This window comes from Myotis yumanensis, unplaced genomic scaffold (genome assembly GCF_028538775.1).
Source record: "Myotis yumanensis isolate MYYU_CA2020_CCGP unplaced genomic scaffold, mMyoYum1.0.hap1 SCAF_10, whole genome shotgun sequence".
Taxonomy (NCBI): domain Eukaryota; kingdom Metazoa; phylum Chordata; class Mammalia; order Chiroptera; family Vespertilionidae; genus Myotis; species Myotis yumanensis.
In genome coordinates this window covers 43149411-43260816 of record NW_027223761.1, presented here as the reverse complement: position 1 = coordinate 43260816, position 111406 = coordinate 43149411, and the positions used below count along the sequence as shown (strand labels likewise).

Genomic DNA, 111406 nt, shown 5'->3' with positions numbered 1-111406 from the left:
TCCTGGCTGGGCTGGGCCTTTATTTCTCTGTCTGTACAGTGAGGGGCTGGGGCCAAATGATAGTAGTCTAAGGTATTAGTTCAACCCAGTGGGGGAGATGAAGGAAATGTTAGGGACCAGGTCTTGGGTGACTCCAGGCAAGGGCCCTGCCCCTGCTCCACTGCCTTTCAGGGACCAGTAAGCAAAGTCTGATGTGAATTTCTCCAAATGACCCCCGCGCCCCATTCACAGGCCTGAGGTCCCCATATGGGCTCTGACTTGCTGTCTGATTTTGGAACGTCCCTGTGCCTCTAGGGGCCTCAGTTTCTTTCTGTGCGAGGGGCACATGTAAGACCCAGATTCCTCACTGCCGGACTGTGGGAAGCAGGGGTGGCTGAGTCCTAGGACTTCTTTTCAGACTCCTCCCCCCCCACCCCCGCCCCCTCCCAACCTTTCTGGGTTCACTCCTCTGCCCTCGAGCAGACAGGACCCTTTTCTCTGCTGCTTGGGGGTGCTTGAGACAGCATATGAATATCCTCAGGTGAGGATTAAATAATAATAATAATACATATTTTTAAAATCTCAAAGTCCTAAGCATGTCAGGACTATATTTGTGAACCCACAGAGACAATTCCTCATCTTTCTCTAGTGACTTTAGGAGAAGCTGTTCCATCCCAGAGCTCTAGGATGCTGAGGCTAGGAGGTTATGTATTCTGATTCCCTCGTTTTACAGATAGGAAACTGAGGCCCAGAGAGGATAGGAAGCCAGCAGAGAAAGGAGGTTGAGACCTGGGCTGTGGACAGGATGCCCATGTACTCACTGTGTGACACTGGGCAAGTAGTGGGCACTTGTGGAGCCTGTTAGCTGCCCACCCAGGGGAGCCCACCACGGGCCCTCCCTCCTACTCTGTGGTCAAGGGCCAGTCCCTGGGGGTCAGTGAATGTTCAGCCTTGGGCCCTCTGCCACATATACTGGCCTGGCCTCAGGGGAGTTGAACTATTGGCCTCAGTGCACACAGAGCAACTGGAGGCAGAGCTGGCACCAGGACCCACAGGGAAGGTGGCAGCCTCTGGGGCTGGAAGGGGTGGTTGGGGTGCTGGTGGACATATCTCCCCCCGGGCCATGGAGCATGGCCAGCTCTGCTTAGGACGGGACAGAGAGCCCCAGTGCTCTGGAGCCAGATGCTTTGGAGAGCCACGTCTAGTCCATGGGAGATGTGTGGACACACACATGGGTGCTCAGAGTGGGTGGTGATGGACCAGAGCCAGAGTCTGGGGCTGGGGGGCGGGGGGGGGGGGGGGGGGGGCGGGGGGGGGGCGGGAGGGAGCATTGTTACAGCGCCCAGCTGGGAGTGGAGATTTTGCCCAAATCTGGCCAGCCTGTGAACCCTGCGGCTAGTGGTTGGTCAGGGATGCCAGCTGCGGGCAACTCTGAGTTGCCCTTGATTGTGGTGGGGTGTGTGTGCCCATCTTCGGGTCTCCGGGGTGTCGTTTGTGCGTAAGTAGGTGGTTGCAGAGGTGCGTACCTGTGAGTGTGGGAGCGGGCGGAGAGAAGGGGTTCAGTTAACTTCCAGAATGACTGTTCTAGCAGCCCCTCGCCCCTCCTATCAGAGCCCAGTCTATCTCGGCCTCTCCCCGCCGGGTCCGAGCGCTGCCTGGAGACTGGTCCCTCCCGGGCCAGGTCCCTTCCCGGCGGGCGGGGCGGGCGCTAGGACCCTGCGGGCGGGGGCGGGGCGGGGCTGGGAGCCGGTCCGCGGTCCCTCCGCAGCCTGGAAAATACCGAGCCCGGGCGAGCGGTGCCCCCCGCGCCCCCAGCCTGGCCCGGAGGGAGGGAGACAGGGCGCGCGGGGCGGGGGCACGGGGCGGCCCGGCCGCGGGACCCACTGTCCTTCCCCTCGGAGCCCCCGCGCGGCCCGGTAGCCGGGGCAGCGGCGGCGGCGGCGGCGGCGGCGGCGCTCTCACCCCGGCCCGGCGGCCCCGGCGGAGCAGTGGGCACAGGTGAGCGGCGGCCCGGCGGCGTCAGCCCCGCGCCCCGCGCTCTTCCCGCGCCGGCGCCGCCGCCCGAGTGAGTTGAGCGGGTCCGGCCAGCTCTGCGCGGACACCGCCCGACTCTCCGCACTTCGGGTCCCGGCCTCCCCGGGACCCCCCGGGCTCGCGCGCGCCCCCCCACCCCCGGCGCGCAGCCCGCACCCCCGCCCCCGGGAGGTCCGGGGCGTCCCTGGGGGATGCCCTGGGACCGCCCCAGGCCGGTGAACCTCACCGGGGGCCAGCCCCCGCCTCTCTCGAACTCTGCACCCGCCCAGGACCCCGGACAGCCCCACCCGCGCCCCCAGCGCACTGACTCCGGTCCCCAAACCGGTCTTGCAGGTCCCGGGAAGGTGGCGTCAGCATCTGCAGCCGCGTCGACGTTGTCGGAGCCTCCGCGGAGGACCCAGGAGATCCAGACGAGGACCAGGGCCCCGGGCCTCTCCATGGAGAAGTCTGCGGCCTCCACAGAGCCCCAGGGGCCTCGGCCCGTCCTGGGCCGCGACAGCGTCCAGGTGCCCGACGACCAGGACTTCCGCAGCTTCCGGTCAGAGTGTGAGGCCGAGACGGGCTGGAACCTGACCTACAGCAAGGCCGGCGTGTCTGTGTGGGTGCAGGCTGTGGAGATGGATCGGACCCTGCACAAGATCAAGGTAGGGCTGGGCACCGCACATGCAGCCTCGCCGCCTCGGACAGGGGTCTCCTGGTGCTCCCACAGAGCCACTGCCACCTGGCTGTGCATTTCAGTCTCTTGCCAGGAACTAGGGAGAGGCACAGTTTGTCCTGCAAGCCCCATTACACAGATGGGCCAACTGAGGCCTGGAGAAGGTGTGTGACTCTGGCTCACTCTTCTGCATGCCCCTGCCTGCTCCAGGCAGGTGGTCTCCCTCAGGGACCCTTCTGCCCCCACAAGCCTTCCCCTCCTAACTGATTTGAGTCACTCAAGGTGGGAGACTGAGCCCTTCTCTTCCTAACTCCTGGTTCTCTCAGCCTGAGCTGGGTCTCTTTCCCACTCTCTGCACACTTGGGTGGCAGGGACCTGATCCCTTCCTGCCTGGTGCCCTGCTCTCCCCCCTTCTGTTCCTGGCTGCTCCGAGTCTGCTGCAGGGACTTTGGATTGTGGCTGGCAGATCTCAAAGGCAGGGCATGGATGTCCCTGCCTTACGCAGGGCCAGGCTGGTGGTGGGTTGGGAGAGGAGGAGGCCAAGGGAAGCACATCAACCCCTTGACAACCCTCAACTCCATTCATTATAGCCCCATGATTTTTCTTTCTCTGCCTTGTCAGGGCAGGCTAAGGGTGTGAGACCCCATGAGCTCATCTCCGTTGGGGGCCTAGGTGGAGCAGAGGCTGGTGAAGACTCTGGTCTAGAGGCATCAGTAGCTACCCCTAGCACCTCTGGCATTGTGTGAGTGCCACATTTCCAGGGGGATAGGGCTCCCTTCAGTGGGCTCCTGGCAGTAGGCTGTGCCCTTTCCCCTCCTTTCCCTTTCTCTTGCCTTCTCCTTCTGCTGTCCTTCTGGAACTGTGAAGATGTGGATTCCTGTTGCAAGGGTTGGTGGATCAGGGCACTGGACTCAGAAGGCCTCCAGCGCCCGCCCCCAACACCCCCGCCCCTTGCCTAGGCCCTGCTCTCAGACTTAGCTCAGGCACCTTGGCCTCACACCAGACAGAGCCAGAGATGTCTGACGTTCCGTCTCTGGCCCTGTACCTTTCTGCTTCCCTTTGTCTTAGTCATGTACAGCTTTGTCCATCTGTTCCCATGTGGCCTTCTGGCTCACCCTTTCTGCCCTCTATCACTCTCTGCATCCTGCCTATCTGACTTTCGTTTTCTCTCGGAGTTTCCATGTGTCTCCCCCTCTGGGACTCTGCCCAGACCTGAGGACGGTGGGCTAGGGGACTTCCGTGGGGGCCTGACCTGTGTCTATCCTGAGGTGCAGGGAAGGGGAGGGCAGCTGGTATGTCCAAGCTTGGTGTTCCCCTGCACCCAGCATAGACAGAGCAGGGATGTTAGTTGAATGAAGGTTGTGAGAACAAGTTTGTTTTCCTGACTGTGACCTAGGAAAGGCTTAAGGATGGCTGCACAGTGGGGTGGGGAAGTGTAGTTTCCCCACTGAGCTGGCCCTCCAGAAGGAAGGGAGAGAAAGATCTGAACGGAGGCTAGTACGCCCATCCTCTGTCAACAAACAGGGTGGAGCTGCCTCCTCCATCTGGCTTGGTTAATGGATAAACTAGCCCCTTCCAGGACTGGGGTTGGTGGGTCTGGGGGCCAGACGGCCACAACAGACCTCTTGTGGCCACAGCAGACTTATCTTGTCTGATAGTCTTCCTTGGGAGTGGAAGGGACTTGGAAAAAATGGGCTTGTGGGCTATGGTTAGGGCATACACTCTCCCTGGCAGCCAGGACCCTGCCCCTTCTTCCCTCTCAGACTGAGCTGATACTGGAAGTGCCAAAGGGCTCCTGGCAATTCTCCCCTTACCCCCTCACTGAGGTGCTAATGAGGACACTGAGGCCCAGAGAGGGATAGGGGCCAGCCCAGGGTCACCCAGCCAAGTGCCAACAGAGTAGAGCTTGGAACCTAGATTTCTAGCCTCCCAGCCTCGCCCTCTCTGTCTTATGTTTCTCCCTATTGCTGCCCTCTGGGTCTGCTCCCTCCAGTGGAGTGAAGGTTGGGGATAGTAGGTGAGCAGAGCTGGGGCCCAGGGAGGAGTCTGGGGCCTTGATTATAGGCATCCTGTACCCCACTCTGGTCCCCTCAGCACGAGCTCTGGGAGATGGCGAGCTGCCCACCCCCCAAATTTCAGGAATACCATTTCTAAGAGCCCCTGCTTTGAACCAAGCATTTTTCCTCCATCATCTAATTTACCCTCAGGCTAGTCTTGGGCAGTAGTGGGCTTGTCTCCATGCTACACACAAAGACACTGAGGCTGAGAGCAGTGATATTACTCGCCTAAGGTCACAGGGCAGCTGAGTGGAACCCAGGCCAGCCTGGCTCCAGAGTCTCTCCACTTGGGCTCACATTTTGGTCAATGTTATGGCTTGGACCCCATCAATAACGCTTTGATGCCTTGGTGGTTCAGTTGGGGTGGTTCATTGTTCTGTACACCAAAAGGTTGTGGGTTCGATTCCTGGTCAGGATACATACCTAGGTTTCGGGTTCAGTCCCCGAATGGGAGGCAACCAAGGATGTTTCTCTTTCACATCGATGTTTCTCTCTCTCTGTAAAAATCAATAAAAACATATCCTCAGGTAAAGATAAAAAAAAACCCAAAAAACTCTTTGAAGGACACGGTGTTCTCATCATCCCATTCTCCTTTGATGCATGAGAAAGCTGAGGCCAGAAAGGGGCGTGGCTTATTAAGGTTGCACAGCAGGTCTGAAGCCGGAGTCCCAGAGATGATTGGATCACTCCTGGAGGCTGGAACTCAATCACAGGTGTTTGTTGAACTTCCCCCTCCCCCACTCCTGCCCCAGCCTTCTGAGCCTGCCCCCTGAGGAAAGGCCAGCTGCCCCCTGGACATGCCCTGTGCTTGTGATCACAGGGTGGGGGTGTGGATCCGGATCCGCCTATCTGTCTACCTGATTGATTTTCTCCGCCTCATCTCCCTTCCCCCTGACTTATCTTCTCCCGCCTCTGTGTCCAGAGGTCCCTGATAGCCACTGTGGCACTGGGCCCAGCATTTGGTGCCAGGACAAAGGGAAGGGGCTGCTGGAGGCCACCTTCCCCCCTTTCCCTCCCTCCTGGCCTCCAGCCCAGGCTGGCCCCAGGCCTGCATTATGCTCTGGGTACTGGAGAGGAGGCAGACACCGCCTCCTGAGAGGATAAGTCCTGTCCCAGAGGCAGATGCTGAACATGCATCCTGGTCCAAGGCAGAGGGCAGCTTGGAACCGGAACCCAGGCCTCTCAGTGTCCAGGCCAGGCGTTCCTGTGACTCCTATGTGATGTGAGGAATGGGAACCCAGAAGGTCTGTCAGTCGTTCAAGCAGTGCCAGCTGGGCAAGAGGCTGAGGTGTCCCTGGCTATGGTGCCCTCTTCTATGTGTGTGATCGTGGGCACCGTCCTGCCCCTCTCGGAGCTGTGTCTCTATCTGTGTCATGGAGCTCTCTTGGCTCCAAGAGCCTCTGAACTCAGTGCTTGTGCGGGGGCCCATGGGAACAGAATAAGGATCGGGGGACAGAAAGCAGATGACATGGCCTGCGCAGCCCTGCCCTGGGTGCTCATGTGCTTAGGTTCTCCAGTGCTGCTGTGTGCCTAGCCTGGTGCTTGGCTAGCCATGTGAGAGGCAGAGGAAGAGACCTGGCCCGTGTCCGCAGAGGCTTCCAGACCCAGGTGGAGAGAGGATTGACAATTCCAGGTGGCCCCTGTCTACTCATGGGACAGATGTTCACAGGCAGACCACTGTGAAGGGAACTTGAGGGGCTTGGAGGCTGGAGTAAGGTAGGGAGATCTCTTGGGGGAGTGTCTCTGAGAACCTGAGGTTTCTGTTGCCACAGGAAGCTGGGGGTGGCAGTGGGGACCTGTTTTCTCTGACTTCCTGCCCTATGGCTCCTCCCCTTTCCCTTTGGGGAAAGCTCCAGTGGCCCCCGACTGCCCTATCTCACTGTCCACCTGCTTCCACACCGCAGCCCTCCACCTCCCCTCCGTGGGTTCCAAGCTCTCAAGCCAGTGCTCAGGCCTGTCCCCTCTTAGCACCTCATTCTCTTCCCCTTTGAAAAGAGGGATCAGGGGATCATCTCAGGGATTTCCAAGGGCCCTTTTCACTCTTAACAGTCTGAGGGACTCAGAAGGTCATGGGGAAGGTGGGGCAGGGCAGGGTGTTTTGCCTTCCCACTGTGTCTTCACAGCTGTCCTGTGGCATGAGTCTTACTAAGCCCATCCGAACAGATGTAGAAACTGAGGCTCAGAGCAGGAACTTACTTGTGTAAGACCAAACAGGAAGTGGTAGAAGCAGGATTAGAACACAGGTCCTTGGGTTCAAGGCTGAGACCTCTAAGGGCTGAGATCTCTCTCTGCCCCCTTGGGCCCGTCTGTCTTCAGGACCCCATGGCTACTCATAACTTACCTCTCTCTGCTGACTTGGGTCTCGCTGTGCTGTTTCATTGTGGGGAGGGCACCCTGGAGGGGGTCCAGCTGGGCAAGAGGCCAGTCCTTGCTATGTGACCTTGGGGGTCATTTCACCTTTTAGAGTCTGTTTTCTTATCTGTGGTGGCAGGGGTGGAAGTTAATTGGTTTTAGGGCTTTGGATTGGGTGAGTTCAGGTGCAGGGTGGGCCTTTGTCCCCTCTGGGGCTCCATTTCCCCATTTCTACAGGAAGTTGCTGGGAAGGTGGTATGTAGAGGCTGTGCTGGTCTGACTTAGGCCATGGTGGTAGGGGATCTGGACACAGAGTAAGGGCAGATAACTAAGGCCTTGCTAACCTTCAGGTGGGGTTGCTCAGAGAAGGAAATGGTCAGAAGTGGCTGGAGGCTTTAGGGAAGGCTTCCTGGAGGCAGTGCCTGGGTTGGCCTGAGGCTGTAGGTGAGAGAGTATAGGGTCCAGAGTGGCCATAGGTAGGTTGCTGTCCCTGCCTGGACTTTAGCTTCCTCATCTGTCAAATGTGGATGGTAGTGCTGCCCTGCCTGTCTCAGGCACTTGATTCATTCACTCACACATGTAGTGGTCGTTCACTGATAGCCTCTCTGCCTGGCCCTGTGCTGGAGGTTGGGGACAGAGAGGGGAATTAGACTTGAGCCCTGCACTCAAGGAGCTCCCAGTTGGGTGCTGAGACAGACACTTGTTACAGGAGCTGTGGAGAACCGGAGGGAGACTCTGAACCAGCTGTGGAGGCCAGGGAAGGCTTCACAGAGGAGGAATGCTTAGGTGATGCCTTTTGAACTGGTTAGAGAATGAGGCATACAAGTTTGATAGTGTTGGGAGCTGTCCTTGCAGAGGAACAGCTGTGCAAAGGCCCTGGGGCAGGAAACAGGGCAGTGCATTAGGAGAACTGTAGGTGTTCAGTGTGGGGCTTGGAGCTCAGGGGGCTGGAGGTGTTTAGGGAGCTCGACTAAAAGCCTTAGGACTTGGGTGCTGGAGGTCTGGAGGTGCCAGGGGAGGGTTTTAGATAATGCGGATGGCAGGAGGAGGCTTTTGCCATATTGTCTGGACTGAAGGACTGAGGCCCGCAGTAAAGGAGGGACCGTGAGGAATGGAGCAAGGAGTTATATGGATAATGACTGGGACATGGTGATTACAGAATAACCCTTTGCAATGTGCAAATTGTGGCGTGTTATTCCGGTTGGGGTGTGGATGTGCAGCCCCCTTGGTGCCTGCCCTGAGGATAAGGAACCTTGTGAGTGGGAGTGGGGTGGGGTAGGGCGGGGTGGGTGCCTCCAGTTAGTGTGTCCCTGTGGTTAAAAGAGCCCCCAGCTCCCAAGCTGGCTCTGTGCCCTCCACGCCCAGCTCCCCAGGCTCTGGCTTTTAAACTTTAACGAGTCCGAGCCCCAGCTCAGTTTCCAGTCGAGAGTCTTTAAAGTTTCAGGAGATGAGAGAAAGGAGGGAGTCCTGGAGACAGATGGGTTTTATTTCTTCCCCTGCGTCCCCACGCCTGGCTAGGCCACCTGGAGCCAGGCCCCAGGCACCATGACCCCACACACCTGGCACTCTTCAGGGATCTGAGACCTCCCTGGGTCGCACTAGCCAGTTCCTGAGGGACCAGTGGCCACAGGCCTGTGCGCCAGCTGCCACGGAGATAGACAGGGATAGAAACCCTGTTGAGCCATGACCCCTGACCTGGGCAGATGAGCATGCTCCAGCAACAGGTGGGAGGGAAAATGCTCAGACCAGGGGTCAGGCTTGAGATGCCTCCCCTTACCTCCTCTGGCGTGCTTGGGCTGGCCCCTGGAGCTTCAGAAACACAGGCAGTGGAAGAATGTAGTAGGCCCAGAATTTAGGGTGGGTCCCACGCCAAATGCAGGCTCCTCTTACTTGTCATTAAAGAGAGCCTGGGGCAGGTGGCACAGGGCAGCTGGAGCAGTTCTCTGTGGCTATAGCCTGTTGCCTCCTTGCCTCTCAGCCTGGGCTCCCTGGAGGCAGGTACTTGCTACCTCTGATGTCTCCAGAATCCTTATGTCCTGGGGCAGGTGAACAATGCCTGCACAGGTGCACCCCCAGCCCTGCCCCCATACCAGGGAAGTAGGGGGAGTGAGTACCCATGCAGTGTCCAGGCCATTTAATCTCATCCTGCCTCTTTCCCTGGTTCCCCGAGGTTCCCGTCTACCATCTCCCGGAGTCCCCACTCTGTCTTTGGACCCTTTCAGATTGCCTGGTTCCTGGTACTAGACCAGGGAGGTGATGACTCTTAAGGCACAGGCAGAGGGGATGGTGTTCCCTTGTGTGTCTCCAATATTCATATTTATTAAGCACATCCTATATGCCAAGGTTTGTGTTATATCCAGGAATTTAGTGGTAAAACAGATTAGGCCCTGCTGTCATAGGTTTATATCTTGAGGGGGAGATAAGCAAAATAGAAGCAAGCAAATAAGTAAATAAGGTACCGGATGGTGGTTGTGTGTTATGAGGACAGGGTAATATGTTGGGGTTGTCTGGCCTTCTCTGTGCGGGCCTTCTGCATGGAGCTGGATTGTGGGTGAATGCATGTGGATGCGCCTTTAAGGTTGTGTGTGTGCCTCTGAGTGTGAAACTGTATGCATGTTTCTGTGTCTGGTGTTACTCTGTGTGTGTGAGTCACTCCCCCTCACTGCAGCAGAGTTGTCGCTGATCCAATTATGTCTCCTCAGCTGTCTCCTGGCGCCTCCTGCCCCCTGCTCAGCTCCGACTCTGCCATGGTTTTCCCCCTCTGCCTCCATCCAGCCTCCTGGCCTGGCCTCTGGGCCTATCTCCAGGTCTCCGAGTCTCCCCTTAGGGTGTGTTTCCTATTCCTGTCTCAGATGGTTACTGAGCCTGCCTTAATGTTGCTACTTGTCTCTTTTCCTCAATTTTTTTTTCCTGTCCCAATTATTTATTCATTCAACAAACTTCTCATGCCTCCCACTTACTCTGTCAACCACTGTGCTGCTGCTGGGGACCAGAGATGGATCAGACCCAGGTCCTGCTCTCAAGTCCTAGGGGGAGACTGATGGAGACATTGATAGCCCTCTGAGAACCCAGGCTGAGGGAGGCCAGGGCTGGCAGCATGGGGGGGTGGGGGGTGGCAGTGTCTGGGGGGCCAGCAGGAGCCAGGCACCAAACTGAGAAGGTCTTGGCGAGTCCCTCAGGGAAGCCAAGCCTCCCTGAGTGAGGAGGACGTTGGAGTTAGGATTTGCTGAAGGCAGAGAGAGAGGCAGCAGAGTCTCTCAAGCTGGTCAGGGCTGTCATTAGCTCTGGGTTTCTGAAAGCTCCCTGGCTCAGGGGACAGCTTGTCCTGGGAGCCATGAGCTGAAGATGTGGCTGCAGTACTCGAAGCAAAGATGGTGAGGCCTGCCTGGGATTGGTGAAGAGGAGCTGTTGGGAAGGTCTTGACTGAGCGGAGTCCCAGGGATGACAGTGAGGGATGAGTCCAGACCTTGCCTGGTTCTAGGCACAGGAGCGGAGCAGAGGGGAGTGGGCATTGAGGTAGACAATGCAACAGTGGTGGACATGGTGCATATGAAGGTGTGTGGGCTGTCCAAGGGTGATGCCCAAGAGGCTGTTGAAGATGCAGCGTGGAGTTTATCGGAGGCCGCTGTGGTCCCTGAAGCCCAGGGGGGCGTTTATCCAATTTGCCTTTGTCTTGATGTCTGTGTGCCAGGCCTGGCCCTGTTTGGTCTCACTGGTCCCCCGTCACCCCCTCCCTTTTCCCAGGCCCACCCACACTCTGCTTCTCCTTCTCAGTTCCCCCTCCTCTGTCTGGCTCCTGCATCTCCCCCAGGGCTGGAACAGAGTGGCGGGAGCCCCAGACCAGGAGGTCAGCTTCTGAGATGTCAGCAGGATGTTCCTGCGGCTGCAGAGCTGGGGCCTGCTGCTCATGAGCCTGGGGGTGGGGGTCCAGAGAGGCTGCTGGAGACTGGGGGGAAGGAGGAGGGAGGAGGCGAGCAGCCATGAGTCATTTAGCCCTGGATGGAGAGCAGCAGAGGGCCCAGCGTGGTCTGCCTGAGCAGACTCGGAGCTCTGTCTAGGGGAGGCGTCGTAGCACCTCCACTCTCCACCACACTCTTAGGGGGCCCCTCTTTTGGGGAGAAGATGGGTTGGGTGTATCTGGTTTTAGATCCCCTTCTCTTCAGAAGAGAGAGCACAGGACTCGTCTGTTATTTTGCAGGTGGGAATACTGAGCCCGAAGGTGGGGGAAGGAGACCCTGTGTTGGGTGCACCACCCCCACGTGTTCTCTGTGTCCCTCCAGCTCCCCTTGCTGCAGGCAGAGCCAACAGCCACAGCTCCTAGTGTGGAGGCCCAGGGACGGTCCTCCCCTGGCCAGGTGCTGGCCCACCTGGCAGCCCTTGGGTCCTCCACAGAGCAGAGCCAGGTTCTTGGGGAACAGCCTTGGGGGTGGACTTTGGGTCACAGTGGGTTCCAGGTTAGTTCCTCCACTTCACCTTTCTGAGTCACCATTTACAAATGGACATAATCTTCCCTGCTAGATAACTGAGAGGATAGGACTAGGCCAGGGGTGGGCAAACTTTTTGACTCGAGGGCCACAATGGGTTCTTAAACTGGACCGGAGGGCCGGAACAAAAGCATGGATGGAGTGTTTGTGTGAACTAATATAAATTCAAAGTAAACATCATTACATAAAAGGGTACGGCCTTTTTTTTTTTTAGTTTTATTCATTTCAAATGGGCCGGATCCGGCCCGCGGGCCGTAGTTTGCCCATGGCTGGATTAGACGAATTTGCTAAATCCCTAGCACAGAGCGTGGCACAGAGCTGGCCTGCCATTCACATTTGTTGAATGGATGAATGAACGAACAGGCTGAGGTACCCAAGGGACAGCTCCATTTCCTCCGCCTCCATCCTGCTCACTCAGGTTACCTCCTGGAATTGCACGAGCCCTCTCCTTCCTTCAGCCCTTCCAGGCCGTTTCCAGTCCCCAGGCTCATATCAGCACCTCTGCCAGGAGCCTCTTCCCCATCCTTACATCGGGGTGCCATCTACTTTATGTTCATCCATTAGGACTCCACTTAGGTGCCCTTCCCTGTACCTTTGTCCCCAGCTTCCCTCTGTCCCTGCCTTGACTGCCCAGGGTTGTCATGCCTATGCCGCAGCCCGAGGCAAGGGTGGAAGGGCCCTGAGTGCCCTCTGGCTCCACTCCCAGCACGGCCACACGACTGGAGCATTTCCAAGGTAACTCAGCACCAGCATGGGCAACCTCAGACCCCATCTCAGCTGAGTCCCGGCTTCCATGTCCAGGGAACAAGAACCTTGGGATTCTGGACAACACTCTTAACTTAAAAAAAAAATAGATATAGTTTCTATATCTTATAGAAACTGTATTATATCAACAGTCACAAGAACCCAACATGAAAAATCTATCACCCAGAGCCTCAATTCCTGAGTAAAACTTTTTTTTGGTTCCTCCCAGCTCTCATTCACAGGTATAGATAATTTATATTACATTTACACCTGCAATTTTCAACCGGAGTGCCACAGGAATTCTTTAAACATGCAGTACATGACTGTTTAGTCAGGGGCACTGACCTCTTTTCCCTTAGATTGTCAAATAAAAAATATGACAACAGCCAATACAACAATAGCCCTCTGGTGTGAATGACTAAAAATTATACTTTTTTTTTGTCAGATAAGCAAAAAAATACACCTTTGTTGCAGAATTTTAGTAATTAGTTATGTGTGCCATGAGATGAAAAAGGTTGAAAATCGCTGGTTTAGACTATGGCACTGGTAGAAGTTAATATCCTCCTTTGTTCATTTAACATTGCATCCGTGGAAGTATCTCATATTGCTACAGGATTATTAATTCACAAACATTTCCGGCAGCTGCTCCCTGCCAGGCCTGTTCTGGGTTTTGAGGCCTGTTCTGGGTTTTGAGGGTTCAGAGCCAGCTCAGCCCCTGCCCCTGGCCCGGGGGAACCCACAGTCCTCCGTAACTGGCAGTCATTATCAAGGTGAGATGTCATTCTTAACCCAACCCGGTCCTGCTGTTGGTGGTGGTCCAGGTTGTTCTCCAATATATTTTGCTAATTACAAATGCAATAATATAGTCATGAATATTGTAACAGGACTTTTTTCTTTGTATTTTTTTCCTGAGTATAAATTTCTGGTCCTGAGTAACAGGAACTAAGTTGAAAGATGCATTTTTATGATTTTGAAAATATTTGCCAGCCAGGAGGAGCTCCCACAGCCCCTTTGTTGGCTCACCTGTCCATCCTGCTGTTCCAGCAACAGGCCTTTACTAAGCTGTGCCAGGCCCAGGGGATGCCAAGGTGAACGAGGGGCCACAGCATTGCAGACAAATCGATGCACTGCAGTGCGTGCTGATGGAGGGAGGCACTGGGGGCTGAAGGGTAGGCCCCAGCCCAACCTGAAGAATTTAGGGACAGGGGTCAGCCAGGCTGAAGTTTGAAGACAAAATAGAAAAGGAGCCGGCCAAGGGAGGTCCTGGGAGGACCAATCAGATCTCTTTCCTGGACCCCTGTGTCAGAACGTCCTGACACTTGTGCTGCTGTTGGGATTTTGGGGAACATGGAGGAAGGTCTGAGGGGGTCTCCCTTCTGGGGGCCCTGGAAACCCAGAGGCAAGGGCAGAGGGGCTCTACCAGCTTGTCTCAACACTGGCCCTGTGGGCTTTGGGAGGGGCAGAGGGGAGGGCCCTGAAGCCAGCAAGCTGGGGCGTGAGCAGGCCCTGGGAGGAGGGCCTGGTCTGATAGGGCAGCATCTGGCTGTGGTTTGAGGGTGGTGTGTGTGTCTGGGGGCATTCGTGTAGGGTCCTGGTGTAAGAGGGCCACCTGCCCCTCCCGTCCATCTACCCTGTGGAGAGACAGAAGGCATTTTTGTTGTTCTAAATGTTGTTCCTTGTCCCTGTATATCTTGCTTGACCTTTGGGGACTAGCAGGAAGGTGCTCCCCTTGGCTGGGCCTGAGAAGTCAGGGAAAGCTGCTGGGCTTTATGTACGAGTCTCATATAATCCTCACATTTCCACTCTGAGGGGAGGATTACCCTGTTTGACAGATGAAGATACTGGGACTCAGAGCTGACGTCCTTTGCCCAAGCCAAGGCCATACCGGTCGGATGTGGCCAGGGCAGAGGCCTGTCTGACCCAGACAGCCCCTGGAACTGCTGAGTCAGCTGTCAGCCTGTGGGGCCTGGCTGGGTCTGGTAGGGCAATGCAGGACCGAAAGGTTCTCCCAAGGGGCTTCTAGGCGCAGAGCCCCAGTGCCGGGTTTTGGGCAAGTGTGACCCTGCCTTTGAGTCCAGTGAGATCTGAGGATGGAGTCAGTGACCTCATTCAGAGGAAGAACCTCTGAGCTTTGCCTCTCTGGTCAGCGAGCCCTCTGAATCCATTGAAGGCTGCATACTAACCATCAATTAACTAAGACAGTCTCCAGCATGTTTGTTTTAGCTGGGCCAGTCTGCTTCCTTGATGAAAGTAGCAGAATGTCCTGACACTTTGGGGTCAGGCACACCCAGGCTCTGTTCCTCTGCTTCACCACTGTTTAGCCATGTGGCCTGGGTCAATCATTGTAACTCTCTAGGCCTCACTTTCTGCATCTATAAGTGGGGATGATGATACCAATCGGGTTGTTGGTAAGGTAAGAGTCCATTTCTGCACAGGATGCAGTTTGGTGTCCTTGACTATTGGCAGAGTCGGTTTGACCTAAATTTTAGCCCAGGGGGTCCATGGTCTGGGTGCTACTATCTCCTTCATGGGATAATAAATTAGTGATTTGAGCACATGATAATGGTTATTGAGGTGGTGGCTACTGTTTGGGGCTATGACTGATTTGATACCTAGTGCCTAGGAGTAATTCCTCTGATTTGAATGTGGTTCTGTTGAGAAAGGGCCATTTGTTTAACAGTTATTCCTTTTATGCAACTACTAGAATGCAACATGGTGAGAAGGCGGCACGGCCTGAGGGATTGAACCCAAGTGGGCCTCAGTTTCCCCAGAGGTAACCTGAAGAGTAGTGGTGAAAGAGATCATCTCTTGGGCCCCACAAATCCTGTGGGCAAGGATATTGGAGGCCTGCTGTGTGAGGTCTTGGGGTGAGGGACAAACTTGGGTTCTCCTGTCTGTATCTCAGTTTGCTTGTTACTGCCCTGGCCTTTGCCATCAAGGCCATACCACAGCTCTGTGCAGGAGACCTGACTTCTTTTCCCTTGTCTCAGGGAAAAGGGTCCTGGGAGATACTGCTACTCTCTCCCCTGCCGGCCCTCCCACCCCACCCCCCAACACTTCCCTCCTTCCATGGAGATTCCTCCTCTAATTGCTAAGCAATGGGAAGGACTGAGAAGCACAGGCAAGGGGTAGGAGAGAGGAGAAGGGGAGAGCGAGACACAGTCTGGACCCTGGGCCTTGCTCTGTGCATATTTAGTTAAGCCTCCAGGCCTTTGAACCCACCGGTCTGGCTGCCTGAAATGCCCGATCTCCCCTGGTGGCAGTTGAGCTTCCTCTCCTTTTGGGCTCCGTCACCCTCTGCTCCCACAGTTCCTTTACCTTCACTCCCCATGCCCCCACACTGCTCATTCTCTGCTGGGATTCTGTGTTCCTGTCTTTCTGACCACCCACTTGATGGGGCTCTTTTGGGGGCAGGGCCCAGGTCTGATTCGCCCCTGGGTCCCTGCTGCCCAGTTGCAGGCCTGGAACACAGCAGACTCCAGAAAGTGGCGAATGGATGGGCAAAAGGGCAGGGCCAGGGTGAGGTAAGAGAGGTGCCTAGGGCACAAAATCTAAGAAAGCACTTGCAAATGGACCTAGTCCTGGCCTGTGGAAGGGTGAATGGCAGCTGGAGGAAGCCTGCGGGAGTAACAACAGCTACTGTTTTTTGAGTATATGCTATGTGCCAGGCATATTATATACATTACCTCATTGAATGTAATCACAGCATCTCCATTCCATAGGTACTATTAGTATCCACATTTTTCTTTTTAAAATTTATTGATTTGAGAGAGAGAGAAAAAAAACATTGATTTGTTGTTCCAGTTATTTATGCATTCATCGGTTGATTCTTGTATGTGCCCTGACCAGGGATCAAACCCACAACCTTAGCATATCAGGATGATGCTCTAACCAACGAGCTACCTGGACAGGGCAGTATCTCCGTTTTTCATATGAGGAAACAGACTCAGGAGAGTTAAATCTTGTGCCCAAGGAGAGGATTGGAATCTGGGATTGCCAGATCCAAAGACTGCAGGAGTCTTTCCTGATGGCTTTCCTTAATTGTCCAGTCCTTTCTGACCATGGCTCTGTGGAACTCAGGGTGTTGGGGGTGGTGTTGGACCCAGGAGTTTTGGGCAATCCCAGTTCTCCCTGTCATGGGGTCTGGAGGGGTCATAGTCTGTATTTACCCTGGGCCTCAGTTTTCTCAGCTGTGAAATGGCTGCATGTCAGGCTCCCTGTTGTAACCAGCATTTAAGGGCATTGTAGCCCAGTTTAGCTCCTTCCCTTCAGTTCTGGGAGCTCCCAGATATTCACTGAAGTGACTGACTTGCCCAGGGCCCAATGAATATGGGTTCCAGTCACAGACCCGCCCACTAGGTATTCTCCAATGACACACCCCTACCCCACTCGTGCCTCCCAAAGCCTCTTAGTATTACACCTTGCTGATGTGGCCCCTGGCCCTGCAGGCAAGAACATTGCTAGATGTAATTTACCGGTCTTGGCGAAGCCATACTGCCTCCTGGGGGCGGTGGAAAGAGCTGGGCTGGGAGCCAGGCCAGTTGCTGTGGGCGCTATGGGCCATGAGGCCCATGGATGCTCTCTGTTCTCCAGATCACCACCCAGACCTCAGTTTTCTCACCTGGAGGGTCACCACAGCCAGGGTTCTTACCTTCCCAGTGCCCTCCTCCCAACCAGGCCCTGCTGATGGCCTTCTTCCCTAAGAGTCTGCCACGAGCTGGGAAGCCTTTGAAGTTTCCAGCTGTATCTTGAAGATAAAATGGTATGCAGAGTTTGCACTGTGTTGGGGCTCTGTGTGCTCCGCCCACTGTCTGCTGTCTCGAGGGAGGCCTTTGGTTCTGAAGCCACAACAGTCCTGATCCAAAAGGCTGAGGGAGAATGGGCAAGGTCTGGGCAATGTGAGCCCCTTCCAGTGTGTACCCAGCAGTGGGTGCAGCCAGGCCCTGGGGCACTGAGGCTGGCCCGAGGGAAGAGGCATTCCCAGGTTGGACTCTAACCTACAGAGCATCATCCCGTTATCACGGCCCCTCCATACACTCACTGTCTATACACACATTGGAGGACTTACAAAGCCAAGCCAGCTTCCACACGTGGATTTAGAGAAGTTCTAGTTTCTTCAGAAGCCACACTTCAGTGCTCCTTGATGGTTAGGACTACAGCAAGACCTGGTTTTGTTTTGAATCCCTGCCAGGCTGCTTCCTGGCTGCCTGATTTGGGCAGGTTGCTTACTCTGCTGAGACTCAGTTTTCTATTTTGCAGCGCAGGCATGACACCAGCTCTAAATCTGGGTTGAAGAGTGAGTGTGTGTTGAACGTCTGGTGCAGCACCTGGATCTCCTATGGCTGCTGAATAGAAGGTTGTTTGGATGTTCCTGGTGATGGCAGGTCTCGTGCCTGCCATCTCCTCCCACCCCTTCTCACCATCACACCCTCCCATCATGTTGTTTGTTCACTCATTCATTCACTCATGTTTCATTAGTCTCCTTCAGTCTGATATAGTTCTTGAGTCTTTTCTTGACTTTCATGACCCTGACACTTACAGGCTAGTTATTTTGTGAAAGTTCCTCATTTTGGGTTTGTCTGATTTTCCTAATGATTAGATGTAGGTTATACATCTTTGGCAGAAATACCACATAAGTGGTGCCTGTATTCTTTTGTGTTTTTTTTAAAATATGTTTTTATTGATTTTAGAAAGAAGGGGGGAGGGAGAGGGATAGACAGATAGAAACATCGATTGGCTGCCTCTTGCTCTCCTCCCTCCTGGGGATCAAGTCCACAACCCAGGCATGTATCCCTACCAGCAATTGAACCAGCAACCTTTTGGTGCAAGGAAGACGTCCAACCAACTGAGCAACACCAGCCAGGGCATGCCTGTATTTTTTAAATTTTGTCCTATCAGGCAGCACCCAGTTGTAACTTGTTCCATTACTAATGATGTTCACTTTAATTGCTTGATTAAAGTGGGACCTGCCAGGTTTCTCTATTATGGAGTTTCTCATTTTCCCTTTGTAATAAGTATTTGATGGGAAGGTACTTTGAAACTATGCAAATACCCTTATTAAAATTAAATTTATTTATTCATACCTGTATATACCTATTTTACTCAGTGGAATAGAACTTGTTACCTTATTATTTATGTTAATCACAGGTTGTCCCAGCTTTAGCCCATGGCAGGTGGCCAGCTGTCCTAGTTTGCCCAGGTCAGAGGGGTTTTCTGGGATGTGGATTTCAGTGCTAAAACTGGGGAACGCTTCAGATAAACACTGATGAGTTGGTCAACCAAAGCAAACCAGTGGAAGCTCATGGTGCTGGCTCCTGTGTTCTCTGGGCAAGTTCCCTAGCATTCTGTGGTAGGTCCTTTTTTTTTGCACAATAAGATGTTCCAGGCTCACCTATACTTACTCTGACCTAGTCCCAGAATTACATATTTCTCCAGGGAGATCTGGAACCAGGACCTTTTAAGTATTAGGCTGTACCACACCCTGGGAACTAGAGCAAATGAAACTCATTCAGCTTCCTACAGGCCACACTCTCATCTCCTCGGTGCCTGTTCCCTGGCTGTTCTTTCTCCCAAGGCCACTTGGCAGACACCTACCTTCCAGACTGAGCTTCTCCATGGAGCCTGACTCCTCACCCATATCACAGAGCTGACTCCTCTGTGGCCCCACTGGGCAGTTTAGGGCACCTTCTCATTTTCAAGTAGGTCTCCTCTCTCAACTGGAAGAAGCCTTTCAAGGACAGGCCCCAGGTTCATCTCTGACTCTTTTGAGCTCCACACGGGGCTGGAACTGGAGGTTGGTAAATGATTGAATCTAGTCATATCCCCGCCTGAAGCAGGAAAGCAAACAGAGGGAGAGTGACATGTTCGGGGTCACGTGAGTCTGCAGGCTGGAGTCTGTCCTTGAACTTCGGTTTTCCTAATTCTAAAATGGGGCTAATACCTCAGACTGTGGCTGTGGGAATAAAATACTGTAATATGTATAAAGCACTTAGGCTAGTACCTGGCATGTGGTAAGTGCACCTCTCAATATCTCTGGGGGAACTTTAAAATATATAATATATATAACTGATTCCACAGAGAGGAAGGGAGAGAGAGAGAGAGAGAAAAAAAAACACAAAACATCAATGATGGGGATCGGCAGGTGACTGGGGCATGTGACCTGACCAGGAATTGGATCCTGACTTCCTGGTGCATGGATCAACCCTCAACCACTGAGCCACACTGGCCGGGCATGTGGGGGAACTTTTTATTTAATTTTTTTCATTATTATAGAAGCAGTACTATACATTTTAGAAAATTAGAAATACAAACAGCAAAAAAAAACCCCACCCAACAACAACCAAAGCCCACCATAGTCTCATCACTCAGAGCTCACCACTGCTGACTCCTTAGTGACCGTGCTTCCTGAGCGTTTTCTGTGCACATATTCCCCCCACCCAAAGGAGAGTACACCATGCATTCTGTTTTGTAATCTGCTTTTTTGTTTTCAGACAGCAATCTTCATTGTGATTCAGCAAATTTTTGGCACATCTAACACTCAGATCATATTCATATTTCTCCCGTTGTCCCAAATGTCCTTTATAGCTGTTGTGTCCAAACCCGTGTGCAATCCAGGAACACACTTTCCATCTGGTTGTTGTGTTCTGTAAGTCTCTCAGTCTAGCCTAGTTCCTTATGACATTAGTCTGTAGAAGAGACTGACCAGTAACTCTGCAGAATCTCTCACCCTCTGGCTTTGTCTGGTTGTATTCTCGTGGTAACACTTAGCTTCTCATGGTAATACTTAGCTTGTTCCTCTGTCCTCTTTATTTTCTGCAAAGTGAAGTATTTCTAGGGCTTGATGACTTCACTGGTTCCTAAAATACCCAATAGGTAGTGATGTGTCCTTCCTGTGGCCTCTCATATGGTTAGGAGCCCCAGAGCCTAACCCAAGGTTAGGGGGAAGGCAATGTGACGCCGCCCTCATATGGTTGCATGTGTCCCCTTTTTAGTAGAAAGCAATGTGTGTGCTTCCCTTGGCACCGTCTGAACACCAGTTCTGGGAGACCTTTTTAAACGATGCAAGAAAATGTGTTCACTTGCTGAGAGGAACTTGATCCTGGGGTTTGGGCTCTTGGGTGAAAAAAAGTCACAGAACAAGGCTATGGACTAAGTTTCATCTTGCTGAGTGCAAATCTGGCGAAACCTCATTCTGTTTTTACTGGCTTTCCAGACATGTGATCTGGGTTAAATCCCATATCTCTGCTACTTTCCAGTTGGGTGAACTTGGGCAAGTTACTTTACTTAATCTTTCTGAACCTTGATTTTCTCCTTGGATTTCTTGTGTGGCAGAGTTATTGTAAGGGTTAAATTTTTACAAAGGTATCTTTGGCAGCTCTTGTCTCTGCTGGACAGAAAGCTCTTTGAAGACAAGGCTAATAAATAATAAGAGATCCAAAGATGCTTGTTGGATTAAAAAAAAAAAAAAAAAAAGAAGGACAAGTGGTATGGCCAGGTGATAAGGTACCATGGAGGAAAGAAATCATCCACTTAGGCATTTGTTCGTTCATGCTTTCGTGTCAACATGTAACCATACCAGGTTCTGTGTTGAATCAGTTGTGAGCCTGCGGCCATGAAGTTCAAGGGTCTGAGAGGGCACAGATCTAGAGACTCAATGTATGGCTGGATAATTCAGGAAGGCCTCCTTGAGAAGGAAACAGGGTCAAATGGGGAGGTTTGTTGGGAGCTACGGTGGGGGGATAGTCTTTGGATATAGGGGCTGCTGTCTCCTGGCACAGGTGGTTTCTGGGAGGGCTGGACAGGACTCGTGGCAAGTGGCGAGTCCATGTTGGCTTTAGAGGTCGCTGTTCCTTTCTGACCTCCTCCTTCTCCTCCCCCCTTTGCCTGTTTGCCCTCCGGACCCCTGGTACCAAGGCTTTGAACCCTGTGTGACCCTGACAACCCATGTGTCTATCTGCAGTGCCGGATGGAGTGCCGCGATGTGCCAGCCGAGACACTCTACGATGTCCTACATGACATTGAATACCGAAAGAAGTGGGACAGCAACGTCATTGAGACTTTCGACATCGCTCGCTTGACAGTCAATGCTGACGTGGGCTATTATTCTTGTGAGCAAGCCCAAGCACACTCCCCTAGCCTCCTGCAGGCCTCTACCAGGCTTCCAGCTGAGGCGGCTCCTCCCGTCTTCCCTCCCTGTGGTCACTCCCACGGCCAACGTGCTCAGAGACCTGAGTGCTGAGCTGTTGGGCTGCCCTTCCTGACATCCCTGTCCACTCCCAGACAGTTGTGAACACACACACACGTACACTAAAACACATTATGCACTCCCGTGTTCATGTATGCACATTCCACACAAACACGTGTACACATGTATACAACCCACAGCCATATGCCACGTATTCACAGTCACATGTTTTCATGTACCTACATCAAATAATACCGTTATTTTCCCATACACTCACATATACAAACAAGCCAGGCCAGCAAGGTAAGGGCTGTGTGAGGTTGTGAGGAGCAGGGGTGACTGGAGACAGGAGGGGAGAGGGTTGTGCTCTGTCTCTTTCCTAGTTCCAGTTCTGGGACTGTGGTGTTGGGGGTACCTGTTTGGTTCAGGGGGAGCTGGCAGTTAACTAGGCATCCCTGTGTCACTAGCCTCTGCCATGCCCTCCCTTGCAGTCAGTCAGGCAGGCCAGTGGCCTGGCTGAACTGTCCCTTGCCCTCCACAGGGAGGTGTCCAAAGCCCCTGAAGAACCGTGATGTCATCACCCTTCGCTCCTGGCTCCCCATGGGCACTGATTACATCATTATGAACTACTCAGTCAAACATCCCGTGAGTTGACCTGCCTTCCCTGCTGGGTGGGCAGGGAAGGTGCCAGGTAGGGCTGGGCTGGCAGGCCTAGCCTAGGGAGAGGACCCTGGTTGCTACCATGACTTCCCTGTGAATTCAAGCCAGACATGAAATCTCTTGGCCCTCAGATGGGCTGAATTCCACTGGTTGGGCTCTGCATGGTCTGACTAGGAAAGCGGGGAGTGAGGTCAGGGTTCCCTGGCCTTCCTTGAGGCTGGGCCACTTTGATCTCCATGACAGGTAGGACAAACAGGTACAGCTGGCCTGGGCAAGGACAAGCGCGTGCGCACGCGTGTGTGTAGGTATGTGTGTGCTTGCCTGTGTGTGCTCATGAACCCGGACCCTAAAAAGGGTAAGGATAGCCTAGTCTGACTCTTCCTTTTCTCCTTACCCCAGCAGCAGGCCTTGCCTGGAGTGGACACCAGGAGATATGAGCTAACTAACTCTGTGTGTGTGTGTGTGTGTGTGTGTGTGTGTGTGTGTGTGTGTGTACTCACAGAGACACCTCCTTTGCTCCTATCCTGAGTCTTACCTCCCTGTGCCTTCTGTCCCCAGAAATACCCGCCTCGGAAAGACTTGGTCCGAGCTGTGTCCATCCAGACGGGCTACCTCATCCAGAGCACAGGGCCCAAGAGCTGCGTCATCACCTACCTGGCCCAGGTGGACCCCAAAGGTGAGGGCTTGGCCCTGGAGCCTACCATGGGATCCTCTCCTATTTCCCAGGGGATGGGACTTGATTTACTCAGAATCCAGAAGGGTTTTTGTTAGGAGTTGTTTTGTATTTTGGGGCATATTCATCCATATTAACCATTTGACCCATGGTTTGAGACATCACAGTGGTTTGAAAAGCCAGGGCCAAGGTGGTAGCCAGTGTCCCATGATGAAGCTTAGAGCTCCCTTCCTAGTGCTCACACTCCTATACTCTGACTTGCTCCCTGTTCACCGGCCGCTCTTACACATTCCCACCTCCCTGTCTAGGCATCCTAGAAACACCTCTTCTCCCTTACTCGTCTCTCCAGATGTCACCTCCTCTATCCCTAATACCCAGAGGAGTCGCTGGCTCCCTGCTCTGTGGGCCCATTCCCCTCTAGCAGAGCACTTGGTACACTGTTGGGCCCCCCAGACAGTGAGTTCCTCTCTGTGTCCCCAGGGCTGGCCCAGGGTGGGTATCACTGAGCGAATGTGGAGTGTGTGAATGAATGGATGGATGACTCAAGGATGGGTAAGCCCCAAGCACCTTTACCTGGGAATGCCCTGAACCCCACTGAGGGCCCAGTGGCCAAGGCTCTGGGCTCCCCAGCATCTCATTGAGTGAGTGTGTTGAGTGTCAAAGGCAGAGCAGACACTTGGGAATGAGACAGGGGGGAGAGCTAGGCTGTGGATTCCAAGTCAGGCCAGGCTGGGGTGCCCAGCCAAGAGGCCTGTGCAGCAGCTAGGCTTTCTGGGGTGGGAGGCTTTCTAGGGTACAGGCAGTGTAGGGGCTAAGCATCAGGACTATTCCCCATAGAGGAACTGGGTATGAGAAGGGATGTTAGTGTGAGTGGAGGGCAGGCAGCAGGCAGGAGCTTGCTGGGTCAGCAATTCAGTCCATCTGTAGCCTGTAGTCACCTAGGACCCTGCAGTTTTCTTCCCTGCAGCCAGCCCTCTGGGGCTCAGCAGGAGGGGGCAGGGAAACAGAGGTAAGCCTAATGAATAGACACTAAGGGAATGGAATATACCCATAAATGGAGAAAAAGCTAACATTCCCTCTAGCAGAGCACCTTGGTCTGAGATGGAAAGAGAGGGTAAGAATATTAAAGTCCTATGGGACTTATCTCACCCCCCGCCCCCACTCCCATGGAGAAGAGGGTGGCCTCTCTGGAAACCTCAGGCTGGAGGCAGGGGACTGGGGTGCCTGAGGCTGCTGCTTCCCATCTCTCCTCACTCCCCTTCCCTGCTCTCATAGGCTCCTTACCCAAGTGGGTGGTGAATAAATCTTCTCAGTTCCTGGCTCCCAAGGTGAGTGGCCTTGGGACTTTGGGGGTATGGAGGTTGGTGGAGAGGGTTCTAGGCTGAACGGGTGGAGTGGGGATAGAGACGTGGAGTCAGGGCTGAGGGGCAGAGTTATGAACTCGGGGCAAGAACTCAGGATGCTGGGAGTGGGGGGGCTGAGTGGCTGGAGAGCATGAGAGGGGATGTGGTAAGAAACTAGTCCTGTGCCTGTTCACTCCTGACTCTGGTGCTGCGGGTCCACAGGCCATGAAGAAGATGTACAAGGCGTGTGTCAAGTACCCTGAGTGGAAGCAGAAGCATCAGCCCCACTTTAAACCGTGGCTACACCCAGAGCAGAGCCTGTTGCCAAGCCTGGCGCTGTCGGAGCTGTCTGTGCAGCATGCGGACTCGCTGGAGAACATCGATGAGAGCGCGGTGGCAGAGAGTCGGGAGGAGCGTATGGGTGGTGCTGGCGGCGAGGGAAGTGACGATGATACCTCGCTCACTTGAGCGTGGAACCATAACAGGGACTGAGACAAGACAGGGCAGAGCCTGGGGGTGGCTTTCTCCCCTCCCACACCCCCTGTGCCTCCTGAGGACGTTGGGCTCAGACCCAGGTTGGCACTGTGGCCTTGCTGGATATAGCCCTAATAAACCATCCCACAGCCTCAGCCGGCTCATCGACTCCTCGCTGTACCTGCTTCCCACCTGTCTGGGGCACAACTGCCACTCTTGGTCCCCTTGCTCTACAGTTTATTTTGTTAATTTTATCGTCGATTGCCTGACCTTTATTTCGTTAGGCATCCTTTTTCCTCCCCATGGGTAGCTGGGGGATTGGGTGGTTAGCTTTTTCTCCGTTTCTGGGTATGTTCCATTCCCTTTTTGTGTCTATTCATTAGTTCACTCTTCATCCACCCACCTGTCCTTGTTGGTGGTCATTCTGCCATTCTCTCCAGCTATTTGACTACCTTTCACTTCTCTAAGAGAAGGAGTAGCTCTGGCTAGAGGCCCTGGGTCAGGGGTCAGAGGGTGGGGTTCTTTTGTGTGACCTTCAGCTCCATGGGGAAGTGGGTTTCTATTTTGTGACCTTCGGCCTCATAGCGTCCAATCTATGGATTGGGGGATTGATACTCTCTAGTCATCAGGGAAGGGAGGTGGAGAGGTCCCTGGGTGTCAGGCCACAGGGCTGTGGGCCTCTGAACTGAGGTTGGGGCATCATGTTCTGGAGGAGGGAGGTTGGGAATGAGGTGAGGGCCATCAGACTCCAGGGCATCGGAGGGAATAGGCCCTGTGATTTGAGCCCTCCCTAGGTCATTTTGAAGACTCCCAGTGAGGTGTCCGGCACTGGGCCTCGCATGTAGTAGGTGCGCAAATGAATAACTCCCCATCTCAGAGTAAACCCCCATGCCCCACCCTGGTGAGAGCTGTTTTTTCAAATGACTCCACGGGGTATTTGGAGAAATGGAAGCATAAAAAAGCTAAGGTTTCTGTTTGGCTGGCCCCAAAGGTGCCCTGGACACAGGAACCAGGAATGCCTGCCAGACTCTGGGCCTTCATCCATGTGTGCTTGCAGGATGGTAGAGAATCTCTCGTTCGTTAGGCCACCAGAGGTGCCCAGGTGCCGGAACCTTAGGCTGCAGCCTTCAGCCGAGGGATCTTTAAGGGCTCTAACTGGGCAGGACTCCTCCCACCACCCCGCCTCTGGGGGAGGTGGCCCTGGGGGAGAAGTGGGATAAACGCAGAGAATGGGGTGGGGAAGGACTTCCTGGAAGAGGAGGTCAGAGACCTTGGTCATCCTGGTTTTTACACCCTCTTAATGGCCCTGGGCGGTCTGGGCTCCTGGGGTGTGTGGCCCATCCCTCTGGGCACAGTCACCAGAAGAAGACTAGCAAGAGGCAGGGGGACTCAGCGGATGGGGGTGGTAGGCTCAGGAGACAGAAACGGACCTTCCAGCAGGCAGAGGAGCGGGAGACAAACCGGAGGCACACAGACCCACTGTGCAAGGAGAACTCAAAAGACTCTGACTGGGCGGGGTCACCGAGGGGGCGTGGCCTCGCCCCGCCCTCGGGCGTGGTCACGCGCAGACCCCGCCCTCCCCTCCCAGGGCGTCACGTGGGCGGGCGGAAGCGCCCGGCGGGGTGGGCGCGCCCGGCCGGAGGCCGCGAGTTCGCTGCTGCGGCGGGAGCGTGGCGGTGCCGGTGCCGGTGCCGGAACCGGGTCTCCTCGCGGTCTTGGCTCAGAGCAGGTCAGTGAGGCTGCCGGGGCATCCCCGTTCCCGCTCCTTCCCCAGGTGTGGCCCGGAGTTTTCCCATTCCGCAGAAGGGAACGCCGAGGCCCCGCGGCGATGCTGTGCCTGACGCCTACTTCCGCGGGTGTTTCTGCAGGTTGTGTGGTCTTTTCTCCGGTTTCGCGGTGGGGGTGGCGGTGGCTTCCCGACGGTGCGCCGTCGGGCCAGAGACTGTAGAGAGAAGGGCGAACCGGCGGGACGGGGGGCTTCCAGCCCTCAGCCCTCTGGCAGGAAGGCTCCCGGGACCGGAGCTAGCCCTGGTCGGACGCCTTGCTTTTCTCATCTGTGAAATGAAGGCTCGCACCTCGTTGACCGCGGAGACCCCCCCAGCTCTGCACATTGCTACGACCCTATGCCCAGGACCTGGGCAGTGACCTTGGGAAGACTACTTCCGGTCTCTGCCCCAATTCCCCACCAGTAAATGGTGGCATGGCCTCCCAAGAGCCCCTACCTGGCTCAATTGTTGGGAAAAGAAAGGAGGTTTGTGTTTACATTGAATGGGGTCACGCCTGGAGTGGGTAATTGGGCCTGGAGAGAGCAGACTTGGGAGTGCAGCTTGGGGGGCATGGGGTGGGTGTTTGGTTTCAGATCTCCAGGGGTGTTTTTGTTGCTGGGGAACTTAGGTCAAAAGCCATTACAACATGACTTCTGGCATATGCACCCCCCCCCCCCCCCCCCCAACTCCTGTCCTGGAATCCTTCCCTGATCCCCAGGCTTGGGGGGTGGGGAGGGCTACAGGGTCCGATGTGTAGAGGTACTCGGGGAAGGATTTGACTGAGCACCCAGGACGCCTGTCACAGAGAGCAGAGTGCCGGGCTAGGGGAGACTCCCAGTAAGCTCATTACAGGGTAGAAGGATACCAGCAGAGTCACAAAGACAGGTCTAGACAGGCACTGAGATGGAATGAGGGACTGGAACTCTTGGGGGAGATGACTGGAATGGGCCTCAGCAGTTAAGTGTCAATTCATAAGGACAAGGACCCTCCAGAGGAGGGCATAGCTTGTGCAAGGGCAGGAACTTACATGGCATATTTGAGGAATGGTGAGGAGGTGGGTATGGCACAAAGGGGTAGCAAGGGCAGGGCGTAGAGAGAACTCATCCCCCTGTCCCATGGGTTTGGGATTGTCCAGACTCTGGCCTGGGAACTCTGCCTCCCCATTTGCCGTTTGCTCACAGGAGTAGGGCAAGAGGGGCCTGATCCAGGCAGAGTCCTGACAACTAGGGAGGTGGAAATTGGCAGAGGCCACCAGGAGCCCAGATTGTACCCAAGCTTCATTGGGGCATTCCCCACTTGACCCCAGCCTCACCTCCACCACCTGTCGGGTTCCCGTCATGCTTTTCCATACATCAAGCCTCAGCCCTTTGTTCAGGTTGTTTGTCTCCCCCCCATCCTCCGTCCCCTAAGTTTTCGCCCCTCCAAATCTCCTAGATCCTTTGGGACTTCAAAGGTGGGCTGCTTATTGCTGCCCAGCCTTTTAGGCCTGTGTAGTGGCTCAGCTTAGCAAGGGCCTCCTTGGAGCTCTGTGGGGAAGGGGTTTGCAGAGGTATGGGAATGTCAGGGATGTGGGGCAGTCCCTGTGCTGCCACCAAACCCTATGTTAATAAAGTAACAAATCCCCAGACTTCTCAGTTCCTGGCTCAGTTCTTCAGAGCCTTCTTTTCCCCATCTGTAGGATGGGGTGATAGCCCTGGTCCCATGATCCAAAAAGAGCCTGGTCGTGGGCAAGAGCTGGGCCTGAGTCTAAATCCTGCCCCCAGCAGTGAGTGTTTGAATGAAGAAACGGCAGAACCTGGGGGAAGGGGTCAGTTTATAGGGGTAAGGGACCTCTGAGAGTCCTAGGGGCTAGTGATGGACTTGCCCATTGGCTGGAAGAAGGGAGGGAGTCCCCTCTGCTCTCCAGGGCCCTCTCCCCTCCCCACCCCATTCTCCCTTTGGCCAAGCTCAAAGCCAGCCGGCTGATGCCCAAACAAGTAGCTTCTGTTCCCAGGGTAGGGGGAGGGGAGGCAGGCCCTGGGCTCCAGGCCTCTCCCTGCCTCTTCCCCACACCCCGCTTCACTCTGGATCTTAACCCTTGGAGGCCTCGAATGGGCCCTGGGCTACTTGAGGGCTGGTATCCCTTGCCCACCAGCAGTCTCTTTAGGGTTCCAAGGGTTCTCTTTGCAGTAGTGGGGGATGTAGTGGACGTGAGCTAGAAATGGAGAGGGAAGGAGAGAATGGAGGGGAGAAGGAGGCTGGAGCACATATGGCCATGGATAGTCAGAGACCACTTGGCCCAGAAGCTTTTTTCACAGATGGGGAGACTGAGGCCAAGGGCCAGAGGTTGGACACAGAGAGCGCTGGTGGCGGTCAGTCTTGACTCGGATTCATAGTCTGGCTCCTCTCTGGGAAAGGAGAGAGAAAGGAAGGGTGCCCTCCTTGATTTAAGTACTACAGTGTGCCTGACACTACGCATTTGTTACTTTACTAACTTTACATCATTCCATGAGACAGGCTCACTCTCCAGTAAAAGGGGAAGAAACTCAGAGACAGCTGAGTAATGACATCAGCGAGGATGACAACGTCAGCAAACATGCACACAGCACCGTTGCAGGCAATTTTATGTATGTTAGCCAGCCAACCAACCTTAGGAGTTAGGTTCCAGTCTACAGATGAGGCCCAGAGAGGCAAAGTCACTTGCTCAAGGTTACAGCCAATCAGTGGTAGAAGCAGGATCAGGATCCAGGATCCCCCACTTCCAGCCCCCGCCCCCGCCTTCAGCCTGATTTCCCTTCCCATAGCCTGACCTCACCCCTTGAGCTCAGTCCAGGGTCCCAGTCAGGAAGGGGCTTTCCCCTGGTTGGTGTCCAAGGCAGCAGGGTATGACCTCAGCCAAGCAGACCTGGTCACTCTCCCTCAGGAGCAGAGTCCAGTCCCTTGGGTGGCCACTTTCACCCCCTCCTCTGGTCTCGGGCAGGCTGGACTCGTCCCTTCCACAGCCCTGCACAGAGGAGTGTTTGATGTTTCAGGAAGGGGTTCTGCACTAAGGGTGGCTCCAAGGGTCTGAATAGGAGGATATGGGGGCCCTCAGAGATCCCCTATAAATGCACTCCCCATAAAACACAGGGCTTGCTGCTAACTCCTGAGTGCCCCCAGCCCTGATCAGAGAGGACACTTGTCCACTTAGCCCCCTGTTGGATCCCCAGACCTGTACATTCCAACCAAGGCTCTGGGGAGGACAGTCCTAACCCAGGGAGACAGATGACCCCAGGTGTCAGGGATGGCCTGGGGGTGGGGGGCAGTACATGGTTGGTCTTCTGCATGACCTTTCTGTGGAATTTCTCTCTGGCTCATCCTTTGGAATATGATTCAGAAGGGGGAAGTGTATTCTATAATCAGGACATCTGTTCTAAACCATTGGGACAATCAGAGTAGCTGGGAGGGGATGTGGAGTTAAGTGACCAATTTAATAACCAAATTATTATTATTATTACTATTATTATTATTTTAATCTTTATTGTTCAGATTATTACATTGGTTCCTCTTTTTTCCCACCATAACTCCCCTCCACCCAGTTCCCACCCCACCCTCCGCCCTCACTCCCCACCCACTGTCCTCATCCATAGGTGCACATTATTGTCCAATCTCTTCTCGCATCCCCCACACCCCTTTCCCCCCCAAGAATAGTCAGACCATTCCCTTTCTATGTCCCTGATTCTATTATAATCACCAGTTCATACTGTTCATCAGATTATTTATTCACTTGATTTTTAGATTCACTTGTTGGTAGATGTGTATTTGTTGTTCATAATTTGTATCTTTACCTTTTTCTCCTTCTTCCTCTTCTTAAAGGATATCTTTCAGCATTTCATATAATACTGGTTTGGTGGTGATGAACTCCTTTAGCTTTTCCTTATCTGTGAAGCTCTTTATTTGACCTTCACTTCTGAATGATAGCTTTGCTGGATAAAGTAATCTTGGTTGTAGGTTCTTGGTATTCATCACTTTGAATATTTCTTGCCACTCCCTTCTGGCCTGCAAAGTTTCTGTTGAGAAATCAGCTGACAGTCGTATGGGTATTCCCTTGTAGGTAACTGAGTTTCTTTCTCTTGCTGCTTTTAAGATTCTCTCTTTGTCTTTTGCTCTTGGCATTTTAATTATGATGTGTCTTGGTGTGGTCCTCTTTGGATTCCTTTTGTTTGGGGTTCTCTGCGCTTCCTGGACCTGTAAGTCTATTTCTTTCACCAGGTAGGGGAAGTTTTCTGTCATTATTTCTTCAAATAGGTTTTCAATATCTTGCTCTCTCTCATCTTCTGGTACCCCTATAATTCGGATGTTGGTACGTTTGAAGCTGTCCCAGAGGCTCCTTACACTATCTTCGTATTTTTGGATTCTTTTTTCATTTTGCTTTTCCAGTTGGGTGTATTTTGCTTCTTCGTATTTCAAATCTTTGACTTGATTCTTGCGCTCCTCTGGTCTGCTGTTGGCAGTCTGTATAATAGTCTTTATTTCAGTCAGTGTATGCTTACTTTCTAGATGGTCCTTTATCACACCATCGAGGGTCTCATTAGATTTCCTGTACATCTCATCAAGTTTATCGACAGACTCTAGAAGCCTCTTGAGAGACCTCAAAAGTGTGGTTCTGAACTCAATATCCTCCCTTGATAGTTTTGTCCTGTTTCTTTGTCTCCGCATTTTTTACGCTTTCTTGGTACACCCCCTAGTGGTCTTTGTGCGCAGTCTTGTTGTAGTTAAGCCTTGATTGTTATAGTTAATACTAGAGGGATTTGACCTCCAGGCCGACTGGCTGTGATAATCAGGTGTGTCTGCAGTGGAAGAACTTGTGTCCTCTAGGGAGGTGCTAATCTAGCCTTTGCCTGAGGCTATCCGGCAAATGCCTCGGAGCAGGGCTTGGGCGGGGCTGGTCCCACGGGATCAACAGGGCGGAGGAGGAAGCAGTTATGGCTGCTCTCAGTCCGTCCCCAGGGGCTCTGCCTCTCTGTCCCAGCAACAGCTGCAAACCTCGGAGGGACCGTAGCCAGACAGTCCTGCTTCTCCCGTTTGAGTCTGGGTCCCTAAAGACTTGCCTGGATCTGGAGCTCAGAGTCTGAGGCTCCCTCCGGATTGAAACAGACAACCACGCCCTCAGCCACCAGCCCGCGCCTCGCGCACTCCGCACCTTAGTATTTTACTTCAGCACTGCGCCTCCTCTGAGTCTTGGTATGCTATTCTCTTTCCTCCTAGTTGTAGAACTTCCACTCAGCCAGCCTTCCTGTGGTTCTGGATGATGTCCGTTCTGTCTTTTAGTTGTATTTTTGAAGTGGTTGTTCGAGGCAGCAAACTCCGGCGTTAACCTATGCCGCCATCTTGGTTCTCCCAAATTATTATTTAATAGCAGTAATGATAGTAGTGGTAGCTACTGTTTCTAAGAAGCTTTGTGATGACCCACGTCCCACGTGGTTCAGATTTGGGCTCTGGAAAAGGGCCACGTGCAAATGACAGAGACGAGACAAGAAATAATAATTTGGAAATTGGGGGGCCAGGCGGGAGCCCAACGCAAGAGGAAGGACTCCACTTGTGCTCAGGTCTTGCCATCCTTTTATTGAGTTTGGGATACACCTATACCCCTTAAGCAGGCAGTTCTAGTAACAGGCAGACTGTCTTATCAGTAAGGATTTACATGACTATCTGGTCAGGAAATTGCTTCAGCTACCATTGGCTTGACTTTGCCAGGGCTCAAGGTTCACCAGCATTCCGGGCTCCTGGTCCACACCTCTCTGCTAGTGAAGACAATGGGCAGCTTTCAACATCTCCCCCTTTTCTTTTCCTTAATAAATCTTAAAAAGTGAATGCCGCCTAAAGGGTTCGAGTCCTTTTAAGACTCTTCATTCTGCATCTGCAGGCTAGAAATAAACATATGAGAACAAAAATGAGACAACAGTGGTTATGCTGAGAGGCTAATGCAAGGATATCCAGTGGAAGGGGTTAAATTCTTTCATGTCCTTTTTAAATTACTTCCAGGCATCGAAGGAATTAGTTTGTAAGTTTGCCTGGGATAATTGTACAATATGCTGTTGTAATTCTAAAATATCAAGGGTTGTGTTACCTTTACCCCAAGCACCAAGAAGGTGATTTTTTATTGATTCCCAAGGGTGCAAGGTATTATTATAGGGAATGGGGGTAACACAAATCTGGGAAAAATTATAATGACACTGCAAGGATATTCCTTGCTCTAAGCTATGGATTTTATCACCCATCCACAAGACTGTAGACTTTAGTGCCGACAATTCAATCTCAAACTGGCTGTTAATTCTTTTTTGCATAGACAAGGTCTTAGTTACATTTTCCTTAACATGTCGTACAAACTGAGAAGGTTGAACAGTTTGTACCATGGATGAAGCAGGGGCAAAGATTCCTGCAGTTAACATTCCAAGAAATCTTTTTTGTCTTTTTAATATTTTTACCAGATCATGTATCAGTTGGTAGGTTTGATGAGATTCCCAAGGCTCGGTTAGGTTAGTAGGGACCCAAGCGAAAGCTGGTTGTTTTAAAATCATGAGAGAATACAATGGGATAGTATACAGCCTGTGCAGGACACCTCGTACAGATGGCTTGTAGCATTAAGGCACATCTGGATGGGGCCTGAGAGGAGTACAAATGGATCAAACACACAGGCGGTGGCAAATACTCTCTTATTGGGAGTTCCCCATAAGGTACGAATGGAATTATCTGAGCTATAATTAAAACTATACCATTTAAAAGGTGCAGGTGCAGCAGCTAATTTCCATTGCGTTATTTTGTAGGGGCCAGTTGTCATGTTGTAATTGGGATCCAACAAGTCCTCCTCCATGCCATGAGATGGAGTGATTTGCATCAACATATAGATAGGATGCGTTCCCCTTCCACTTTAGGGTGCAATTTTTACTATACGCAGACCCATAGGGGCTCTAATCCACAAAGGAAAAACTGTTATTAAGTTTGCTGGTGGTAGGGTAATCACTGTAACAGTCTTGCCAATTAATTTCTTCCTCGGTGGGTGCCATTCACAAGACTTTTTACATAATGGCTTAGTTGGGGGTGGGGGGTGTCTTAGTACAGTTACATTTTCTGCACCTCTCCCTGGAGCAAGTAGTGATAGTAGACGTATTTGGGCGTTAGCCTCCCCATCCTTTGGTGTCCATGCAAGCCAGAAGCCTCTCTTTAATTTTACACACAAAGGAGCAGTGGTTTGATTCTGTGTCATACAAAAGGGAAGCACCCATGTAATTATACTTTGCCCATATACTTTCTTGCCCCACCCATGGTCCTCCTGGATGACCAAGGTGTTTGGTATTATTGGTGACTACATTAGGCAAGGGGATCAGCCCACGTAAGGGGTCTTACCCATGGAGGGTCAGGTACATAAGTTCAAAATACTTCCCCATTTGCCCCTGGTGAAATTACCGCACAGCTGATTACTGCCAGCATGGCAAGAAAGACTTTCTCAGGTGTTCTTGGGTTTTGGTCTCCTCACAAATTCGCTCAGCTTTCTGGACCGTTGTCTTCAACATGCCCCAGGTGACCTCTGGACTGTTTGCCGTCCGCCTCGTCCTCCTCCCACTCCTTATCTTCAGAGGGTTGCCTGGGGTTGCTGTTATCTGTGGCTGAGATTGTCCAGAGCTACAAGGTGTGGCTCCAGGTGCTGGATCCTCATTAACCTGGCTAGTTCCTCCCTCGGATCCATGTTGAAGTTTAATATTTCTTGCGGGAATCCACACGGGCTTGGAGAAGTTTTCTGAAATATACAAGCATATTCTCAACCAAAGGTTAATAAAGGAATCTTTTCTATAAACTAGACTTGGGATCCTTTCCTTTCATTGTTCCCAAACCATTTTCCTTTGGCTTATTTTGACACCATGTGTGTTTTCATGGGTGTCTTGTCTTCAGCATTACAAGTGAAAAATAATTTTCAAAGTAAAAAATTTTCTTGATGTAATTTACTCACAGGGGATTATTCTACTATCCCCCTTCTTCTTTTTTATTTATTTTATTTAAATAACTAGAGGTCCGGTGCACAAAAATTTGTGCACTCGGGGGGCAGGGGTAGGGGGGTCCCCCAGCCCGGCCTGTGCCCCCTCGAAGTCTGGGACCCCCCGGGAAATAACGACCTGCTGGCTTAGGCCTGCTCCCGGGTGGCAGAGGGCACGCCCAATCCCTAAGTGCAGCCCCTGGTCATGCACAGAGCAGGGCGGATCGGGAGGTTGCGATGCCACCCTCACTCACGCTCAGGGTAGGGCCGATTGGGGGGTTGGGGCGCTGCCCCCGTCACTCACAGAGCAGGGCCAATCAGGGGATTGGGGCGCTGCCCCCTGTCACTCATAGAGCGAGGCCCATCAGGGGGGTTGGGGCTCCATACCCTGTCACACACAGAGCAGGGTCAATCAGGGGGTTGGGGAGCTCCCCCCTGTCATGCACAGAGCAGGGCCGATCAGGGGGTTGAGGAGCTCCCCCCTGTCACTCACAGAGTAGGGCCGATTGGGGTGTTGGGGCGCTGCCCCCGTCACTCACAGAGCAGGGCCAATCAGGGGGTTGGGGAGCTCCCCCCTGTCATGCACAGAGCAGGGCTGATCAGGGGGTTGAGGAGCTCCCCCCGTCACAGAGTAGGGCCGATAGGGGAGTTGGGGCACCGCCCCCTGTCACACACAGAGCAGGGCCGATCAGGGGGTTGGGGCGCCACCACTGTCACACTCGGAGCAGGGCCGATGGAGAGGTTATGGCTCTACCCTGTCACACACAGAGCAGGGCCCATGGGGGGTGGGGGGGTTGGGGTGCCGCACCCTGTCACACAGAGCAGGGCCAATCAGGGGGTTTGTGTGCTGCACCCTGTCAAACACAGAGCCGCAGGGCAATCAGGGGATTGGGGAGCTCCCCCCTATCAGGCACAGAGCAGGGCTGATCAGGGGGTTGGGGTGCCTTCCCCTGTCACGAACAGAGCAGGCGGATAGGGAGGTTGTGGCCCCGCCCCCTTTCACACACAGAGCCGCAGGACGATCAGGGGGTTTGGGCGCTGCCCCCGTCACGCTGATCCCGGTGCCGGGAGGCATATTACCCTTTTACTATATAGAATAGAGGCCTGGTGCATGGGTAGGGGCTGGCTGGTTTGCCCTGAAGGGTGTCCTGGATCAGGGTGCCTGGCCAGTCTGGGTGAGGGGCTGAGGGCTGTTTTCCGGCTGGCGAGTGACTAAAGCTTCCAACCGCTCCTTGTTTTCTTTTTTTTTTTTTTATTCTGGGCCAGCTTTAGCTCTGAGGCCTCGCTGCTGAAAACATGGATACAATGTTTCGGTCCGCCTGGCTTTCAGTCCGGCTTATTTCTGGGGTTTTGTTTAGCTTCTTATTTGCTACATAGTACATAGTTGCTTAGACTTGCAGCTGAGAGGCCGGCAAGTGAGGCGGGGAACGTTTGAGTCCGCAGCAAGCAAGCCTCATGCTCACTTCAGTGCCTGACTGCCGGCTGCCATCTTGGCTGACAGTTAATTTGCATATACTCACTGATTAGCCAATGAAAAGGGTAGCGGTCGTACGCTAATTACCATGTTTCTCTTTTATTAGTGTAGAAGATATTAAAAGGCTTTTGGAAATCCTGCAATGCATTCTTGATAGCTTTTAATTGTATGCACAGAAATATGACTGGTTTGGATTCATTGCATGTTAAGCAAGTTTACTATGAGATGAACCATCAATAAAAACCTAGTTAATGCTTAAGAATAGTTTCCTGCCCAGTACAATTAATTTTGTGAATATTTATTTATTTAAATTTGCCAATTTAAATTAGTCTGAAATAAGGCTTATTTTTAAATTTTACTTGTCCTTGGCTGTGGACACTAAATGACACTAACTAAATTTCTGCTATTAGTCTTTGAGTAATTTTACATAAACTTTGTTTAGGGAGGCAAAAATACAAATTATTTACTTTTCTTTTTGAGGCCCAATATATTGACTTTTAATTACAGTTCTTCAGATGTTTGAAGAGGACCTATCTTTACTTCCTTCCAGAGTAATTTTTAGGCCACACTTAGAGAGTTTCTTTTAAAAATCTTTATCTTTCTTTTTTACATCAAACAACAAGTATAACAAACATGGTTGCTTCTTGATGCTTACTAATACTGCCAGGCCATGTAGTCACATTAAACGACTTCCCTTATAATCATGGTGACTACTAGTAATGATCAGATTTAGTGCTTGAATAACAATTTTCAGTTAACTCTGTAAATATTAGTGGAAGAGATTTCAAAATTTTAAAATTTCTCCTTTTTATTAAGCTTAGAATTTTTGGCTTATTTGCATATACAGGGATTATGGGAGGTCTCAGTAACTTTCTTAGAAGACTTCACTAGGATCCAATTGCTTATAAAAATATTGGCTTCTCATTTAGCTGAAATTATATGAAACCTTGGTTATAATTTAAAAGCTAATTTGTAAAGTAATTAAAGTAGGTATCTTTATTAAAAAGGCAAAGCAAGTAAATTTATATGTTTGATCCATGAGGCACATATGCCACCCCACCCCCAACCTATTTAAAATGGAGGCTGCTAGGGGCTTTTTGTCATAAAATTCTGCTGTTGAATTCTTTGGCTTTTACTTAAGAATAAATTTTGTTTTGCCCTTCCTCAGAGGCCAAAACCTTCATAACCTATAAAATATAGGTATATAAGTAAAATATATTTATTAATTTTTATTTGATAAAGCTTTCCACGTAATTTCAAGTCTACTAAATTGGCTTAATTTAAAAATATTTCTTTTAAGAGAGAACAAACCTTTGAAAACATTTCAGGGCCCATGAAATGTCCAAAAGTTATTCTTGGTTAAAGTCTTGAAATTTAACTTGGAAAGATCATCAAATATATATCTATCTCTATATATCTCTCTCTATATATATCTATATCTATATATATATATATGTGTGTAATTTAAAGATTATATATTTTTATAATTATCTTAAAAGATATCAATTATATTTAAGCTGGTTTTTGTATTAAAAATTTGGTTCAGATCACAGAATTAATCCTCTTTTTTTTAACTAGATTAGGTTGAAATTTTACCACAACTATGATTTCTCCCAATTTAAGTTGAATTTTAAATTTTTAGAAGTCTTAAATTTTATGGTGGCAAGTTAAATATTCAGATAAATAATAACTTCATATATTTTTTAAAAATACAAGACATATTTAATTAACAAAATCAATTCTATCCTCTACATTTTTCATGAGTTAAATTTAGATGAACATTTTAGTATTTTGTCATTTGAAAATACCTAGATATTTAAAATTTTTATTATTTAATTAATTTAGTAAACTCCCAACGTTTTTTTTTTTTAATTAAATCTTTATTGTTCATATGATTACAGTTGTTCCTCACTTTTCCCCCCATAGCTCCCCTCCACTCGGTTCCCACCCCACCCTCCGCCCTCACCCCCCTCCCCCGTCCTCATCCATAGGTGCACGATTTTTGTCCAGTCTCTTCCCGCATCCCCCACACCCCTCTCCCCTCCAAGAATAGTCAGTCCACTCCCTTTCTATGCCCCTGATTCTATTATATTCACCAGTTTATCCTGTTCATCAGATTATTTATTCACTTGATTTTTAGATTCACTTGTTGATAGATGTGTATTTGTTGTTCATAATTTGTATCTTTACCTTTTTCTTCTTCTTCTTAAAGGATACCTTTCAGCATTTCATATAATACTGGTTTGTGATGATGAACTCCTTTAGCTTTTTCTTATCTGTGAAGCTCTTTATCTGACCTTCAATTCTGAATGAGAGCTTTGCTGGATAAAGTAATCTTGGTTGTAGGTTCTTGCTGTTCATCACTTTGAATATTTCTTGCCACTCCCTTCTGGCCTGCAAAGTTTCTGTTGAGAAATCAGCTGACAGTCGTATGGGTACTCCCTTGTAGGTAATTGACTGTCTTTCCCTTGCTCCTTTTAGGATTCTCTCTTTGTCTTTTGCTCTTGGCATTTTAATTATGATGTGTCTTGGTGTGGTCCTCTTTGGATTCCTTTTGTTTGGGGTTCTCTGTGCTTCCTGGACTTGTAAGTCTATTTCTTACAGGTAGGGGAAGTTTTCTGTCATTATTTCTTCAAATAGGTTTTCAATATCTTGCTCTCTCTCTTCTTCTGGCACCCCTATAATTCGGATGTTGGTACGCTTGAAACTATCCCAGAGGCTCCTTACACTATCTTCGTATTTTTGGATTCTTTTTTCATTTTGCTTTTCCGGTTGGGTGTTTTTTGCTTCTTCGTATTTCAAATCTTTGACTTGATTCTTGTGATCCTCTTGTCTGCTGTTGGAACTCTGCATAATATCCTTTATTTCAGTCAGCGTATGCTTAATTTCTAGTTGGTCCTTTTTCATAACCTCGAGGGTCTCACTAGATTTCTTGAGGGTCTCACTACATTTATCGGCGGTCTCACCAGACTTTTTGAGGGTCTTACTAAATTTATTGGCGGTTTCTAGAAAGTTCTTGAAAAACCTTAAAAGTGTGGTTTTGAACTCTATATCCAGTTGTTTGCTTTCCTCCATTTCTGTCATTTGTGACCTGTTTCTTTGTCTCCACATTTTTTATGCTTCCCTGTGTTGGTAGAGTGGCTTTGTGTGCTAGGTGTCCTATAGGGCCCAGTGGCTCAGCCTCCCCAATTACCTGAGGTGGACACTCTTGGTGCACCCCTTTGTGGGCTTTGTGCACAGTCTTGTTGTAGTTAAGCCTTGATTGTTGTAGGTATCACTGGGGGGAATTGACCTCCAGGCCAATTGGCTGTGAGAATCAGCTGTGTCTACAGTGGGAGAACTTCTGTGCTGAAGACACCCTTCTGGGGCAAGACTTGCTTTAGTGGAGCTTTGGTGCTCACTGAGTCTGCCCCCTGAGTGTGTCCCTTATGGATCTGAGGAGTTGTAATTGGATGGTCCCATTCTGACCACTGGGTACACTGGCTCTTGGATATAAGGAGGTGCTAATTTAGCCTCTGCCTGAGGCTACCCAGCAGGAGCTAGGAGGAGATCTGCAGATTCCCCTTCCTTGTTTTGGGTTTGGAGGTGCCCAAATGAGGCCCAGCTGTGAAGCAATGCAAGCTGCTGTGGGGCCTTGGGCCTTCTCTTGGAAGTTCTGGGTCTGTCTGGCCCAGCTGTAGTTGTTAGGTAATTTTCAGATTGCAAAGGGCCAGGGCATTCATATGCAAAAGCCTCTGCTGCAGCCTGGGTGGGGCAGGGTCTCAGGGAATCAACAGGGCGGAGCAAGCAGCTATGGCTGATCCTCAGCCCTGCCCTAAGGGGCCCCGAGTCTCAGTGTCCCGTTAATTGCTGCCAGCACCTCTGAGGGAAAGCCGCCCTCAAGTTCCGAGTTCTGCCCGCTGCCAGACAGTCCAGTTTCTCCCCGTATGAGTCTAGGTCCCCAGAGACTCACCCGGAACTGGAGTTCAGAGCAGTCGGGGGCTTGTGACTCCCTCCCTAGTCAAAAAAGACAGCCGCGTCCTCAGTTGCCAGTCGTTGCCGTGTGTGCCTCCGTACCTCTGCACTTCCGCACCTCCTCTGAGTCTCAGTGTGCTTTTCTCTTTCCTTCTAGTTGTAGAATTTCCACTCAGCCAGCCTTCCTGTGGTTCTGGATGATGTCCGTTTTGTCTTTTAGTTGTATTTTTGAATTTGTTGTGGGAGGCAGCAATTTCCGGTGTTTACCTATGCTGCCATCTTGGTTCTCCCAAATCCCAAAGTTTTAAGCTGCCAAACAAATTTGGAGTAAGTCTGTAGTCATTCAAATGCAAATTAGCTATATTCTTTCTGCTGGTTACTGCTGTGGGGAAACTAGCGCAATTTAAAAGGACCACATTTTTTCTTTAAGAGGTCTGGGGGGGCGGGGCAGGGGTTGGGGGAATGGGGGATAGGGGGGGTAGTGGGGGGGAAGCTTTGTCCTTGGCTGGAGAAACAGGTTTGACCTAGCCTGGTCTATTTAAATGTCAAAGAGCGAAGCTAGTTTCCCCCTGGGCTATTGGACCTTCATATTTATCTATGTTTTAACAATTTTGAGATCTAGAGCCAATTATAATTATTTAAGGCATTTTCTTTAGCAAATTTTATAACAGATGATTTATTGACTTTTAGTTTTAATGTTAACTTTTGAATGCGGTCCATTATTATTTAAATAAACTACTTTTTATTATGGAAATACCAATCTTGTTGCTAGAACCAGTTGGTATCTTTCTTTTGTGTCCTTTCCGCCATCTTTCTCTTGAGAAAAAACATTTTGGGTTTGATTCTGTACTATTGCAAAGAGAGTTAAGTTTAGCTCAAAAATCTATCTAATATCCGAAATTGGATGGTTGCGCGCATTTGTTTTTAAGCTAGCCTCTCTCCTTACGAGCACAGAAATCCCAGACGCATTTCTAAATTTTGTAAAACTTTTCATGGTGAGAAGGAGACTTTTCCTAGCACACTCAGGAGTTTATGTTACAGGATCACCACGTGTCTCCCTTTCCCCACCTCCTGCTTGCTTTGGGGGAAAATTCAGTAAGTGGTTCTGCCATGTTTCTCTTTCCAGTTAAACTAAAGGCATGTTTAATCAATAAGCACATTAAAACAAATAAAATGACAGACTCTGAAATTTTTTTCTATTTTGCTTTCCAAAGTAATGACTAGCTCTTAGAATTATTAGAATTATTTTTGCCAACATCTGCTTATCCCAACGCGTTCTTCGGTAATTTTTAAACAAAGCATTAGAGAATTTTTTTGCGGGAGAGCTGATAGCTCTGCCCTCTCCAGCCGCCTTTTAAATCAGAAGTGGAGGATCCAGCGGCTTTTTAGAAATTATAGATTTTCGATCCTCAAAACAAATTAGGTATTTTGTGATTTGAACAAGAAACCACATTTTAAAATATGATAATGGTACTTTTTTCTGAGCCTGATTTTGCACATCAATATACTGTCCCAGTCCTGCCAGCATTTCATAAGTTACTTGAGCATTCAGCCTGCAGTTTGCATGGGCTTGCTCCTGACATTTCTCCAAAAATTCTCCCTTCCATAGCAAATAATCTCCTCCATCCAGAGTATCACGAGCCAGAGAATACCAATCATAAGGAGCTAATAATGCGTCAGAAATGTTATTCATAATTTCTCCTGTAAAAGGAGCTGTCGGACTGTTCTGAAATATGCTTTCCCGTAAGGCCTTTATCATTTTAAAGTCAAATTTTTCATGGTGTTTTATTATCTGATTCGGGAGCTGTGGGTCAACTACCTGTATAATAGGAAAAGCAAGTCTTTCTTCCACCGACATGTCCTTCAATCCTTCTCTGATGGCTCTTTGCATAGGTGATTCTATTAACGGCGAATTAAATGTTTCAGGATTAGGACAATGGAGGTGGAGGGGGCCATGAAGTCCATTCCTCCAATTTTTCTTTTTGCTCTTCTTTAGGAGCAGAGGGTACAAGGGGAGGAGGTTTATCCTCCTTAGCCTCTTTAAAAGGCTCTAGCAAATGCAATACCATGTTTCACAAGGAGAAACAGTTTAGAGGCAAGTTTTTCCCCTGCTGCTGGGCTTTTTTGAAATTTTGACCCAGTCTTTGCCAACATTCAAGATCTAATATACCTTCTTCAGGAAACCAAGGGTTATGTTCTATAACTTCAAGCAAAAACTGTAAGAGAATAACTTTTGAAACTTTAATTCCTTAAGCATGCAACCAAAGGTCTACAATAAAGTTTCTTACTTTTTAACCAAATTCTGCCCCATTAACCTGGCTCAAAAAAAGACGTTCCCACCCTACTTACAGATCACGACTTCTGCAGCTGACTGTGGGCTTTACATGTGGCAAATTTCCCCACCTATATGGTGAACTCTTCCCCACCTATCTGGTGAAATCTCCCCCACCTTGCCGGTGAAACTTCATTCTTTGTGCGCAGTCTTGTTGTAGTTAAGCCTTGATTGTTGTCAGCAATACTGGGGGTGAATTGACCTCCAGGCTAACTGGCTATGAAAGTCAGCTGTGTCTGCAGTGGGAGAGCTTCTGTGCTGGATTTCTAGGGCGGTGCTAATCTAGCGTTTGCCTAAGGCTATCCGGCAAATGCCTCTGTGCAGGGCTTGGGCGTGGCGGATCCCCGGGGATCTACAGGGCGGACGGGCAGAGCGAGCAGTTATGGCTGCTCTCAGTTCCGTCCCCAGGGGCTCTGCCTCTCAGAGTCCCAGCAACCGACCGCTGCAAACCTCGGAGAGAAAGCTGCCTTCGAGTTCCGACCGAAGCCAGACAGTCCCGATTCTCCCGTTTGAGTCTGGGTCCCTAGAGACTCGCCCGGATCTGGAGCTCAGAGTCTGAAACTCCCTCCCGATTGAAGACAACAACCGCGCCCTCCGCTGCCAGCCTGCTCCACATGCACTCCGCACCTTAGTATTTCACTTCAGCACTGCGCCTCCTCTGAGTCTTGGTATGCTATTCTCTTTCCTCCTAGTTGTAGAACTTCCACTCAGCCAGCCTTTCTGTGGTTCTGGATGATGTCCGTTCCGTCTTTTAGTTGTATTTTTGAAGTGGTTGTTCGAGGCAGCAAACTCCAGCGTTAACCTATGCCGCCATCTTGGTTTTCGAAACTTCATTCTTTGCTCTAGGCAAAAATCTTCTTCTCCAGAGGCCCCATGTTTGGTGCCAGATGTGATGACCATGTCCCGAATGGTTCAGGGTTTTGGCTCTGGAGAAGGGCTGCATGCAAATGACAGAGACGAGACAAGAAATAATAATTTGGAAATTGGGGGGCCAGGCAGGAGCCCAGTGTAAGAAGAAGGACTCCACTTGTGCTCAGGTCTTGCCATCCTTTTATTCAGTTTGGGATACATGTATAGCCCTTAGGCAGGCAATTCCAGTAAGGATTCACATGACTATCTGGTCGGGAAATTGCTTCAGCTACCATTGTCTCAATTAAACAGTTGGTGCATAGCTCTGACCTTTGCCAGGGCTCAAGGTTCACCAGCATTCTGGGCTCCTTGTCCACACGTCTCTGCTAGTGAAGACAATGGGCAGCTTCCAACAAAGCTTACTATGTGCCTAAATGTTTAGGCACTGTGCTAAACATTTTATATAATTATTTCATTTAATCCTCAACAATAGTCTTATGGGGTAGACTATTTTACAGATGAAGAAGTTGAGGCCCAGAGAGGTTAACTGATTTGCCCAAGATTATCCATTCTGTAGTAGAGCTACGGTCTGAATTTCTATTGGTTCACAGTAAGAACCCTGAACACCCTCCGCCAGAGGAGATCCAAACCCTGTCCTACCTCGGGAACTCCCAGTCAGGTGACAGGCAGGGACTGGAGGGCCACCTGGTCAGGTGTCATTGCTGGGGCCAACTGTGGGGATGGGATGCCTGCAAGGGCATCCTGCTTGCAGACTGGACTGGTTGCTGTCAAGAAATGAATTTGCAAGGGCTCAGCTCTGGGATGAGCACCTCCTGAGGTCTACTCCCTGTTCTCATCCTGTCTGCTCGGCTTTGCTGAATACAGTAGTTCTCCCAGACCCCCTTTTGCTGATGAGGAAACTATCGTTAGTAGAAGTGACTTGCCTATAGTCTTTTAGCCAAGGAAAGGGAGAGCTGGGGCTGCACCCAGTCAGGGCTTCTGAGGTCTGCATTCCACCTCCCTGCCTGAGGTCTGGTCAGGGCCTCCTGGGACTTTGATACCCTAAGGTTCCTTCACACACTGCCCACCTGCCTTGTCATAGGTCCCAAGTCTTTCTCCCGGATTCCTGGCAAGGTGACTGAGATCAGGTATAGTTGGGTGTCAGTGACTAATTGAACAAACCTGGAAACAATGGTTCCAGAGCTAAGAGGGCAAGAAGCATAGACCAGCTGTGATCAAGAGTGTGGTGCTCAAGGTGAGAGGGATCCAGGGGAGGATTCAGGGTCAGAGAGCCCACCCCAGGCGGGAGGGATGTGGCCAAATCTTCCACCTTCTCATTATCTTCACTGTTGTGAGGGTAAAGACTGTGAGCCAAAGGTGGGGAGGGAGAGGAGGATTGGGACCCCTCAGCCACTTCTTGTTTCCATTCTCAGGGGCAGGGAGCCGGAGGACACCTGGAATCTCACCTGCCCAAGCCCCTGGGGGAGCCTGACCTACCCACTTCTGGCCATGCAGTGCTGGGGTGAATCAGTCCCCAGGACAGGGAGCTATAGCATATTTTCCGCACAGGTGCCGGGGTCTCCTCTGGCACCTTCCCTACCTCTCCAGAGGACATTGCCCTGCGCCTGGGTGTGCCCCCCTCCCCCTTCCTTCCTACCATAATTTGGAACCAGGGCTCAGTCAGGCCTGGAGTCAGGAGCGCCTGGTATGTCAGTGAGAGGCCTTGGGCTGTCACTTACTTTCAATGGACTCAGCTTCCCCAGAGCTTCAGGGAGGGAGCAGGAAGCAGCAGCTCCTGGAACCTCCCAGGTTTGGGTTTACCAGCCCTAGGTGTGAACAGCAACCAACCAACAGGGCAGGTGAGAGGTGAGGCAAGTTGAGGTGGGGGGCTTCCCCTCCCTCTCCACTTCTGCCCTCCCTCTCCCCACATTGAGCAGCTGCAATTTTAGGATTCTGAATCTGAGGTCCTAGGCATTAAGGATTCAAGCAATTCCCAGCTTCCAAATTTCCAAAAGTGGATCCTGAGTTTAGAGAAACAGAGACTCTGGGCCACACCTCGGCTGCTGGTGCCAGACGGATGACTGGAGAGTTCCTCAGGGCTGCTTGGGGGTGAGTGGCCCAGGTGGCTCAGGCTCCGTGTGCTCTCTGCACCCACCACCCCAGCATACACACCCAACTCCCCTTTTCAAGAAGTCTGAGAACCAGGCCCTGCAACGGACTAGGAAGTAGCAGAAGAGACAGCCCTCTTGGTGGGGAGTGGGGAGAGGACAGACAGGGGCCAGGCCTCCTTTTCATTTGATGGTGGCGGGGCTGCCCTGGTTCCCAGGACAGGATTGATGGGAGGCCCCAGGAGGGCTGGTGGTTGGCTGGGTCACAGAGCAAGGTCTGGGCCACACTGCTGGGCAAAACAGGTACTCCTGGGACAGGATGTGGTTCAGCAGGCCCAGGGCCAGCCTTGGAGGGTTAGTGTAGCTAACAGACCTGAGCCCGGGAGCCTGAAGGGGAGACATTGCCCCTCCTCGAGGGGCAGGGAAGCTGGGCCTTGGCTGGAGCCTTGGAATGTTTCACGATGCCTCCCCCACCTCCTTCTGGTACCCACCTGGTCCTGTGGGCTCAACAGCTGCCCTGAAAGAGCCCTGGGCATAGAGCAGGACCTGCCCCATGGGAATTTCCTTCCCATGAAGGAATCTGCCCCTTCCTGGAAGACTTCCTGGCTGGGTGAGCCCCTTCCAGCTCCGCATTCCTCTGGGGGCGCTATGAGTGTGCTTGCGTGTGTGCCTGTGTGCACTTGGACCCAGATGCATCCTTGAAGGTCCTGTGCTTTTGCCTGTGTGTGGTGTGATCAGCATTCCATGTCTCACTGAGTTGGGGTAGGAGGTGCTTGGCTCTGCACCCCTTGATATGTAAGCTGGGTGAGGCTTTCCCCCACTTGAGTGGGGTCCTTCTTCCAGATAGGCCGCTTTGTGGGTCTGCAGCTAAAATTTGACAATTTGTTCCCAAAAGCTTCCCTAGCCTGGTGGGGAAAAAGGAGCCTCTGTGAGGGCAAGGTTGGGGACTGAGCTTTACCAGATGACAACAGAACAGCTCTGGAATAGGGTCTCTTGCTTGGTGAAGGGGTGCCAGAGCCCCAGCTAAAGGCCTGCCTCTCCCCTCAAATAGGCCTGTTCCTGCTCCTTCTGTCTTCTTAGAAGGTAGACCTGCTAAGCCTAGGGAAGCTGAACATCCAGGGAGTGTCTAGTGCAGCCGTGGGCAAACTGCGGCCCGCGGGCCGTTTGAAATGAATAAAACTAAAAAAAAAAAGACCGTACCCTTTTATGTAATGATGTTTACTTTGAATTTATATTAGTTCACACAAACACTCCATCCATGCTTTTGTTCCGGCCCTCCGGTCCAGTTTAAGAACCCATTGTGGCCCTCGAGTCAAAAAGTTTGCCCACCCCTGGTCTAGTGGTTCTGTTCCAGGACATGAACTAGGACACTCATTCTGCCTCTACTGCTTGTGGCCTGAAAACCCACATTTCTCAGTGCAGGGCTGCCCTAGCCAGCTCACCTGGAGGAGGGGGGTTGCTTCAGCATCTCTGAGGTCACCTGAGAGGAACTCCTCCTCCCAGGGGTGGGGGCTCAGGCTGAGGGTTCCTGGGCCCTGGTCTTGACTTGTTGTGTGACCCTGCTTAGGTTCTTAAATCTCTCTGGGGCTCACTTTCCCCTTCTGGAAGTAGGAATGGTTTGTTGAGGTGATTCCTATATGCCTAAGGAGCAAGAGGTTGGGGGGTTCCAGGCAGAGGGCACAGAATAATAAGTGAAGTCCTGGAGGTAAAGTGTCAGACAGTGGGGCTGGGGGGAATGAGACTGGAGAGGAGGAGTAAGCTTCAGAAACTAGAGGGTGGAGGCCTTTGAACCCCATTGGATAATGGGGAGCCATGGAACGGGGCAGACAAGCAGGGGAGAGGCACCTGCCTCGAATCAGGGTGGGGGTGTTGGTCTCAGAGACTCCTGAAAGTCTGGGTGGTTCTGAACTCTGGGGAACAGTTGAGGGGTGGGCAGCTCGAGGGGGCCTGAGAATCAGCACTTTCCTGTGTGGGTGAGCCCCCCCCCCCCGCCCCCGGCGGTGTTTATCGGCCAGCACAGCAGGAAGTGGCTGGGGCGGCCACAGAGGTGGAAAGAACTGTCAGGCCCAGCCATGGAGGGTGCCAAGGAGTCTCCGAGTTGAATCTTTGAGTCCTGTTGCCTCAGCCAACCATTTCTCTCCCTACCCATGTCACAGGCCCCTGTCCCAAGCTCCTGACCCGGGTGAGCCAGGCCTTTGTAGATGTCCATCCATCCATTTCACCAGTGGCCGGACATGTCTAGTCACTGGGGATAGAGCTGTGAATGAGACAATATCCTGGTCCTCCAGTTGAGACTGACAGTGAACAGTGTTCAGTAGTGATACAGGGGATGCTGGAAAATGATACAGGGTCAGGAGACTGATGGGGGTACTTTTTAGGTAGAATGGTCATGGAAGGAAGGCCTTGTATTTGAGCAGGTGCTGGGAGAGTATGGCAGTGAGTCGTGTAGAAGTCTGGAAGAGCTTCCAGGCAGAGGGAGCTCCAGCGCGCAGCCCTGAGGTGGAGCACAAGGAGAGGGTGGAGGAACAGCAGGGAGGTGGGAGGTGGCAGGGAGAGAGCTAGTGGGCCATGCAGCACTGTCTTTGGCTTTCTGTCTGAGGGAGGTGGGAAGTCACCGGGGAGTGAGAACTGGTCAGACTTGGAATCTGTGTTGAAGGCATACATTTATTCCTCCCAAGCTTGCAAGGTGGAGCTGTTGTAACACCCATTGTACAGATGATGAAACTGAGACTCAGAAAAGTTATATGAATTTCCAATCTCACAGCAGTAGGAACCCCTGCCTGCCTACCTGTCTGCCTGTCTGCCTGTTTGCTGCCCTATACTTGGTCCCCAGAGGACCCTGCTGCCCTTCATGGCTTCCTGTTGTCTGAACAGTAAGGGCGAGTGTCTTAGCATGGCCTTCAAGGCCCTTCTCAGCCTGCACTCATCCTCCCTCTCTTGCTCCCTGCCTGTTTCTACACTGTCCTCTCTCTGAGGACATAGAGTGGAAGGAGGGGCCCAGGTAGCTCTTGGTTTAGATTCTGGTTCCTGTGTCATTTTGGGCAAATTACTTCACCTCTCTGAGGCTCTGTTTCTTCCTCAACTGTAAAGTGGGCTAAAGCTATCCACTTTCTAGATTGTCTAGAGAATTATATGAAATAGTCCATGTAACATGTTTAGCACAGTGGCTGGTAAGCCCTCCATATTCATGACCTTTAAGCAGGGATGGCTGGATCCGATAAGTGGGTTAGAATGTTCCCTGTGAGCTGGAGAGGAGAGGCCTAGGAAGGAACCTCTCCTGTCTGTCATCTGATAATATAGTGGAGGACGCAGAGGTCACACAACAATTGCAGGCCTGAGCCTGTGGGGCTGGTCCCTCATCTCCTTCTCCCTTCTGGCCCCTGCCCCGCCCATCTGGTCACCTTCACCCCAGCAACAAAGGCAGCTTCCCCTTTCAGATGCCAGCAGCATTGGGCCGCTTATCTTCTGGTTTCTCCATTTCAGGGGACACTAGTGAGGGGGCAGGTTTGGGTCCCTGTTCTCTTAGGATGCTAGTTCTGGGGTGCAGAGGAACCCTCCAAATCTCTCCTCCTGGGTGAGCACATGTCAGGTTCCTAGTTAACTCAGAAAGGATGGAGTCCAGCAGCCTTCTCTTCCCCTCCTCTGTCAGAGCTCAGGGCCAGGAGTGGCCCTCACTCCTCTGGTGTGTGGTGAGGTTCCCAGCATGTGACTGGTTCTGTCCACTCCTGCTGCCTGGGAGTCTGTTGTCAGCCCTGTGTACTCCCACCCCCCTTGTGGTTAGCCTGTTTCTTCCTGTTTTTGCCTCATTTACAGTGTTAAGAGCCCCCCACCCATCTTCCCAAGGCGGTCAGTGGTCACAGAAGCTCTTCCTGCAGTTACCTCTAGCATCTCAGGTCCCCCCTTGGCCAACACCTTACAATATTTTATTTTATTTTATTTTATTTTATTTTATTTTATTTTATTGATTTTTAGAGAGAGAGGAAGGGAGGGGGTCAGAGAGACAGAAACACTGATGAGAGAGAAACATCATCGATTGGCTGCTTCCTGCATGCCCCCTACTGGGGATCGAGCCCGAAACCTGGGCATGTGCCCTGACCAGGCATCAAACTGTGACCTCCTGGTTCCTGGGTCGATGTTCAACCACTGAGCCGCGCCAGCTGGGCTTGGCCAGCACTTTTGATGGAGGAGACACTTGCTGCTCTGCCTGGGAAGTCCCCAGCCCAGTAGGATGTGTCTGACTGACGGGCAGGGGACCAGTCCAGAGACCCAGTGGGAATGCCCCCGGTCTCCACAGATGCTGTGGGGCTGGTGGGGTCCACATTAAAATTGGAGGGCCTGCATGAGGCCTGAAGAGTGGATGTGGGTCAGGGCTGTGGGTTTCGGGTTCCGGTTAGGACCTCTGCCTTGTGGCAGGTTAGAGGTATACGCAAGAGGGTGCCCTGGCCACAGGTGAGGGAGGAGCAGGAGGCAGGGAGGAAAGCCCAGGGGTTCAGGCAGGCTGGGGAGGCCTGGTGTGGATGGGGGTAATGAGGTTGGAGAGGAGGTTGATGTGTCTAAAACATGATAATGAGGAGGCAGTTCGGGGGTGGGGGGGGGAAGGGGAGGGAGTGGTCCAGTGTGATCCATTTGGAGGTGGGAATGCATAATAGAGCCGAGGGGGGTTCTTATGTCATGTTTGCTAATGGATCTCAGTCTATTTCCCATTTGAAAGCCCATGGGCTGCTCTCTGCTGCTCCCTCTGGGTCCCTGGTGAGGAGACCTCATTTGATAAGCTGTGTCTTAGATCTGTGGGAGGATAAGCCAGTGGGGGAGGGGGCGAGCTTTGGGTCTCAGTTTCTCATTCTCTAGTCCAGATGGCCCAGGAAACGAGCAGTTTTGTACAGTAGTTCTCTTAGTAGTCTATCCGTGTTATATTTAAAATCATAAAGCTACTTTATAATTGACAGTTTGAGGAACAAGCTGGAACAAACTCAATTCTAATAGACTTAAATACTTTTATATATTTTTTTCCCTTCTAATTATACAAGTGATACACAACTGTAAAAACTTTAAAAAGTATAGACATGAAGGTTGTAGAAAGTGATAGTCTTTCAAGATTGGGGTGGGAGTTAAGGCTAGGCCTGAAATTGAGGTCAGGGAGGTCCAGGGCCACTTAGTCTTTAATGTCCCTTGGTCGTTAATAAAACAGGATTTACTGCTCCAAGGAGGTTGTTAAAATATTCTGCCTGTCACCAGGTCCGCTGTGTGGGTGTGCACATTGCATACTGCCTAAGGGCCCCTGGTAGGTGGGGACAAGTGGAGAGCTGGGAGAGGACTGAAACCCAGCTGTCCTCTTTGCTTAGCTACAAGCCCTGATGTGGGGCTCCTGAGGGAAGAGGCATTTAAGTGTCATTTAAATTAGCCAGGGTGGGAAGAGGCATTTTTTATTTGCTCAAAGTCCCCGTGTAAGTTGGAGGCAGCCTTACTTTATCCAAGAGAGGAGCTGGTGGATTCATTGTGGGATGGGGAATGTGTGGTGCCCAGGGCCACCCCAAAGAAGTCCAGGAGCTAGTGGGGTGTCTAGTCTAGAGCCCTACAGAGGGACATGGCTGGAGGCTGGGGGTGGTAGTCATTGGTATCAGAACTCCAAGGTGCAGGTTAGAGCCTGGCTACAAGACCATCACCAAGGGCCCCTTTTATCAGGAGCAGCAAGGCCTTGGTGCTAAGGACTGGAAGTGTCTCTCTTCATAGCCCAGGAGTGAGCAGATGACCCATGTGGCTTCTAGTATGCACGTGGTGACGTGTCACAGTCATCTGGATGACAGCCATGCTTTGTGGAGGGAGAAACTGTGGCTCAGAATGTGGCATGACTTGTCCAGGGCTTTAGGCAAGAAGTGGTGGAGCCAGGAACCTGGACTTGCCTTGTGTCCTGTAGGGAGGGGCCCTGGCCTGTGGCCCCAGCTCCCCACCAGGTGGCTGAAGTGGCTCTTTAGGCACCTAGGCCCTGGACACCTGCCCCCCCCCCCCCCCCCCCCCCAGTCCTCACTGGCCTGAGGGCTGCTCCTTGGTAGCCCCCACCACTCCTGGGACACCAGAGCACAGACCACACCGCAGATGGGATGGGGCAGAAAATTGATGGTAGGGTGAGTGACAGGGCAGAGATTCAGGGCTGGAGACTCCAGGGTGCCTCCTTGGTACCAGTATGCAGTGGCCGCCAGTCCCTGAGAGACAGAAAATAGGCCCCTGGGCCCAGGGCGAGTGAGCTGTGCACCTGCTGCCTTGTCTGAGCTGGAGGGAGCTGGCTTCTGCAGGGGGGCGGGGGCCACTTCTGCACCCTCTGAGCTGGGAACCCAACCACCGCCCAGTTCCTCATATCTAAGGGAAGTGTCTCCAAGGCCTCTTGCCTCCATTAGTGGAGTCCTGAGAAGGCCCTGCAGACCGAGGGTGGCCCTGCCCATAGGTATCCCCTGGTGACTGGGCTGGGGGGTGGGGGTGGGCTTAGAGGGTGAGGGGTATTGGGCACTGGGGGGCTCTGAGGCACTTGTACATAGCCAAGTTATTGGTGGGGAGTGTGGAGACTGAAGGCTGTGTGTATGGTGGGGCAGATCTGTGTGTGGCTGCTAGGTCCGGTGGGAGGTATGTGTGAGGTGGTGTGAGGTGGTGTGAGGTGTGCCTTTGTGGTATGGGTGGGGTGGTTTGTAGACCGGGCCTGTCCAAAGCTGGATGGGTGGGGTTCTTGGTTCCTGTGTCGGGAGCTCTGAGGAGTTTCCCGGGGTCTGGACACGGGCGTCCCTGCCCAACCTGCCTTGTGTGGGGGGCTGTGCAGGGGAGGAGGAGGTCGGGGGGGGTAAGCTCAGGCCTGAGGTCTGGACACTGGGGTCCCTGCCCAACCTGCCTGGTGTGTGTGTGTGTGAGGGGGAGGGCTGTGCAGGAAGGGGGGAGGGGGAGGTAAGCTCAGGCCTCGAGTCTGGACCCCTGGGTCTGCCTTTTCCCTCTTCTGCTCTCCCACACCGTTGGGCCTCCCTCTACAGCTCTGTGTAGAGGGGGATCTGAAGATGCAATCGAGGAAGGGTCTTGGCTGAGGGGTAGGACCTTCAAGGCTGCCCTGCCCTAGGCCTAACTCATGCAAATCAGAGTGCAGTGGATGCTGACATCCTCATGGTCAGCAGGCTCTGTGGCCATCCAAGGGAGGGTCCCCAAACCTCTCTGGGTGTCACTACTATCTTTTCACATTTCCTGTTCCTGCTCCACTGAAATCTCCCGCCTCTGCATCTGTCAAGTCCAGTCCCATCCCTTGGCCTTGCACACTCAGTTTCCTTTGCTTGGAAGGGCAACCTCCTATGTATCCTGCAAGGCCCAGTTCAGGAGTGCCCTCTGGAAGCCTTGCCGAATCCACCAGATAGAAGTGGTCACATCTCCTGAAGGCCCTGTTGGCCCTAGCAAGTGACCTCGGCGAGTTTCCACCTCACACAGCCTCCATGAAATGGGGTAAAAATACCAGGCCTTGGGATTGTTTGAAGAGACTGAGATGAAGGTGGGAAACTGGCAGGGGCTGGGCATGAAGTGGGCACTTAGAAAGTGAAGGAGACAGGAGTTACCTGTCCTTGAGCTCTGGGCCACTTTCTGCTAGATTGTCGGAATTGGTGTCCCTCGTCAGTAGTGGCCGGGGCGGGGGAGATGTTGGGCTGGGTCAGAGAAGGAGCAGTGAGATTTTAACTCTGCCCTCGGGGGTTGAAATGGTAGAGGACAGAAGGCTCACAGCTTTTGCTTCAGTAAGAGGGACTCAGGCCAGACCTAAAAAAGGACTGGCTGCCAAGAATTAGAGATTCCAGATGACCCTTACTTACCTCTGGACTGAGTGCCCTGTGAACCCAGTCAGGTCGTGAGCTCTATAGTGGAGGGCAAGGGGCACAAGAAGGGGTGTAGACTTACAAGGGCACCCCAGGTCAGGTTGTAGGTTCGGTGGAGATGGACCCCCACCTATGGTACAACCAAAGATAGAGCAGAAGCAGTTCTGAGCTGCATGGCCCAGTTTCCAAGGCCTAAGAGCCTGAGGGTGGTCTAGGAGTGCTGAGTGCAGAAGGCGTAGGACCTTCAAGGCTGCCCTGCCCTAGGCCTGACTAACTCTGGAGGAGGCAGTCTGGAATCATTGCCTGAAAGTGGGGAAAGTTTGGGGGGCTCCCAGTGCCAAGCTGGTGCCTGATGCAAAAAAGTGAAGTGGAGGGAGTTGTAGGCCAGCCCAGCTGGCTGGGGCTCGGGGCATGTCACGGGCAACTTGGGCAAGTCACTTCCTCCCTGTGGGTGTTTGTTTCTTCATCTGTAAACGTCAGGGCTGGAGTAGGTCCAATGACAGGACAAGCAGCTGAACTTGAGGGCACGGGGAACACAGAAGGGCTCTGAGCAGGGGTGGGACGGGGGTTGGCACAGCAGAGAGGTGCTGGAGGGAGACGGGGGAGAAGCAGGGGCAGGGTGGAGTGGTGGGGTGTTGAAACCTGAGTTGGGTTTTTGGGTGGGAAAGGAGGGGAACCCCCCCAGCTTTTAGCTATGTTGTCACAACAGGATGACGCTCCCCTCTGCCCTGGTCCCTGCTTCCCTGGGGGTGGAAACTCAGTCATGTGTCATATGTCATAACAGCTGGAGGGCTTAAACCTGGGGCGGGGGATGTTTCAGGATTAGGGTGGAGCAAGTGAGGCACTTGCCTCCAGTGCAAAATGAGGGGGGTGCGCAAAAAGTTAAGAAATAAAGATAAATAATATATTTTTAAAAAGCAATATTAATGAAAAAGTCCAAGATAAACCAAATATCCAAATTTTATTTTATTATTTTTTTAAAATATATTTTTATTGATTTCAGAGAGGAAGGGAGCGGGAGAAAGAGATAGAAACATCAGTGATGAGAGAGAACCATTGATTGGCTGCCTCCTGTATGCCCCACACTGGGGAATGAGTCCGCAACCCGGACATGTGCCCTGACCTGCCCTGACCTGGAATCAAATTGTGACCTCCTGGTTCATAAGTCAAGGGTCAACCACTGAGCCATGTCGGCCGGGCAAAATATCCAAATTTTAAATAAAGAGGTTCAGTATTGGCGACGGCTATAAACTTTTTATTTTTAAAGGAGCTGCCTCCTCCAGGAAGCCTTTCCCTGACCCCTGGCCTGGTGAGGGACATGTAAGCTGTTTCCACTGGCTGGGTGTTATCTGACCCCCTCCAGCCTGAGGTTCCTGTAGGGCAGGTCTGAGGTCTGGCTCATGCGTCCAGTGCCCTGAATGAAGCTGTCCTAGAAGGTTGTGAGTGTGAAGTCCTGGAGCCGGACCTTGATGTGAAGCCTTTAGTGTAAGAATGGGAAGTTGAGAGAGGCCCAAGATGGGGTTGGGCCCTTTGCAGGGACAGAAGTGCGTTCCTGTTTTCCAGCCCTGGTCATTCCCATAGGGTGGTTGGGATCATCATCAATCAATCCATGGTGAAGCCTTAGAATAGGGCCCAATCTATAGAGCAGGGGCTCAGTTAATGTTTATCATCACTTTGTGAGAGGCAGTGAGCAGCGAGGTTGAGAGTCTAGAGCTGCACTATCCAACAGAAATATAATTTGAGCTATAAGTACAATTTAACTTTTTCTGGTGCACATTAAAAAGAAACATGAAGTTAATAATATACTTTATTCAAATAACATGAAGTTAATAATATACTTTATTCAAATAGCCAAAATAGTATAGTAATCCTATTATGTAATAAATAGAAATTTATTGAGATATTTATATTCTTTAAAAAAATCTTTATTGTTGAAAATATTACATAGGTCCCCTTTCCTCCCCCATGATATATTTATATTCTTGCTTTTTGTACTAAGTCTTCAAAACCCAGTGTGTATTTAATGCAGCACACTTCATTATGCAGCTACACCTTGAGTGTTCAGTAGCCATATGTGGCTGCTACTGGCTACTGTCTTGTTTGTACTATATTCAAGCTGCCCCTTTCCTAGCTGTGTGACTTTGGGCAAGTTATTTAATTTCTCTGTGCCTCGTCTGCTTCTTCATCTTAAAGTATGAAGTATATATTTCATAAGGTTGCTGTGAGGATTAAATAAGTTAATAAAAAATGATTAGGGCTCTGGCTGGTGTTGCTAACTGGTTAGAGCAGGGATGGCGAACCTTTTGAGCTCGGCGTGTCAGCATTTTGAAAAACCCTAACTTAACTCTGGTGCCGTGTCACATATAGAAATTTTTTGATATTTGCAACCCTGAGGGCAGGCACCACACTGGGGCCACACTGTAAAACAAAGACATATTTTTGATATTTATTTTATATATTTAAATGCCATTTAACAAAGAAAAATCAACCAAAAAAATGAGTTCGCGTGTCACCTCTGACACGCGTGTCATAGGTTCGCCATCACTAGGTCAGAGCATTGGCCTGGAGACCGAAGGATTCCGGTCAAGGGCACATACCTGGGTTGCAGGTTCGATCCCCAGCCAAGTGTGTGCAGGAGGCAACCAGTTGATGTGTCTCTCTCACATCAGTGTTTCTCATCTCTCTCTCTCTCCTTCACTCCCTCCCTTCCACTCTCTAAAAAAGTCAATGGAAAAAATATCCTCAGGTGAGGATTAAAAAAAATAAGAAGTGATTAGGTATCTGGCATACAGTAAGGACTATTTATGTTGTCTATTATTCTTTTTAAAAATCATCATTTGAGTAGCATTGCCATTTTTTTGCCAACTCAATATTTGAAGTACTAATTACTTAAAATTTATTTTTAAAATACTTACTTTTAAAATATATCCCTATTTTAGCTTCATCCTAAGAAATAATTGTGGAGTCTACATGAGATAAATACCTGCCTAGTACATTAAAAGCCACCGTGCAGAGCCCAGCAGTTTGCCTTGGCCCTGCCCTAGCGGCAGGAAAGGTGGTTCTGCCCAGGACCTGCCCATTCCACTGCCTTCCTGAACCGAGGCCAGCCATCTGAGCTTGCTGGTGCCTGCCCTCAGGGGTGGCTTGTTAGCTCCTCTTGGCTGGAACACCTCTTCTGGCCCCCACCCATGGTTAGAAACAGGCCCTTGGGCTCTCTTGCCCCTGCCTCAGTTGCAGGCTTAGTGGAGAGGGCCCTGCCTCCCTGGGTCTCCCCAGGGCCCCCCACCTCTCTCTGGCAGGCTCTGCGTTGTGGGGAGGAACTGGCTCAGTTATGGAGCTGCATTACCCCCTCCCCATGTCTTCCCTGGGGATAGTCAGCTCCTGGCCATGAGTAGTTTCTATCACAGCCCGTCCCCTCCGTCCCCTACACATCCCAGCCATGGGTCCTTGTGGAGGGCCAGAGAATGAGGAGCCTGACTCCCCTTTACCACCTGTGTGGCCTGTACCCCTGGGCAGGCCTGTGTCTGCCTCCTCACCCCCGCTGGAAGGCCTGGCTTCCGTTAGGCTGCCTAAACCCTTCCCTTCTCTCCTTTCTCTTCCTCTACCCTCTTCTATGTCTTTCCGTTTGTCCAGGTCTCCTTTTGCTTCTCAGGAATTCTTAATGTTTTCCCTCCTACTGATCTTGCACATTTCTCTTGAAGTTTATTGGCGTTTTATATTTTGTGATACTATTGTAAATGGGGTCTTTCATTCTGGTTTTTATCTGGTAGTTATTGCTTATAACTACCGATTTCTGTTATATTACTTTTGAACACAACTCATTTTCTTCCCTCTCTTTCCTTTTCCCCATCCCTCTCCCCCTTCTTCCTCAGCCTTCTTCCCTTCACCCTCCGTTCCCTTCTCATCTCCCCCTCCTCCTTCTGGCATCCCTCTGTTCCACGTGGCCTAGCCTCATGGACTTTCTCTTCTGTTCCTGTCCTTGCAGCTCCCACCTCAGGCCAAGATGAGCAGCTGTTCAGAGTAACTGGGAGGACCAGTGTCCTGGGCAGCCCAGCAGGTGAGCCGGAAAATGGGGAGGGGAAGGGGTCTGGGTGTGGCAGGCTGAGCCCCAACATTGAGGTCGGGGAGTAGGCTTCATGGAGGCAAGACCTGAGGTCCCATTGTCCACTTTGAAAACTGAGGTTGAGAGGCAGAGAGAGGGTGAGGCCCAGAGACCTTGAGAAGAGCCTCCCAGGAGGGCTGTGAAAGGTGGGGGGGCACAGGGACCATCGGGTGGGGTGTGTGTGTGTGAGTGTGTGGGTGTGTGTATCTGTATATCTGCATATTGGATTCCCTTCTGTGCCTGGCGAATTACCATCTTTCTCATTCCCAGATGATCATGTTATCTTTTAAACTGTATTCATATTTTTGAAAAATGGCACAAAATTAAAAAGATACAGAGGATTTAGTGAAAGGTAACTTTCCCTCTCTTGTCCTCTAAGCTGCCAGTACTCCTCTGCAAAGGCAGTTTCTTGCAAACCCATCCAGAGGTATTTTCGTGTGTATGGTGCTATATAAATATGCCTTTCCTTTTTCTTCAACTTATTGAGGTAACATTGGTTAACTATATAATTAATTTATAATTACATAAATTTTAGGTGTACACCATTATGTTTTGATATCTATATACTCAATTGCATGCTCAACACCCATTACCATATATTTGACCCTCCTTTACACGGTTCACCCTCCCCCACCCCCTTCTCTGGTAACCACCATTCTGTTGTCTGTATCTACGACTTTGCTTTGTTAGTTCATGTGTTACGGTTTTTATATTTCACATGAGTGAAATTGAACAGTTTTTGTCCTTTTTCTTCTGACTTTCTGCACTTAGCATAATACTCTCAAGATTCATCCATGTTGTCACAAATGGCATACTTCCTGTTTTTTATGATTGAGTGCTGTGCCATTGTACATATCTCCCACATCTTTATCCATTCATCCATGATGGACATATAGGTTGTCTCCATGTCTTGGCGATTGTAAATAATGCTGCAGTGAGCATAGGGGTACATATGCCTTCACGAATAAGCGTTTCGATATTTTTGGGTAAATACCCAGAAGAGGAATTGCTGGGTCATGTGGTAGTCTTATTTTTAACTTTTTGAGGAACCTCCATACTTTTTTCCATAGTGGCTGCACCAATTTACATTCCTACCAGTAGTGTATGAGGTTTCCCTCTTCTCCAACACTTGTCATTTCTTGCCTTTTTAATAATAGCCATTCTAACAAGTGTGAGGTGATTATCTCATTAGGTTTTGATATCCATTTCCCTGATAACTAGTGATGTTGAGCATTTTTCATATACATTTTCCTATAAAACAGTTTTACATTATAAAACACTTTTCTGCACCTTGCTTTTTCACTTAACAATAAATCGTTGGTATCATTTTATATTAACTTTAGACTCTGGGTAATTTTAGTTGGGATTGTTCTAGTCATAGTTTGATTAATTCTGGAAGAACTGATGTCTTTATAATGTTGAGAGCTGGCTTATCTAAGACATTGAATGTGTTTCTGTTTGTGTCTTTCTTTGGTCCCTCAGTAACCTTTAAAAAAATATTTGCATAGTTAAACATTTAGGTGAGAGAAAAGTTGTGGCGTGGAAAGGCTCCCCATCAGCCAGAGGTGGGTCTCAGGGAGTTGATGGAACTTGATCTTCAGGCTCCTTCCAAGACCCCAGGGAGGGGCCCGGGCCGTGTGTGCCCGTGGTCATGTGTTCTTGTACATTTTTACAAAAGTAAGATATTCTTTTTTTTATTAAAAGAAAATTTTAAATGGGATATAATTGACACACCACATTATTTTAGGTTCAGGCATACAACAGTGTTTCAGTATTTATGTATCTTGTGAAATGATAAGTAAGATATTTTGTATTCTTTTTTTTTCTTTTTTTAAAATATATTTTATTGATTTTTTACAGAGAGGAAGGGAGAGAGATAGAGAGTTAGAAACATCGATGAGAGAGAAACATCGACCAGCTGCCTCCTGCACATCTCCCACTGGGGATGTGCCCGCAACCCAGGTGCATGCCCTTGACCGGAATCGAACCCAGGACCTTTCAGTCTGCAGGCCGACGCTCTATCCACTGAGCCAAACCGGTTTCAGCAGATATTTTGTATTCTTAAAGAAAACATCTGAATTGGATAAGCTTCAGGTCCAATAACTACTGACTATATCTCTTGGCCTGAGGTGGGAGCTGCAAGGACAGAAATCAGAAGTCTGGCTTTCGATCTGCTCCCTCCTGGCCTTTCAGCCTTCATTTTTCTTTCTCAGAGGCAACCAGGCTTAGGGTCTAAGCAACCTTGTCTCCTATGTATCTTTTCAGAGATATTTTCTGCATTTACTAGTAGATGCATACTGATCTATTCCCTCGTTTTTCTTTCACATAAAAGGCAGAACTTATGTATACTGTTTTATATTGTTCTTTAGTCACTTAGCAACATATCTTGGAGGTCTCATATTGATAAGAAGGAGTTTCCTCTTTTTGTACAGTTGCTCAGTATTCTACTGTATGACTACAGCATAATTTAGTTAACCATTCTCTGGCTTCTGGATGTTTTGGTTATTTCTAACCTTTTGTTGTTTTACACAGTGTATAGTCATAACCGTCTCTGTATGTCTTTGGATATGCGCCAGTAAGACTGCAGGATAAGTGTCTAAGAATGGCTGGATCAAGGGCAGAAGCACTTGTGGTTTCCACACCTGCTGTGGCCTTGCCCTTCCAGAGGCATTCTAAGCCTTCCAGGAGAGGAATGCCTCACCTCTCACCACTGAGTATGGGGAGGTGTTGCTCTTTTCACCTGTTTAAGAACCATTTATATTTCCCTTTCTATGAATTTCTCTGTTCATATCCTTTGCCCATTTTTCTTTTTTAGGTTATTGATCTGTTTCTTTATTTTTTAAAAATATTTTTATTGATTTCAGAGAGGAAGGGAGAGAAAGATAGTAACATCAATGATGAGAGAAAATCATTGATTGGCTGCTTCCTGCACACTCCCTACTGGGGATAGAGGTCGCATGTGCCCTGCCAGGAATCGAACCATGATCTCATGGTTCATAGGTTGACCTCAACCACTGAGCCATGGCGCCTGGGCCTGTTTCTTATTTTTAGGTGCTTTTTAGTTTTTAGGAAAGTTAGACCTGTGTTTGGGATGTGAATGGCAGATATCTCCTAGTTTGTCTTTTCTCTTTTGGCTTTGCTTAGGGTGTTTTTTTTTTTTTTATCACGCAGGAATGTTTGATTTTTATATAGTAGAATATTTCACTTTTCTTTTTAATTCTTCTAGGTCTGTATCATTTCCAAAAGGCTTTTGCTCTCTGCGATGATTTTTAAAATCCTTTTATGGTTTTATTTTTTTATAATCAAAACTCTGATCCTTCTGTTATTGGTCCTATTGTAAGTAGTAAGGTAGGAGTCCAAGTTAGTTTGTTTCTAGATTGCTCCCAACAACTTAATAATCCATCTAGTTTGAATTCCTTTCATTGTATACTAAATTCTTATATGTAGTTGGGTCTATTTTTAAATGTTCTGTTCTGTTTAATTGATCTGTCAAGATGCTGGTAACATGTACAGTCATTCCTCTGTATCCATGAGGAATGGGTCCCATGGATACCAAAATCCACGGATGCGCTAGTCTCTTATTTAAAGTGGCATAGATTAATTAATGCATGCAGTCAGCTCTCTGCAACAGTGGATTGAAAATATGGAGGGCTGTCTGTACTATTTTAATAACCATGACTTTATATGTTTTAATATGTGGTGAGGCTGATTCTTACTCTTTACTCTTCCTTTCCCTCACCCTCTGCTTCCAAAATTTTTCTGGATCTTCCTGCTTGCTTGTTTTTTCCACATGGACTTTCAAGTCAGCTTGTCTAGCTAAATAAAAGATCCTATGTGTACTTATAGGGTTGTGCATATTTATAAATGAGAGAGAGTTCTATCTTTATGCTGTCTTCTGCCTGGGAGCATACTGTATTTTTCCATTTGTCCAGGTCTTCTTTTCGCTTCTCAGTAACACTCCAAATTTTCCCTCCTACAGATCATGCCCATTTCTCATGAAGTTTATTGGTGTTTTATATTTTGTGATGCTATTGTAAATGGGGTCTTTCATCCTGGTTTTAACCTGGTTATTGCTTATAAGTTTTGATTTCTGTTATATCACTTTTGAACCCAATCATATTATTAAATTCTTTTATTTTGTATAATAGTTTCTCAGTTGAGCTTCTTGGATTTTCCAACTCAGAATTCATATTATTGGTAACTAATAGGTTGTTTGTATCTTCCCAACTTTTATTTATTTATTTTAAAATTTTTATTTATTGATCTTAGGAAGGGAGAGAGAGAAACATCGATTTGTTGTTCCACTTATTTATGCATTCATTGGTTGCTTCTTGTGTGTGCCCTGACCAGGGATCTGAACCTGCAACCTTGGCATATCGGGACAACACTCTAGCTAACTGAGCTACCTGGCCAGGGCCTTCTTCCCAATTTTTATTTATTTTTAGTCTCTAGAACTTGCAGAGCAATTTTTATTTTAGTACGATTTTTATTTGTTTAAGTACCCTGAGTATTGAGTTTTATCATATGCCTCTTTTGTGTCTGTGGAGATGATCAGATGACTTTTCCTGTTTGATCTGTTAATCATCTCTGTGTCAAATATTTATTGCTCTTGCCCTGTCAGGAGCTCTTGAGTTCAGGGATGGAACCTGAGTCCCCATTGCCCAGTGCAAGACTATTTTGAATGAACAAATGAATGAATGGCCTTTCCTATATACATTACTCCTTTCCCCTTTGGTAGTGGGAGGACCCCACAGGCTGTGTGATGCTGGGTTGACTCGCCTCCTGGGCATTCTACTTCCTCCAGGGGCATGCAGATGGGGTGAGGCTCAACCCCTCCCTAGTCTAGGCCTGCTGGGGGACCAGCCTTGGTATCCTTCAATCCCCCCATACTTGCTAAGCCCCTGGGCCTAGCCCTCAGCTGGGAACTGGTGCCTCAGAAGGAATTGGGCCTTTACCTAGGTCTTGCAGAGGGAGGAAGTATGTGTGTGTGTGTGTGTGTGTGTGTGTGTGTGTGTGTGTGTTTTGTGTGTGCTGTGCGAGCATGCGCAATCATTGGCCATGCAGTTGTGGCGGAGGCTGTGGATAGGGGTAAAGGGTGGTACCATTTCTGGAGGTCCTGGAAGGCCCCCTAGAGGAGACATGAACTTGGTGTTAGGCAGCCACAGGAGTGGGATGCCTGGTTTCAGGTAGAGGGAAAAGCCTATGTGTTCAGAGACCTGGCAGTACCTGGCCTTGCCTGGCACATGCGGCATAGGGGAGAAAGCTCAAAGATAGAGCTCAACCCCATGGCATGGGAGAGCCACAGAAGGAAGCTATACCTGGGTTGGGGAGCTAAACCTGGGAAGCCATGCTGCTGCCTCTGACCCGTGCCCATCTGTCTATTCCAGGTCTGGACAGAGCCCTGCTGGCAGGAACCATGACAGAGGCTGGGGATGCAGCACTGTCAGTGGCTGAGTGGTTGCAGGCACTGCACCTGGAGCAGTACACCGTGCTCTTTGAGCATCATGGACTGGTGCGGGCCACAGATTGCCAAGGCCTCAGCGATGCCCGCCTGGTGGACATGGGTGTACAACTGCCTGGCCACCGCCGCCGCATCCTGGCTGGCCTGCTTCGTGCTCATGCACCTCCAGCCCCAGCACCCCGCCCTACCCCACGGCCCGTGCCCAGGAAGCGTAATGTCTTCCGCCCACTGCCGTCACCCACCACTCCACCTGAGCCACTGCCCACGACCAGAGAGGATGAGGGACTACCCACTGCCCCACCTATCCCACCCCGGAGGAGCTGCCTTCCTCCTGCCTGCTTCTCTACCTCTTCCACAGCTGTCCCAGACCCTGCGCTGCCCCCTGCACTGCCCCCGCTGCCTGCCAAGCGCCATTTGGCAGAGTTAAGTGTTCCACCTGTGCCCCCTCGCACTGTGCCCCCCCGTCCATCCGTGAGGTGAGTGGATGCTGTCCACAGAAGGAGGTACATGGGCAGAGGATCCTAGAGGGTGGAGGGGGAGTTTGTGGCTTTTAAAAAATATGTATATTTTATTGATTTTTTACAGAGAGGAAGAGAGAGGGATAGAGAGTTTGAAACATTGATGAGTGAGAAATATCAGCTGCCTCCTGCACACCCCCTACTGGGGATATGCCTCAACCAAGGTACATGCCCTTGACCGGAATCGAACCTGGGACCTTTCAGTCTACAGGCCGACACTCTATCCACTGAGCCAAACCAGTTAGGGCAGTTTGTGGCTTTTGGCACTGCAGTAAGAAAGGCACTTCAGTGGAAGAACAGCATGTGCAAAGCCCAGGTGGGAAGCACCTTCTAGGTTGCTCTGGGCAGACACTGTACTTAACTGTTGGGTGAGTGAGGGTGAGGCTTGTGGATGGTGCTGGTGGGATGTGTTATGAAGGCCAGGTGGACAGCCAGGAAGGTTTGAAGCAGAATGTTTTGATGAAAGCTGAGTGCTAAAAGGATCTGGCTGCTGATAAGGTTGATGGGGGAGGAGGCACAGGGCCAGGTGAGGCCTCCCTCCCGCCCCCCCATACTGACAGTGTGAGAGAAGTAGGCAGATTGGAGTGAGATGTTGTTTCTGGAGTCCCCACCACACAGGACTTAAGGACAGCCAGGGTGTGAGTGGAGAGGACATGGGGAGCCACAACAGCATCCAGGTTTCCATCTTGGGTGGACAACAGTGCCATCACTATCTGGGGACCCAGGGACAGCTGTTAGTGTGGGAGGAAGTCTAGAGTTCAGGGTGGGGCCTGGTAAGTATGAGATACTGGCGGGGGGTGTCAGGCTATGTTCTGGAGTCAGGAAGTAGCGTGTGTAGGAAACGGGAGCCTCGGGTGACGAGCTTGTGGGGGAGCAGGGACCTCCCAGGGTCTGGTGCTTGTGCTCTGTCTCTCCCCTTTACACGAGGGACGCTTCTTAGGCCTCATCCTACTTGCCCTTCCTCCTCCTCAGAACTGTTTTCTCCCCTGGCTCCTGGTACTCCCTTTTTTCTTAAATTTCCTTCTATTTTTGTGGACGTTCCATTTAAATATTCTTCACATGTGCCCTTGCTTCCTGCCTTTGCTGGGGCGCTCAGCCGGAGGGAGCATTCCCAGCTGGGGCTGGATATTTGTTCAGGGGTGTAATGGAGGTTTATTGTAGCCCTCGGACCTAGCAGCCTCATCTGGGAAGGCTTCTTGGAGGAGGAAGAGATGCACAGAGAAAGGTCTCCTGGTCCCTGTTATTGTTGGGCTCTGTGCTGGGTGTTTTGCTTACATGATCTCATTTGATCTCTTCAGCAAGCCTTCTGGGGGATTTGTGTCCCGTTTTCAAGCAGAGAAACAGCCTCAGAGAAGGGAGGGCAAAACTGGCTGGGTACATGCCAAGTACATCCTCAGGGATCCCCTGTGAGGAGGGTCTGGGAGGTTTTCCCTATCCAGAGAGAGGCACTGAATGAGGGGCTTTGAAGGCAAGCTAGGACTGTGCTGTTTTGAAGTCTGATTGGTAGAAGCATAAAAAGGGTTTGTGCCTTTCCTGGGTTCATACAGCTGGGGACAGTACTAGGGTCCCCCAGGAGCCTGGCTTGGTGTTTCCTGGTGTCATTGCACCCTCTAGTGGCCCTTGTCCTCCATGCAGGAGTAATTTCTATTTTCTTTAATGCCATCATCAGGGTGTGTGTGTGTGTCTGTCTGTCTATTTGCCTGTCTCAGGGGTGGGGGGTGTGGAGGATAGGATTGGGTAAACAAGGACAGAAGATAGGTCCCTGTTTACAAGGAGCTCACAAAGGCTGAGGAGGCAAAACCCATAGTGGGAGAGTGGAGGTCAGGATTTTGCTTGGGAGGCAGGCCTAGCTAGCTTTGTGACTCCCATTAGGAGCTGTTCTCTGTGTTTGTTTCCCCCTCCTTGGCCTTTAATGGTCCTTCTGGTGCTGACAGCTGAGTTCAGGAGACTTGCTGGGTAGAGCTAAAATCTGTGCACTCCCCAGGGTACCAGCCCCTGCTCTCAGAGCCTGTTTGAACTTAACCCCTTAGCCAACCTCTGGGGGAGGCCAGGCTTCCTTGGTTAGGAATCTGGCCCCTTGTAGTGAGCGGATCCGAATTGCGGGCATCTGTAGCCCCAGTGCTCCCAGAATGTACAAAGTCATTGAAGCTCATTAGTAGAAAAATTCACCACAGCTGAGCCTTAAGTATGTGTGCCAGGCGAAGGCCAGGCAGGGTAGGGGCCAGGATGGGCCCTGATTGGCTACCCCATCCCCTCACAGCTCCTGTGAGAGGCATGGTGGGAGGCTTCTCAACCTGGCCTGTCCTGTCTCCCTTGCAGGAGTCCCCGCTTCCTGATCTTGCTTGCACCCTCCAGTGATGGGTATCTCACTCTCTCAATCTTAGGGCCTTTTATACCAGATCCTGTGAACATTTCTGGCCTGGTTCCAGCTCATCACCAGGCTCCCTGGCGGAACTTGGGGTTTTCTGCTGTGTCTGCATGTGTGTATTCTTGAGATGGTGACTCCTTTGTTCAAGGTTTCAGGGTAGTAGTGTGTCTGTATTTACACATCCGCACAGGTTCTAAGGGGGCTGATGTGTGATCTTAATATGCCATTTCAGTGGTGACTTGCAAGTTCACCAGGGCCCTGTGCACATACATGTGCCTGTGCGTGTTGGTGTGGTGGGGACTCCAGCAGCACAAGTCCATTTTTGAGTGCTCATGCTGTGGGTGGCAAGTTGGCAAGTGTAGTATTAATGTACCGTTAGGTATGAGCCAGTGTGTGTACATGTGTGTGCGGGTGATGTCAAGAGGAGTCCACTAGAATGTCAGCTGTAGTGCCGAGAGCCTTGTGGTTTTGTTTATCGCTGAATCCCTATCATCTGGAACAGTGCCGGGCGCCTAATTGGCCCTGAGAAAGCGTCTGTTGTGTGAGTGAATAGAAGCCGACATGAGCTTCTACTGTTGCCCTCAGTGCCCTGAGCTCACCACCCTAGCTCCCTTCCCAACGCCCAACCCATGCCACCCCAGATGTCTTGGACAGGCAGAAAACCAGCAGGGATGGGGTCCCTTCTGCCTCGCCCCAGCTGGGCCAGGACTCTTAGAACCAGGTTCAGTATTCTGTTTGTCCTGGGAGGACCCCACTTTACCCCAGAGGGTCTGCACTCCTATCCTTATTTAAAACTGTAATAGGGAACCTCCTGATGAGTCCAGAGATGCTGAGAGATTTGCTCAGAGTTACATAGCCCAGCAGATGGAAGCCGATATTCAGACTCTGCTCCTGGTCTGGGGCCCAGTCTACCGGGCTCCCCGCAGTCTACCCAGCTCCAAGTCTCATAGATGTGAACCCTCTGAGCCTGCTTGCCTGAGAATGTCAGAGGGCTCATTTCTGATCCAGGGTTCCAGGGTCACTCCACAGAGTCTTTCCTGGACTGATCTGGGCCTCAGTTTCTTCCTCTGATACTTGGATGCCTGGAGATACCTTGGAAGATGGAATATTTGCCAAGAGAGGGCATCTGCCAGCTGCAGTCACACTGCAAGGCCCCCTGCCTGTGCCCTGCAGCTCAGCCAATCCCCATCCTCCGGAAGGCTGATCACTTGTTGCCGTGGCAGAATTTGCTTCCTTCAAAGAGCCTCTTTCCCAGCCTCTCTGAGCTTCTTTGTGGGGTGGGGAGGGGCCAGCCAGGGCAGGGCTTCCTGGGTGTCCACACAGTAAGTCCCTGCTAGATGGCACTGGGGTGGTTTGTCTCATTCCAGCTTGGGATCAGGGGGAGTGGCGGGGGGTGGGGGAGCACTGGGGCGGGGAGGAAGTGTCTGCCCCGGGGGATTCTGGGTGACTTTTCTTTCTTTCTCAGTTAGTGTTTTCAGGAAGTGTGTGTTTTGGCTAGGGCTGCAGGGGTGGGGGAGGCGGAGAGCAGGAAGCCAGAGCTGGATGCAGACACAAACACACACACACACACACACACACACACACACACACACAGGCACTCACTCTCTTCACAGTTATACACAGAAACACACAACAGACAAGTGATCAGAGATACAAATCACAGGCGCCACACCTGGACCCAGATTTAGCTTCAGACATACCCAGGGAACAGGTGCCAAGAACTCTGCGAGACCAGCCCAGGTTGGACACGGACTGGCTGGGCAGGCACACAGCACACTTGAGCATACGCTGGTCCCGCCTGGTCAGAGCTGTGGGAGTCCTCAGGCTCGGGACCGGCAGGCATCTGAGGGTGAGCAAGGGGCAGCCTTGGGCTGGGCTTGGGGGGAGAGGGGGGTGGTTAGGCTCCTCCTGAGGGCCTGGGAAGGCAGGAATCCCTGTTTGTCTGCCTGTCTCTTCTGGGCTGTTTTTTTCTGTTGTGTTCTCCTCCCAATCCACCCCCCCCCCCCCCCTCAAATTATTCTTTCACTTTTCCCACATTTTCTGTTTTTTTCTTTTGCACTTTCCTGCTCTCCTTTTTTCTCTTCCCTCCCTCTGCCTTGAGATTTCCAGTTTTCCATCTCCCCACTGGGCGCCCATGGTACCTGTTTGCTAGGCCACACAGACTGCTTCTCTATGGGGTCTCTGCCCTTTAGGTACCTGGTGCTGATCTCCTTAGTTCTAGCTCCCTGCACCTCACTGAGGATTCTCTCAGGAGGCTTAGGTGGGCTTCTCTCAAGTTCTAGTTCAAGCGTGCTGTGACTCTGGACAGCTCCTACCCGAATACCTGCCCCCCCCCCCCCCCCCCCCCCCCGCCCCCCGAACCCAGGGTGATAGGGAGACCTGCCAAAGACTGGCATTTATTTGCCTGGTTCTTCTCCCTCCTTCTAGGACTGGTGGTGTGGTCGGTGCCTATGTTGTTGGGGGTAGGGTTGGCCTCCCCTCCCCCCAATTGTTGTGTTTTTCTTATGAACTCAGCAACTCTGTGCTTGGGTCACTGGGGATATAGAGATGCTTCTAACCAGGTCTTGTCCGTGCACCCAGCCCTGCCCTTTGTCCTCGGCTCATCTTCCATAGGGTTTAGCAGACATCTGCATTTTCTTCTCCCAGGCCAGCCCTGGGTTGGGCAGTTGGGGTCGGGGGAAAGGCTCAGTATAGTGTGAGCTCCCTGAGGGCTAAATTTCCTCCACCTGCTCCCCTCTAGAACCAGCACAGGGCCAGGCCTGGGAAGCGTGTACAGCTGCCATGGGACCCAGGCCTGTATCTCGTCCTGCCCATACAGCAGGACTGGCCTATGAGGAAGCTCAGTATTGACCTGGTGGTAGATGAGCCATGAAGGCACAATAGGCTGTGTGAGGGGGGGGGGGGGGGGGGGCTATTGGGTGGACTTCCTGGAGGAGGAGGTGTATCCCGAGCACAGTGGAGTTGATGATCTGGGTCATTGTGGGGATTAAATGAAAAAAGGCCCCCAGCAGAATGCCTGGCACATTGTTGGTATTTAGCAAGTGGTAGCTTTTGTTCCAGAAAGAAGTGTTAAGGGCTCGGTGAAGCCTTAGTTTTGAGGGTGGATGCCAGGTTAATTGGGCACTGCTCTGTGGAGGAGTGGAGAAGCTGCCAACCTTCTCCAGTGACCTGGAAGTGAGAGGTGGTGGTTACTCAGTCACCCAGCACCCTCACTGAAGTGCCCCTCCGTGTTGGGTGATGCCGTGGCATGGAGAGGGATTGGCCTGAGGGGACTCACAGCATTGCAAAAGCTAAAGATATTACATCTAAGCAAGTGAAATGCCAGGAAGGGCTTTCTGTGCTATGGCCTGAGGAGAAGTAACCAGAACAAACACATGCTGGAGGGGGTGACCTTTGTGTCTCATAATGGAGAAGGAAGGACAGGAGCAGCTGTGGAGGAAGCAAGAAGCATAGGACTGAAGCCTTGGTCTTGCGTAGCCAACGAATGAGGAAGCGGGCAGCTGGGAAGGCCTTCTTGTGGGAAGGGGGTCAGGATAGCAGACAAATGTGTTCAGATTGCTGGGCCTGACCCCACTTCTTGGCCCTGCTGGTGAGAGTCCAGGAGCTGGGATTGGCCTGGATCCCTCCAAGGCCTGTGTGACACTCTAGGGCAGCCGTGGGCAAACTACGGCCCGTGGGCTGGATCCCGCCCGTTTGAAATGAATAAAACTAAAAAAAAAAAAAAAGACCGTACCCTTTTATGTAATGATGTTTACTTTGAATTTATATTAGTTCACACAAACACTCCATCCATGCTTTTGTTCCGGCCCTCCGGTCCAGTTTAAGAACCCATTGTGGCCCTCGAGTCAAAAAGTTTGCCCACCCCTGCTCTAGGGGGAAGGTCCTGACTATAGGACTGGGTGTAGGCCTGGGTCCTTGGTTCTCTGTCATTCGGTGAAGCAAACATTGACTACTACACTGAATGATTAGATGCGTGGAGGCTGGAGGAGCCCCAAGGGGCCCCATCCCAGCTTGGGGCATAAGAAGAGTCACAAAGTGGAGGAGGAGGATGTATGATTTGGGTTTCTTGAAGGAGGAGTAGGAGGTGGCTGGATAGGAAAGGTATTCCAGGTGGAAGGAACAGCATATGTAGAGACCTGGAAGTATGCATTTATGGAGTGCAGCTCCGTCAAGGGTGGCTGGAATGCGAGTGGGGGATGAATTCAAGGCCAGCCTGAGATATTCAGACTGCCCTGCTCTGCGGCCCACCTGCCCCTATGGTAAGAGTTAGTTCCTTTTGCCAGAGATTGATGTAGACAGAGTCAAGCGCCACCCTGAGGGAGAAGGAGACTATGAAGCAGGTAGGTTTCTGGCCCAACCTGTAGGGCCTGAGCCTCCTTCAGCCATAGCCAGGGTGAGAGGGTTGTGCCGATGACATGTGGGGGTGGCTCTCCTTACTGAATGATCAGTAACCTCAGAAGCAGATCAGAGAGGAAACTGAAGCTCAGAGGTGAAGTGACCTGCTTTGTGAGGTCACAGACTGATGAGTGGTCAAGCTGGGATTCCAGCCCAGGTCTGCTGGCTCCAAAGCTCTGTTAGCGAGAGCGACCACACACACATCTCATTTTCTGCTACAGGCCCTATTTACATCTGTTGGCATGACATAGTTAATAGTGCCTCTCAGAAATGTTCTGGTGTATGCAACTAATTATATGGTCCCCCTACTCTTACCCATTCTGGCTTGGGACCCTCACATGTGTCCCAACCCCTACATGTGAAGTAGGCTGTGTGTATTTGCCTTAATCCAGTAAGACAAACCTTAAACGTAGGCTGAGGGCCCAGGCTGGGGTGGATCAGCCCCTGCCCATGAGTGCCCAGTCTTGCTATGGGCATAGTGGGGAGAGCAGAGGGGTCCACATGTCACTTGGATAGAGGAGAAAGGGGCTGACAGAGCAGGGGAGCCACGGGTCGGGGCTGGGGAAAGCAGCTCTGCATCGGTATCTTGGAGTCTGCCTAGAGGCCAGTCCTGTTGAACTGTGTTTGTGTTTTGTGTACAGATGGGCTTTCCATGGACAGAGACGGTAGGGAGAGGGCAGTGAGGAAGAGGGAGCCATTTGAGCAAAGGTGTACCAGTCGGACACTGAGCAAGCACATGCTTAGGGTTGGGGCTGATCTTCTGGTCTATGGGTCAGCGATCAGTGGGAAACATTCCAGCTGGGCCTCAGCTGCAGATTGGAGCTGGGGCTGTTCTTGGGCCTGCAGGCACTGAGTAGCCAGGATTCCAGCTGGGGCTGGAGCACTCTATGGACTCTGTGCCTTCCCCTGGGGTTTTCCCACTTGCTGTGCTTTCCTGACACCACTTCTCCTTTTCTGGGCCCTGACTCAGCACAGCCTTGTTCCTGTGGTAGGCAGGCAGGGGTGAGCCAGGAGCTTCCTGGAGGAGGTGGCTAGAATGAAGTCTGGAGGTTCATGAGGGGCCCCCTTGCTCCTGCCTTCTTGGCACATAGTCCTTTTCCTGTGAAGGCTCTGCTGGAAGAAGAGCCCTTTGCACCTGTTACCTCTCCCTTCTTGCCATGGTCACAACAAGTGTCAGAGCTGTGATCACATTCCCTCTTGGACCAAACACCAGCTCCAGAGCTGCCTCGATTCTGAGTTGGGGTGGGGCATGAGGAGGTCAGCCTCAGAGAAGCCCTCAGATCCTGGCTGTGGTGATGGAGCTTGCAGGCTGTGATGCTAGACTACCTGGATATAAATCCAGCTGTGGGATGGAGGTCGAATTACTTTGTGCCCCAGTGCCTCAGTTTCCTCAGCTGTAAAGTGGAGAGAACAGTAAGCCATACCTTGTAGAGCCCTTGTGATGAGTAGCTGAATTAATTCATATGAAGTACTTTGAAGACTGTTGGGAATACATATACACACACAATAAGAATTAATCCAGGTGTTCACTTACTTCCTAAACCCTGCTGAGTGCTGGGCTCACCATAGTGCATAAGGTAGTGTGGCATTTGCCTCAGGGAGCCCACATGCTAGGGAGGCCTCAGGATGGGCAGATGGTCAGGATGGTGTTGGGGGAGAACTGGGGGCCAGAGGTGGTAGGACCGAGGCTGCTTGGGCTCTGAGGATGCTGTGTTGCCACCACCTTTCCCTCAGTGCTGACTCTCAGTCCTGGGGGAGGCTGGGAAACCAGGCCCACTCAGCCCTGCTTGGCTGGAAGGGGTGGAACCTGTCCCTACCTCCTCTGGGCCAGTCTGACTGGTCCTGGCCTGACAACTTGAGAGTTCTGCTCTCAGCTGATCAGGCCATGCCCTCAAGGGCCTCTTCTTAGAGTCTGGGAGGCTGTGTGTGACTTGCCTGTCGAGAGAGGTCAAGGGCATTGCACCCTTGGGCCTTTAAGGACTCACTCAGTCTCTTGGTCATCATTCGCCCTTTCATTTGCTTTCCTCCCAACCCTCACCCATCCATCCTACCTATTCACCCATCCATCCATTCACCCACTTACTCTGTCATCGTCTGTCTGCTCACCCACCCACTCATTCAACATGCTCTTGTTGCTGACTCAGCCACGCCCTGTACTTGGGCTGTGAGGATAAAGAAGTCCAATGCTGCCCCTGCCTTAAAGAGACTCAGGGTCAAGTTGGAGAGATGCCTGGTGCAGTACCCACAGGGCATCTTCTCAGGTCCAGCTGAACATTCATGCCCATAAGACTAACATGAGCCCCTGTGGCATCAGATTCCCCGAGAAGCACATAGGAAGGGAACAGCTGGCCACCAGGGCAGCGGCAGGTTTTCCTTTGCTGTGGGGTCCTCATGGCAGTCAGTGCCACTGTTCACACAGCTGGATAGGAGCCATTCTCTGTGACCTTCCAGGGGACAGCTCAGGGGGCACTGAGACCCACAGTGGACAGGTGTGGGAGCCACTCTGGCTTAGAAAGTCTTGCCCCAAGGGGCTAGTATGTCTTGTAAAAACCCCACTGGTGCGGGTTTAGGTCTCTGCATGGGATGTGCCCAGTACAAGCCACCACATTCAGAAGAGACCAAAGCTCCTGCTTCTTCATCGTGGCAACCACTTACAGCAGGGGTCCTCAAACTTTTTAAGCAGGGAGCCAGTTCACTGTCCCTCAGACCGTTGGAGGGCCGGACTATAGTTTAAAAAAAACACTAGTCGCTGCTAAGCAACAGGCAGCGGCGGCAAAAACACCCGGCGGGCCAGATAAATGTTTTCGGCGGGCCGCATGTGGCCCGCGGGCCGTAGTTTGAGGACCCCTGACTTACAGTTTCTCCCCATTCAGTGCGGTTCCTCACTCAGGCCACCTTCGCCAACGGCAGCGTCACCTCAGAACATGGCTGACATGCCACCTTTGGCAGGTTTCTAGGGGAACAGAGTAAGGAAGGAAGCTAGCTGAAGGTCAGTTTCTCACACAGAAAGGAAGAGTTTCATTCATTCTTTGCTCACACATGGAGAAGAGACGATTAGTGGTGATGCGGCAGTAGCCATGTGTCCTAAGAAGCACATAGACTGTCGATTCAGGGGTCAGTTCCTGGCTGAGATGTCAGCACGATGGTCTAAAGCTCATACAGAAGGAAACATGAGCAGGGACAGGGGGAGCATGAAGGAGGCGCCAGGAAAACTTGCAGAGTTTGGAGTTAAAGGATAAGTAGCTGTTCCCCAGGCAGAGACCAGGGAGAAGGATTTTCTTGGAGGAGGCAACAGCAGGAACAAAGGCTGACATCATGGTCACACCCCAGCCCTTCCTTGCTTTTGTAGTCAGTCACTGCCAGGAACGTTGGGCAATAGACCAGGCTGAAAATAACCCATGGGGAAGGTTGCCCACACACTCTGGTGCTCCTCCTCGGCCCCTGCTGGACACTAGCAGAGGCAGTGGGTGGGGCCAGGGCTGTAAGGCTCAGGCATCTTGTTCCAACTGGTGGCCCCTGTGCATCCTGTGTGTTGGCATCTGACTCTCCTTGTCTTGGTTAATCCTCCAACCACCCTGGCAGGTTGGAAATAGAGTCCCCACACTACAGAAGAGGAAACAGGTTCACAGAGGCTAGTTGCTTACCCTCGGACACAGGACCTAAGGCCGAGGCAAGGTTCTAACCCACATCTCTGGTGCCAGAGCCCTTTGGGAGACTTTCAGCCTGCAGGGAGCAGTCTGATCTGTGCCGAGACAGACAGACAGACAGGAGCACTGTGGCTGTGGGAGCCCAGGGGTCTGCGAAGGAGAGTCGGGGAAGGGTTCCTGGGGGAGCGATAGCAGAGGTGGGGAAATGGTGTGCTCTAAGAGGAGTGGGGTGGGATCAGGTGAGTTTGTGAGGTCTGAGGCATCTGGGGTTGGTGAATATCTGTGTCTGGGACAAGAGAGAAGGTCAGAGACCCACGACTCGGGGCCTCCGGACTTGGTTTCTGAAGCTCTGATCTGCTCCTTTGGCCTCAACGCCCATTTCATTTCTCCCTCAACCATTTGCCAACATACGACTTCTTATCCTTAGAAGCTCAGCTCAAGCCTCACCTCGTCCAGCCTTCCCTGACTCCCCAGGCTAGGATGTAAACCACCCACATGCCATTCTGGTCTTTTTTAAAAAATCCTCACCCAAGGATATTTTTCCATTGACTTTTAGAGAGAGTGGAAGAGAGAGAGAAAGACAAAGAGAAATATTGATGTGAGAGAAACACATCGATTGGTTGCCTCCTGCACGAGGCCTGACCAGGGCCCAGGCCGGGTAGGAGCTTGCAACAGAACTATGTGCCCTTGACCGGGATCGAACCCAGGACTCTTCAGTCCACAGGCCTACACTCTCTCCACTGAGCCAAACCGCTAGGGCACGCCATTCTGGTCTTCATTCCTCTCTTAGAGGGGTGCATGTGGCTAAAAGCTAGAGCTCTGGGACAGGTGACCATGTCACAGCGTTGCAGCCAGGGGAGGTGCCTGCTTCCTTTAGGCTTTGGGGAGCTTGCAGGGTGTGGGGCGGGGGAGTGTGGCAAGGAGGTCTGTGTGGAGGGGGGCTCCTGTCTGAGTTTTTGGAATGAATGAGTTTTGCTGAGCTCAGGTGAGCTGGGGCCCAGTGGGTTGAGTCCTGGCTCTGTCGCATGGTGATGCTGGCCCAGTGACTCGGCGGCACTGAGCTAACCCCTTACTGTCCAACTTTTGGTCTGTTTCTAGCCCTCCCTACAAAGAAGAGGAGTTACTGTCATCACCACTGTCAACCTCTCCTCAGCCAGAACCTGAGGAGCCCCCGGCCACCTTCCCCCGGGAGCCTCCCCAGCCCCCGTCTCCCAGCCTCCCAGATATCCCCCCAAAGCCTCTTCACCGGTTCCCAGAGTTCGGTGAGTGCCATAGCCAGGCCTGGAGCTCCGAGTGGGTGCCCTGGGCTCTGGCCCTTGCATCTGAAAGGATGCAAGGTTTGCATCCCCTGTTCAGTTGGGCCCTGCCACTGACCCCCAGTGTGGCCCTGGACAGGTAAGCATCATTCCTTTCATTCTCAAAATGGGGGCAGCACCCACTTATCTGACCTACTTATTTTACCAGGTGCAGGCACATGGCAAACTTTCTGAGTTGCCCATGGTCCGGGGAGGGGGGTTGTTTTCCATGGTCATGGTTGGTTTGCCCCTGAGGATTGTCCACTTCTCTTGATTCTCAATTCATGTTGCTTTTTTGAATAGTTCCCGCCCCTGATCCCCAAGCTTGCCACCTCTTCAGACCTCCCTGTGGTGGCCAGGCACCCCCTAGTGACGTCCTGTGAGGTCCCAAGAGTATAAATAGCACTTCCTGTCCCCTGTGCCTTCTTTTGAAAGCCAGGCCAGTTGGGGGTGGGGGTCTCCGGCTGAGGATGGCCTTTGTGAAGCCAGGCCCAGGGGCCCAGGGGCCCGGAAGGGGAGGCCAGGCTCCTTGCTTCTAAGTCTCCCCCACCCATTTCTCTCCCCAGATGACCCTGACTACGATGAGACCCCAGAGGAGGGGCCAGGAGCCCCAGCTGGCGTGATGACCAAGAAGGTGGGGCAGGTGGTGGTTAGGGCTGTCTGCTCTCAGTGTGAGGCCAGGCTGCTCAGCTGCCTGCAGGCCCTGGGGACCACCAGATAGAGAATGGGCAACTGTCCCAGGAGAGTTCCCTTCCCCCTTCATTGTCTTGCCATGCAAGGTCAGGGGTCAGGCACAGGGTCCCAAATCCCAGTGCTGGGCCAGAAATCTGGGGGGTCTGGTTTGTGGCTCCAGCTCCAGTCTTCAGCTGCATGTGGATGGCTGTGGGTGGCCTCTTCTCTCCTTGGTGCTTTGAGCATAGCTGTTGTTCTACAGAGGGATTTGTCCCTCTGTCTTTGTTTCACTTTCTGTGTTTCAGTGTCACCCTCTCTCTGAGTGTCTTAACTCTCCACCCCTGAGTCTTTCTATTTTTGTTTTGTTTTGTCTTTGATCTGCCTGGCGTGGCCCTGTCTCCCTCGGCCCCTGTGCAGTCTGCCAGTGGGAAGAGGGGAGTGTGAGGAAATGAGGAAGAGTGCTAAGTTGTGTGGGTCCAGAATGGAGTGGACAGACGGAAGTGTGGCAGCCCCTGAGTAGGTGTTATCTGGGGCTTGAAGGGAAACATGACACTGAGTGGGTCTGGGCCGGGGGGCAGGAGGAGCCTCCAGTGAGCCAAGTCCCACGTGCCGTGCGTGTGGCCAGTCTGCTGAGCGAGGGGGAGGAGCTGTCGGACGACCAAGGGGATGAAGAAGAGGATGACCAGGCCTATGAGGGCATCCCCAAGTGAGTGTCCACTTTGTTCAGGTGGCTCCCCCATCCAGCTCCCCCATCTATGAGCCCCTACCCCACTGGAGCCCCCACCTCGGCCCGCCTCATTCCCTTTCCTCTTCCTCCAGTGGTGGATGGCGCACCAGCCACCTGAGCTCATCCTTGCCCAGCAGCCTCCTGATCCCCGAGCTCCCACCCCATCCCATGGATCGACTGCCCGGGGGTCCCACCCCCATCGGACAGGTCATCAAGTCTGGCTGGTTGGACAAGAACCCACCGCAGGGGTGAGTGAGGCCTGTTGGGTCCTGCTGGTGCTTTGCACGGGGTGCATATTGTTCTATGCTGGTGTCATGGATCTGAAAATCAGAGGGATCAAGGTTATTCGAGCAGGACTCCCTCCATGCAGACTAACCACTGATGATCCCCACAAGACCTATGTTTTATTACCCTTAATATTGGGAAGTCCTACTTTAAGTCCAACTTCAGTCACTCCAGCTGTAGGTAAAGTCCATGTTCTCAGTGACCATTTGGAATTTTTCCTCTCTTGGACCTGGCTGTACCTAACTTCGTACACGGCTGGTTGAGGGGGCTAGGATAATCCTAGAGCCCCTCTCCTAATCCCCAATCCTTTGCTCTGTTGCCCTCTGCCTCTGCCTCTCCAGCTCTTATATATATCAGAAGCGATGGGTGAGACTGGATGTCGATTACCTGCGATACTTTGATAGTAACAAGGTAAGGCCCGTGTTGGTCCTGATGCGACCTCCTGTTCCAGCCTGGCCCGACCTGGGACCCAGGCGGAGTCCCTCCCCAGATGAGTCCTCCCCAGAGCTCCAGTCTGACTCCTTAAACCATGTTCTTCTGGCCCATCAGCCAGCTGTGGGCTGTGGTCAGGATCAAGGTAGGGGTTGTCCCTGACCGCCTGTGGGAAACAGGGCTGTAGCCTTCATTTCAACTGAGGTTGAGGGAGTCAGGGGGTGCTGGGCCTCGGGACCCTCCACAGTACAGCTCCTCTCTCTTCCCAGGACGCCTACTCTAAGCGCTTTATCTCTGTGGCCTGCATCTCCCGCGTGGCTGCCATTGGGGACCAGAAGTTTGAAGTGATCACGAACAACCGGACCTTTGCCTTCCGGGCAGAGAGTGATGGTGGGGAGTGGGACCGGCAGAAGACGAGCAGTTTGGCTTGATAAGGGCGGGGAGGACCAGGGCACATCTGCTTCTCCCACATAAAACCCAGAGAGGAGTCAACCCTCTGTGAGATGGGGGACGAATGGGGGTACCCTCTGAGGCTCTTTGCTTGAGATACTCACCGAGTCCTCAGCATCAAATTCCATTTACAGGGGGAAATGGGCTCAGATAGGCAAAGCAGGCTTGCCCAGTTTTAGCCGTCACAGCTGGGATTGGAGCCTGAGGTTGGCTCCACGGGATTGGTCCAAGTCAGAGAACTCAGTATAGTCAGAGATAGGTGGCCAGTCTGGACAGGCCTTCTTGTTCTTAGAGGGCCCCCTGCCAAGCTGAGCTCTGGCTTATTTCCTCCCATTTGCCCACAGCGGAGCGGAAGGAGTGGATGCAGGCCCTGCAGCAGGCAGTGGCCGAGCAGCGTGCCCGGGCCCGGCTCTCCAGTGCTTCTCTGTTGGGTGTTCAAGGCTCAGAGCTGCCTGACCGTGCTGGCAGCCTGGAGCTGCGTGGCATCAAGAATAAACTGTATGTGGCTGTGGTTGGGGACAAAGTGCAGCTTTACAAGAATCTGGAGGTACGAAGGGGTGGGCCAGGCTGCTGAATCTCTCCCCTGCTCCATGCCCGCTCGGGTCCTTTAACCCCACCCCATGCCCACCTGGTCCCTCAGCCTCTCCCTTGTCTACCTGGTCCGTTAGCCTTGTCCCAAGTCCACCTGGTCCTTCAGCCTCTTTCTTACCCATCTGGCCATTTAGTCCTATTTTTTTTTTTCCTTTTTCTCTTTCCTTGTCCAAGCCAGCCCTGTCTTCCTTTTTGCCTTTAGTTCTGATTCCATCCCCTGCCTGGTCCCTGAGTATTACCCTCCCATCCTATTGCTATATGGCCTCCGAGCCTGAGTACCTGTACCCAGGCCCAGATCCCTGATCCCTGCCCCCCCTCCAATCTCCTTTCTAGCCACTTTCTAATTCCTAAGGTACCACCTCCCCCTCCTCTCTACCCCTTCCTGGGCCTTGAGCTCCACCCTCCAGGCCTTGCCCTCATTCCTTCTCACTTGCCTGCCAGGAGTACCACCTGGGCATCGGCATCACCTTCATCGACATGAGTGTGGGCAATGTGAAGGAAGTGGACCGGCGTAGCTTCGATCTCACTACCCCGTACCGCATCTTCAGGTGAGCCTCCATTGCTCACCTGCGTCCTCACTCCCTCTCACTGTTTTCGTCTTGTGAGAAGCTGCCCCTTCTTGTGGGGTGGATTTCTCCTCCCTTCCCTGCCCTGCCCACCCCTGCTGGACCTTGACCTTCACTTGCTAACCTGTTCTGACCCTTCCCTTTTAAGAAATCTCACTCTTGCCCTACCCACCTCTGGCTATCACTGTCCCCCTTCCCTGCCAACTGCTCCCAGAGTTGCCCATACTGACTTTCTGCACCACCCACTCACCCTGCTGTCACTCTAGTCTGCCCTGCTCCCTCAAAAATGTTCGTCTGACATCAGTACTTGCTTGAGATAAAAGGCTGCTCTTCCCTCCTGTTTCCTGGGACCTGTCCTGGGGACTACTTCCTGAACCTCTAAAACTCTACCATCTTGATTTCCTGGACCTCAGCTGTCTCTCTGTGGTCTGTGTTGTCCTTTGTCCCCTCCCTGATCGGGCCTAAACTGGCAGTCAAGCATCCCTCTCACAATCCTGGACCGCTGGCTCTTACTCGCTCACCTGCCTGCCTGCCCCCGCTGCCTGCCTGGTCGCCCCTAACTCCCTCCTGCTGCTGGCCTAGTCGCCCCTTACTGCCACCCCTGCCAGCCTAATTTCCCCCAACTGTCCCCCCCCCCCCTGCTGCCCTGGTCGCCCCCAACTGCCCCCCCTGCTAGCCTGGTCACCCCTCATGACCCCCCACCTCCCGCCGGCCTGGTCGCCCCACGCAGCCTGCTGTTCAGTCGTTTGGTTGTCCCTCACTAACCCTCCCTGCTGGCCTGGTCACCCCACGTAGCCTGCTTGTTCAGTCGTTCGGGCATCCCTCCTTAACCCCCCCGCCGGCCTAGTCGTGGGCAGCCACCTTGTGAGGGCGTGAGGGTTAATTTGCATATTACCTCTTTATTATATAGAATTTCTTGCCTTTGAGGTAATTTTTGATGACATCCTTGGACTGAGATTCTTACCATCATCCTTAATTACCACACAACTGCAACCACCCACTTTCCGGAGTTTTCCTTCTCTGTCAGTGTTACAGGGCCTGCCCATTCACCGAGTTCCTTGTCATCAGCCTTAATTCAGTTGATTTGGTGTTCAGCACCAAGGGTGTCCACCAACCTGACATACGTAGGCTCATGCAGTTGGATGCAAGTACATGAACACGGGCTTAGCACCTGGCTAAGGCCTTGGCGGCTTCGCAGATTCCACTGCTAGGCCTTCGTGGATGAGGGTGGCTGGTCTTCAGCGCCTCTCATAAAGCAGCATTAGCAATCCATTACATCTGCAGCAGCAACACCTTCTTGGGCCATGGCAGTGGATTACGGGTGGAGCCAAATCGTGAATGTACACACTCGACTTCAGGACGAAAGGGAAAGAAAGAGCCAGAGGGGAAGACATCTCCCCCTGCCCCCACCGAAACCCTCCACTGCTTCTCCACTGTCCTCTGGGTGCATTTTGACTTCTGCCTGGCACAGGCCTGTCCCTGTCTGTCTCCCAGCCTTCTCTCTGCCAGTCTGCCCATCCTGCCCACAGGTCCTGGAATCTCCCATGTGCCATCCTGCCCCTTTGCACATGGTGTTCCCTCTATCTAGAGGGAACACCCTTCCACCGCTTTACCTGGCTACGCCCTTGTCATCTGTCAGGTCTTAGCCAGGTATCATTTCTTCCCAGCAGCCTTCTCTACTCCCTGGGTGGGACAGAGCCCCTCGGGACTCCGCCAGCCCTCACACATCTCAGGTTCACTGTCCTTGCCTTTGTCACACCCATCTTCCTCACTGACCCAGGATGACTCCCTCTTCTGACAATGAGCTCTCAACACCTTGCTCCTTCAACTTCATGCTGTGCCCCTTTATGCTGCCCCCAAATCCTTCTGAGCCCTTTCCATCAGCCTCTCTTCTCCCATTCCTATGTCTCCAGCTTCTCAGCCGAAACAGAACTAGAGAAGGAGCAGTGGCTGGAGGCCATGCAGGGAGCCATTGCCGAGGCCCTGTCTACCTCAGAGGTGGCCGAGCGCATCTGGGCCGTGGCCCCCAACAGATTCTGTGCTGACTGCGGGGCTGCCCAGCCTGACTGGGCCTCCATCAACCTCTGTGTCGTCATCTGCAAGCGCTGTGCAGGTGTGTCCGGGGTGGAGCACTGGGCCAAGGCATGACAGGGCTGATGTGTCTGGTGGCAGGTGGTCTGTCTGGCTGGAGGGACGAGTGAAGATAGCAGTCAGATTGTTTAAGGTGCACCTGTGTGCCAAGCCTCTCCCACTGGGATTGCAAGACAGGCATTTAACTTCTCACATCATGGGTGGGGCACTGAGGCATAGACAGGGAAAATAGCTCGTTTGGGGGTCCTCTGGCAAGTAAGTGAGTGCATTTTAGCCCAGGCCTCTTAGGGTCCAGCACCCCTGCCCCCTCAGAAGAGTGGAAGGAGGCCATGTAGGAGCAGCTGGCAGGGGCCAGGTGGAGGGAGGAGCTGATGTTTCATCCAGAGGGGGATGGCAGGCAGCGGAGGGGAGGACCTTGGTCAGATTTGTGCAACAGACTCTGGCAGGTTGGAAGCTGAGTTAGAGGGAGTGACACTGGAGACTAGTAAGGAGGCAGCTGCTGGAGCTGAGAGAGAGGAGGAGGAGGCCTGGTCTGGGGAAGCAATGGAGAGCATTCCAGAGACGGTTAGGATCTATGGTGTAAAATTTCCAATGGCAGATTAGATGAGGAGGATGGGAAAGAAAGAGGTTGGAACTCAAGATTCATTCATCTACTCAGTCAGCATTTATTGAGGGTCTGTGATGTGCCAGGCACTGTGTCAGGTGCTGGGGACTTGGCCCCCTTAGGAGCTGACCGTGCCCAGGTGGGGATTCAGGGGAGGAACAGTTTGGGAAAGTTTCTGAGCTCAGTGAAAACCCCCGAAGCCTGTGGAACATCTAGGGCAGACGTCCAGGAGGCCTTGAGCTACGAGATCTGGGTGCAGAAAAATGACTGGGTTGGAGACCAGCTTAGGAAAGCATCAACTCATGGAGGTTGAGGGTGCCTGGGGTGCAGAAGCAGTTCTGAGCCAGGCAGTTCCAGGCACTCCTAGTGCCCCCAGCCCCCTCTCTTCTACACGGGTCCTTTGTGGGTCCTGTAGGGAGCAAGGTTGTATTCTGTTCAGCCCCGACTCCCCCTCCCCTTTCACTCCACAGAGATTTATGAAGTGCTCACTTATGTGCCCCTTTGTCCCGGGCTCTGAGGTTAGACCCTAAAGCAGACAATCAAGGTTCCTGCTCTCAGGCAGCTTACGTTCTAGAGGGGAGAGACCGAAAATACATACACAAACGAACAGAAGTGCTAGGCAGAAAATATGTGGTAAGCCCTCTCCCCATGTCAACTGAGATTTAAATGTCAGGAACAGGCCCTGGGGAGTTGGGGGAAGAGAATCCAGGCAAAAAGAACAGTGAGTGCAAATGCCCTGAGGCAGGAAGGGGCTGGAAGATTAGAAGAGGGAAGAAAATGTGGCTGAGTGGGATAGAGGGAAACAGGAGATGAAATTGAAGGAGAAGCAGGTAAGGAATTTAGAACTAATTCTGGGAACCATTGGAGGGGTTTGCAGGGAGCCAAGACTGGCCATAGGAAGCCAGCTGGGGGGCTGCTGCAGGAGCCCAGGTGATGACTGTGGACTCAGTCCTGTGGTGCAGGGAGCAGTGGTCTGTAGCTGGATTCTGGAGCTGTGTGGGGTGGAGCTGCAGGCATAGCCCCTGGGTCCTGCCTGTGGCCTCTCCCAGTCTGCCCCTGGATGAGCACTGGGGGTTGGAGTGGGGAAGGAGGTGAGTGCTTTATGCAGGAAATGGCCCAGAGGACCCAAGTCTGGCCCTCTGTCTACAGGGGAGCACCGTGGCATGGGTGCTGGCGTCTCCAAGGTACGGAGCCTGAAGATGGACAGGAAGGTGTGGACAGAAACACTCATCGAGGTGGGAGGCCCCTGCTTTTCACCTGTATTGGGGATCTAGCTGCTGCCTGGGTCTCTCAATCCCATCTCCTCCATCTCCCAGACCCCAGCACTCTAGAGCTAGAAGAGACCTTTGGGATCATCTAGTGGGTGTGGATTTTGGAAAAGCTGATTTTTGGCAGGCAGCAAACTGAGCTAAGAATGTTATTGCAGTTTTAAAGGGTTGTTAAAAAAAAAAAAAGACTATACAACCGACACTTTGTGTCCTACAAAACCTAAACTATTTACTTCATTTCACCTCTACTCACATATGCCGGTGGATATGAGGTCTATGTTTAGGGGCACACACTCACATGTACATTTGTGCCTGTGTACTCGGGGTTCCCAGGTACTGATTGTGGTAGTTATAGGGGAGAACCTGCAACAGAAGGCTGGACTGACAGCCCAGCTCAGCTGCAGACTCCAGAGCAATTTGGGTGTCACGTCCCTTGTGAGTTAGGGTTAGAGTCTGCAGTCTATAGATGCAGAGATAGAAGCCCAGGGAGAGAAAACGACTTGCCTAAAGTCACAGAGTGAGTCAGCAGCAGCAGGGACTGTTTCTGCATTCTAGCACCCCACACAAGACCTGACAAAGAGGCCAGGGGAGGTGGGCAGGAAATGGCAGTGGGACAGAGAATCAGCAGAGTGAAAGAATGAAAAACTAGTATCCTGAATGCTAGACCCCTGCAATCCTCCAGAATCTGCCCTTGTCCCTCTTCCCCTGGAGGAGCCCAGGTGGTGATTGTAGGGCTCTGTCCCAGGAACAGGGGTGTGTGGATTCTGGAGCTATGTGGGGTGGAGCTGCAGACCCAGCCCCTGGGGAATGTCTTAGAAGAATATTGGACAGGATATGGTTCCAGAATCCCTGTTCACCCCATTGGCTGTCAGCTTAGCCAGCCCTCCCCCAGCTGTGATAGCCTCAGGAATGCAGAGTTCCAGATGTCGAACTGGGTGGGGAAGTAGCAAGGCCCCCAACCAGAAGCCAGGCCTGGGATGTTTACCTTCAGACTGTCTGCCTCTTGTCCTTTCACTGAGCTGAGGAGTTGGGCTCAGACCCAGGGTTGGTGAGGGAGCGCCCCAGGCCACCAACAAGCAGCCTGCCCCTCAGCTTCCCTGATGGGAGAGTGAGTGGGTGGCCTGGCTCTCCTAGCCATAAGCCTGACAACCTCAAAACCAAGATTTTGCAGGTTACGGGGCCCCTGGTCATAGGCTGTCTCTAACCTCTTGTCCACACTTGTAGCTCTTCTTACAGCTGGGCAATGGTGCCGGGAACTGCTTCTGGGCAGCCAGCGTGCCTCCCAGTGAGGCCCTGCAGCCCCACAGCAGCCCCAGTGCCCGGCGGCGCCACCTGGAGGCCAAATACCTCGAGGGCAAGTACCGCCGTTACCATCCACTCTTTGGCAACCAGGAGGAGCTGGACAAGGTCAGGTCACTGGGCTTCTGGGGCCCCTTAAGAGCAACCCCTTTTCCCTACACTGTCAGGGCCCCTCGAGACCACCCCCTTTCTTCTTGTCCACACATTTCTCACCATCGTAGCCCATCTTTTCCACCAGCTCTGAGTGATGAGCTGGCCTATGGAGAAACTAAGGCCCAGAGGGCAGATGGGCTGTACCTAAGCTACAGGGAGAGTTGAGGCAAAGAAAGGAGGAGCCAGGCCTGACCCTTGGACTAAGACCACATCCCAGCATCTGTCTGCCTCCCTCCCCTGCTGATTCCTCTGTCTCCCGCACCCTGTCCTGCTCCTTCTGTATCCTGCCAAAAGGAGTGAACTTGATGGGGGTGCTATTTCCTGTCAGGCTCATGAAAAACAGCTGGTCGCTCTGACCACCCCCATCCACACCCCACTCAAGATGAGGCCCCCGTATGGGCCCCAGGCCCTGACAGGCTAGGAGCCAAGCCCTGGGTCCTGCTGGCTCTGCCTGAGTGGGAGGTAGCCTGCTTCAAGGCAGGGGGATGCCACTTGTGACCTCTTGTGGGCCTTCAGCCCTTCCCCCAAGAAGCCCCACCCCAGAGGCTCAGTCCAGCTAGAAGCCCAGTGGGAGCCAGGCCTGCACCTCCCAGGCACCCAGGCGTCCAGCCCCCAGTCCAGCCCAGTCTGACTTGCCAGCTAGGAGGGGCGGCAACTCCCATTGGTCCAGAGGGATGGGCAGGCGGTGAGGAATTCAAATGTGGGAGGAATTAGCTACAAAGCAACCCCCTCTGTCCTTCCACAAGGCAGAGGGAGCTTGAGCTCCTCCTGAGAGTAGGCTTGGCAGCTGACAGGGTCCTGGGGCTGCAGCAGGGGTGAGCCCTGGGTGCTGGGATCCTGGTCTCTGCTGGGCAGCCCCTGTCCACCCTCTCTCCCTGGGCTTTTCTCTTCCTCCTCCTCTCTTCTGTTTTTCTTCCTCCGTCGTCTCTCTTCCAACTTGAGGATGGGTCCCCCTAGACCTGGGTGCCTCCTTCCTCATCCTTCCTATCTCTTCCCCCCATACTCTTTCCCCACTGGCCCCACACTCCTGCTGGGACTGACCCTTTCCTCCCTCCTCGCCCCTCCCAGGCCTTGTGTGCCGCAGTCACTACCACAGACCTGGCCGAGACCCAGGCGCTCCTGGGCTGTGGAGCTGGGGTCAATTGCTTCTCAGGGGACCCAGAGGCTCCCACACCCCTAGCTCTTGCCGAGCAGGCGGGGCAGACACTGCAGATGGAATTCCTTCGGAACAACCGGACCACAGGTGAGCAACTGGTGGGGCAGTCCTTGAGGGATGGAGCCTCCCTGCTGCTGGGGTCTGGGCCTTTGGAAGGGATGCCAGTGGGGTCTGGGGGCTGTGTGTCTCCTTGTGAGGTTTGATTACATACCACTCCAGCTGTAATTGCAGCTCCTTGAGGGTCCTGATATAACAGTGTGTGTGATTTTGGGGTGTGTTTGGGTTTGCATGTCAGTGTCTGTGCATCTGGCTGCTTCTTTATACATGTGTCCCTTTGTGTCTCTGTCTCTGCATCTTTGTGTCTTTGTGAGTCTCTCCCTGACCTATAGTGTGGGCCTTCAGCATTGCCTCTGTGTGCCCGCATCTGTGCGTCTCTGAGTTGCTGTGGATCTGTTTCTGTGCACCTGGGAGTGTTGAGGGCTTTCGGGTTTGTGCAGACTATGTCTGTTTTGCTATGTCGGTTTTGCTGTGTGTGTGTGTGTTGGTGGGGGGGGGGCAGGGGGTATTGCATTTCTCCATGTGCAGGTGACCTACAATAGCAGCCCTGTCCACTGCTCTGTCTGGGTCTCTGTCACAGACGGGTTAGGTTCCATTTTGCTTCTGCTCTTGGGGTGGATGAGGAGGAGACAGTGGGGTTGAGGGCTGCTGGTCATGGCCCAGCTCTGGCCTCTGGGGCCACATCCTAGGACTGAGGGTGGAGCTCCTCGGCCAAGGCTCCGGGCTCAGGGCCACAGGTGGGTGGGGTGCACTGGGCTGGAGAGAGCCCAGGTGTCCAGGGAGACACAGGAGACCACCCAGCTGGCTCGGGCTTTGGGACTGAAGCAGCCAGGCTGCTTCCTTAGGCTTTGCCTCATCAGGGATAAACCTCCCTTTGGGAATTGTTATCGAGTTTGCCCAAGGCCCCCCTCATTCTAGTGTGCTGGCCCTTTGCCTCAACAGGCAACAGGGAGGGTGGGGTGGGCCGGGCTGGGGAGTCAGGAAGACTTCCTGGTACTGGAGCTGGGCCTTGGGAGCAGGGTGGAATTTGCACATGAGGGGGAGAATTGGAGAACGGCTGGGGCAAAATCCTGGATGTGGCAGTGAGATCCTGAGGGTGCTAGTCAGGGATCCAGGCCTGGTGACTTAAAGTCAAGCTTGGATGCCCAACCCAGGTGTGGGTGATGGGCTGCCCCTTGGATGGCAAGTATGACCAGCCTTTCTACACCCCCACCCCCTTCCCCAAAGAGGTACCTCGGCTGGATTTGATGAAGCCCCTGGAAAAGCACTACTCTGTTGTCCTGCCAACTGTGAGCCACAGTGGCTTCCTCTACAAGACCGCTTCTGCTGCCAAGCTGCTGCAGGACCGCCGTGCCCGGGAAGGTGGGTGCCTGGGAAGGTGCCATTCTGGCATGGCAGCAAGGCCAGAAAAGCCAGTGCTGGACAGGTTGGTGGGCCCATGAGGGTGCCATGTGCACCCTGGCAGAGTCAACCTGGAGGGCTTCCCAGATGTGGTCTCTGGTACACAGTAGGTGCTTAATAAATGGCACGATCAGGATGTCAGTAGGGCACAGCTCTGTAGAGCCCAGCACTGCCTGTTTCCTTTGGACTAAAGAAGCCTTTATTGAACACCTACTGGTATGGGCCCTGTGCTGGGCATCTGGCATTTGGAGTCGGTGGGTACTAGGAAGTTTGAGAACTAAGCTTAAAGCACCGTCCCTCTCTTATCTCAGTCTTCCATTTGCTCACCAACTCTGAGTATATACACGGTCCTTACACTCCCTACGAGCACCTCCATGTCATGCTCCATTACCTCCCTGACCTCGCTCCTCTCCTCACTCTACTCCAGCCTTACTGGCCTTGCTGGTTCTCAGACATGCATACTCACACCCACCAGGGCCTTTGCACTCACTAGCCCTCTGCCCCAAATGCTTTTCTCCAAGTATCTGCATGGTCAGTCCCTCACTTCATTCCAGTCTCTGTTTAAATGTCACTCCTTAGAGACTTCATCCTGAACCATTTTATCCAAGATAGCCCTCCCTATTTACCCTGCTTTCATCCTACTCTCCTACCATTTATCTGACATTAATCTGTTTATAGGTCTGTTTATTGATTCTCTGTGCCCCACTGAAACATAAGCTCCTCTTGGTCACCACTGTAGCCCCGAGCCTAGAACAGTGCCTTGTACCCAGTGGGCACTTACTTGGCAAATGTCTGCAGGCTGAAGGGTGACTGAGACAAGGCTGGTCCTCTTAGAGGGAGCTCAGCCTTGGGGGGCAGGTTCTGGGACACATCACCATCAGAGGGCAGTGCCATGCTCTTGTAGATAGGATGAGAGACAGAGTCCACGGTGGGAACACTGTCAAGACCGTTGCTCACCGCATCCCTCAGCATCCCCTGTTGAGGCCCTCCAACTCCCAGAGAGATTTCTTTGGAGCTCTGTGCTGCACATCACCTCACTCTCCCTGAGGCACTGTCCAGTCTACCTCTCTCTGCCTGATGGTGTCATTTATGTAGCTGCCTGAGTCATCCTTTTTTGTCCTGGATTCCAGGAAGCCCTGAGCCAGTGTAAAGTTCAATGCTTCATGAATCTGAATGACCTTGACATTCTGTTCTTCCTCCTACCTTTTCTGGCCCATATTCCTATTTCTGTTCCTTTATGGAATCTTGTCAGAGTCCTTGGAGCAATTATAAGAGGAGGCAGAGTATAGAGTAATGGGTGCTGCTGGCAAAGGAAGGTGGGTGCAGGAGAGGGAGGGGCACATGGGAGGCTTCTTATGCCATTTGAATTGGCTTTGAAGGATGATGGGTGCAGGGAGGGAACAGGATGAGAAGAGAAGGGAGGTGGGATACGTGCCCAGAAAGGGGGCTGGAGAGGTGAGAACAGGCAGACCCAGCAGGGCCTTGAATACCAGGCTGAGGGCCACAGACTTTGTTCTGAGGACAAGGGGGTGGGATGGGTAATGGAAGAGTTTTGAGCTAAGGAAGGACAGAATCTGGTTTTGCTAGAGCACTTTTTTAAAAATTAATCTTCACCCAAGGATATTTTTTCCATTGATTTTTAGACAGTGGAAGAAGGAGGTTGGGGAGAGAGAAAGGGAGTCATTGATGTGAGAGACACATCAATTGGTTGCCTCCCACATGTGCCTCAACTAGGGCTGGGGATTGAACCTGCAACCCAGGTACATGCCCTTGACTAGGAATTGAACCCAAGACCCTTTGGTGTGCAGGGCAGCACTCTAACTACTGAGCACACTGGCCAGGGCTAGATCACTTTTGACTCTTGGAAGAAGCGAGGCTGGAAGAGCAGTGAAGAGGCCACTGCAGTGGTCCCGGGGAGAGGCTGGGCTGGGCTGGGCTGGGTCACAGGGCTGCAGAGAGGAGGGTGGGGTTGGGGGAAGCTTGTGAGTTAGAATGAAGAGGACATGGACCAGGTAGGTGTGGGAGCCCAGGGAGGATGCAGAGGTGGTTTTTAGGTGAGGGTGGGTGGCTCTCTCATGGTTCCCCTGACCAATTTCTCCCCAGAGTTCAGCCGACGCTGGTGTGTCCTTAGTGACGGGGTCCTGAGCTACTATGAGAACGAGCGGGCAGTGACCCCCAACGGGGAGATTCGGGCCAGCGAGATTGTGTGCCTGGCAGTGTCCCCTCCTGACACCCACGGGTGAGCACCCCTGGGCAGAATCACAGACTATTATTCCTATAAGATCTAACCCCCCACCATTACCCCATTGGGAAGAAGCCCAGAGAGGGGCAGGACCTCCTCAGAGTCACACAGTCCCCTGAGGCCCCACCTTGGGCTTTCCCACCAACTCTTAGGGGCCAGGTGAAGGGCACTCACAAAGGCAGTCATGGGGTGGGGCAGAGAGTAGCAGTGATGGGGTCTGGGCTGGGGGGTGGGGGCTGAATCCTGGCCTGTGTATCTGCAGCTTTGAGCACACCTTTGAGGTGTACACGGAGGGAGAGCGACTATATCTATTTGGACTGGAGAGTGCGGACCTGGCTCGTGAGTGGGTCAAGTGCATTGCTAAGGTGGGCCTGGGTAGCAGGAGGGTGGGAGGGAGTCCTACAGGGCGTATGATGGGACCTCCTGGTGGATCCCATATATGCCAGCTCCCCCACGATGGAGGGCAGCCGACACAGGGAAGGCTCTCAGGCCCAGGGCCTAGCATAATCTGCAGCACTCTGGGGGTGGTCGAGAAACCTGTCTCAACTATATGGGCTTTGTACTCCATAGGTACTCAATACATGTGTAATAATGAATGGCAGGCAGAACCGTCTTAGGATGGACAGTGCCAACTCCCGTGGTCTCCTTGTCCTGGAGGAAGGAGGCAGGGAGCCTGCAGAGGAGAGCTCTGCCCTGGGGACTCCAGCCAGGCTCCTCTGGGGTCCCCGTGCTATGAGGGCCGGTGACTTTTATCATTCCCTTGGTCATTGCTCAGTCGTCTGTGGGCTCCTGATGGTCATTCCTCAGAGCCCTGGGGACCCAGATGAATGTCTTGGTCCTGGCTCTTCAGGTGCTCCATGCTGATGGGGAAGACAGAAGGGGTCCGGATAGCAATGACAGTATAATCAGTGCCACAGCAGAGGGCAGGGAAGCTTTGGCGCCCTGGGGCACAGAGAAGGACGTCCTTCTCTGGTGTCGGGAGGTTTTCCAGAGGACGGCACATCTGAGTGGGTCTGATATGGGGCGTAATACACCTGAGTTCATCCACTCTGCTGGGTCTGCCCTGGGGATAACAGAGGAGGCAGCTGGGTGGGCAGTGGGCTGCACCCACAAGCCAAAGTGTCTGGCAGGTAGTGCTGATGGCCGAAGCAGTTTCTGGTCTTCCCCAACAGGCGTTCGTGCCTCCCCTGGCTGAGGATCTGCTGGCCCGGGATTTTGAGCGGCTTGGGCGCCTACCCTACAAAGCTGGCCTGAGCCTGCAGCGGGCCCAGGAGGGCTGGTTCTCTCTCACCGGCTCCGAGCTCCATGCCATCTTCCCAGAGGGGCCTTGCGAGGAGCCATTGCAACTGCGGAAACTGCAGGAGCTTTGTGCGTGGATCCAGCCCTGGGGCCCCAACCTGCAGGGCACCGGATCCTGGGCTTCCAGGCTCCCAGCCCCTCCCTGGAAGTCTGAATGCTACCCTGTGGTCCCATATGCTGGCGGGTGGGTCCTGGGGGGGTGTGTGTTCAGAGAGCCTCAGGAGGGAGCAAGTTGGGGACCATGAACAAGGCCCAGGCCTCACTTCTCCTGGTTCCTCCACAGCCGTCCAAGGGGACAGCGAGAACCAGGTGTTGGTGCTGGTGGAGAGAAGGAGGTGAGCCCTGGCCTCCCTGGGGGCTCTGAGAAGCCTGGGAGGGGCGGGGCAGGGTTAGACCCCAAGTGACTGACTGTCCCTGTGAAATATACAGGACACTGTATATCCAGGGAGAACGGCGACTGGACTTTGCGGGCTGGCTGGGGTCCATCCAGAAAGCAGCAGCCAGCTCGGGGGATACACTGTCAGAGCAGCAGCTGGGAGACTCGGACATCCCAGTCATAGTGTACCGCTGCGTGGACTACATCACGCAGTGTGGTGAGCCCTGTCCCAGAGGCCACGCCGCACCTTCCCAGAGTTCCCGTGAAAGTAGCTGGGAGGCCCCACCCCATGACCAATGCCTTAGGCCCTCAGTTTTGTCCACCCCCAGCTCAGCCCCACCCCTCTCCAGGCCTGACCTCCGAGGGAATCTACCGCAAGAGTGGACAGACTTCGAAGACACAGCAGCTGCTGGAGAGCCTGCGGCAGGATGCTCGCTCTGTGCGCCTCAAGGAGGGCGAGCAACATGTGGACAACGTCTCCTCGGCGCTCAAACGCTTCCTGCGAGACCTGCCTGATGGGCTCTTCACTCGAGCCCAGCGCCTGTTCTGGCTGGAGGCTTCAGGTGGGCTCTACATCCGTGCTTAGTGAGAGCCAGGCCAGTGCTGCTGACTTGTCCATTCCTGTCTCAGGATTCCAGCCCCTCCCCAGTATGCACTTGGGCTAAACGTGCCCCAGCAGGCAGCCTCCAGTCCCCCTCCCTCCTGTTTCTCATTCCTATTGTCACTCTATACATTGCTGGCAACTCCTGAGTGCCTGGTAGGATTTGCCCTGGAGGGGCAGGGAGTACTGTTTCCTGGGGTAAGAGGCAGAGCAGCCAGAGGGTTGGGATGGGGGAGTGGTTACGGATGGAGGGGGCAGGGAGGGTCCTGACCTCATCTATCTTCCCCAACCCAGAGATTGAGGATGAGGAGGAGAAGATCTCCAGGTACCGAGGGCTCCTGGCACGTCTGCCACCAGTCAACCGGGCCACAGTGAAGGCCCTTATCAGCCATCTGTACTGGTGAGGAGCACTACTATTGCAAGGCTCAGGGGGAATGAGGTAGAGAAGATTCTTCTATCCCAGCCCTGTTGACTGCCCTCCCCTGGGAACCAGGTAGGCCTGGGAACTGAGTGTTGACTTATGAGGTGCCCTAATCTTGGACACTTTGTCTCCCAACTTCCTGCAGTTGGGAGAATAGAGACCTTGGCCAGGTCTCCAGCTTCCCAGCCCTACTCTTCCCAAGGACCCAAGACATGGCCAAAAAGATTGTCCCCACTTCCCCTTAATTAGCTCTGCTCCGACCAGGATCTTTCCTGGGCTCTCTCCAGTCATAGTCCTGTCAGGAATTGGGAAGGTGAGGTGGGCCGGACTCCTCACTCAAAGCCTCTGTCCTTCCCTGTTCAGCGTCCAGTGCTTCTCCGACACGAACCAGATGAACACACACAACCTGGCCATCGTGTTTGGGCCCACGCTCTTCCAGACGGATGGGCAGGACTACAAGGCTGGCCACGTGGTGGAAGACCTCATCAACCACTATGTGGTGGTGTTCAGTGTGCGTCCCTAGCCTGTGGGGGTGGAGGGCAGGGCCGAGCCTCCCGGGCAGCAGTGACCATCTGTCTCTGCCCCTGCCCCCTTCCCAGGTGGACGAGGAGGAGCTGAGGAAGCAGCGGGAAGAGATCACCGCCATTGTAAAGATGCGTGTGGCTGGCACTGCCAGTGGGACACAGGTGAAGGACAGGACCTGGGGTGGGGGGCCTAGGCTGTCCACCTGCACCCACACCGCAGGCATCCAGCCCTGTCTCCTTACAGCACGCCGGTGACTTCATCTGCACTGTGTACCTGGAGGAGAAGAAGGCAGAGGCTGAGCAGCATATCAAGGTGGGGGCCCTGGACCTAGAAGCCAAGTGACCAGAAGAGTCAGGCTGGGCCAGGCACAGGCTCAGATGGCTGGGGGAGCAGGGCTTCTATCCCAAAGGGAGCCCCGGTTTGGGACCTGCATCTGGGTGGTGCTTGGCCTGTCTCTTCCCTACCTCCCCACCCAGCTCATCAGGGTGACTCAGAGACACCCCCCTGCATCCCAGGCCTCCAGAGGGCCCTGAGAGGGGAGGGCTGGATCGTACAGCAAGGTTGTGGTGAGGCAGGGGATACGATAGGCTGATCCCCTTTCGGTCATCACAGATCCCAGCATCCATGACAGCTGAGGAGCTGACCCTGGAGATCCTGGATCGCAGGAATGTGAGCATCAGGGAGAAGGACTATTGGACCTGCTTTGAGGTCAATGAGAGGGAGGAGACAGGTGGGTGACCACCAGGATATGGTGCCAGAGTGTCCTTGTCTGGGCTGCAGCCCCAGTGTGTCTTCCCTTACCCTGAAGTGTGGGGACAGTGGTGGTGAAGGGGATTTGAGATGACAGATTGTTGTCACCTATGATCTCAGTAATGGTGGTAACGGTGCTGGTGGGGCTTAAGGTCACGGTTATAGTGCTGCTGATGGGAGAGACAGTAAAGGGGTATATGGTGTTAGCTGCTAAGACGATGTTCTCTCAGGTCTCAATGAGAATAGTGTTGCTTGCAGTGGTAATGGTGCTGAATTTGATCATGGGATTGATCATGTGACCTTGTTGGTGGTGAAGGGGACAGTGGGTGGTGATGACCATGGGGTGGGTGGGGTGGTGGTGTAGGTAAGGATAGTTGTGTTGGTGTTATGAAGAGGCTATGGTAGTGAAGGGGGGGTGATAAAGGCATTTTAGGGTGAAGGGTGATCTTGATGGCTGTGGACGGTGAGGGTATCTCTGTTCATCTTTACTGTTATTTGTGGAGTTCTAGGCCGACATACAGTCTCTACCTCCTACGGGTTAGTCTGGTATGGAACAGAGATATTAATCCTGTGAGCATATCAGTAAATGTACAACTACAGCTGTGTCGCTGCTGTTCAGGAAAGGGCCACCACACCACCAGAGCTTATAACAGGATCTCTGGCTTTGGGGTCCCTGAACTAGGATGTGAAGAAAAGGGGTTACTTGGTGAAGAGGGGGAACAGGCCCTGTGATGGTCAGAGACAGCGCCCTTTCAGTGAGCTTGATATAAGGGCCGTGAGGGGTGGTGGCACTGGTGGGCTGTGATACAGAGAGAGGTGGCCACTCGGGGCCTGACGACAGTGCGAGGCCAGCGAAGGGTAGTGACCGGGAGTTTGAAAAGCTGTCTCCTTGCTGCTGGGTGGAGAGAGCTGGGGGAGATGGGAGTGAGAGCTCATGCAGGGGACCACTTCGAAGGCCACAGTATGAGTCTGAGGAGAAGACGGTAACATGGCCAGGAGACAGCAATAGAGCCAGACAAAAGCAGGGAGACTTGTCTGTGGAGGGAGGCTGAGAGGGAGGAGGGGTGGTTTTGGCTGGGCAGCCTGGCGGGTGGGGCTGTTTCCTCACGAGGACAATAGGAAAGCTCACCGCTTGAGTTTGGACACGTTGGGTCGAGCAGCTGTGGTGCCAGCAGGATGTGTCATGCCTGAAGCTCGGGTGTGGGAGGAGGTCATGGTGATTGTGGTGGTGCTAGGCGGCAGTGAGAGCGCATGTAGGATGTAGGTGATGGGTGTCCATGTGCCAGCCCTCAGTGCTGTCACGCCACGTGACTCTGGTGACAATGGGTGTGCCCTCTCCCCAGAGCGCCCCCTGCACTTTTCGGAGAAGGTGCTGCCCATCCTGCACGGGCTGGGCATAGACAGCTACCTGGTGGTGAAGAAGTACCAATCCATGGAGGCCATGCTGCTGTACCTGGGTAGGTGGTGTACCTGGATGGGTGTAGCTGGGTGGGTGGCGTCTACAGGGCCGGGCAGGACCAGGCGGTGTGATGTGTGGTGGTGCTCAGGCAGTGGGCACCAGACGGGCAGACCTCTTCAGAGGTTGGGGTAGGATGGGGCACTTTCCTTCATCTCGGGACCCTACCCTGGGTGTCTGGACCCACGGGTAGGAGGTTTGTGCAGTCCATGCCCACTCCAGTCCTTCCCCAGCCAGCCATGTGGGTGACACCAAGCATGGCATGATGAAGTTCCGCGAGGACCGCAGCCTCCTGGGCCTGGGCCTGCCCTCAGGTGGCTTCCACGATCGCTACTTCATCCTCAACAGCAGCTGCCTGCGGCTCTACAAGGAGATCCGGGTGAGTGGCCCTGCTGGGTCCTGCCTTGCGAAGGGCCCTGCATCAGAGTGTGCACAGACACCCATGCACAGGTGTTCCCTTGGGTTTGCCAGTGGGAGCGTCTCTATTGAGGGGTTTTGGGCCAATATAGCAGTGGCCCTGGGTGGCTACTCTGCTCTGTTCTGTAGCCCCACTAGGCCCTGGAACCTGGATGCCATTATATCAGACCTGTGCCTGTGCCTTGTTATGATATACACAGGCACATGCTACATGGTGACAGCCCAGCTTGTGGCCTAGGCATGTCTTGTTGCTGCACAGGTCATGTCCCCTGTGGGCCCACCCTGTCCACATGCTGGGTGTCTTCCCAGACCAGACCCTATCCTGACAATCTTTCCCCCAACATCTTTTGCACATACATACCACACCCCACCACGCACCACAACACACACCGTCCTGGCTCTGGACCTGGGCCTCCTTCTTCTGTAACCCTGCTCCTCTATCAAACAGAGCCAGAGGCCGTGGAGCGGGGCCCCTGAGACCGTGAGTAGCTGTGGGCCAGCTGCCAGCTGCCTTACACCACCTGGGGGCCGAGTGAGCCTGGGGGGAGCATGAGGACAAGCCAGAGCTCCTGGCCGTCTCCAGGCATGGTTCCCTGCCCCCGCGCCTATCAGCACTGGCCCCACCCTGGGCTTGTGGCCTAGGTTCCTGCCCCTCATCCCCAAACCTCTCCCAGAGTCCTCTTCCTAAAGTAGGAGTCCCCTATTAATGTGATGCTCTAGAATTTTCTGGACGACTCAGTGTGGAGGCGGAGGAGCCAATAGCAGAGGCCCCTAGATTTGAATTAGAGTACTGGTCCTCATCTCCTGTCACCTCTGGAGCCACCCTCTTTTTAACCCTAGAGAGAGTTCTGGGGCTATCAGAAGGGCCTTGCTACCATCCTGATCCTAAAACACCAGGGAGGGGCTACAGAGGCTTGTGACCTATGGTAGGAGTTTCCACCTCCTGGCCCAGTTGCCAGCCCTTGTTTACACACCCCTGGGAGCGGAGAGCTCATCTAGTCCTCCCACAGGGCTGCCCTAGACCTAAAGGGGTACTTCTGCCTGGCAGAAGGCTCTTGCCCAGATTCAGCGAGAATATGTCTTGTGACACCTCTGTGGGTCCCGCTGTGCCTTGGGGGGCACAGAACATAGATGCCCTGCAGAGACAGGCAGCAGAAATGTGTTCCCAGCCGAGGGGCCTAACCTGAGCTCCCACACCACCCCCACCAGTGTCTCCAGCCCTTCCTGGCACGTCATCTCCTGAGAACATCCGGACAGGCCCAGCTGCCATGGAGGAAGCAGAGTAGATGGAGCAGGATCCTCACCTCTCTTTCTTTGCACATTATATCTCTACTAATGCAGCCTGGGCTTCTGCCGAGCCTTGTGGGGAATGCCTCCTCTTCTGTCCTTTACCTCCTTCTATGATCGCATCCTTAACTTCTGGGCCTGTCCACCTCTTCAGTCAGTCCCCCTTGGTTCTGGGATGTTATTTCCCTGGCCCCCTCCCTCTAAGGGCAATAGTCCATTGGAGCAGACCAAGCCCATCAGTGTGGACCTGGAAAAGCAATGGCTGATCCCTTGGCATCGAGGGGAGAAGACAGGAGAGCTAGGAAGAGGGAACACATGCAACGTTTGTCAAACCCTTCACATTCTGGGACATGTAATCTCATGCTGCCCTGGGAGGAAGGGTCCTGTCCCCATTCCACAGGCGGGAAACAGGTTTTGAGTGACTTGCCTCAGGCCATCTCTAGGTGGTAGATGATAGATTCACGCCCAGATTTGTTAGCATCAAAGCTTGAGCTTATTATTCCTTGAAGCATAGGAGTCAAGGACTCTGCAGCCAGGGGCTGCTGAGTGCAAGGGTGAGCGGTGCTCTCCCCAGTGGCCGCCAGCGCCTCGGTCTGACAGAAGCCCCAGGGAGGTGTGTTTTGGCTACCGAGGTGCTGGTAATTTTGGTATCTGCCGGTTTATGGAGCAATAGGACAGAATATTTGGGACAATCCCTGGCATTTGATGTGTGAACCCTTTCCTTGTCCTAGGAAACCTTTGTTAAAGACCCCAAGGCACCTGAGAAAGGCACATTCTAGAAAGATCTTGGTTCCAGAGATGTCTTTGAGCATCAAAGGGTGAACTTCCTTCTCTGCTAGTGACCTCAGACCTCAGAGATGCTGGAAACATGAGCTGGTTGATTAGAAATGAACTCCTTGGGGACCAATGATTACATTGACTGAAACTCCCCTTGCCTGCCCCCAGCCCTCCTCAACCCTCCTGTGTCAGCCATGCACGTGCCACCCATGCACCATGCACCCCGGAGCTCGGGGCAGCCGAGGCCCGAGGTGGTTTTTCAGATTCTCATGGAGCCACAGCCTGGGTTGAATTCCTCAATTCCTATAATTCTCTCCACGCCCTGACTAGAATCATGCCTGTCATCCCCATAGCCCTGTTCCTTTCCCTCTCTGCTTCCACTTCACTTCCTCTCATGCCCACAGCCTGACTTCTGAGCCTGCTTTCCATTCCCTCAACCTGATGCCTTCCATACCTGCAGCCCAGTTTCTCCACATCCTTTCCTCTGTGAGGCCCAGAGCCCACGGCGCAGCTATGGCTGCAGCCCACTTCCGTTTACAGCCTGTCCCAGCCTCCAGTCCTGCCACCTGCTTTCTCTCAACCTGCAGCCTGATGTTTTCAGTTCTCTCAGCTCATGCATGTAGGTTTCCTCCTTGTGTTTTTCCCACACCTTGTTTCTCCCAAATCCGCAGTCTAATTTCCCTTCCCCTGCCCAGTTTCCTCCATGCCTGCAGCTCGGATCATCTTGCGCCCACGGCCCAGTTTGTCCCAGGCTGTCTTGGGCAGGTGCCGTGTGTAGGAGACATAGGGCTTCTCCATCAAGGCCTCGGTCATCAGGGGGGAGTAGGTCCTAGTGAGCTGCTCTTAAGCCACGACTTATGATAGCACTTAAGCCTCCACTAATCCCTAGGCAACCCATCCTTTAGTGACCTCACAAGGAACCCACCAATTCCTGAAATTTTCTCCCTCCCTGGCCATTCCTTAGTTCCCTCTTTTCTTGCAGAGGAGCCATGCCTGGGGGTGCCTAGAAGCAATGGTGGGAAACATGGTGGGCTTGGCTCAATCTCTGACCCCCAGTTTTGGTTGTAAGTGAGTCCATCCCCCCTGCCATTCACCCTGGTGCCACTGCTGGCTCCAGGGGTGCCTGGTGGGGACAGGGCTTCGAGTAAGTGGTTCCCAGAGCAGGAGGAAGACTCATTAGCTTGACTTCCAACCAACCTCTTCCTCGGGGGGGGGGGGGGGGGGGGGGGGCGGGGGGGGAGTATTGCTCCGATCTTTCTGCCTCCGAGCCAGCCTGCTCCTTCCACGTCCAGACCCATATGCAGAGGTGGGGGCCACAGGTGAGCCTGTCGATGTCCTGGTGCCCCTCCCCAGTACATCGGTCTCTCGCTTCCTGACATAGACCATTGGGAAGTTCTTCCTTTGGTCTACTGAACAGGTGTTCTGCTTCAGCTTGAGTCATCAGCCTTCCCCTCGTGGAGCCAGCGAGCGATAGCTGCTGGCCCCACGGCCTTCTGTTCACACTGTCAACCCTGGAGCCTCCATGGGGCAGCGAGGGGTGAGGGATAAATAACCTGAGACAAACAGGAGCAACCAAGCAGCCGAAGCTCCCAGATCACACACGCTTGTTCAGTTTGGTGCCAGAGGGTGGTGTGCAGACGTCTCTCTCTGGGACTGGGACTCACTACTCTGGATCCCACTGGAACGGCTGCCTAGGGGACTGAGGGTTGACTGTCTGATGCCGCTGCAGGGAGAGAGGCCTGGGGGCTTCATTGTGCTGATTGTGAACAGGGAGGGGCTGGGTGAGGGAGGAGGGAGGTACCTAGTGGGGAGAAGTACCCCAATGTCCACCCTGACTGACTGAAGTACCCTCTCCCTCTGCCCTCCCCCATCCCCAGAGTCACAGACCTGAGAAGGAGTGGCCCGTGAAGAGCCTCAAAGTCTACTTGGGAGTGAAGAAGAAACTCCGGCCACCCACCTGGTGAGCTGGACCTGGGGAGATGGGTCTATAGCTGGGGTCTGTGGGGGCTTAGAACAGATGGGGGGAAGGTACATCTGGGGGCTTTGAACTTGACGGGTGGCTTCAGTGTTCCCTGCTTAGCCCAGCCCTTGGTTCTGAAGGTGTGGTCTCCCAGACCAGCAGCATCAGCGTCACCTGGAAACACATTAGTAACTCCACTTCTGGGGTCCCACCCAGACCTGCTGGCGGGTGGATCCCGGGGGTGGGGCCAGCAGTCTGTGCTGTAACAAGCGTTCAGGGAACTCTGATCCTTGCTCATATTTGAGAACTACTGGCCTGGATTGAAACCCTTTTACTGACTCTCTGGGACCTTTCTGTGCCTTACTTTGTACATCTGTAGAATGGGGAAAATAATACGACAGTTGGTTCAAAGGGTGGCTGTATGTTTTCAAAAATTGAAAAGTGATGCATAGCCATAAGTATTGTTATTAATTTAAGAAGCCACCAGGCTTGGTGTTCTGACTTTCTTGACTCTTCTGCTGCCCGTGCCTGGCTTTATCTGAGGGACTAGGGCAGGACTAGGGTGGGGTAGGGCTGAGGATGGGGGAGCCAAGCGCCTGGGAGGCTGTGAGGAAGGTAGGGGCTGTGAGAGGAGAGGCGGTAGCTAGGATATGCTACCCTTGCAAGAAGGCCCTGAACTCTGCTCCCAGCTCTGGCCCAGGCTTCTGGGCTCTATCCTGGGAACCTGGGCTGTGAGGCCGCTGGGGGCTGTCAACTGACCCCACTCACCCCTCTGCAGCTGGGGCTTCACTGTGGTGCACGAGACAGAGAAACACGAGAAGCAGCAGTGGTGAGCGAGGGCCCTGTCTTGAGACCCCAGGCCAAGGAGAGATGGTAGCCTGTCCCCCTTGAGTGGGTCCCCCTCACTGTCCAGATCTGTGCCCGACCCTGAGACCCTGGCTGGGGAGATGGGCAGGGTGTTCCCTGCTTAGCCCAGCCCTTGGCAGCATCCAGACCGGTGCCCCGCCCTACAGGTACCTCTGCTGTGAGACACAGATGGAGCTCCGGGAGTGGTTCGCCACCTTTCTCTTTGTGCAGGTACCAGGTGCAGAGGGTAGGACTGGGTGTTGGGGGAAGGGGGTCCCAAGGAGGCATTCATTGTGGTGAATGGGATGTTTGCTTCTTCACTATTCAGTTTACCAATTGTTCAAGGAAATTTCGAGTTGTTTTTAATTCATTTTGTTTGTTCCTTTACTCATTAAACCCTTCCCAGTGCCTACTCTGGTCCATCCTGGAGCCAGGCATGCTAGAGACAAAGGGTGCAGACCCCTGTCCTTCGGTGGGTGTGTGGGGAAGGCAGCAGGGAGAGGGGGTCACGGGAGCTGAGTCTTTGTGGATGAGGGAACATTCAAGCAAAGGTAGGGGGTTGGGGGTGGCTTCTAGGCAAAGGGAACAGTTTACGCAAAGGCACGGCAAGAGAGCTACAGACTGTCCAGCGAGGTGTAGAGGGGGAAGCTAGGAGTGCCAGACGCAGGCACTAGAAAGGGAATTGAGCAAAGCCTCAAAGACCCTTGAAGGCCACAGAAGCTGAAGTTGACCTAGTCGGCAGTTTTAAGGGAGGGTGTTAAGCAAGAAAGGGTGGTGTGGGTTTGAGTTTCAGGGGGCTCATTCTGGATGTGGCATACAGGGGAGGATGGACAGGGCTGGCCTGGAGGTGAGGCGGCCAGGGAGGTGGCTGCTGCAGTGGGCCAGGTGCGAGCGGGCTCGGGACTTTGAGCAGAGCCAGAGGGGTTGGGCCAGAAGTTTTAGCTGAGAGCTCAGAATTGTTTAGGAAGAAGACAGACAAAACTGTACCAGGACCTGGGCTGAGCTCTTTTCGTAGTCAAGGTCTAAAGGGAAACGGTAGACGCTGTAGTTTTCTTGGTCCCCGGTGAGAGGAGGCAAACTGTTTTATTGGTGCTGCATTCCCAGAGCAGCTTGTTTGTGGACCGGGAGATGAGAGTTGTTGGGTAACATAATTGGCTGGACTTTGCCAGGAATACAGTCATGTTCTCCTAACAGCTGCTTCTCATATCGGCTGGGATCAAAGCTGAGGGTGTCACCTCAGATCACAGCTGGAGTCATTTCTGGGAAGGGTGGGCGGATCTGAAGCTGAGTGTCTGGGCCAAAGCTGAGCCCGGGTCTCAGCATCGCTCTCCTCCCCTGCTCCCCAGCACGACGGCCTGGTGTGGCCCTCAGAGCCCTCACGCGTGTCCCGGGTGGTCCCCGAGGTCCGGATAGGCAGCGTATCGCTGATCCCCCTGCGTGGCAATGAGAACGAAATGCGCCGGAGCGTGGCTGCCTTTGCTGCGGACCCCCTTTCTGTGAGTGGCTCTCCATCCCCGTGGGCAGGGCTGGGGTCTTGGCTGGATGCTGCCTTCCACCTGACTTACCTCTTTGCTTCTCCTTTCTGAGTGCCCTGGGGCTCTGTTCCTCTGTCCTCAGTAGGAGTCCTGACAGGCCCCTTTGGTTTACTTGGTTCATGGGAGCCCCCTCTCCACCTTGGCCCCTGTGAGCCTTCACAAGGTGCTTATGAAATCTGGGCCTCTGTGTCTTTCTGCAGCTCCTGAGAAACATGTGAGTGCAGGAGCCAGTCCCTGGCTCTGGGATTCTTGCTGCCTGGAAACCTTCCTGTTCAGACACCCTCATGCCCTGCGTGCCTGCCGTGAGCCAGCAGAGGGCGCATGAGGAAGCTGCACCCCCACATTCCACATCCAGACTGCAGCATGGGGATCCCTGGCTGGTGTGAGGGCCTATCTGAGAAGGAACCCCGCACCTGCTCTGTCCAGGTGCTCAGCCCTCCTGGCCTGGTCTGCTCTCCCCCAGGGTCACCCACCCCGAGTTTGAGAGGTTGGAGAGATGGGCATCAATCAGGAACTCTGGAGGGACACCATCCTTCCAGAGGCTCGAGGCTCTGGGGCCCCGCTGGAAGGGAGCCTGCCGCCTTGCACAAACAACAGAAAGCTGATACTCTAAGGAACACTCATCTGGGGGGAAGAGGGGGGAGCTCTTGGGTAAGTTTCTACAGGGCCGAGAGGTGGACTTGGGGGTCTTCAGCCCCTCTTCTGGTCTGGGCTGCCTGGGAGGGCCCAGGTTGCCTGGTGCCTCTGCCCCACTTTGGGGACCTTTTGATACTATAAATATATATCTGTGTATTTTATTCTGTGTGGTGCTGAGGCCTGTTATTCATTGGGGGTTTCTGGTGTTCCGGTGTAGGAGGAGACAGGAGCCCAGGAGCCCAGAGGTGAATGCTGGAGCCCTGAAGCCCGGGCCTAGGCTCTGCTCTCTCGGCCCTGCAGCCACTCTCCCCTGCCCCAGGCAGAGCCACAGCCTGGCTCCATGCCATCCCCACTGTACTTCTGTGCAGCCAGGGTGGGCAGTGCTGGTCCCGATCCTGGCCAGGACGGACCCCCATCCAGACTGGCCCCTATTCCTGAGCAGGAGCCTGTGTGGCATGTGTGTGACTCAGGGAAGTCTCCCACCACCTTCTTTGAGACAAGGTCACAGGGTCACAGGAGTTTTATTAAATTAGGAAGACGGGCCTCAGGGTACTCTTGGCCCCTGTGCATAGCCCTCCAGAGGTAGGCCTTGTCTTGCACAGGGAAGCTGCCCTCACGAGGCACTGCTGGGTCATTTCCTCCAAGAAGACAAGGCCCTGGCAAGTGGAGGAGATAATGAGCTGTTCAGAGATGGATTTGGGACTCCCTGGGAAGATGCCAGACACCACATTCCCGCCTCTGCCTAGTCTCATTACCGGCCTCTCCCCAGGGGCCCAGCGGGCAGACAGGCTGACCTCTCAGCCTCAGTCTCAAACACTGGGGCTAGGCAGAGAGATGGAAGATGGGTCACATGACCTCTGACTCATGTGATTCAGCTCCATGGGGAGGCCTGGGTTTGGGTAGGAATCTTGGGAACCTGGACTCCAGGTTCCTTGTTCCTTGCGAATGGGAGGTGGATGCCAGGAGATTGGAATGGGTCCACGGCTGGGGCTAAGCCCCTTGAGTCTTGGACTCTTATCTTGCCCCCGGTGGGCATCTCCAGGCCAGGCTGACCATTCCACTTACAGCCAGGACAGACCCTTGTCCAGGTGCTCAGGGGCTGGAATCTTCCCTGGATCTGACCTTGGACTGAGGCTCAGAGAGAGGATGGATGAGACTGGAGTCTGCCCTCTTCTAAGTTGCCAATGTCTGCCCTGGCCGAGGGGCCTGGCTGCAGTGACTGCATAGGGCCACCAGGGAGCAGCCACAGCTGAACATTGGGTCTCAGACCAGGCTTGGTAGGTAGGTCTCTAGTGTGACCATCCTGGCCCAGGCCTTGCTCTTTTGGAGTGTAGGGTGGGACCTGTCTCTAACTTTGACTCCCAGACTGGTGATATTCTGGGAGGCAGCACAGTGCAGGGATGTGCTTTGGACTCCTGGGATCTAGAAGGCAGGAGGAGGAGGAGGGAACAGCCCTTTACCAAGCACCTGTCGTGTTTTAGCGCCTGTGCTCTATGCACTATCTCCTGGCAGAGGAAGGAAGTAAGGCTCCGAGAGGGGAGGCAACTGGCCAAGGTCACACAGCTCTCCTGGGTCTGGGCTGAGGTCCGTTTCCACTGCCCTGCTTTGGAGTGGTCTCGCTCCTGCACTCCTCTCCTTATTCCAACTCTGCTCTCTCTCATAAGTGGCCCCACTTGTTCTCTGGGGAAGAGGATCTGAACTGTCAGGAGTTTAATGTACTTTTGCTTGGAATCGAGAGCCATTAGGGCCTCAACTTTAATGAATTGTGGCGATGACAGCAGTGTTGAGTGGATTAGGAAACTCTGCTGGTCTTTGTCACAAGGATTCCTAGAAATGGGACCTCTGGAGAGGTTTGCCCACATATTATTTGAGGTTGGGATGGGGGTGGTGGCTGAGGAGTTCAAAGCTAGACCTGCTGAGGGGAGGGGAGCAGCTCCTGGAGAGGGAGGGCCTCTTGTAAAAGAAGGTACCTCTGAACTGGCCTTGAAGACCGGTGCACATAGGGTAGGTGGGACTTGGAGTGGGGATGGGTTGAATTGTTGGGGGAGGAGGACAGGCCTTCAAGAGTCAACCCAAGTCTGGGCCTAATTTCAAGGGACCACAGGGAGCCCTGGGAGAGAAAGCTGTGGCAAGTCCGAGAGCATTGTGAATGGAAAGGTGGCTGAGAGGAGAGATGGGGGAAGGTCTGGGAGTGGGTGGTGGGTGGGATGTCTGTCTCTTCCATCTCCTTGCTCAACTTACCCACGCTACAAAGCACTCAGCAGCTATCAAGAGCCTCTGGTCCTCAGGAGACCCTTGGGCTCCACAGGAAATCAATGGGGTAGGGGAGGGGAAGATGGGCCCTAACTCCTTCCCTCTTCCCCCTGAGTTGGATTGGAAGGAGGGCCTGAAGCTGAGGTCTTCTGTCCTGGGCCCATGCTCTGGTGGCTCCCAGGCCCCCTGACCACAGCTGGTTTTGGAAAAGCATGGATGTGGATGCCAGCTGGGTGGAGCCGAGGCTCCCATCTACAAGCTGTGGAGCTGTGAATTTCTAAGGTTTCTGATCCTCGATGTTCTCATCATCTGTACTTTGGGGATATTAATAGTACTGACATGCCTCACTTTATTGTGCTTCACAGATATTGTGTTTTGTACAAAGTAAAGACAGCCTCCACCAACAGAAAGATTACAATTCACTTTATTGTATTGGTTTGGAACCAAATTCACAATATCTCCGAGGTATGCCTGTACCTACTAATGGGAGGATAAATGAGCCAATAAGTGGAAGTACTTAGCACTATCCCTATATAATCCCCTTCCCAAATATGTCTGGGGGACATCATGGCATCCAGAATCCTCTCCAGGCCCCATATATTGTCATTCAATGAGCATTTTTTGAACATCTACTGTGTGTAGAGCTTTACTGAACACTGAGTGGGAGCAGATGAGTAAATGGTGTGGGGGAAGGAGGGAGCCCTTCTGTTGGGGAGTATTGATCAGGAAAGACTCCACGGATGAGGTGAGGCTGGAAAACAAGTGTATGACTGCAGATGGAGTTGGGGGGAAGGCATCTCAAGGAGAGGGAATGGCAGAGCCAAAAGCAAAGTGATGTCACTGCAGCGAGCAGCCTGTTGCAATTGGTGCTTGGTGCCCAGGGAGCCCTCCAGTCTCCAGTCCCCACGCCTCTGGTGTTGGGACTTTTACCTGTATTATCTGTTTCTTAACATATGACCAGAACCCAGTCAAAGGGGCTCCTTGAAGTCTTCCCCCCACTAGAAAAATGAATAGTTTCTATTCCTTTAGCCAGCTCTGTGACCTAAGTGACCCAAACCCTGATCTTGAGAATGTCTGTCTGTCTGTCTGTCTCTTACATGTAAGTGCAGCTTGCATGAACCTCCCACTCTCTCTTCCAATATGACATCTCCTTCAGGAAGCCCTTCTGGATTGCTCTTTGTTCCTACTATACGGAGTACACTTAAGGTGTGTGTGTGTGTGTCCGCCCAGGTCACTTGCACCCAGCTGGGAACTGGCCCAGGAAAGATCTGTCAAGGACAGTTTCCTGGTCATCCCCAGCTGGTCCAGCCCTAGTGTGTCCCCTCTCCCATGCACTTCCAGCCTGTGGAAATTTATGCACTTTCTCTGCCCTGGTTACAGCTCCTATTACTGTATTTATCACCCTGGAGACACAGTGGTACAGACACACACATGGCGCACACACTTTCCCTGCACACACGTGTCTGCACACCTCAGCTGCACACACACACACACACACACACGCGCGCGCGCGCGTACACTGCACGTGTGTGTACTCCCACACACACAAAGCTCTCTAGGAAAATTGTCCCTATCCTTCCTGCTGCTCCTCCTCCACTCTGTCCTCCCACCACCACCCACCTCCAAACACTGAGACCAAAGAGATGGGCTGGATGGCGCCTCCCACCACCTGTCAGCCTGGGAGGCACTTCCCCCTCCTTGACTATAGTGTGTTCTCCTTCCTCGCCGCCTGCCTTTTCCCTCCAGCCTGTCTCCCCAGCGTTCTGCCCGTCCCCACTCTGTGCCACTTTCTGTATATCTCTTCCTCCACCTTAGTCACTCTGAGTCCTCTCTTTGCCACTCTGTTGACCCTCTGAGGTGGAACCTGTCGTTCCTCCTTGTTCTCCCTCCTCATGGGCTCGGGGACCTCACAGGGGCTGATGGAGACAGAGGGACAGGCAGAGGGGTCCTGTCACTTTCTGTTACTCCTCCTGAGGGAAGGGAAAGCTGTGTGCCTGGCACCATGGAGACCAGTGTCATGGTAACACAGCCTGGGTGGGCACAGCCTTCCTTCTCCTGCGAGGAGCCCCATAGTCCCCTCCACAGGTCTTGAGGAGGTGGGCCTTGTGCTGCTGCCCAGCACTGGCTGCTACGCCTGCCTCCAGTTCATATCACCACCTCGGGCGAAACACCCCCACCCTGACCAATTCTACTTGCACTGTAGCTCCTAATGCCTTAACTCACTAATGGGGGAGAGGGGGCGAATCCTCTCCAAACACCCGAGGACTCATTTATAGACTAAGGGCCAGAGAGAGCAGAGGCTTGTCTAGGGGCACACAGCAAGTCTGGACTGGCTCAGAGAGGTCAGTCCAACCTGGGACCCTGCTCCCTGGGAGGTCTCTAGCCAGTCCTTAGTGTCATAATAATTATAATGATGCAAATGATCATGCTGATAAGCCATCTGGAAGCACCCACCACATACTACTGGGCTAAGGCTTTGCATGTGTCGTTGTTTCATCCTTATAACCAACCCTATGAGGGAGATACTCCTTTTGTTTCCATTTTATAGGTGAAGGAAACTGAGGCACGGACTTACCAATGTCAGCTGACTAATAAGTCGTGCGGTTGGGACAGGAACACAGGTCCTTCCCAGATGCTGCAGGTGAGCCAAGGCTTCAGGCCTGGTGCCCTCCCCCGCAGGCAGTCTTTTTCTATGTGAGTGGCAAATCTTTCAGCTCTGTCATTCCTTCTGGAGGGAGTTCACAGGGAGGGGAGGTCTGGGGCTCAGCCTCGGTCTGGCCTTAGGGTTTCTGGAAGCCAGGAGGTTATTTTTCTAAGAAGATGAAGGGGGAACAGACCTTCCTAGTGGGGTTAGTCCTAAGGAAGGCCTCCCTTGCAGTCTGGCCAGGCAGAAACTAGCTCATAACCTCCAGGACCGTTTGGGACCGTGTCTAAGCCCAGGCTGGAGCCTGGGGATGGAACAAGGAGACCCTGCCTCCCAGGCCCAGCTTCTCCTTGCCACCTGACCTTGATGGAGTCACACGTCAGCTGCCTCGCTCCTGGCTTATGTAATTATTCAAATATAGTAGCTGCCTTTATTTCACTGAGTCACCCCCTTCCCCCCTCCCCCCCCCCCCCCCCCCCCGCAGGTGCAGAGAGTTAAGGGGGAGGAGGTAATTTTGGGTGAGTGGGTGGCTCAGGGTCTCCTGGCAAGGAGGATGCTGCTGTTCGGGGTTGGAGAGTGGTGGTAGTGGGGCTGGGGTGGGGGCCGAGGGAGAATAAAACCGTTCCCAGAGTACTCAGCCACAGGGGCCACTTTTGCCCTGACCTATCCCTTTGAAATCCCACATTCCTGGGGCATCCTTCCCAGGGTCAGCAGCTGTATTCACAGCCTTTTCTGGGCCTTTGCCCAGCTGGAGGAGGGGGTAGGAGGAGAGAGAGGTGGATTAGGAAGAGGAGAAAGTAGGCTGGTGGGGCAATGGCTAAAAGTCCCTGGTCCTAAGCCCAGCCCTGCCCTTTACTCTGCCCTCTCTCACCTCAGGTTCCCCATCTGGAGCATGAGGGATTGAAGTCTGCTGCATCTTATGCTGCCTGATTCCTATCCCTGGAGAAGACCTTGCCCTTACGCAGAAGGCATTTCCAAGTGTCTGGTTGACTTACCTCTCCTCTTCCTTTTCGCTGTCCGCCCCAAGTCTGCCCATCCTCGCTGGGCCCGTTCAGCCTCCCCACCCACCCACAGGGCAATGTAGGCAGGAAGGGCCACTGGATTCTGGGCTGAGGAGCTGAGCTGCTGCTGCCTCTCCCCTCCCTAAATTTGCCATCTGTTCTACCACTTCATCCGCCTGCCCAGCAGGAACAGGAGCTCACTACCCCCACCTGGGGGCATTCCTTCTCATAGGGCCGCTCTGGCTGATCCGGAACCTCAAGCACACAGTGCCTGGGCCCTGGGTTCTGGTCCCCAAAGCCACCTCCCTGCAGTGTTGAAGAAGCTGCTCCACCTTAGAGCTGTTCTGGAGGCTGGGTAGCCTTTGTTTCTTTGTTAGCAAAGGCTTTGCCAGCCATGATGTAATGGGGGGTGCTTAGTGTGGGAACGCAGGGAACCATGCCAGTCCCTTGCCAAGGACGTGGTTCTCCAGCCGTTGTCCTTGGAGCTACAGGTGGCAGCTTCCTAGGCAAGGAGGGGATGGAGAAGCACTGTGAGATGGCTCCTCGAGCCCCGCCTCCACACACACACCCCGTTGTCAAGACCCAGATGTGGGCCCATCCTGGCCCCCAGCCAGAGGGAGTCACCCAAGGGTTTTCAGTCCAACCCTCCGTGAAAATCATGTTCTGCCAATTACCAGCCTCCCCTGGAGAGTTGAGGGCTGTTTCACGCTTTATGACCTCAGTCTGCCCCGGGTGTGTGTGTGGATCCCCACAGAGCAGGTCCGTGAGGCCCCCTGCACATCACCTGTCCCCCCACATCCACCTGCAGCCTCTTAGGGCTTGCTCCCTTCTGATCCTAGATTGAGCTCTGAAGTACGCCATGTCATTTCCACACTCAGCTGTATCTCCTTGTTACTCTCCTCCGTCAGCATTTCTCACTTGTACCTGGTGAGGCTGCTCCCTGTGGAGCCAAGGATGGGAGGGCCAGTCAGGGTTGATCATGAGAGACCTCAGTGCCCGGCTGAGGTGCATGGCTTTATCCTGAGGGACCCAGGGAGCCATGCATGGGTTTTGAGGAGTCACATGAGCAGCTAGATGTCTTAACAAGGTGGCAATCGGTGCAGGGTGGAGGTGGAGGCGGGGTTGAACTGGGATGGGGGCTGGAGAATGCCCAGTTGAGGAGAAGGAAGCTGGGGCTCCGGGAATGAAGGGAGCGGGTAGATGTGAGAACTGCAGAGGGAGAATTGACAGGCCTTTGTGACAGATTTGATACAAGAAGTGGAAAGGAAAGAGGCAAAGCGACTTTGAAGTTTCCAGACTGGGGATTAGAAGTTTGCTGATGTCTTTGATAGAGACAAAGCAGTGTTGGATGTTGAATATTTCAGCGCGAGGGGCATGTTGGATGTCCCCAGAAGAGATGTCCAGGAGGCAGCACATCTGGCGCTCCAGAGAGAGGGCTGGCCAGAGGGCACTCACAGTTGGTATGTTGGAAAGCCCCATGCCCCGTGGGGTAGGGGGGAGAATGAGCGACAGGCCTGGTGCTCCTGTAGGGAGCGCCCATCCATACGGAAGGGGGTGAAGATAGGATGAGGCAGTGAGCAAGACAGAGTAAGTGCCGTCTGGAAGGTGGGAGGGGGACAGCCTCGTAGGAGGGAGGGGGAGGGCGCTGAGAAGCCGCCTTTGGTCAAGAGGAGGTAGCTGGAGCCTGTGAATCCTGGGCGGAGGCTGATTCTCCAGTCGCTTTGGGCAGCCACCCGCCTTCCAGAAGCATCCTGCTTCCTCCCACCTCCCTCCACTTCCCCAACTAGCAGGAAAAAAGGGGAAAAAAAACCCCAAAAACAAAAACCCGAGTGCGGAATCTTGGGGGGAAGGCGAGGGAGGGTGAGTGAATGAGAGGTATTCAACTAAAGACTTTGTATGCATATATGTATAACCCATGGACACAGACAATAGGGTGGTGAAGGCCTGGGGTGGGGGTTGGGGTGGGAGGGTGGGGCGGGCTGGAGGGAGTCAATGGAGGAAAGAAAGGTGACATGTAATATTTTCAACAATAAAGATCTTAAACACACACACCACCATCACCCCACACCACCCCACCCCATCCCACACCACACCCAAAAACCGGTGTCTGCTGACCTGCTGCAGGATCTGTGAACCGGACCTATGCGGATCAGCACCGTGGAGAGCGTCCTGGGCGGGACCTGAGATAGGGCGGGGCTTCGCCGTTTTTTTCCCTACCGGGCCTTGGTTCCTGCACCCGCTGGTCTTGCAGGCCAGTCCCAGGTAGAGAGGGAGGAGCAGGCCTGGATAGTCCCAGGCTCTCTCCTGTCTGCGCCTTCCTCCTCCCAGCGTTACCCTACAGGGCTGTTACTCTCTCAGCCCCATCAATTCAACCTCTTCAGGGGAGGGATTGGAGGAAAGGAACAGGAACCTTTCAGACATTCCACAGACCTCTGAGCTTGGGATTTTTGCCCTCTTTCAGATGAGAAAACTAAGGTAAAGCTCAGAGAGGTTAAATGACTTGCTCAGGACACATGGCAGAGCTGGGACATGAACTTGCACCTGCTGACTCTACGTTCTGGAGTAGCCAGTAGTCCTGGATCTTGCACCTCCTTCCTGCAGACACCTGACTTCTGGGGCAGCTATGGGGTTTGGTGTGACAGTGGGATGGGGAGGAGATCCTCCCTCCACCTGACTTGCTTGAGTGTATTTTCAGGTGGTTTCCAAGTTGAGGCCTCCACCCTCGTTTCCTGAGTGGAGGGAGGGCAGAAAGGGGCTGAGAGCCAGGTGATGCCTCAACGCACCTGCTTCCCCTCACCGAGCCCAGGAGGAGCCCTCCTTTGAACTCCTCTGACTCAGCTTCTTACCGCCAGGCGCCTCAGGGCGTGGAGGGGAGCTGTGAGCACCAAGACTGGCCGCGATCCAGAGCTTTGGCTTTCTGAGACCGCAGAATGCCTTCCCAGCCAGCAGGCATGGAGCAGCGAGGTCCCATGATGGGTCAGGCTGAGAAAACAGTTTGCCCAGAGCTCTCAGAGATGAAACACTCTACCTTCTGGGGCCGCAGCGGGAAGCAAAAGCTCCCTCCCATTTTCTTTCTTGACACTTCCTAAGCCAGCTGCTTCTGTAGCACTCAGCCTGGCCAGGGCTCCTGAACAAGCTTGGCATTTCTGTCCACCCCCCACAACTGTGCACCCCATGCCCTTGAGCAGGGGTCAGATTTCCACTGGTCTCGTGGGCTTCTGTCTGGAGCCTGATGTGTGCAGGGGGGCAGTGTATTCCCCCCCACAGCTCAGCGAGGAGGGATTACTGGTGAGCGTTACATGTAGCTCCTCCAGCCTGCAGTACACCCCCTCCTCCTGGGGTCCCCTCCTTGCCTTTAAAGAGCCTCTCTTCCAGAAATGTTCGCCCATCTCTGACTGGGTCAGGGCCCCCCTCTGAGCACAACAGACCCAATGCTTCCCTCTATCACACTGCAAGGTCCCCCTCCCCTTGTCTGGGTGCTTCTCCGGGGCAAGAAACAGTTTGAGTCATATCCGATGACGTTGGCCAGTCATAGGTGTTTGAGAATGAATGAATGAGTGAATGAGTGTGTAAGTGGTGGAGCCAGGACTCAAACCCCAACCTCCTGCCTCAAGCTGTGGAGCTTTTTCTCCTGTGACCAATAGGAGACTTGCTGAGGCAACCCCCTGCCCGTTTCATTGTCTAATTGCCCCATTCTGTTGGGTGAGGCCATCCTCCTGAGGAGTCCTCTCTGGGGTGGGGCAGCGTGTGGCAGCCCCCCCTCCCCCCCGCCGTAGTCCATTGGTGATGAAGGCTGTGTGGGGATGCTGTGGCTTGGATGCCCACAACGCCTAGTAGGGGTTCATACTCAAGCATCTTTCTCTCTTGGGCTCTGATCCCTCTCTCCTCTCCTTCACATGTT

General features: G+C 52.8%; 2 protein-coding genes and 1 pseudogene across 6 annotated transcripts; 2 read left to right on the top strand and 1 right to left on the bottom strand.

Moving 5' to 3' along the window:
- The first annotated feature begins 1743 nt into the window (after positions 1–1743).
- On the top strand, positions 1744–24794 carry STARD10 (StAR related lipid transfer domain containing 10). The gene is made up of 7 exons (XM_070425570.1): positions 1744–1977; positions 2347–2657; positions 21265–21412; positions 22031–22134; positions 22708–22825; positions 24098–24150; positions 24388–24794. Exons 2-7 carry the CDS (start codon positions 2451–2453, stop codon positions 24631–24633), a joined length of 876 nt encoding a protein of 291 aa, XP_070281671.1. The 5' UTR covers positions 1744–1977; positions 2347–2450; the 3' UTR covers positions 24634–24794.
- A 1500-nt stretch (positions 24795–26294) lies between these two features.
- ARAP1 (ArfGAP with RhoGAP domain, ankyrin repeat and PH domain 1) lies at positions 26295–101768 on the top strand. 5 transcript variants are annotated; one of them, XM_070425566.1, is made up of 35 exons: positions 26295–26368; positions 56927–56998; positions 62431–62980; positions 74531–74694; positions 75294–75361; positions 75978–76105; positions 76219–76374; positions 76753–76822; positions 77113–77233; positions 77638–77840; positions 78326–78432; positions 80364–80563; positions 82295–82380; positions 83638–83820; positions 84934–85108; positions 86306–86440; positions 88583–88718; positions 88984–89086; positions 89894–90089; positions 90304–90355; positions 90450–90613; positions 90747–90959; positions 91292–91397; positions 91782–91929; positions 92018–92104; positions 92187–92255; positions 92556–92673; positions 94037–94150; positions 94383–94528; positions 95015–95047; positions 98508–98590; positions 99369–99419; positions 99604–99667; positions 100783–100932; positions 101172–101768. In XM_070425566.1, exons 3-35 carry the CDS (start codon positions 62460–62462, stop codon positions 101187–101189), a joined length of 4368 nt encoding a protein of 1455 aa, XP_070281667.1. In that variant the 5' UTR covers positions 26295–26368; positions 56927–56998; positions 62431–62459; the 3' UTR covers positions 101190–101768. The 5 variants fall into 5 exon arrangements, 4 of the variants coding, with proteins under 4 accessions (XP_070281667.1, XP_070281665.1, XP_070281666.1 ...); XM_070425567.1 differs by lacking the exon at positions 26295–26368 and adding an exon at positions 51521–51551; XM_070425564.1 differs by lacking the exons at positions 26295–26368; positions 56927–56998 and adding an exon at positions 26488–26507.
- LOC139017616 (small ribosomal subunit protein eS12 pseudogene) lies at positions 79342–79756 on the bottom strand (annotated as a pseudogene).
- Positions 101769–111406: the final 9638 nt, after the last annotated feature.

Coding starts and splice junctions, on each gene's coding strand:
- STARD10 (XM_070425570.1), top strand. CDS start 2,451: ATGGAGAAGTCTGCGGCCTCCACAGAGCCCCAGGGGCCTCGGCCCGTC. Junction 21,413..22,030: donor TGACGTGGGCTATTATTCTT/GTGAGCAAGCCC, acceptor TGCCCTCCACAG/GGAGGTGTCCAAAGCCCCTG. Junction 22,826..24,097: donor GGCCCAGGTGGACCCCAAAG/GTGAGGGCTTGG, acceptor CTGCTCTCATAG/GCTCCTTACCCAAGTGGGTG.
- ARAP1 (XM_070425566.1), top strand. CDS start 62,460: ATGACAGAGGCTGGGGATGCAGCACTGTCAGTGGCTGAGTGGTTGCAG. Junction 62,981..74,530: donor CCCCCCCGTCCATCCGTGAG/GTGAGTGGATGC, acceptor GTCTGTTTCTAG/CCCTCCCTACAAAGAAGAGG. Junction 76,106..76,218: donor GCCTATGAGGGCATCCCCAA/GTGAGTGTCCAC, acceptor CTCTTCCTCCAG/TGGTGGATGGCGCACCAGCC.